This window comes from Marmota flaviventris, chromosome 4, assembly GCF_047511675.1.
Source record: "Marmota flaviventris isolate mMarFla1 chromosome 4, mMarFla1.hap1, whole genome shotgun sequence".
Classification (NCBI taxonomy): domain Eukaryota; kingdom Metazoa; phylum Chordata; class Mammalia; order Rodentia; family Sciuridae; genus Marmota; species Marmota flaviventris.
Genome location: NC_092501.1, coordinates 10,427,647 through 10,571,825, shown reverse-complemented (window position 1 = coordinate 10,571,825; position 144,179 = coordinate 10,427,647). Strand labels below are relative to the sequence as shown.

At 46.0% G+C, this 144,179-nt stretch overlaps 1 protein-coding gene and 1 pseudogene across 1 annotated transcript; both read left to right on the top strand.

The window, feature by feature from the left end:
- Positions 1-47,120: 47,120 nt before the first annotated feature.
- Plpp4 (phospholipid phosphatase 4) lies at positions 47,121-118,604 on the top strand. Its single transcript, XM_027930261.2, has 6 exons — positions 47,121-47,171; positions 54,950-55,040; positions 59,699-59,762; positions 62,118-62,242; positions 108,682-108,852; positions 118,405-118,604. The coding sequence occupies exons 1-6, from the start codon at positions 47,166-47,168 to the stop codon at positions 118,602-118,604; spliced, it is 657 nt and encodes a 218-aa protein (XP_027786062.2). The 5' UTR covers positions 47,121-47,165.
- LOC114088589 (large ribosomal subunit protein uL30 pseudogene) lies at positions 104,329-105,118 on the top strand (annotated as a pseudogene).
- Positions 118,605-144,179: the final 25,575 nt, after the last annotated feature.

The following is a 144,179-nucleotide window of genomic DNA, read 5'->3' as shown; positions in this document are numbered from 1 at the left end:
CAGTCCTTTGTAGGAGGGACAGACCCTGTCTGCCCTCTAAGAGGGACATGGCTTAAATGACAAACTCTTCTGGAGAGAGAGTGCACTGAGAAGTGAGACTAGAGCAGACTTTGGTAAGTGGAAAGAGATCATTAGGGCAGATGACAGGGGTGTCAAAGGGGCAGGGAAAGAGACCAGGCAGCTGCAGACAAGTGTTGGAGATGACATCACAGCTTTGTTTTGAGTCAGTCCTGCCAAGTCCCTTTAGACAAAAGCAGCCATCAGGCAGCCTTATTATAAAGCACCCAGAATAACTCTTTACTAGTCAAAAATCTCTAGAATGCAGGTAAGCAGCAGGTGTCTTTGACCTGCACGGCTGTGGCATGGAAGAGTGGCTACCTCCCTTCTAACATTTTCCCTTCTTCCTGGTATCAGCCTTCTGCTTGTTCTCAGTTGGGGACTTGGTTGGGATGAAGTGTGTGTTCCAGGCCTGGGATAATCAATCTCTCATGATTTTCTGGCCCTAGCAATTGGTTCAGGTTGGCAGCAACAATAACATTCAATGATACTTTTGCTGGAAGAGCCAGACTTGAACCTGAAATGATGTGAAGCTCAAATTCTTACAGCCAAGCCAGTGCAGGACAGAGAGAGCAGAGGGCTGGAAAGAACCAAGTCCTAATGGCATTGCTTGCACTCTGAATCCAGCAGAGCCTGAAGGCTGATCTTCCACTGGACATTTCAGTTATTTTTTTTTTAAATAAGTTTTGTTGAAAGCATCTGTTGTTTGCCACCCCAAAGCAGCTGGAAAACAGGGGCAGGAGTTAAGTGGGGCAGTCGAACGTATTGATAGAAATTGCAGGATGCTGAGTTGCTTTCAACAGAGTTGTCTGAAGAAGATACAAGCTTCCTCAAGAGTGAGTGCTTTTTTAGTGGTAGGATTTGCAACCTGTACAAGATGATCTCTTTGAAGGGACACTATAGAACATATGCAAGTTGCAAGTGGAAGATTGAATGGCACAGCTCTTTATATCTAGTGTTTTAAAGTCACTTAATTACTATAGCAATTAAATCAAATGTCCTTTCAAAATTTCTCTCCAGATATTGCCAATACAAACAAGACATAATAAACATAAAATGGCTCAAAGATTCTGATTTGTGATCCCCATAACAGACCCTGGTGGGCACTGCCACACCTAGTTCCCCACAACCAACCTAACCTTGGCTGACCATCTGCAGGACTTGTGGGCTCCCATCTTCTCCAGGACAGAGATGGATTATGAGTCCCAGCATCCAGCACACAGCTTTGCTCTGTTAGGACTCGGCAGGTTCTTATAGGTAAGTGATGTCTCAACATCAGGGGTTCTTGTTGGCATCCCTTCCTGGAATATGGAGGTCTGGAAGTCTCAGATATAGGTCATCAGAGTTCACTGGGTTGACATAAGCTCTCCTAAACCACTTTGCCAACCCAAGGGAATCCAGTTGTGCTCAGAGTAGCTGCTGGGTTTAAGGTACAGATCAGTCAGAACTATATGTTTCCCCTTCAAGTCTGCCCTCTTCTGCCTGCACTTGACAGTCTGTGTGCCTGACGAGATCCAAAGTCACTCACTCAATTTTCTATTCATTGGATATTCATCAGACACCTACACTGTGCTGGTCATGGGGTGTACAGTGATGAGCAAAGCCGACACAGCTCCTGCTTGTGGGGTTTACAGTATGGTGTCCCTTCCAGGCACAGCCTGTTAGAATTGGGATCTGGAATGTCCCTGACAAGCTCATTTGTTGAAGCCATGGTCCCCAATGCAACAATATTCAGAGGTAGGACTTTAGGAAGTCTTTGGATCATGAGAATTCTGACCCCCTCAGTGGAGTAATCCACTGAAGGATTAATCATAATTGAATGGGCTATTGAGAGGTGCTGGAAATAGTAAGGGGTGGGACCTGGGTTGAAGGGAGTGGGTAGTTGGGAGCATGCTCTCTGGGACCAAATCTTATCCCCACCCTTTCCTTTCTCTTTCTCGGCTGTCAGGTCACCATGAGGTGAGCAGCTTGCTCTGCCACACCCTCACCATGATGTTCTGCCTCATCACACGCCCAGGAACAGTGGAACCAACTGACAATGGACTGAAACCTCTGTAACTGTGAGTCAAAATAAATATTTCCTCTCTTAAGGCTATTTTTTTCAGGTATTTTGTCACAGTTAAGGAAGGTTGACTAACAGCCTGGAATTCTCCCCTGTCCATCCCTCTCCTGCCATATCTTAACTCAGGTAACTTAACTCAAGTACAAGGGATCTGTCATGTCTTTCTTTTGGAGGCAGGGTCTGTTTGCCTTTTACTGATGCCAAAGCCCATCGATGGCCTAAGGTCTTCTTCCCACCTGCTCCTTCTTTTGTCCAAGACCAAGAGACAATTCTTCAATCTCAGGAACCAGTTTCTAACCTGATCCCTGCTCAGAAAAAAACCCAGCTGGATCTCTCCTAAAATTTGGGAAGGCCTGGACTCTTCAGGAACCATTTAATGGTTATGATTGTTGTGAGTTTTGCATTTTAACTGTTTATTTGGCTTTTATTTAGTGAAGCCCAGTTCAAATTTTAAGATACATAACCCTGACAGATGATGGCAAAGCCAAGCCAAGACCTAGTTGGGCTCTAGCTTGAGGCCACCACCCCAGGTCACCGGTGAAGGGTGAATTTTTGGCACTGACCCTTGAGGTCAAGGACCCTGATTTTACCTGCTGCCCAGCTGCTTAAATACTGCATCAGCAACTGACCTGGACCAACTGCACCTGCTGGGCACAGGCAGGAAGGTGCCAAGCACTCTCCCCGCTGCACTGCCTCCATTTCTTAGCACAGCCACAGCTCAAAGTTGCTGAGGACAGGGGAGAGTGATTGTGGGAAAAGGGGATTCCCCTCCCCAGGGACCACTTGGCGCTGGTGCATGGCGGGAAGCCAGGTTCCTCCTTGCCCTCAGTCCGTGCCAGGGCTTTGGCACCTAGCCTGAGAGCAAAGCGACACCCGTGAGTGATCTCAGGGGGCTTCTGGAAAAAAAAAGTAGAAAGAAAGGAAAAAATTCACATTGGACAGAGGGCGCCAAGGCTGCCCTGAGACGGAGAGAATCCCCAAGCTTTCTCGTATACTACATGCCCACGTGCGTGCGTGCAGGGGGCCAAAGACCGAGAGCCAGAGTCGGTGGTAGAACCAGGAGACGCAGAGGGGCCGCAGGCAAAGCCCCCGCTACGCGCTGCCCGGGCGGGGAGCCCAGGGGCCGCCCAGTGGCGGGGGAGTGTCGGAGCGCAGAGCGCGCAGGGGCGGCGGCGGGGCTTCCCCGGGCTTCTCCCCTGGCCGCCAGTGCACAGCGTTGGCCCAGGACGCGGAGGCGGCGCCTGGTGCGAGGGAGCCGGGAGTCCCCGAGGCGCCCCTACTGAGCGCGCGGACGCGGGGCCCTAGGCAGCAGTGCAGCGTCCCGGAGCCCTCGGCCCGAGCGGGTTTGCCTGAGCCCTCCCCGCCGCCGGTCCGCCCGCCCCCGCCCGGCGCCCGCCTCCCGCCCCCGCCCGCGGCCTGGAGCGCGCCTCCCTCGCCGCCCAGGGTTGGCGAGCCGGCGCCGGCTGAGCTGCGGGAGCCGCGGAGAGCACCAGCCGCCGCTGCGGGAGCTGCTCTGGCCACACCATGAGGGAGCTGGCCATCGAGATCGGGGTGCGAGCCCTGCTCTTCGGGGTTTTCGTGTAAGTAGTGGAGCGCCGCTGGCGGGGCGCACCGACGCGGGGGCCCACCGACCGAGCCTCTCTGTGCCCCAACTTTCTTTGCTCTACCGCGTCCCCCGCGGCCTGGGTTCGAGGTCCCCTGCACTCCTGGTGTCCGAGATCTGTGATGTCGGACCAAGAGAAACCCTTTCCTCTCCTTCCCGGGACCCTCGACGCAGAGAGACCCTCGCGCGCCAGGACTGGGACCTGTTTCCTCTGTCCCCACCACCGGCCAGGGAGCTAGTCCGGCCGCGGGTCCAGCCCCCTAGCTGGCGCCTTTTCCTGGCCCAACACCACCTGTCCCGGGTATTTAGGCTGCTGTCCTGGACTAGAACGCGCATCGTAGCCCGCGCCCTCGGGAAGTTTCCTCCCTTTCTGTGATCTTTCGAGGCCGACGTTGACGGTCTTTGCTCTTGGCCCCATCTCCCATTGCCCCAGGGCCAAGCTTGGTCTCTTTCTGTGTCCCTGGCTCCACCGCCTCTGGTCCTCCTGAGCGTCTTCCCTGGAGGCGCTTGCGGTACTTCTCCCGCTGGAAAACTGTTGCCGCCCAGGCTAGGGGAGGCAGGGGCTGCAGCCAGCATGTGGGCTAGAAACACCCCGGAGCTAGATTGCAGTGGATGTCTCCTCCGGGTGCCAGGCAGAGGCCCTTCAGGGGCGGCAGCGAAATGCCGGGAAGGCTCTGAGCGCGTGGCACCTGGGAACGGTGAATTTTAAAAAGAGGAGGGGGCGCTGGCGCAGCTTCCTTCAGAGATGACTGAGCTTCCTCCAGGCACCCAGGTACCCACCTCTTACCTCTTACCCACCTCCAGGGCCCAAGCAGCAGGGAGCTGTCGCATCTCTCCCTTTCAGATGGGAGCCTTGACTCCAGCTCAGACTCACCCGGCATCACCCCTTCATCTCCTGTCACCTAGGCACCCACATCTGTATCTGAGGCTGCATTAGTGGATCAGGGTCTATATTTCCGTATGCCCAAGGATGTTTTCTGACACATTTTAAACATTAAAATTACATGAACTTTCTGGATTTGCGGTTTTTTTTTTTTTTTTTTGAGGGGGGAGGCACCAAAACAAACAGGAGCCCTCTCTTTGGTTTTCTGCCCCAATCGGGATTCATTCTTGGCAGATGTGCTGTGTCAAAGATGACTTCTGTTCCTGCAGCCCAGGGTATACACCTGGGAAAGAAATGCCTTTTCTTGTATGTGTTTCTTTACTGAGGATTAAATTCATCCAGAGTGTTTATTCACACCATCAGAAAAGGCCATGAGCGCCCCCAGATGCAGGCAAGCCCCCCTCTCCTGCCTTCTAACTGAACACTAGTGTTATTCACTGGGAGGAAGGAACAAGAACTTCAGTTGGGTCTTGATGCATTTGGAAAAACAAAGCACTTTCCCCTCTTCTTACTCTATTTCTCTACCTTTGGAATAAACATTAAAACTAGTGATTGCTCTGTGATCAGATGGGGACAGTTTCCAGTTGGCAGATAGACTAAAATCCCATTATGTGATAGAAATGATAAAATAGTGTTCAGTGCACGGTAAAATGTAACATTTGTTGGGTGAATATATGAAAAATGCTTGAAATAAAGCAAAATAGGTACTTAGGCTACTTGCTTTGATTGCTGCTAGGAATTTGCCACTAAAAAAAGCATCCAATAATACATAAAATATAATGTTTTCAAGTTTCCCTTTAAATATTCCCCCAAATATTTATGAAATGTTTGCTGGTGTACAGTGGCCTGTGCCATTGAAACTTGGTAACGTCTGTGTGCCGGCTTCCTCCAAGGGTGTTATGTAAAAACCAGACAGGCAGTTTACAGTCTTTTCTCCAAAGTTCTGTTATGCTTCTTCATGTATCCCTTCCCCAGCAGGATACACATGATGGCATTTTTGGATGATTCATTGCGTTTCATATCAAATCAGAAATGTTAAACAGTGTCCAACTGGTGGCTTTGACCTGTAAAGATCAGCTCTGGCACTGATGTGAGCTCCCCACAGGGAGATGTTCTTGTCATCGGGCAGATAATGACTTCCGGAAGGACACTAGGAGCACAGACACAGATGACCCCTTGTTTTCTCAGATAAGTTTCTGGCACCTTGACAAGACCCGCTTTGGGGGAAGTTGTGCTCTTCCTTTTGCCAGCCCTGGAATGATGGCATGATTCAGTGGGGTCTCCCCACCTCTCTTCAGGAAGGTGGTAGTGTCTGCAGTCTGGAGAGGTTTGGGAAGTCCCTCTGGGCAAGTTGAATCTGACTTCCCTGCTACAGTGTTCATATTAGCCCATATAATTTATCACCTATTTTGTTTCCGTGTTGTCTACCCTATTTCCCAGAATGAGAGACTAGTTGTTTTTTGGGGAAAGTGTAGCCCACCTCTTTATAAGCTCATGTTCTGCAAAAACCTCACCTGTATGTGGGGGCCTGCTCTCTCAGCACATCTGCCCTGCCTGGGAGCAGGGATCCCACATCCTCTCTAGAAATCCCAGTTTAGAGCTAATGAAATGTATTTCGGACTCACCAGTAGCAGGAGTGGAAACTCTCTCTTGCTGAGGAGTTTTTTGGTAGCAGATCAGGTGTGGCACTGAGATTTTGTGCATTCACAATTCTCAGAGGAAGCTCTCCCAACAACGCTCAGAGATGCTTAGTGCCTTTCGGGCAACCCTGTCTAAGGACCTCAAATACCTGGGAAGAAAATTAGTAAATAGCAATGCAGATCATGGCTGGCACACAAACTTTACCCTACCTGGATATGCATTGATTATAGGAACCCAGTATTTAGGAAACATTAAAGTACAATGTGTAGCTTTGAGGCTGTGTTTAGTACGTTGAAGCTTGTGGGCCTTGAGGTCCATAGATCTTATTCAGTAATTGGGGCAGAGCAGGGCAGGGAGGAAGGGCAGCCCCCAGGGGTCCCTCTATCCTGCTGTCATCTAAGACCATAGGAGAGATTCAGGATGCAATTCCTTAAATCCCAAAGACCTTGCTCTGCAGCTCTGAGGTGCTGGTTCAACAGCCCTGAGGCCAGGGGTACACTATTGCTAGTGTACTGTTCACCTGTATTACTGACACCAGTGCAGCAGCTCCTGGTCATTGAGGGCTTGCTACCTGTCGGGCAGTAATGATGGCTATTGAATGGCATTTAACCCAATGAATGCAGTATATTGATGTCATCATGGATTGAAGAAACCAAAGCTCAGTCAGATAAAGGCAGTGTCTGGGTTACAGAGCTTATAAGGGTCTCTCTGAGATCTAAATTCAGATGCTGCAACTTTCTCCTATAGCGAGAAAAGTTGGATGCTTAGCCACCTTGCTATAGGAGAAACAGCAGCAGCCTTGGTCAGTGGAGGGTTTGCTGTACACACAGAGCATCCCAGGTAGCTTCTCTTTGAAGCTTCACCTCATTTGAGGTGAATACTGCTCAATACCCCCACCTCACAGGTAAAGAAGCCAAGGTTCAAAAAGGGTGTGTACTGTGCCTGATGGTGCTTGCTCAGCTAGCAGGAGATTGAACTTGGATGCAGAACAGGCAGTTTACTGTGTCCCAAAGTCATCAGCCACTGAGGAAGGGTCCAGCACCAGGCTTCCAAATGGGGAGGAAAGTGGCCACATCCTGAAAGTGATCCCCTTCTGTGAACTGTTCCCTCCAGAGAAGCAAGTGCACATGACTCAAAGTAATGCATTGGCACAGATGTTACTATGGCTCTTAAATCAAATCTTAGGATGGTACTTCAGAGGTAGAGGGATGGCAGTAGTGGTTCAACTCCTGAGCTTTGGGTACATCCCAGAGTTGGAAGGGAAGACATGCATATGTTGCTGATAAGAGCTTAGATGATCATAGCAAAGAGCTAGGGGCACATGCTCACTCCCTCTGCTTTTGGCCATTGCACCCAGGATATCAATTAGTTCAGACAGCCTTACCTTCACAGCACTGTAGACCTTGGAAGGATGATGACATCTGAAAAGCTGGACCAGGTGGAGGTGTCTGCCTGTTTCACCTGCCAACTGGGGTTCCCTGGGCTCCTCTGTCTGTAGGGTCCTTCTTCCCGACAGCCCCTGGTTGCTCTCTGCAGCATCCTTCCTGGAGTGAGTCTTCTCAGGATGCCTGATGCTCAGGTAGAGGTGTTTGCCTCCCATCAAATTAGTCTTGCATCTTTCTTTGATTATGCAGGAGGTGTGTGCCAGGTGCTGGGGGCAAGAAGAGAGGAAGCAGGTGCCTCCAGTGAGCTCACACTCCAACAGAGGGCTGCGCGATGGCCCCCTATGTGTTATTTGCCCCTTATGCAATCACTGGTTTTGAAACTTTTACTTTCTCTTTTATCATCCATCCAGTGGACAGAGCTTTATTTGGGTCCTTCTAGGCGCCTGCTCATGTAGTATTTTCTTTCTCCTCCATGAGCACACATTGGTTGGTGGAATTCCAACAAGACACAGGGAAACTTGGTACTTGAACTGGTCCAGATGACCTGCTTCAAGTCCAGATGACTTGAAGGCACTGCTTGTTGGGTGTTTGAAATATTGACAACAATTAACAGACCTGTTAACTGCCCCTGGGGAGTTCAGTCTGGACTCCAGGTGGTAGCTGGAGCAGAATGCTCAGTTTTACTGGGAAGGAAGGCTGACTAACCCTGGGAAGAGGAAGAAGGGGGCAGGTGCCAGGGACAGCTGCCTGGAAATGGCTTACCTGAGTCTTGAGTCCTGAGTGTCAGGACCTGGGCTCAAGGACATTCCTGCAGAACACAGGTCTGAGGACAAGGAGCCATATTTTGGATGGGGATCCATCTGCTCCCCAGGTGTGGCCTGGGACTGTGGATTTCAGTGTTGGGGTGGCAGGAAAAGGGGGTCTGGGAGGAGAATGTGGCTGCCAGGATGTGAGGTGCTCCCCTGCAGGCGGTAACCAGGAGGCCTGGAGATTTGAACCAGAAAAATTGCTCAGGTATTTGCCCACTGGTAGAAAGGGACCATTCTTTGGGGGCACTCAGGCCTTTTGACTTTTGTGAGTGACAGTACACAGCTCTGCCCTCTCCTCACTTCCCCACTCACTAGGGATGTTTTTTTTATTATTCCATCTTGCATTGTGGCCTGTGGTCTATGTGTCTGGCTCTGACCTGTCCACTGCTACACTCTGGGGACGAGGTTGCATCTTTATCTTCTTTGCTTTCCCCTTATTCCCCACCTGTCCACGCCATGAGTGGGGTATGGTCAATACCTCCTGACCTGATTGCTGAGGACCATCTCCCTAGGAACTCTGAGTGCTCTGCATTGATCCACAACAAAGCTACTTAAAAGGTGGTCTGGTCTGGTGACCACCTGTATCAGAATGACCTGGGGCCTAGTTCAGACCAACATAAGTCACATAAAGAATCAAGCCCTGGAATCTGCACTTTGAACAAGTCTGGATGCTCAGGTAGTGATCACTACCTGCTCCATCCACTACTGGGAACTACTGATGCAGAGCCTACAGTCATTTGCGGGTCTCCTTTGGTGGTTCTCTGCTTCCTGACCAAACAGGAGTGTTGCCCTTCCCAGTCCCTGCTATAATATGTATTTGTTCTTTTAATGCCACTTATTGCCTAAGAGGCCAGGGGATGAGATCTGCTCAGTGGGACAGAGGTGGAATGGCAAGTGTTACTGCTGAGTTGAGGCACCATAAATCGCTTTAGTGACGGGTGGAGTTGCATGTTGACGTGGCACAGCTGCAGGATGGAGGCACCAGGAGGGCAGCTATCCTGGAGGATCACACCATGGGAAGTGGACTGTGGCACAGAAGGCAGCTCTTTGAGTTAACCAAGATTTGGGGTTGGTTGGCTGCTGTAGCCTTCTGCAGCCTTCTGCAGCCGTGGACCTAACACACCCATGTAACTTTGCTCACTCCCTAGCAACAAGTTCCAAAGGAGTTGTTGGAGGCAAGGTGGCACAATAAAAGACCATGATGAGCTTTGGAGCTAGACAGGTCTGTGTTTCAATGTTGACTGTGCACTAGTGAGCAAGTTGCTTAAAACCTCTAAACCTCAGTATCTTTACTGGGGAAGTGGAGATAATACTTCACTGGATTTTATTAGATAAAGAAATTTTTAGTGTCTAAAGTATATAATGAGGTGTCTTCTCTCTGCTTCTGTGAACCCTACTACATAAGCATAGCATATGTGAATGGCAGTGTGACATAGTGGTTACATGGCCTTTGGCCTCAGGCCACCTGGGCTTACATCTTGGTTTTGCCCCTTATGAGCTGTGTGAGCCTTTGGGCAAAATATTTCTTCAGGTTAAATCTTTGTCTTTCCATCCGTTCATGAGGAATATTAACGATGTCTATGAGCTACGGCCTGTGAGTATCAAGCAGAACAGCTTCAGTATTCAGCTTATTGGAGATGCTTAACAAATGGTAATGCCATTATCATTACCTTTTGTTAAACTGAATCTGTAATGGACACTGAAGAGAAACGTCATAGGTAGCTATTGATTTTCTTATTATAAATTATTTAGTGTGGGGTTTCTAGAAAAAAAATAAAGTCCTTTAGGACTTATATTTCAAATGATTTCTTTTAGCTCCCCAAAGAGAAAACTTGCCATCAGCTCACCTAATGAGCCAGACCCCATAGCAGCGTGGGTGGCTTGCTGTCTGATGGGGTGGAGGGTCTCAGCCTGTAGTTTCTCAGTGGTGACCCTTGACAACTGTGATTGCAGGACAGTGAGTCAAAAGCCTGATCAGCACATCTGTGTTAGATAATGCATAAGGAAAAATCCCGCTCCCTCTCCCTGACTTCAGTCTGTATTCCTCCTGCAGAGTTTGGTTAGAAGCATGTCTTCACATGCCCTCTGCCCCATCCATACAAGTAGGAGCAGGTGGCCCTGTCACTTCTCTCCCTGGGAAGGTGAAGGGGTCTGCCTGGTCCTCTGATAAATGGGGTATCCATCTGTTTGAAGTATTATTTGCCACTGTAAAATAAGTCGATTGTACCCAGAATTCTGAGAATTGATGGTATTTTCCCATGGGAAGATAAATGCTCTTAACACAACAAAAGCACATCATTAGTTTCAGAACTTGTGGATACAGTTATCTCAATTAGTTATAAAGATTATGCCTTTTATGACTCACACAAGGCTTGTAAAAGCTTAGTACTTCTGTTTTTCCTGGGATAGTGTTTTGTAAATGTAAAAATTATCTTAGTAATATTGCTTCTTTAAAACATATCATCTTGGTGTTGGGTGTGGATAAATTAAAAACACTGCTTTACAGCCAGGAAGCTCATGCAGGGACCTCATCTTCCATCTAGAAGCCATGCAGGTGTTACAGGGCTCTGAGATGCCCGGGATGAGAGCGAGGAGCTGGCACAGGGGAGCCCAGGGACAGCTTCATCACAAATTGTCCACAGAAGCCAGGGCCTCGTTGTTATTCTGTCTCTGCTAAAGACAAAGGAGCAAAGAACGGGGTCAGATGCTGCAGGAGCACTTAGGTTGGTTTCCAGAAAGCCAACCTTCCAGGCCCTGCTGGCTGCTGCTTTCTGCTTTTCTAGAGGACTTTAAAACTGGGTTTTTACTGCAGTATTAGTTTGAACCTGATGAAATGGCTGATATTTGACTGTTTTGACCTATAGAACCAGAAATTTCATTTATTTCAAACTAAAAATAACATACACAAAGAAAAGTGCCCTATTCATAATTGTAGGGCTGCCCAGAGCAGCCCTTCCTGCCAAGCCCACTTCTCCTGCCCTGAGGGTCACCACCACCCTGGATTCTAACACTGTTTTGAACTTGGTGTCAATGGAACCATATGACACCTGGGCTCTCGTGTGACCCTTTTGGCTCGGCTTATTTGGAGGTTCTTCTGTGTGGTGGGCAGTCAGTCAGGCTTGCTCATTCTCATTGTGACAGAGCGTTCCACTTGTGACTGCACCCCGGTCATTCACTCCTCCTGCTGTCTGTGAATATCTGGGTTGTTTATTGTTTTGGGCTATCAAGAATAATGCTGCTGTTGTTTATCGGTGAACATATTTACAGTTTCTGTTGGGTGCATACCTTGCAGTAGAAATGGTGGCTTATTCACCAGAGGTTTTTAAACAAGTATTTGGCTTCTCTTTGTGTGGCTATGACTCTAAAAGTGATATCTAGTGTGTTTGCCATGCTGGCCTCCTCTGCCAGGCACCTACCTCATGTAAACCATGCGATGCGTCCGGCACGTGATACAGAGGAGCCTAAACCTGTGTCGACACCTGCAGGAGGGCAAGGCACCATGGCATGAGGTCGAGGAGTTAAATCTTGACTCTGCCAATGACAAAGATGCACCCTGGCTTCCTCATCTGAAAAAAGGGCAGGGGGTGGATACAGTCTCCCCTTCTGGGGAGTTGTAAAGATGAATATAATAGGTGACAGGTGCCTAATACAAAGAGGGCGCCTCGTGGCGTTCAAGCCAGTGTCTCTGCATTCCTTCAGCTCCTGTCCTTCCTATGACAGAGGCGGGATGTAGGTCAATTAAAAGATGGCTAAAACCCCAGTGCAGTAGTAATCGGGAGAGTGTGGCTTTCAGGACCACAAGATACAACTGAGTTGTGCACTGGGATTTAGAGAGCTTGGGAGGACATTCTGAATAACTGTCCAAGAAGCCATTGAGAAATTGCCCTGTGTACGTAAGGGTAGGTATCTTCTGATTGACCTGTTTCTCTACTCAGTTCAGGAAGGAAGGGAGGTGGAGAAGGAGATCTGGAGCACTTGTGTGTGCAGGCTGTGTACCTAGGCACGGGCCACATATCAGGGGATTGAACCTTTACAGCCCCCAGGAGGTGGCATTGCTGCCCTGATTTGTGGAGTTAAGAGTTAATGCCCCTCATCTTCAGAGAACGCTCACCAATCAGTTAAGAAATGAGAAGAGCTCTCCTACAGAAAACCAGGCAATGGATATGAACAGGGAACTAACAAAAACACAAATAATTAATGCACCTTCAAACCTGTGATTTTTATAGAAATGCAAGCTGTGCCTCTGAAAACAACAGCATAACTTTGTAGATTAGCGCAAGCTTGTTATGTGCTATGATCAAAGCATGTGCAGCCATTACAGCTAGTTATGTGGCTAACTATCTGCTGACTTGGGAAACCTATCACTGGTGGCTTAGAGTCAAAGCAGGTTGCAAAAGGCTACAGGATGCCATTTTAATGTGGTGACGTAATATATTCAATTTGTTTTTATATCTGTAAGGAAAATGTCTATGGAGATCCACAAAATCTTAAACAATGGGTTTTTGGGGTAGGGGTGAGCTGATAGGATTATGTAATATGTATTTGTTCTTGTAGTGCCACTTATTGTCCAAATTATTGTAAACATTTGTTACTGTCATACATAATCAGGAAAAATCAATATGTATGTTTACTATTATGGGTAAAATGGAGAATCGAAAGAAATATCCCTGATTGGAGGACTAGAAAATTCTTTTGTGATTGCTTTAGGAATATTTAAAGTGGGCCTGTGCCAGAAATCAACATTTCTACATTGTACTTCAACTAAAATATTTAAGAAACTTCAGAGAGTAGAGATTAACACCTGGAATGTGCATGTTTATATTGAAACAGCTGTAATAGTTGCTGCAGGTGGAATTGTAAATAGCTGTAGCCCTTTTGAAGAGCAATATTGCAATGCATTAGCATCCATGGAATTATTCCTGCCTTTTGACTTAAAATTCCAAGAGAAAATATATTGAGATACTAAAGTCAGAGATACAAAAATTCTAACTTAAAAATGATGTTCGCTGCTATATTGCCTGCAAACGAAAGTCAAGTATTTTCGTCAAACAAAAATTAAATAAAGCTCAAGTCAGCATTTGAAGATGATTTGGCCAAGGATGGACACAAAGAAAAATATGTTACATATATTGAAAGAATCATTTTGAAAATCTCAAAAAATTGGTAAAAATTTATGATATAATTTTTACAAAAAAGGAGCCATACAGAAATGTATCTCAGAATTAGTGCTATTTGAAGTTTGCCTGATTTGAGCAGGTGAGGATCACAAGGTGAGTGAGATGGGAACTAATGCATTTCCTCTCACTTACAGAAAAACATTTTAAAGATTGTAAAATAATTGCAAACATCAAAGAAATACAAAAGCATATCCTCCTTGAATCCCATCACCTCTCTCTGCCAGTTATATTCTATTCACTGTTTAAATTTTTTTAAAAATATAATTTTAAGTTGTAGATGAACACGATATCTTTATGTTTTTTTTTTTTTTTTTTTTTTTTTGGTATGTGGTGCTGAGAATCAAACCCAGTGCCTTACATGTGCTAGGCAAGAGCTCTACCACTGAGCCACAACCCCAGCCCCTGTCACCTCGAGAAATAAAAACACCCTAACCCTAACTTAATTTATGTTTAAACTTTTATTTTAAACCCTGTTTAAACTTTTATTTTTTTAAGTTGGCTTTTAAAAATTTTTTTTTTAATTTGTAGATGGACAAAATATCTTCATTTTATTTTTTTATGTGGTGCTGAGGATCGAACCCAGTGCCTCACGCATGCCAGGCAAGCGCTCAACAACTGAGCTGCAACCCCAGCCCCCTGTTTAAACTTTTAACACACATTTTCTATGACTAAAGTAAACTGCAAAGAACACATTTTATGTATAGATTAATTTTTTTTAACCAGATTTGTCTTTCCCTGTGTCGATCTGCTTGATTCTTTTTACTGGCAGTGTGGTGTTCTACTGTTGAGCTTGTTCGTAGAACTTGAGGGTGTTTTTATTTCTCAAGGTGACAGCATTGTGATTCTGCATACATGATAGTGTACCCTTTGAGTGTTGCTGCCTTGTAGACTTTTACAAATGGACTTTCTGGGTCAAGAGTCTACATGTGTTTTAAACCTGGCTGGACATGGCCACCCTTTGTCAATCCAAAGGGAACTACTGTGTGTGCACACTTACATGTCACCAGCAACATGTGACCGTGTCTGTTTTCTTACATCCTTGCCAAAGGCTGGATGTTAATATTTTTTATATTTCTGGCATGGGAGGGAATGTAACATTTATTTTACTTTTCATTTCTCTATGTTTAGTGGTGAGCATCTTTTCACATGTGTATTCGCCGTGTGTGTGTGTGTGTGTGTGTGTGTGTGTATTTTTTGTGGTGCTGGGGATTGAACCCAGGACCTAATGCATGCAAGGCAAGCACTCTACCAACTGAGCTATATCCCAGCCCTCCATTTATATTTCTTCAGTAAAACATCTGTCTTTCCCCTGTGTGCTTCTTTGGATCTCTGAATGATCTTATCAATGTGGAGGAGTGCTTTGTGCCTTATAAAAATTAACCTTTTCTTTCATATAGTGCAAATATTTTTTTCACACCTATAGTTGACATTTAAGTGTCTTTGTGATTTCTATTATTGCATACAAGTTTTAATTTTTATAGGATTAAATCTGTCATTCTTTTTGTTTTTGGTTTCAGAGTTTCAGTCCTATTTAGAAAGTCCCTTTCCATCTAAAACAGACACATTCTTTTGAATTATCTAGTATTTTATACTTTTCTTCCTTAATTCTCTAGTGTATTGGCTATTTATTTTTTTACTTTTGATGTGAGTTGAAGTATTTAACTTTTTTCCTAACAAGTGGTTTGTCAATTATGAAATACCCATAGTTTTTTTCTGTATGTCCATGAAATTGCTACTGATTTTATTATTTATCTGCCTGATCTGAATCAATGGGCATTTTAGTTGATCTTATAGTTATGATCTCATAGTCCACTTATGTGTCTGTGAGGGAAGTCCCCCTGTGCCCCACCTGTCCATGGAAAGTAGCCCAGCAGTGGTTGGGCTGTGGAGCCAGGGTGCCTGGGTTCAAAGCACTGTCTTCTAGCTGTCTAAGTTGGGCAGATTGCTCTCTCTCTCTCTGCTTCTCTTTCCTATTCTTTATTAGTTCTAAAATAGTTTCAATCTTTGAGATCAAAGCCTCTGGGTTGTATGATTTGCTTTATAGTTGGTTATGATTTTCCATGTGGCCGCTTACAATGACTTTTTTTTTTGTGATAAATTTACATAGCTTGAACATAATGAATAGTTTCTGGTGTGTACAAAATCCTAAATATATTAAAGCACATTAACTATGTTATTTGCATCCTCTATAATCTTGTTCTTAAATGTGCACTTTTAAGTTTGGTCTTTTTAATGTGAAGATATACCATCTCTGTCAAACTAGGATAATTAAACCCTTCACATTGTTTTACTGTTGTTGAGATAATTAATATTTTGTCTCATTGCTGCCAACTTGTTTTGTTTTCTTTTCCTTCTTCTTTTTTTGGTACTATGGGTTGTACTCAGGGGTGCTTAACCACTAAGCCACGTCCTTAGCCTTTTTATTTTTTATTTTGAGATAAAGTCTCGCTAAGTTGCTTAGAGCCTCCTAAGTTGCTGAGGCTGGCTTTGAACCTGCAATCCTCCTGTCTCCTGAATTGCTGGGTTTACAGATGTACATCACCATACCTGGCTGAGTTTTCTTTTTGTGGTACTGTATTTTTATATTTTTTTCCCTGCCATAGTTTTAATGTGTCCATGTAAAAGCATTGAGAACTTATCTCCCATGCCTCAATGTCAGGAGGTGGAGCCTAAGGGGAGGTATTTAGGCCATGAACATTCTATCCCTTTGCATGCATTAATGCTGATTATAAAAGGCCTAGAGTATTAGTTCAATTCTGCGGTTCCCATGTCCTCTCTTGTCCTTATGCCATTTGCCATGGAATAATGTAACTCAAAGGCCCTCACTAGAGGTGGACCCTTCAATCTTGGAGTTCTCTGCCTCCAGAACTGTAAGAAATAAATCTTGTTCTCTATAAATTTTCCAGTCTCAGGTACTGTGTTATAGCTGCAGATGTGGATGAAGCCATCCCTCCCCCTGTTTCTTGATTAGCTGAATAGTTTGTTTTTTTCTACCCTCTCTTTTCTCTTGATTTGGAAGTCACAATTTCTATGTCTAGCTCTATATTTCCAGCGAGTGTTCTTAAATTTTATCTCTTTCAAATAAATTGTACCTTATCTTCATGAAATTTCCATTTTTCTTCATGTAATTTGTTATATTGAAGTCTCCTTTATATAACACTAATATATTTCTACATCATCTCTATCCTTTTGCTTTTACCCTATCTGTTTTTAAAGTATGTCTCTTGTAATTGGGTCTTAACTGTATCATTTAATTTTTTCCAACTGGCCAATCTCTGTCTTTCCTTGGAATGGGAAGGCCATTTACAGTTAATGTAGTTGTTGATGTGATTGGGCGTAAACTGACCACCGTGTTGTTCTCCATTAGTCTCCTCTGTGATTTCTCCCTGTTTGCTGACTTCTTTTAGATTAGTCAAATACTTGTTAATATTCCATGTCATCTCCTTTAGTTTGACTTATACCTCTTTAAACACTTCCAGTACTTTCTCTAGAGATCACAGTATGCAGTTTTGATTTATGACCATCTCCTTTAAGTATTGGTCCATTTCACATACACTGTAAATATCTTAGGATGGTGGATTTGTATTAAGTCTCCTCTTGATACACAATTATATTCTTCACTTCTAGATAAATGAAAGTATGAAAATCCCATAGAACATTTAAATCACTTTTTGCTTTAAACAATCGATGTACTTTTACAGAAATTAAGTTTTAAAAAATATTTATCCATCTCTTCTTTATCATTTCCACAGGTCTTGTCTTTCAAACTTGATTTTCCATTTGGGATTATGTCCCTGAAGCCTGAAGAACTTTGAGCTTGGAATTGTCTTTATTTTGCCTTTATTTTTTTTTTAGAGCTGTTTTTGTTTAATATGAATTCTAGGAGTCTTGGTAGAGGTGGAATTCTAGGCTGGCAGTTTCTTCATCTTCCCATTTTCCTGTGGATTCTCAGTCTCTGCATTGGGTCATCTGCTGCAGTTACCACCCTTCCCAAATGCACTGTGTCACTGCCCTTGGCAGCTTTGGAGACCTTCTCTTTGTCTTGTTTTCAAGCTTGACTGTGATGTGTCTAAGTTGGTCTCGTTTATTTTTTTTTCCTGCTGGGGTTCGTTGAGATTCTTGGAGCTATGGTCTGATGTCTTTCATCAGTTAAATATTTTTAAGTTGCTGGTTTTCCCACATATCCCTTTTGTCTCATTCTTTAGCCGCTCTTCCTCGGTTCTTTGATCACACGTATATTGGACAGTCTGACATTGTTCTCCAGGTCTTAGATGCTCTATTCTATTTTATTTTATATTGTTATTATTATTTTTTTAATCTCTTTCCTCCCTGTGGCCAAGTTAAAAGTTATTTTTGTTGACTTGTCTTCAGATTCACTAAATCTTCATTCTATGGGGTCTAGTCTGCTAGTAAGACCATGTAATAAGTATTTTATTTCAGATGTTCATTTGTTTTCTATTTCAGAATTTCCATCTGGTTGGTTTGGAGTTTAGTTCTCTAGTGGATTCCGTCTGTTCCCACCTGTTGTGTTCATCTTTCTCTCCATTCTTTGTGTTGGTCAGCTCTCCCTCAGTGTGACAGAATGGCTGAGATAAACAACATATCATGAGGAGAAATTTATTGTGACTCCGGGTTTCAGAGATTTCCGTCCATGGTCACATGGCCCCGTTGGGCCTGTAGCAGCATAGTATGTCAGGGCAGCAGGGTGTGACAGAGAAGGCTACTCACCTCATGGTGGCCAGAAAGTGATAAGAGGAAGAAGAGTCCAGGGTCCTAATATCTTGGTCAAGGGCACATCCCCAGTGCCCTGGCTTCCCACCACTGGGCTGCACCTCCTAAGTGTTCCACCCCCTCCCACTAGTGACACAGGCTGGTGACCAAGCTTGTAACATGAGCCTTCCGGGGATCTTTTAGATCCAAACTGTAGCATCTTCTAACATATTTATAATAGAAAATCCTTTTATGCTCATTCCAACATGTGGCTCTGATGTTTCTCTGATTCCAGGTCACATTTTCTTGGTTCCTTTGTCTGCCCAGTAATTTTGTATCATATGGTGGACATTGAGGGCCACACGTGGTAGGGATTCTGGGTGGTTGTTTTCCCCTAGGAGTGCTGAGATCTGTTCTTGCAGTTACTTGGCTGTTGATTCACCTCATCCTTGGAGCCTTGGTTCTAGCTGTGCCTGGGCCAGTCAGTTCTGGTTTTGCCTTCCATCCCAGCTCGCATCCCTTCATTCTGGGATGTGGTCCCCGCCCCACCTCCCCACCCCCCCGCTCTTGTTTTAGCTCCTGAGGTTCCAGTGGAAGGTTTAACTTGGAGAAATTTCAACTCCTGACTGTGTCTCCTAGCACTCACCTGATGTTGGAATCTCCGCTTGACTCTTCAGACTGCAGCTGTTGCTTCCTGCTGGGGACTTTGGAGTCGTGCCCTGCGCAGTGCAATTTCTGAGTTGGTCAATGATGTGAGAGATGTGTTTACCCAGGGCTTTGGGTCCCCTTCTGTGGCTAACCTTCTTTACAGGAGGGTTCTTGTATTATATATTATTGAATCCCTATTTTGTGTTAGGATTTGTCATAATTTTTTCCCTGTTCTGCTCTACTGATTGGTGACTTTTGAGACTCTTCAGCCTGGATATGGATTCCGATTTATGTTTTAATTCTGTTCAGTAGTGTTTGGAAAGGGAAGAAAGACAAAATGTATAGATTCCGTCAGAACCAGATGTCTCAGAACAAGATATAGTCCCTGCTTTTGTAATTAAGTCAAAATGGATTCTGAAATGTATAACTAAAAAGAACTGATTAAAAAAGAACATTAAAAAAAGATGTTCTAGAGCTGGGATTGTAGCTCAGAAGTAGAGCACTTGCCTGGCATGTACAAGGCCCTGGGTTCAATCCCCAGCTCTCCCCCCCCCCCGCCTCCTGCCCCCCCCCCCCCCAAAAAAAAAGTCCAAATTTTTGACATAGGGTTTACTTTCTTCCTACATGAAATTATATTGATTAAAAAAACCTATCAATTCTTACTTTCACCATGAATATTTTTATGGTTTTCTGAGCCATCATTTAAATGGCTTCACTTTGTGATCTAAAATCCTACTTATTTTGCAAAACTCAGTTTAGAATTTACTTTTCTGTGATGTCTTGTCCAAACATACTGGACCTGAATTAATCTTACACACATTTTTTTTCCCTCTTAGAGGTAGAAATGCTTGGTTCCTGGATGTGTTCTGCTTTAACTCAGTCTTGTGAATCAATGTCAAGTTGGTCATGTAATGAGGACCTGTCAAATTGGGCTTTTATCTGTTCATGCCTTACCTGTGAAAAATCCATATGAAACAGAGATACTTTGATTTTTCCCGACACAAAAGATCCTTTTTTTTGTTTGCTAAAAGTAGCAAATGAGTGGCTTGGCTCTGGAGGTGATGATGGGCAGAGGAGGGGGAGGAGGAGGAAATAATAGTAATTATCATCTTTATTGACTTCTTGCTGTCGGCCAGGCAGTGTTGTAAGACAGTTTCCCCCTTTAGATCTCCAGGCAACTCTCTGAGGTAGGAATTTTATAATTCCTTCATTTTTTAGATGAGAAATTCAAGCCTTGGAGAGGTTAAAGAATTCTCTCAGTGTCACGCTGATTAAGTGAGATGTCAATGCTTTGTGCACAAATTTTAAATCAAGTGTTTTATGTGTTGAGACAATTTACATCAGGTGTGGGGGAGAAGGGAAAGAGCTGGGACTGGTCATGAGGCTTTCTGGTAATTAAGTGACCCTTTTGGCCTCAAGGGAATCGTGGGCATGATGGGTGTGGACCCATGCTGAGCAAATGGAACTTGAACATTCCCCCTGACACCATGGAATGAATTACATTACACCCATCTTGGCTCATGAATCTCCCTCCTTTAAATTTTTTATTATTTTCAATCTTTCCTTTTTCTTGACAGAGGTCTTAACAGCCTCCTGTTGTTCAATGGCAGAGCTGAGCCGAGTGCCTCAGTCTTTTGACTTTGGGTCCCCAAAAGGACCTGCTATGGACGTCTTCTAAGCTTGGTTCTGCCTCCTGGGGCTTGTCCTGGCTCCATCCTCTTGGGACCATTGAATGATGTGTCCAGAAACGCACCTGGGAGAGCCAGTTTTTATCTACCCAGCTCTTCCCTAAGGGGGTCCTGACAGCTGACCTGTGTGTGTTCGTCACTCTTGTGGGGCACACACGAGAGATGTGTTCACAGGCCAGGTAACCAGCGGTCCCTGCCTTGGGCTGGTGTTCCTCCTCCTGGTCTCCCTGGCCTGAGGTTCCTGGGGACCTTGTTCTGGGAATCAGGAAAGGAACAAAACCCAAAGTTCAGGTGGGTCTTTCTGAAGGTGTTTTTTTTTTCTACAGAGGCCAGTTCCAAACGCCAGAGGCCTCCACAGGTTATATTGGGAATAGCTGCACTTGGGCAGAATATCTGTGGCTGGTGACACCTCACCTTCTTTGGTCCGTCCCTTGTCCTGGGATGACATGGGAGGCACTGTCCACTCTCCCCACTTAGGATAAAGTCCATGGCTTCACTCCTAGAGCCTCAGAAGTGCACTGACTGAGCCCCACTGTTCCAGGTACTACGCCAGGTACTGTCCCAGCCCTGGGAATAGAGAGGCAAAGTGGCACAGCCTGCCTTGCTACTCCTGGCGGACAGCAGGGCCCTTGGAGTTCTGGCTGCAATGGGCCAACCTTTCTGGTCAGGGACATTGGCCATGGACTCTGCAGGAGGAGTTATGGGACTTGGAGCAGAGCTGGGAGCTCAGTGGGGAAGACGTCCGTGCTCAGAGTCGGGAGCGGGAGGGAGTGGAGGGCGCCAGGGGCTGCGTGGCCCGGCTGCCGGGCCTCCACCCGCAGGGCCTGCCCTTTGAACTGCTTTTCTGGGAGTGACCACCGCTGCTGGTGCTTTCCCCTTCTTCCTCTTCCTTCTCCCCTGTTTTCTCCCCCTCCTCCTCCACTTACTCAGCACCTGGTGAGGTCCTTTGGCTTTTCGTGCAGTTGGCTCGTCTACATCACCTGTGCTGCCCTCTCACCTTGCAGATGGGCAGCTGAAGCTCAGGGAGGGGAGTCCTTTGCCAGTAGGTGGCAGAGGTGCCGTTGGAACCCAGGCTCCCTGACTCTGAAACCTGTCTGTTGGGGGGCTCCTCCTGCAGGTGGGTGGGGTGCTCTGAGCTGCCCTGCTTCCCGGCAGCACAGACCCGTATTCAGACGCGGCCCCACCTCTCCTGTGCTCACATCATGCTCTCCTGCCTCACTTACCGATTGGCAGAGTAGGGGTAAAAGCAGGGCCGACTGGATGGGGTGGTCAGGGCATAAATGCTAGCAGGGTGGTGGCGTGCAGGGAGAATGCCACAAATGTCACCATTGTCACTGTATTCTTGGGCGCTCATCTCAAAATGCCCCTGCTCTTCCTGCCACTGTCTTCAGAGCAAAATATCCCAAGGTCTTTCTCCCCATGGGCCTCATGCCACCTTGACCTTGCCTTGTGTGGGAGAGCCACCTGTTTATAGGCATCGCCTTCACAATTGTGGTTTCTTTCTTTAACAATAGGATCTCTCCCTGGATGTTGGCAGATGCTGTTGGAAAATACCATCTGCCTCTGGATGGCCAACATAAAGATCATCAAGAGCCTTGGACAGGGCTTGATTAATTATGTGTGTACTTTGTGCCTAAAGAGTGAATCATGGTTTTCATTTTCTTCTGAAGAATGTGAGCTGCCTGCTTTGAATTAATCCAGGAGAGCAGCATTTAAAGAAAAAAAAAAAAAATCTCCCTTCTGCTGTCTCAGCATTTAGAATGACTGCCTGGGGGTTTTCTTTTTCCTTTCCAGAGAATCTAAAGGTATATGTCAAAGAGTTCCTGGATTAACTTTAATTATTTCAAGTTTAAATATAAAAAGGACTTGGTGAGCACCTAGGAAGAATGTCCCCTCCCATCACAGGTCTGGGTTTCTCAGCAAGGTCTTTGGAAATGGCTCTGTGTTCCTCGGGCTGAGCTGGGAGTTGTGAGTCCTGCCTCCCTGGGAAGGTGGAAGCAGGTCTCGCCCTAGATAGGCTGGGTCCGGTTTCACACTGGACAGTCAGGTCCTAGGAGGAAGAGAGTCTGTGTGTAACCGCCAGGTGGCCTTGGGTCAGGAGGGCATTTGCCCAGCTGGGCTCTGAACTCTCAGGAGGGGCTAATATTGTGCTTCCACTTATGCCCCTCCTGCCCCAATGCTCACTTGCATGGCCCCTGGCACATGCCCGGGAGATGGGACCCGAGTGAGTGAACAGTGTTAAGGGTTTCGGGTCACCCCTCTGTCCACTGGAGGAGGGCCCTCTCCTGCTGGCCTCTCTTGGGCCTGAGTATGGGAAGATGGGGCCCAGGCCAGAACTTCAGAGGACAAGTTGAGGGTGTCAGGGGTCACTCATGGAGGACAGTCTTCTCCCCCAGGAGGAAATGCACTGAGGAAAAGCCCAGGGTGGCATGGAGATACCTGGGTTTACCAGTCTCAGTTCCTGGGCAGGGGACTCTTGACTGGCCCCACTGCTCTTTGCCCTGTAGAGGCTGCACAGGCTCCACGGGGGTGGCTGAGGTGACAGTGGGTCTCTGTGGATGTGTGGGCATCAAGTAAACATCTCAACACACTCCGGGGCTTGCTGGGCCTCTGTCGCCTGTCAGATCCATGCCCACAGCCGACCGTCCCACTTTAGGTGGGGCCCCAGGTGGCGTCAGGTCCCTTTCCCAGGTGCAGACCCACACTCAGTTACCTGGCACCTCTTCCCAGGAAGGAGCGCTCAGTGTGGCCACCTCACCCTTGCAGCTTAGTGTCCTTTATTCCTGGACAGTTTTGAAACAAGTTCCTGTTGCTGGAAGAATTCTTTCATTTTATTTTAAATAAGAGATTTTTAAAAAATGAAACAAATAAAGGCTTGATGTAGTAAATTTATATAATACAGAGAGAAAAATGGAAATAAAATGAAATTACTTATGATCTTGTTACCTAGAGAAACCCATTAACATTTTGGTTTATGTTCTTTTCCTCTTTCCTTCCATCTCCTGCAATATGTGATACTTTTTCTGCACAATAGGTCGGCCTCACCTGAACCAAAGTCTGAGAGTCGCCTTTCCACTTGGCACCGTGCTCGCGACCTTTTCTCGTGCTGGTAAATATTCTTCTTCAACTTGCTTTTTTGAAGAGTTGAAACCCAGTCCATTCAGTGAACTGTGGGTGTTGGGCCTTAGAGGTCTCCTCTGTTTCCAGTGGACATAGATGACACTGTGGTGGACTTCCTGGGTCCTGTGTCGCTGTGCACACCCGGCTTATGTCCTCAGACTTCCCTCCAGGATGAGGAATCCCTACATCAAAGGGATTTCCATCCTACTCTTGCCAAACTGGCCTCCAGAAAGGTTGTGCCCATTCCTGTTTCTCCTAGCAGTGCCCCATCTGGCTGGCTGTCCTCCCCAGTCCTGCTCAGATGTCCCTTGCTAGAGAGCCCTTCACAGAGCCTTCTGTTCAGTGTCCCATGCCCGACACTTACACTATGACAGTGCTCTTATTTTTTCATGGCGTTTATTTATGAGAACCGGGCCTCCCTGGTTGTCTCCTGTCTCTGCTCTGCAGCTTGTCTGCTCTGCGAGTGCAGGACCCTTGCCTGTCGGGACCACTGCTGTCCTGCAGGGCCTTCCCACCATTCCCAGGACTTGGCTCATCTTGGTGTGCAAGACATTTCTGAGTGAATGAATGTTTACTCACACTGCCAGTGACAGGCATTATCTCACATTAAAACAAAACAAAACAAAACCTCATTACTCTTATTCTAAAATGCCAATCATAATTTCACCTGTGGCTGGTCACAGAATGGTGAAAAACACCCCTCAGGTAGTTTTGAGATTCTTCTTGTCTAGTGAGGTGCAAGGCCTCATTTCCATGCACTATCCAGGGGTACAATTGCTGTAGCTTTTTCTTTTTCTTTTTTTTTTTTAAAGTTTTCTATCATAATATATTTTTAAAAATTTTAATTTGTTTTAATTAATTACACATGACAGTAGAATGCATTTATGCACTTTGGTATACATACATGGGGTATAGTTTCTCATTTTTCTGAGTGTACATGTTGTAGAATCACATTGGTCATGCAGTCATATATGTACATAATGTAATAATGCCTGTTTCATTCTACTGTCCTCCTGTCCCCTTATCCCCTCCTCTCCCTTCCCTTCACTCCCTTTTATCTAATCTAAGGTAACTCTATTCTTCCCTAGTGCCCCCCACCCTATTGTGAATTAGCATCCGCATGTTAGAGAAAATATTCGGCCTTTGGTTTTTTTGGGATTAGCTTATTTCGCTTAGCATGATATTCTCCAACTCCACCTATTTACTGGAAAATGCCATAATTTTATTCTTCTTTAAAGCTGAGTAATAACACATTTTCTTTATCCATTCATCTATTGAGGGACACCTAGGTTGGTTGTGGTTTCTTTCTTATGGTTCAAAACATTTCTGTTTCTGAAAGGTTGAGGGCAGTGTCCTGTCTATGGCATGTTCCCTTTCCCCTTGGCTACTGATTTGCCAAGGGCTTGCAGGGAGGGAGTCACCTTGTCAAAACTGTGTACAGAGTAAAGGTTTACTAGGTATAGCCTGTGCACAGAGCAGTTCTCCGTGTTAGGTGCTGGGGTCTTCTGTGAACGCAGAGGCATGTTAGATTACAGCTGGTTCTGAGGTTCTGACGGAGGGACAGTTTGGGTCTCTGAGTCCAGCGAGCAGTGCTGCACAGTTCTGGTTCCTGTGTGTTGGCTGCTGTAGTTCAATGGCTGAGGTCTTCTGGCTAATCCAATAGGTCGGACAGGGCGCACTGGCCGTGGCTGCACATCTGGGGCACAGCTGGAGGACACTGCCCAGGGCCATGCCACAGGACTCTGAATCTGACCTCCTCTGTCTAAGGTTTTTATCAACAACGTGAATAAAGACATAGAAGGCAGGCTTATCAAATTTGTGAATGACACAAAACTGGGATGGAAGGTAATATGTCAGATAATAGAATCAAGTTTCATAAAAATCTTGACAGGAACGATGGGCCTGGACCTAACAAGGTAACCCTAACAGGATTACACCCGGAGCCTGAGGCGCAATTGGGCAGAGCCAGCTGCGTCTGCCTGCCACAGGAGAGGCCTGGCGTGAAGTGTATGTGGACCTAGGAAGGCCTGTAGGTTTCCCCCATGCTAATTCATAAGTCAACTATGGCTTCTGTCCAGTCAGCCTCCGTGTCTAAAGACTGCTGGACCAGCCCCAGCACTGCTCCTGCCGGGGGCCAGTCTCCCTCTAGGTGCTGGAACAGCTCTCTTCTCCTCTTCCCCTCTCCCCACCTTCATGTGAGGGTTGCAAGCCCAGGTTGGGCTCTTAGTTCCTCTGGGAGCTTTCCTGGGGCCTGCAGGGGGACTGAGTTCTGTGCTTCCTAGTGGCCGGGGTCCCTCTTCCCCTCAGTAGGACTCACTTGTTGAGGCCAGAGCCTGATGGCCTGTCTTCCCCTCTGCACCTGGGACTCTGACGTGCAGGGCTGCCCCACCCCGAGCAGTGACAGTATGGCTGGCACAGATACCTGGCTAGTGATATGTCCATTCTAAAAACGTGGACCACACCACTGGATCTCATCAGTCACCCAGGGGTGATAGCTTTGCAGGCCTTGTCCCCTGGGAAGCAGGTGAGGGAGTTGTGGCTGCTTTGCCAGGATGGGGCAAGACGCGGGCCTGGACCGTGCCCCACTCAGGCTGCCTGGCAGGGTGGAGTGGACTGTCCTGAAGGGTTCTTGGGCAGAGCAGGGGACATAGGGGAAGAGGGAGGACTCGATCCCTGGTGGAAGCTTTAAACCTGTTGGAGCCAGCTACACGTGGACTGCTTGCTCACCAGGAGACCTGATAGCCACCAACGCTGAACTGTGGAGGGGACCTGGACATTGGGTGTGGACTTGGACGACAGTTGCAGCCACAGCCTCCCAGCTCCCTGCGTGGCTTCGGTGCTCTCGTGGCCCCATGGGGGCAGAGAGGCCTCGTGGAAGGCCTGGGAGGAGCCGGCAGCTGAAGCGACTCTGAGGCTGTGGTTCTGCCATCTTGCAGCTCTGTGGCGCTTTCTCAGCTTGAGGCGTGTAGAACTTCTTGGGAGTCTGCAGACCTTGAGCCTCAGGGGGTCCTTTTCTGCCTCTTCTGTGTTTTCTGGTTGGCAGCCGACCCTTCCTGACCTCAGTGTGTGACTCACTCTGAAATAGCTCCTGCCACTCCAGGGACAGCAGAGTGTCAAGCTCATCTGCACTGTCAGCACAGAGACATCTGTCTTCTGTGGGCCTCGAAGGCAGCGTGGGGTGGTGGCACAGCCTCACACACCAGAGGGAGAGAGCCTGGGTGTGAGTCCCTGCTGCCACTTATTGGCCAGGTGGCTGTGATCCAATCGCTCACCCTCCCTGACCCCAGCTGAAAAATGTGGAGTTAGTCTCCAGGTTGATAAAGCACTTGACAGAGGATCCCCCGTGACAGAGGCAGCTGGCGTTCCCATTTGCTTTCAGGTTCTCAGTTCATGGTCAGGGTGATTAGAATCTGCGGTTCAGTGAAGCGCTGTGTGTGGGTGGGTGGGTGGGTGCGCCTGCGCGCATGTGCGGGATGACCCCCAAGGTGTAGTTCACTTCCTGAAACCAGAAATGATTACAGACCGTTTATTAGAGGGGACATCAGTAAGTGTATGTGAGTTTTCTTCACTTTGAAATTAGAGAGGGGGTCACTCACTCATCACTCATCCAGCACATTCTTTGGAGTAACTGTTGGACATCAGGTGGGGTTCCAGAGCCCGGTGACTGCAGGGAACAAAACAGACGCAGACCTTGTCCCCAGGAGCTTGTATTCCAACCCAGCAAGAAAGACGATCAGGACGCCCACGAGGAAAACCCAGGGTGCTGGGTGGAGTGGGACAGCGGGGAGAATTGAAAGGCGAGGCAGAGGGGGCAGGCCTGGTTTGGGTGGGGGTGGGGGGTGTTGCTGTTTTGAATACAAATGTCCTGGCAAACCTGGCAGGTAAGATGCCCATTGCCCAGAGACCTGAAGGAAGTGACACAAGCCCCGTGAGTATCTGGGAAGAGCGTGCCAGGAGGAGGAACAGCAAGGACACATTCCTGACATGGGTGCATGCTTGGCAAGTTCAAGGGCCTCAGGGAGGCCGGTGTGTCTGGAGTGGAGTGAGAGAGTGATGAGGTCAGTAACAACCTCCCGGGACTGGCCAGGGGGTTCCGGTCCTGGGCCCAGCTGTCAGATGACTCTCTTCTAATCCTCGCCATTCAGTCCTTGGAAGCAGAGTCTGTGGTCCTAATTGGGACGTGAGGTGTACAAGTGACACACGCACAGGATCGCAGCTCCAAATAGCAGAGCCAGGATCCCCACCCAGATCCTCCAGGCTCCAAAGGCCTCGCGCCTTCCCCCATGCGGGGCCCCACTCCCCTCTCCTCATCTGAACCACTCTCTTGGTTCCCTAAGCTCTACCAGCCTGGCTGGGGGACATGCTGCAGAGTTGTCCCCTGGCCCTGGCCCTTTACCCCTGTCCCATGGTGCCCCTGCCCAGGAGTGTGTGTAGAACTTTTTTGCATATTTCAGCCTTATCTGGCGGGGGCAGAGGGAGTGGGGGGGCTCTGGGAAGACTTCATCCTGGGTAGAATTGAAGCAAATTAGAGATCATTGTCTGGGAGAGGACATGGAGTTAGTCTGGTCTTCATCAGCAGGGACAGGTGATTGTGCCAGGGACCCTTCTGAGGGACCTGTGGTGGTGGGGGGTCTGGTATAGTTGGATCATGTGCAAACCATGGAGCCCAGTAATGCCACCCTCTTAGGGGTCCTGTGAGGACTGAGTTAATGGATATAAAGAACTCAGATGGTGTTGCGAACACTGAATCTTTGGTCATGGCCTACCGTGGTCACCACCATGGACCTGGAACGCCCTCCAGGGTGAGGCCCAGGGATGAAGAGGGAGAGATAAATTAGAGTTCTTTCGTCAGAGTTTACCATCTGGTGGGACCAGCCAGCAATGAGAAAAAAACCTGCATGGAACTAAGTGCTGCCCAGGAAACTTCAACGTGACATCATAGTGACTAAGCAGATATCACCATTGGGAACATTTGTGGAATTTTTTTTGGGGGGTCTCTTTTTACCCACCATGCATGTAGCCTATTATTTAAGAAACAAAAAGGAAAAACAAAAAAAGAGTGCATGGATCTGCTGTTTATCCCTGTCACTAACTGTTGCATTGCAAATAATTGGTCACCATAAATGGTCAGTGTGGCAGAGTTATGTCCCCTCCAGAGATATGCATGTCCTCGATCCTGAGCGTGTGAATATGTTGCTTGGCACGGCAAAGACAAATTAAGGTTTTAGATGTAATTAAGGTTGTGAGTCTGCTGACCTTGCGATGAGGAGATGTGGTGGGCTCCGTCTGGTCACATGAGGCCTTACACATGGAACAAGGTGCAGATGAGAGGGTCAGAGAGATACTATGTGGGTGGGTCTTGACCCACTTCTGCTGGCTTTGGCAATAAAGGGGCCACAAACCAAAAGATGAGGGAGCCCCTACAAACTGGCGGAGGCTGAGAAGTGGATTCTCCCTCAGAGCTTCCCGAAGGGAGCACGGCCCTGCTAGCATTGTGATTTTAACCAGGTGAGTCCTTCCAGAACTCATGCTGTTCAAAGCTGCCAGGCCTGTGAGATTTGTTACAGCAGCAGGAGTAAACCCAGACTGTACAATTTAAACCTGTTTCATCTCCTAAGACCTGGAGCTCCCTGAGGGCAGGGGCTGTGCTGTGTTCACTCTGGATCCCAGGGCCAGGGGTGGCCTCCCAGCCCAGCAAATCTTTGTTGAACTCTTTACGTCTGCTCAGAATTGGAGCCTCTGAGTTAGGGCTGGGGAGGGGCCTCTTGGTGTCACTAGACTCAAACACAAGTTTCATGATGTGGCCCCCTGAAGTGGCCTCCCAGGTGTAGGGACCTCCTTCCAGCCCGGGCTGGTCTGAAGTGAAGGCAAGGGCACAGAATGAGAGAACACAGCCAGCTGGTTTAGCTCCCAGCCCATGGGGCCTCCTTCACAAGAGGAGTCCCATTGAGCAGGATTCATTGGCGGAGCTCAGCACACACACAAGATTTGTGATGCTGGATACTGTGGATTTCTTATTAAAAAAAAAAGTTTAAAAGGTCCATTATTGATTCATTCAGCAGGGAAATAAATGAGGTAAAGAGAAAAATCAAAGAGAGAATTCAAATAAAAGAAAACAAGCAAAGTGAAAAGAATAAGGGACATGTTGGGTTGACCTCCTAAGTTGCTGTCTGCCTCTCTCTTTGTAAAGTGGCTCCAGAGCAGGGGCGCCCCATCCTGGCTGCCTGGAGATTCTGATTTAATTGGTCTGGGGTGAGGTAAGGGCAGTGATATTTTTAAAAGCTAGACGAGCGGGTCTAATAAGCAGCCAGCCAGGAGCACCTCCCCTCCAGGTGTTCCTGGTCTGATCTCTCTCCAGTCAGGAGCCCTCAAGCCCTGAGGCTCATTACATCCTGTCCCTGGCAGACCGCCCAGGCGGCCCTCTCAGTTCACAAGTGGAGAAACCAAGGTCTAAGGATGCAGGTGACATCCTCAAGGTCACACCACAGGTAGCCAGGTGGAGACCAGGGCCTCCTCCTGCGGATCTGGTGCCCACCGTAGTTCTTTCTAGTGCTACCAGAAGCCTTCCATCAGGACAGCTTCTATCTGGGAGTGGCTTGCTTGCTTCTTCCCAAATGCACCTTTTAAAGATCACTTTTTTTTTTTTCTGGTTTTGGGCATTGAACCCAGGGGTGCTCTACTACTGAGCTACATTCCCAGCCCCACCCCAGTATTTATTTATTTATTTTTAAAATTTTGAGACGAAGTCTTGCTAAGTTGTCCAGGCTGGTCATCTTACCATGTCCAGAGAAAAGGTCAGCTTTTGATGGACCCACTCATCTGCTTGCTCTGTCTGTACCTTTCCCTGGTGTGGCAGTGCTGACTAGCAGGAGTGAGCCTGTACTCTGGAGTTCCTCACTCATGGCTCTAAGATCTGGCTGCATGAGTCCTGAATGGCTCCTGAGAGCCATTGGTTCATCTGTAAAACGGATTTAATACTACATAGTTTCCATAGTTATGAGATTGAAAAGACATATAATGCATTTCAAGTGCCCAGAATAGTGTGTGGCACATAAATGCCTGCTTACAAAACAACAAATAATATTGTTTTAAATTTCTGTTGCTACAGGGAGGAAAATGAGTGCCAGAGGTGGTACCAAACATTGATGGGCATAGTTTTCACCGTAGCCTTTCAGCTTCCTATGGCACACACTTTGTGGCCATGGTGCCCACTTCTTGACTGACACGGATCATGTCCTTTCTTGAAGGATGTCACAGCGGGTGTCCACGAGTGTGCAGGTGCAAGGTGCTTGTTAGCTTGAATTGGGGCTCCCAAGTGTTTTCCTGTTCCTTACCCTGCCCACCTCCAGGACAGCTACCTCTGCCATCTCCTGAAAGCAGCTCAGGCTCCCAGATGGAGCTGAGCCCTTGCTCATGGTGAAATTCAGAAGGGATCTGCTGCCTTCTCCTTCACTGTCTCCATTACATAAAAATTTTCCATGCAAGTAATTACAGAATGGGGTAACAAGGAGGATAATAGGGGGAGGTAATTGTGGATAAATCAGCTTGATTACACTCTTTCCCAAACTTGATTATCCAAATTTGCAGCTCTGTGCAAAATCTCAGAAGCCAATTAAAACCTCCCAGTAACGATTGCAGATTCCGGGGAAGTCTGTCACAAGTCTCCCAAGTCAGGCAACAGGTTGAGAGTGGTGAGAATGACTTTCTACTTTGGCTTTTTAAAGAATTTCAGAGAAAGCTGGAAAAAGCAATTATGAGTCTAGGTGGGAAGGTGACTCCTGCAGATTTGGCTGGAGTGATTTTTAACTCACCTTTGGTATTTTAAGTGGGATGATTCTGATGGAATGTTGCTGTTGCACTAGTTACTGATTTATTTTACCATTCATTGACATCACCATAAAGTAACAAGTTAAAGGACTTAAAGAATTCATTTAAGGATAAGCAAGAGTCGATTTACTTCACAGCTCCTTTTACCAGTGTTATGTGACTTTTATAATCAGTCTTCTGGTAGGCAAAGTAATCTTGGAGAGTGTGGTAAGGCGTGAGTGAAATACCAGGTGTTAAGTGTTTAGCGCAGCACCTGGAATGCAGAATGGTTCTAGAGCCACTGGGTTCTCTCTGGACTGGCAGGGAAGAGTAGCAGCACTGAGATGAAAAGAAAACTCTGAAGTTGTCTAGTTCAGCTCCTTAAGAGAAAAATGAGGAACAGAGAAAGAGTAAACGATTTGCTCAGATTGCTTCAGCAGCTAGGCCAGGAACAGAGCACAAGTGCGCCAGCTCCAGCATCAGTGGGAATGAGCGTCACACATAGAACTGGATTTGCTTTTTTTTTTTTTTTTGGTACCAGGGGTTGGACTCAGGGGCACTCAACCACTGAGCCACATCCTCAGCCCTATTTTGTATTTTATTTAGAGACAGGGTCTCACTGAGTTGTTTAGCACCTTGCTTTTGCTGAGGTGGCTTTGAACTCATGATCCTCTGATGTCTCAGACTGCCAAAATGCTGGGATTACAGGTGTGTGCCACCGTGCCTGGCTTGATTAGCTTTTTATGCCTACATGAACCCTTCGTCTGTCAGCCCAAGGGCAACTGGAGCCCTAAGACAGGAGGGAATGAGAACTCAGGAGTGGAGAGTTTGCTAGGAACTGGTCCCAGGAGTACATGAGGTCCACACAGGAGAGGGAGCAAGACCCAAAGGATGTCCTTGCGGGGTGACATTATTCATGAAGGACCTGGACAGGGGAAGCAGAGCTGGGAAGAGCAGGTGAGCAGGGAGAGCAATCCAAGAACAGGCGGGCAGTGCCAAGGAGCCCAGGGTCAGTGCCAGCACTCTTAGTGGGGCTCCAGGTTGTAAACACTTCCACGTTTGTGACCCTATTGGAGTCTCACAGCGGTTCTGCCATGCTGGTGGAACGTCACGGAGTGCTGAGTGGATGAGTGAATGAATGGACAGTGACCATCACCTTTCTTAAGTCTCCTAGTAGGTGCGGTCATCTCATTTACAACAGTTCTGAGAAACTGAGACCCACAGAAGGAAAGCGCTTTGGCTCAACCCAAGGAAACCTGTTTCAGAATCTGCTTTTCACTAAAACTCCCTCGCTGCACACATGAGTGAATAAATAAATGAATGTCCATTTTACCAATAAAGAAGGACCAGCCCTGAAGGGGTGACTTCCCTAATTACGAAGCAGCAGTGTTTCACTGCTGGTCAGCTCTTTTGATCCTCAGTCCAGCGCTGCTAACTAGCACCAACCTGTACTCCGGGAGTACCTGGGCAGGCTCTGGGTCCTCCCGCGTCCTCCATGGAGCCAAGCTGCCTTCAGCCCACCCATTGCCCCTATTCCTCTTGCCTCCCATTTTCCAGAAGTGGCCACAGTGAAAATAGCCCAGGATGAGGGTTGTACGTTTGCATCTCAGTTTTGCTCTCGTTACCTGAATGAAGGTCAAGAAAGCTCTTTAAGCCTCAAGTTTCTCTCTGGAAACTGGAGAGAGCACCTGCTTTTCACTTGTGAGGAATGATTGAGATTAGGTGTGGGGAGGGTCTGGCAGGGTCCTGGCGACTGTTAACTGCCCCCTCCCACAGATCAACTAGCCACGAGCCTGAGAGCCATGGGAAGGGACCACATGGGCCACTCTGGATGGGAGCAGGTCACAAACACATGGCTGGGTGGGGACCACTGTCGGGTGGGCATTTGCCTTGTCCAAAGTGGGTAGCTACTTATCAGTTTCTTTGACTGACTCTTGCTACTGAGGGACGTAGCCCCAGAGTGACCAGAACTGAATTCTTCAGCAGAAGCCAGGAATTCAGGTTTTCATGTAAAAGCTCCTGGTTTTTAAGTATCGGCTAAGAATTACATTTTTTTTTAATAACATGGATTAGCCCAAACCAAACACAGTGACAGGCTTATCCAGTCCAGGGCCTGCCAACTGCCAGCCTCTCCTGGCCGAGGATCAGGTCCTATTGGAGGAGCCGATCATGGATTTATTTCTTCAGCCACTGATTCAACAAATACTTACCGACCACCTACTGCATGGGAGGCTCTGTGCTAGTAGTGCCGTTCTCATCAGAAGCAAATAAAAATCCCAGTTGCCCTTTTGGAGCTGATTTTTACCATGGCCCTTACGTTCTGCTGGGGCCACTGAATGTTTGTGACAATGACAGTGACGCTGTTATTCCTCATCCTCTTCTTGGGAATGTTTTAGGGGATCAGTTCAAATAGCCATGGAGCCCATTTGTACCAACGGGCAGCCACTGGGTCCTGGACTCAGGCGCTGGCCACTGGCAGGGCCACAGGTTGTCTCTGTTCGTCCAAGATCAAGCCCAGGTCCGCAGGGCTGTGCTGCCACTTGCCTTTACGTTAGGCTGTTAAGAGTTTGCAGTGAAGATGGCCATGGGAAACCCAGTGGTGCTCCCCACTAGCAAACACCTTTTGGGGCAAAAAGGAGGACCCCTTAGCTATGTGGAAGCCACAAGCTTCCCTGAGGCATTCCTCAGGGTGGAGGGGAGGGATGCCTCCCCACCCACTCCCCCGGCTCAGCTGCCCAGTGGACTGGTGCACTCAGGAAGCTGGTTACCAGAGGTGACCTCCCACCCACAGGTTCTCAGCTCTGTCCTGGGCCTTGCCCTCAGCCTCCCCTCTGACCCTGGGCTGTCCCCAGGCCTGGGCCATCTGGTTTGTGGCTGTTCATATGTCCAGCTTTTGTCACTGGCCAGTCCACCAGAAGACCATGCTGGGAAAACACAGCCTTATCCTTCTGTGGGGTATGTAGGTCATGGAGCAGTGGTCAGGGCTCAGGTCAGTACTGCGCTGGTTTCTGGGTCCTTGAAGTCTCAGCAGCAGAAAGGCCAGATGCGACCTGCACTGTTGCCCTCAGGCACCCAGAAAATTCAGAGGAGGTTGCTCAGGAAAATCCCAAAGACACTGCCAGGCCCCTGGCTAGGAGTCGGTGCCCTCTACCTGGTGTGTTTTAGTTAAAATGACAGCTCTGAAGCCCTTCCAAATTAAGCTCCCCCTTCACTTCTCTTCTGAGTGTTGAGTGGCATTCTTCTCTGCCCAGAGCCCCTTAAGTATGACCTGGGGGTGTAACCTGGACTTGGGGTGATCTGGTCTGAGGTATGTATGTAGAAGGTTCCAGAGTGTTTTAGGCTCCAGCTGAATTCCCGAAGACCCCTACGTAATCTAGGAATGAACATTTCACTGGACACAGTCACAGATTAATTGCAGGGTGAGGTCTCTGAGCAGAGCACCTGTCTCCCTCCTCTGTCTCTTGCCAGGTCGCCTTTGGTGTGGCCTGTTTCCCTGTGGCAAGCATCCTTTTTGGTTGGGAGACCAGAGGGGTGATTGGTGCCTAGGTCTCTGTGCTGCTGGCTGTGCTAGGAGAGCAGGTAGCTGGTGCTGGGTGGGGTCTGGGCTCTGGGAGGCAGATTCTACAGGTTTCCCCAAGTCGCAAGCCTGGCAGCCTGCAGGCTGTGAATCCCTTGCCACCGCAGGGCTCACTTTCACCAGCCCCTCCTCCCTCAAAGCTGTTAGGCAGCTGCAGGGCAGCATCTGAGCCAGGGAGAGGGCTCCTCAGGCTCCAAGGCACCTTTAGCCTGCAGGCTTTTAAAGGTGACTCACTTTGTGAATGGCCTGATTGCCCTGGTTTCTGATTCTGATTTTTCTTTTCCTGCCTTTCTGTCTTCCTTCTGATTTTTCTCATTACTCTTCCTATTGTCATACTTAACTGAAATCCAGTCTGAGTCTAAATACTACCCAGGAGCAGGCTGATGCTCAGGCTGATGAACACTGAATTTTGTAGTATCAGTGGTCAGAGAGCAAAACCAGTCCACAGAACTCACTGTGGAAATTTTCAGACACTCTCCACCAACCATCAGCACTTTCATTTCATCTTTTCCCTTCTTTCCCCCGTTTGGTGGAGTTTTTTAAAGCCAGCTCCAGATATGACATGGTTTCATAGGTACGCACTTACTTATGTAACTGTAAGCAGCATTTAAAAAAAACAAAAACACAGTCAACCAAACAACAAAGACAACACCTCAGATAATCTTTATAACACCTAATATTAACAGTTTTTAAAATTTGGATCCAAGTAATGAACACCTTATTTGGAATACACATTTCTTAGGAATTATTATTATTTTGGGGGGAACTCTTCAGTGATCAGTAGTGCTAATGCTGTTGCTGAGTACCTCCGGTGGGTTCTGACAATTACCCTCACTACTCACCATTTCCCAGTAGGGTGTTTGCCCATTTTACCCAAGCATCGGGGGATTTAGCAGTGTGACCCCCAGGTCATGAGAGCCCAACTGGACCCTGCTTAATTGCTCTGCATAGTCCGGTCAGTGGACCAGGGTTTTCTGTTGGCAGAGGGGCCATGAACACATTTTTTGTCTTCGGTTGTTTACTTGCAAGGCATCCTCTGCAGAAAAGTTTGGAAATCGTTGCTCTGAACATTAGAACGCCTGGGGAGGTGCGCGCGGTGCCCGCGTGTTGTTAGTGCTCGCTGGGCTCAGCTCACGCCTGCACCCACTGCGGTGCATTTGAATGTGCTGTTTTTCTGTGAAGCAGCAGTGGTTTCAAATATGCTGCAGCTGCTAGAGACAAGCTCCCGTGGGAGGGCACATACATGGAGGGTGGTGTGGCCCCACTCCCAGGCAGGTCCATTCTGCATTACCTTGCCCCAGCCCCGGAGGCAGGTGGTGCTGTGATCTCCACTAACAGGGGGGCAGCAGGGCTCAGAGATGTCTCCACTTTCCCAAGGTCATATGGCTAGTAAGTGGCTGGGCAGAATGCAGGCTTTTCAGCTCCAGGGCTCTGGCTGCCAACCATTGATCTTTCACGGCATCGCTGTCTTCTGTGTCCCTCTCCCCCTCTTTTTGAGGTCCTGCTTCTGGATCTTTCTATGCCAACATTTTACCCTGAACTATTTCAAATATACAGAATGGTTGGAAGCCTAGAATGATCTCCGATGTGCTCCTCCTAGACTTAGCAATCAACTTTTTATCGTATTTGCTACCTCTATTTGTAGGCTTACATATATATTTTTCTGAATTATTTGAAATTATGTCGATGGCACACCGTGATCGTGAATCCTCCAGATTCAGCTGCTTCTAAACAGAAGACAGGGTCTACACACCCGTGTCCTCACTGCGCCAGGGAGTGAGTCGTCCTTCCTGCTCTCATCTGATACGGTTCATTCTTCAGTCTCCAGTTCCTCTCAGTCCTCAGAGTTTTATTATTATAGTTTTTGATTGTTTTTTTTTCCTTCATTTTTCCAGGACCCAGTCAAAGCACACATGCTGCATTTGGTTGTTTTTATCTGTTCAGACTTTTGAAATCTGTAACCTTCCTTTTACCTTTCTTCCTTGGGTTTACCTGATCAATCCTTGAGGACATTTTTATTTGTTCCTCTGTCACCCTTGGGCCCAAGGCTGGATGGATACATGCTTAGAAGGAATGCTTCATGGGGTGCCCCGTATGTACTTCAGGTCCCTCTGTTGGCACAGAAGGAGGGTCACGGGCCTGGAGAAGGTAGAGAATGCATGTTGGTGCCCTTTTCCTAAAAGCTGAAGAGCTGGGATGAGCAGGAGGGTCTTTTGAGTTGGCGGCTTTGTTTCATCCAGGCAGCCTGTTCCTCAGCTTCTCTCTCCAGTCATTTTGATTTCTGGCGCTGAGAGCTGGACAGACAGACATCTCCAGACTTGGCTCACACATCCCACCAGTGTCATGCCACTCAAGCCATCCCACCGTGGCATGTTCAGGAGAGTATTGCGGTGGGGGTATATCTCCAAATTGCATCCTGTTCACCCTGGTGTGGAGGAGGGATTCCCGGAGTTCTGGGATGCCGTAGGCAGCACCCAATGCTGGACAGATGAGGTCAACAGCAGTTTGTTTGCTATGTACACTGACAGCCCCAAGGAGGACCCTGCATGACATTCAAGGACACATAGGCACAATCAGGGGCTGTGGGAGGCAGGCTTTGCGGTATCAAGAGCCTGGGGTACTCTCTGGTTCCCGCAGGAGGGTATGATTGGCTTGTATGGATAATCATGTGGGTCGGCATGAACTGAAATCCACTCTTCAGGGACATGCAAGAACTGTGGCTGGTCCCCTCAGTAGGAAAGGCTGTTTGGCTAGGGGATGCTGTTCCCCAGAGGAACTTGTGGTTAGGACATGTGAAGCCCTTCTGGTTTCAGATTTCAAGGTGGGACTTAATTTTAGGCTTTTCGCTGCCCATATTAATGCCCCTCTGAGCCCTGGCCATAAGCTACCTTGGTTAATATGCACACCAACCCTGCCTGGTGGGTGCTGTTATCAGCACTGCTTTACAGATGAAGCAACAGGCCTGAGAGGTGATGTGGCTGGTAAGGGATGAATGGAAACCCAGCCTGGCCAGCTGCCCCAAAGCTGGGCCCCACCTTTGAAAGAGAGGAGACGGGACAGGGTCCAGGCTCTGCCTTGGTGGGCACTTACTTGTGTGAAGCGTCAGCCTTGTTTCTTTTGGGAGGCTGATCTCAGAGTGAAAGAGACACCCCCATGGGGTGGGAGTCCCTGGGCTGTTCCTTCTCTGGTGCCGGCAGGGCCCAGGTATGCAGTCTCCCTTCTCCAGGTGAGGGTGGATTGTTCTATTAAATCAGCTGCTGAAAATGGAAGGGGCCGCTTGAGTGACAGGTAGGAGGGTGTCAGTGGGAACAACTTCTTGGGTCTTTTCTCTTTCCACTTCCCTCCCAGCACTTCTTTTCTCTCCTCCCCTCCTTCCCATCAAACCTCAAACTGATCTCTGCATAAATCTGATGGCAATTGTTTTCCGGCTGATAATAGGGATCAACTGGGTGCCACGCCTGAGTGAGGCCACATGTCTCTGTCTGTAGTTGTGGAAGTTTGTCTCTTTTTAAAGTAATTGCTGATGCCACTGAGTGACCTTGACCTCCTCCAGTTTCAGCATAGGCTTTGAGGAATGGTGGGCACTGTGAGGCGTCGCGCTGGGTGGCTCAGGCAGGGCACCCCACGCCTCGTGGTCTCAGTGCCCTCCTTTCTAAGATGGGAAGATTGGCACTTCCTGCCTCAGCAGGTTATGTGAAGATTAATAAAAAAAAACAAGCCACGTTGAAAAGCATTGAGTGAAGAGGTTGGCCCAGGTGGCTCCAATCGTGACAGCTAGTTATGGTTGTTCTCTAGTTGTCACTTTGTGTTTGGGGATCACCAGCTGCAGTCCTGACCAGGGGCAGGTGATGGGTCACTGGCCCACAGAAGAGTCACCAGTACGTTCTTTCTATAACTGCATCCCACCCCCAGTTCCCAGGACCAGTAAAAAATTCAGTACACCCCACCCCTGGCTTCCAGTCCTGTGCTGCTGCTGATCACATCCTGCCGCTTGTGAGCGTTCTCCTCTTTCCTGGGGAGGCTGGCTGGGGAGGAGAAGTGAAGAGAGCAGCTGGGAGAAGCTTTCCTGTCGCCCTCCCTTGGAAGGCTTTTTGTTTATTTTGTTTTGTTTTTTCTTTAGAGCTCAAGAGTTGGAAGTAATTTTCTGGGCCATTGTTTGCTCATAAAATGGCCAAATGATGAGTGTTGTTGTGGTCATCCTGGGGGCAGGGGCGTATGCAGACTAGAGAGCAGAAGTGACTTTTCTTAAGCTGTCCTGCTGGCAAATGCCCAAGCATGGATTTGAACCAAGTCTAATGATCTTGGTTAGTTTATATTTCTGTATAATCTATGAGACTCGTGGCTGGGAAGGGATGGAGAGGATGGTAGCACGCGGCTTCTGGCCCCCTGGAGAGTCGCCAATCTTGACAGAAGCCTGTTGTCAAGGAAGGAGGGCTAAGGGTCATTGGCAGATCCACAGAACCTTTTAGAGGGTGGCAGGGAAACTGGGGCTTTGAGAACTTCACTTCCTGAGTCAGAACAAGTGCTGGGTGACAGTGGCATCACTGTCCTTGAGCAGAGACTTGCTATTCTTGCTAGGGTGATTGGTCATTCTTCTGGGTTCCCAACTTTGGGCTGAATCTGTTGCCATATTCAGCATGTGACAGTGGTGGATACATAGGCGGAAACCTCCCTAGAGGACCAGGGTCCTCACCAGCAGCTCTGGGTGGGCCATTTTATAGGTTCAACTACTGAGGCACAGCAGACCAGACATCTCAAAGCACAGTGTTGGCAGTCTCTTGTGTGGACGACCTTCTAAAGCCTATAACTGAAGGCTCACCCCAACTCTAGTCCTCCCAGAGTGAGGGTTGTAGTTTCACTCAGTGTCGTAGGATGGTAACTGACATCTCATATACACACAGTGAATATTGTTTGAGCAAATAAGCAATTGACAAAGATGATAGTTCACTGTCTGTCCCCAACTGTGCCCTTTCTGCCTATGTGGCTAGATAAATCCCTGAGGCTGCTCTGGAAATGCAACTGACCCCAGGGAGCGTGGCATTGAGTGTGTGGGTATGTACCTGGGTGTGCACTTGTGGATGTCAGTGTGTGTGTGCGTGCCTGGGTGTACACATGTGAGTGTAAGTGGAGTGCTTATCTGGTGAGAGTCTAGATGCTGCTCCCCCTGGAGCCTAGGGTCCTCCGGGGCAGAGCTGTGCTCTTGCTTATGCCAGGCAGGTAAAGAGCCTGGTGTTTTCCCACTGGTGCCTGGATTTGCATCTGCTGCTTGTAGGTAAAGATTCAGGTGACCAGGAGGGGAGGCAGGCGGTGAGCTCATGATTGACAGGAGAGAGTAACCCAGCACCTAGGTCTGCGCAAGGGAAGAGGTGCTTAGTTTTCTGCTGTTTTGCTTTGACGTCCGCCTACTTCAGCTCTGCCTCCCTCTCATTCTTTGTCAGCATCTGATTCTCCTTTGCCTCTTTTCCATTCCAGTTAATTTTAGAGGATTCTCCCTGCATCTTAAAATACCCCAGGCTTTTCCTGCCTTCTGCCTGCTTAAATTTGGGCTTAAGGTGCATGCCATGTTGTATGTTTGTGCATGCTGTGTGTATGTATAAGTTTGTGTATGTTGTATTATGAGATGCAGCTAAGGAGGATTTAAGCATCTATACCATGCTTGAACTGTGAGTGAATTAAAAAGAGAGTTGCTTATATAAAATTAGAATTATGTCTTTGAACTTTCATTATGTGTATTTTCCAAGTTCTTCAATCTGTATCATGAGATAACCAAGGAGAACACAAGCAATACTGTCCCCACTGTGCCATTTAAGACATGAGTAGATTAAGATAATTATTTGACTCTGACAGCAAACAAACGAAGCATGAATTCTACAAAAACCCAACAAGGTACTCGACTTTGGACCATTGTGGTTTTCATGAAAGAAGATCATGTGTCTAGTTTAGTAGCAACTCCACGGTTTCCACACAGACATTTGACTTACACACTTTAGACATTGCATATGTAGTTTGAATTCCCCCGAAGTGGAACATTGCCAGCAGCAGGTCACATCTCCTGAGTGCTTATAAGGAGGGAAGAAGTCTGTGATCTGGGGGTTAGACTGGCACTGGCTGCTGAATTGGGGTTTATTTATTTATTTATTTTTAAGAATATTTATTTTTTAGTTGTCATTGGACACAATACCTTTATTTATTTGTTTTTATGTGGTGTTGAGGATTGAACCCAGGGCCATGTGTGAACATGCTAGGCTGGCGCTCTACCGTTGAGCCACAACCTCAGCCCCTGAATTTGCGTTTATTGATAACTGTGAAGATAATGTTGCTCTTACACCTGTGCAAACTCATAAAATAGCATTTTTCTCCTTTTAAATGATTAATGCATGACATGTTAGATTTGCTCCTCCTGGCACAAGGCTGTTCCTTCTGATGAGGGTGTAGAAGTCAGACCGACTCCCAAACATACTGTGCCACCCAGCTGGGCCAGTGACACATGATTGAATGCACAGGGACCTGCATCAGGCACCTGATCACTCCAGCTCTTCCTCCCCAGCTGAGGCCCTGCAGATGGGGACATGCCAGTCACAGTAGAATAACAGATCTGATTTGAGCCTCCAAGGGGCTGTGTACTGATGGTTTAGAGTCTTTTGGACGTTAAGATGTTTTCCTTGGCACTGTATTTATTGGAAATAAGAGGAATTAAGTATTTTTACATATTGGCCAAGGGTCAAAGAAGTGTTATACTTTCTTCAGCCTTTTCTTGAAAACTCAAGGACATTGGTCACCGCACTGGCCAGGAACATGCTGACACTCTCAGGAGCGGCTGGTGCAGGCGGCCATTTTCCACTTCACCCACGGGCCCCAGATTCCTGTGTCTCGAATTTTCAGTTTTGATTTTTATAATTGTGTTTCCTGCCATTCCACAAGTGGGGCTTGAGGTGAGTCAGATTGGGCAAGGACGTGAGCTTTCTAACACCGAAGTCGAGCAGGAAGTCGGTGGCCCCCCCAGATCCCACCCATCCTTTCCAGCCTGCGTGGGAAGGGCTTGTTGGACATGAACTCTTCTCCCTGGAGTGTGGGGAGTAGCATTGACTAGGATGCTTTGCAAGGTAGGATTGAAGAATTTCTATTGTTTTATTTTAATGTTAACCAGCTGAATGTTGATTTTATAATTAATGAGTGACATGGAGTTTCTTCTAAAATCACCTGGTTTTATTTACAAAGGGATTCCGTCTAAAGAGCTAATGGTGCAGGTGTAGGGGACGATAAGACAAAACTGGCCAATCTGGTCCTTAAACGGCCCAACCTGGGAAACCCTGGCTTTTCTGGGAGCACTGAGTCTCAATCAAGCCAAGGAGTGCACGTGCAACCCCTGGGAGCCTTGTCAAGTGCAGTTCTGATTATGTAGGTGTGGGTGGGGCCCGAGATTGCCAGGTGATGCTGACGCCCTGGCCTCTTGTGCCCAGGATTTGGTCAGTGGACCAACGGCATCTCCTCAGAACATCAGCAGGAAGCTCACCTGGAAGACCAGCTCCCAGGCCTTTCTCATGTCTGGATTTGCAATCACAGGACCCCAGGTAACTCCTGGGCACTTTGGAGCTTGGGACCCACTGACCTGGTCCATTGTTGGAGGCTCAGTGTGCACTGAGCCTGGGGAAGACGTCACTGCAGACCACGCCTTCTCTCCTCCCCTGGCTGCAGGGCTTCTGCATCTTGATTTCCAACCCACTTCCAAAGAGCTTGCAGCAGGATGTTTTCAGGTCCAGACCCACCCTCTCTTGGAGCCCCTGTAATGTCTCCAGGGAGTCCCATTGGTCCGTGCTCCCTCTTTGCCTCCACTTGCTTCTTTAAGACCCAGGTCCTCTGAGCAGCTGCCTTGCAGTCTGGATTCCCAGAGGCAGGCGCTGGGGGTGGGGTATGGCTGGAGAAGGGACATCCATCTTTGTTGGTCCTGCTGCTCCCAGAGCACATAATTTGCTTGATAGATGTGTTCTGACAGCAGCTGCTCTGGGTCGGGTGAGGGGTTGTGCAAAAGGCTGGGTACATCAGGCTTTAGAAAAATTGAGACGAGGAAGGTAAAACCTGGGAGACAGACAAGGTGAGGAAGGAAAGGGCATGGTGTGCCCAGTTCCCTGCCCCATGGCCTGCTGCGGGGAGGAAATGGCAATCCAGGCTCAGGGGCCTCAGAACAGGGGCTATGTGACTATTATAATAAATGCCACTCTGTGTGTGGCAGATTGTGTTTCAGAGGTGACTGGGGCCATGTCCCACATCCACTTGATTTTCTGTCTGGGCTCTCGCCACACCATAGTCAAGAGACAGAGATATTTCTTCTGCTTTGAATCTAGCTGGACTTACGTCTCAACTCCTAACTAACAGAATGTGATAGGAATGAGACTACAAATCCTGAGGCTAGGTCAGAAAAAGCCACTCAGCTTCGGGCTGCTTCTCTTGGGACACCAGTTCTGGGGGAAGCTGGTGACCATGCAGATTCTGACTACCCCAGGATAGCTGCGCTGGACAGACGTGTGTCGGTGCTGGGCTCCCTGCTGACAACCAGCATCAAGGACTGGCCATGTGGGTGGCCATCTTGAAGGGCAGCCTAGACCTGCCCTCAGGTGATCACAGCCCATCCGATGACTTGTCCTGTGACCACAGGAGAGATTCCGAGTGGGAACTGCTCAGCTGAACCCCTGTCCGTTTCCCAGTCTACAAATTAACTTGCAAAGTAAAATATTTTGGGATTATCTGCTATGCAGCTTTAGTAACTGGAGCCTTCTGGAAGCTGGAGCTATAAGTCAGTCACGGGTACTTAAAAAACATTTTTCAAACAAAATTCATTATATTTCATTTCATTTAAAATGTTTTTAAAACGCTTGGGAACGGGGAATGGATTGTTACAAAATCAAATGGAATCATAAAAACAGGTAAAAACACACAGCTGTAGAACAGAGTAAAATGATAATGGTAATCAAGAACACTGGTTTCTGTTCATGTTAGGTATTCCATGTCTATTCTTTCATTTAGTTTTCATTCCATAAGATGTGTCCATTTTATGGATGAGGAAACCAGGGTGCAGAGATGTTAAGAAAGGGACTCACGTGGAGCCACACAGCCAGAGCCTGTACTGCAGAGACCAGAAAGGTCGTCAAGGAGGACAGCTAAGTCACCAAGCCTCCTCTCTTTGTAGATGAGGTACAGGGCCTTGGGGTCGTGTAGTTCAGTGCTAGGGACTCTCAGCCCATCAAGATACCTGGGGAGTGTTTTAAAATCCACATTACCAGATCCTGTTCATCCTGTCTGTAGGTCTGGGGTGGGGTGTCTCCAGAAAGTTTTGACCATCTGCACTTGAGGTCTCTGATTAAGTCCGGCCTCCCCTGTTGCACCTGAGAACACAAACATCCTATAAGCAGAAGTGGCTCCCCCTCCCTCCCTGCAGTACACAGCAGCTTAACAGGAGGGCTGGGGGCCAAGAGCAGGCTTCCTCATGCCCACACAGGGTTTCCCCCTAAGTTGTGCTCTGGAAGCATGGAGGGGTTGCAGAAGTTACTAGTTACTGCAGAAGTTACTACCAATGAAGGGATCTTCACGCACTACGATATGGGCAGCCTAGACCTGCCCTCAGGTGATCACAGTCCAGCCAATGACGTGTCCTGTGAACACAGGAGAGATTCTGAGTGACAATCTCTCCTGCAGAAGCCATGTTCTGGGTTTGGCTTGGTAGATGATTGGCAGAACCCATTCGATGATCTGGCATATATTCACCAGGTGACTCCTACATGCCAGTTGGAGGTGCTGGAGGCACAGTGCTGAGCAGAACTGTCGTGGGCACCATTTTGTTCTTGAAATTACATAAAAATGCATGTTTTTAGGACAATACAGAGGAGAAGGTAGAAAGAAAGGGGAAAGGATGGAAGGAGGAAAAGACACATAAAGACAGACATTATGAATTTTTAGTTTCTTTTAAAACTGTGTGTGTGGCTGATCAAATTGAGAATATTACTGTTATGATTTAGATATGAAGTGTCCCCCAAAAGCTCATGTGTGAGACAATACAAGGAAGCTTAGATGTGAAAGGATCGGGTTACGAGAGCCTTAACCTAGTCAGTGCATCAGTCTTCTGAAGGGTTCAACTACAGGCAGCTGGGGTGTGGCTGGAGGAGGTGGGTCACTGGGGGCCGACCTTTGGCATTGTATTTAACTGTGGTGAGGGGAGTCTCTTTCTGCTTTTTGGTGCCAAGTTCTGAGCTGCTTTCCTTCACCACACACCTTCTGCAATAATGTTCTGCCTCACCTTGGGGCCAGAGCAATGGAGCCCGCTGACCTCTGAAACCATGAGCCCCAAATCTACTTTTCCTCCCCTAAAATTGTTTTTGTCAGGTAATTTGATCACAGCAGTGAAAAATGTGCCTAAAACAACAGTGACACTATTCAGAGTCCCAAGCAGGTATTACCTTCTGCAGTGTCCCAGCCCTGCAGTGTCTGAGCCTCTACAGTGACCATCCTAGTGGGCTCTGAGCCTATAGCCCCTCCCCTCTACAAGCTCACAGTGTGGCCAAAGATTCAGATAGGTCACACCATACAGTGTCTTGAGTCTAAGACTGACACCAAGGATGTGAGTCTCTAGACTCTGGCCGGGGACTGGGGTGGCTTTAGGTTGTCTCTCTGTCCTCGTTTGCCCACAACTGAGGGTCTTCTGGGATCTGTGACTTTTACTGCTAAAATAATAAGCAAAAAGGGACTGTGGCCACCCTAGATGGTCCCTAGAAGAGAAGATAGCTCCCCTCCACCTTTCCTGACCCCCATCTTGGTTCTTACTACCCCTTTTCTAGGAAGCCCAAATTATCAGCCTTGGATGGGCTTTGAGGCCTTCCCTACTGCCCTTCTCTTGTCGCAGGCATCTCCTGCCAGGACAGCTGCCATGACCCCTGGGCCATCCTCACCTTCCTTCTGTGCTCCAAGTCCCACCCTCTCCACTGCCAGGGCCACCACTTTCAGTCCGATTTTTAATCCCATCTTCTGAATTTCTCATTGGCTTACCTGTCACTCAAAGCCTTAAGTTCTCCTGGCCCCGTGGCCCTCTCCAGCTGTCTGGAGCCACACTGATGGATACTGTCAGGTAAGGATTGAGCTGGAGGCCCGGGAGGTGAGATCCTAAGAAGCGAACTCTTTCAGCCTCTTCCCCCGCTCCCCCCACTGACTGTGACTGCTGACCGTTGCCCACCCAGTGAAGGCGCAGCATGGGCGCCAAGTGCTGTGGGTTCTCAGGGCGTGAATGGGTTCTGGAGGAAGAAGAGGGGAGCAAATAGGATGCGGAAAGCTGTCATGTCAGCAGAACCAGAATACTGCCGTTCCCTTTCCCTTCCTGCCTTTCCTCTTCTCTGGTTTCTCCTGTCCCAGTCCACCATCTTCTCTTGGAAGGTTTTCATCCTGGCTCTGCCCCCTAGTGGTGGTGTGGTGGCAGCGTGGTGCCATCTGGGTACTGTAATGGGATTGAAGTGGGCACACCTGACCCAGTTGAACCAGGTGCTTCCTCTCTTTTGTTCCAACTCAAGCCCATTTTAGCCCCTGAGCCTCTGCTGCTGGTCTGGCTGGCTCCCATCTAAGCCACCACCTTTGAACTTCAGCCTGCGTTGGAATCCCGGGTTCTTAAGAGTCTTGACTGTTCCTTACTTGTGGAGTCGGTCCTTGATGGCAGATGGCAACGGAAGATTCCACCATCTCAGAGACTTCTTTGACTTTCCCCTGTTGGAACTGGCTGAGAACCGTCATGGGGGCCACCTATTCTCCCTTCCCCTAAAGACTAGATCCTTCCCAGGGCATGCAGGCGTAGCCACCTCGGGGTTCTACTGGCAGCTGCGGAATGCTCAGCTTTCATGTACTTTTCTTTGTTTTGTTTCAGTTTTACAGAGTTTTTGGACCCATTCCAGAGAGTCATCCAGCCGGAAGAGATTTGGCTCTATAAAAATCCTCTGGTGCAATCAGACAACATACCTACTCGCCTCATGTTTGTAAGTACCATGTTTTCATGGCCGATTTGACCCCTTTCCCAAGGAAGATGAACCAAATGGGCTTTCATCTGTGGTCTTCTAACCCCTGCTGAAGATGGTGAGCAGCTTGGAGTAGTGAGGAGAGCAAGCCATCAAATAAAAATTCACTCCCAGATCATAGTGGTGCTGCTCGGTGACATCAGCAGTAGTAATTACCCAACACTCTGGAAGGAGAAGGGATTCACTTCCCTGGGCTATGTCAACACTAGAAGCCAGTGATAAGAATTTTCTGTTCCCTCTCCTGTCAGGATAAGCCTTGATTTTTCCAAACTTGGGTGCCAGTTGCCCTAGTAGCTTTTCTGGTTTCAGCTGGTCACCTGCTGGTAAGGCTACCATATGGCTTAACCTCAGAAAGTTTCTTGTGTCTCTTTCCTTCTAGAATAAATGCGCAAGCAACCCAATAGCTGGGGATATACTACAATTGTTTTCACCTCCTCCCTGTGTGTGGCAGTATCAACTGTTTACTCTTCATTTCCTGCACACCAGACCCTTTGCTGAGAGGTTAAGGAAGGATAATTTCCCTTGGTTCCATCCCATCTCAGTGAGGAAGGTGTCCCCACTGTCCACATGTTGCAAGTGCAGAAGGAACTTGCCTGGAGTCCCACAGCCAGTGAGCAGCAGCGCCAGGTCCAAGGAGCGGCTCTGGAGCTCAGGTCTGTGCCAGGAGGTTGCCCTGTAGGTCGGGAGCAGAGTGTCCAGGACTCCTTGCTGATGCTAATTAACCCCTGGAGAGTTGCCATCAAACCTCTCTGTAGCAGAGGAAATATTTAAACTTCCCCTTGTTACAGAACAGTAATGTAACTTTTGGATGGGCATCCTTGTGGCTTGAAGGTTATTCTTGATGACCTATCATTGTGTCCCGGCCTCTTGAGGTGGCTGTTCCAGAACATTCTTAAAGTACATGAGGGCCGCTTCTGCATTTAAAAAGAAATCCCTCTGATTTTATGGAGAGAATCTTGTGAAGTCATGATGATTAGAAAGATCTTTGTATCTGTAAACTCCCCCAAATGCCTATAACACCACATGAACATTAAAGATTGTTGCTATTGCTTTTTAATAATTACTTTTCTGCTGGAGAATAAACCAGATTTTTGTGCATGTGGTTGGGAGTGGGTTAGAACAAATAACTAGTACTACTGTTAAGACTTTTTCCATTTCATCTCTAACTCATCTTCTATACATTCTAGAAATGAGGGAATCCATGTGTGCCCAATGAGTTTATAGCCTTAATTAGGGGGAAACTTCTATTTATCACTTACTCTCATTCTTGGTAAGATTTTACATTTCATGAAGTTTGTATGAAACACAATTTGAAGAGGGATGGTCATACAGATATTGTGAGAAATTTGTGGCTCTGTCCTGGACTTATGAACAATGGATTGAAGGGTAGATACAAATGCCACAAATATCCTGGCCATAGACACACACGGGTTGGAGCAATTTGCATGTTAGAAGAGGGAGAATGACTTAGGTCAGCGATTCTTGGAGAACAGAAGGGTTTCAGCCACACATGCCGATTCCCACTCTCTAATCTTATGAAGTACGTTCAGCCTTCTATTTTGTTAATTGTAGTTGATGAATTTCATGTATTTGGTCATAAGATTGAGTACAATTCCATAATAGTGCAAGAAAAGCAGTGGATACAACTGTAATAACCCACATCACAAGGGTGGAAAGTACTTTGTCATTCCATAAATTAGATTTGTTCTCCTGAATTTCATTAAGAATTTTAATATATCATTTGTCAGCTTTGATCCTTTAAAACCTTCCAGTGTTTGTAGAAGGGTATTTAATGGAGCACACATTTTCACTGGTATTTAAAATAGCCTGAAGACTTTTGAAAGCTCAAATTTCATTATTTAATACATAAACAGAATCCTGGGTCTTTATTACTTTTGGTTGGAATGTTTTAAATCTAAAGGTGAACTTTTTAACTTTCCAACCAAGATACTTTTGAAAGGCAGCTGGTACTGACCCAGATGTTTGTTTATTGGGTGATTAGTGCCTTTGGAGGCTTGGGTGTGCGTGGGCGTGTGTGTATGTGTGTCTGTGTTTCAGAAGAGCCAGCTGGTCCTGGGTGACAAGAAAACCAACAGCATTGTGGTTAGGGGACTGAGGTACGTGCAGTGCGTTAGGGGACTGAGTAACTGGTGATAAGGTCACCAGGCCCCTCCCAACTCTCATTTTCTCTCTCAGTGGGAGGTGGGGGTGCTTGGAGCCCATTCCAAGAGCAGGTTTCCTCAAGGATTCGGTATTCCTGCTGACCAGGGCATGGCTGAGGATGCTTTTTCAGAGCACTGAGTCTTGACTTGACATTTCCTGGTTGTTCCCATACAGTCAGCCACCTTCACGGGCAGCTGTGCTCAGAGCAGTCACAGTCCCTTGCTGAGTGTGGGGTTTGTCAGAGCATGTTGAAACCCCTACTTTTTGGTATAGGACAGCTCAGTTGGTATTTACTGTTGCTTTTCTTTCTGATACATTTTTAAAATTCTAATTAGTTATACATGACAGTAGGATGCATTTTGACACATTGTCCACAAATGGAGCACAAATTCTCATTCCTCTGGCTGTACATGGGGCAGTCACAACAGTAGTGTCATCATACATGTGTATAGGGGGACAATGTCTGTCTGGTTCCACTGTCCTTCCCATCCTCACAACACCTTCCCTCCCTTCTCTCCCCTCTGCACAATCCAAAGTTCCTTCATTCTCCCAGCTGGGGTGCCCAGCTGAGAAGGATGGTTTCCAGTCTAGGGGAGGCGTAGGCCTGGACGCAGGCTAGCTGGTTCAGCATCCCTGGAAAACCTTAGAAGAGCAGGAGAGACTCAAATAGGAAATGGAAGTGGTAGTAGGTGTTCACAAATTTAAATCCACCCAAGTCCTGCCCTTTGCCTTCATCTCTTCATTTCGGCTACAGTTTGCTGGATGTGCTCTTGGGATTTCACCGACACTGTGTTGCTTGGAGAGCCGGGGTGCCTGTTCTGGGAGAGGATGCTTCTAAGGAAGACAGAAGTAAAGTCAGATTTGTGCGGGGGAGGGCGGAAGGAAAAGAGGCAAGCTGGCCTCCTGATGGACAGTTTAATTTGTGGGCTCTTCTCTAGAGTCTTTGACAGCTCTTTTCTTTGTGACGGGAGGTAATTGTGTACCCACAGTGGGGCCTTTTCCAGGTGTCTGTCCTGACTCTATCCCTGCAATCACTTGGTAGCACCCCTCTCTGTCAGATGCCATTTGCAGGCACCCCGGGCCCCTTGTGCTGTTGGACGTGGAAGCCCCTCTGCCACAGGCTCTCCTCTGGCTGACATTCTGACCTTGGGCTGCTCTGGCCCTGGTCCCTTCTGGTTGTTAAGGCTTTTGGCATCCTCTAGTCCTTCCCGCATCAGACATGCTGCTCCATGTTCTTTCATTTTCCGGGAGCACCTGGGGCAGCACGGTACCTGTGTCAGCACCGGGGATGACCCACATTCTGGGAGAGAGGCACTTCCTGGGGTGGTTTCATTGGTGGCTACACACGGTAGGGAACTAGCTGGGGACATGGGTCTTTTAGGGTATGAGCAAAGTGACTGGAGAATTAGGCTCTTTCCCACCCTCAACCTCATTCCTGCACTTAAGTGCTCACTACCCAGATCTCGCGGCCTGGGTGGGCGGCTGAAGATGCTCTGATTCCACGTCTGGAGACAGGATCCTGGTACCCTCTAATGGTGTACTTTGGGTCATTGTTAACACAGTTTCCCAGGAAATAGTGAAGTTGTAACCAACAATTAGCACTTGCTGGATGCGGCTCTCCTGGGCCGTCTGTAGGCGGTGGGTGTGGGCTCCAGAATGGCCACCTCCCGGCCTCACCTCCTACTGGCTTTGCAGGTTTGGGAAATCACCTGCCCCTTGCCAGAGCCTCACTTTCCTTCCTTTATCACTTTAAAGGTGGACTTTCATAACCGTCCCTGCTGGAGTATAGAGCATCATGGGGTGGGGGGGGGGCAGACCATGAGGCTTCACTTGGTGTTGTGCCACATAATAAGGACTCAGTGGCTGTTGGTGACTCGAATGCTACCAGTGATGCCCTGCTCTGCATGTTATTATGGTAGGCCTGTGGTAAAGGAGAAAATGGAGACTCAGAGGCGAGCAGGTTAGGCAGCTGGCTCGAGGACATGGGTCAGTGTTGAAGCCCAGTTGGAACGCAGGCCTCCTCCCTGCGTCTGTCTGGGCTCAGCTTCTGGCCTGTAGAATAGGCATCATGCAGAAGCAGCCATGGTGCACCCTGCTTGGTGATGTCCATAGAGCATCTCAGTCCCAGGTGCTGTGCAGAATGTTTGGTCCTTTACACAAAGTTGCTCAATAATAAGCTATAGCAGCCTCAGTTTCACCATCTGTGAAATGAAGCTGATGGGCAAAGGGGGTCACCAAAATTCAGGGTGTCTACCTGGGAGCTTGGTGGCCCAGTGGAGGGGGTGCTGGTCCTGCCAACTGTGTGCCCTGTGTGTTCCCTCATCTCTCTGAGCTTTATCTGCACATTGAGGATGTTTCCTCAACAGAGAAGTTAGATTACGCACAGGAGAGGAGAGCCTGCAACACTCGCCTAGTCCCTGACAACTGTCGCAAATGTTTCAGTCATTTTCTTCCATGTCCCTGAAACAAGCCTCCTTGCCTTTCTTCTCCAACCAGGGCAGAAGGCATTTATTGTGATTTATTTAATGCTTCTTACTTTCTAAGGTGAGCATGGCTATAACATTATGGTTAAAAAAGTATAGAACTTGAACTGATCCCATTTTAGTACTTATTAACTGTGTGACTTTCAGCAGGTTATTTAACCTCTCTGTGCCTTAGTTTACAATGCACTAAATAAGGGCCTATTGCATAGGGTTGCAGTGACGATTGAGTGAATAAATTTGTGGGAAGTGCCTAGGCAGACCGTGATTCTTAGTTAGTCCTCAGCCCATGTTATTCTTCAGTATTCTAACCTAGGAGTGTCCATCAAATGGCCCCTGTGTCTCACAGGACATTTGGCTGGAGTTTACTCATCTCTGACCACTCCACTGTCCTACCCTGGACTTATCCTAGGGATTTCAGTCATGTCTGAAGCCCAAGATACATTGACAGAAGGGAGAACAGTCCCACGAGGATTTTTCCTGTCCATTTTTGTCCCCATGGCCACACCTGTGGGGAGATAAACGCGACCCCTCCCCACCTCCCTGTCCCTCTGCCTCTGCCCTGTGGGCTGCGGTGCTGGCCGGGCCTGGGAGGGTTCTCCTGGGGTTTGCTAGGTGGAGGGTGGTGCTGGTCCTCTCCCTCCTGCTGTTCCTCCCTCTATGTGGCCTGTGCCCCAGGAACATGTCCTTTTCCTAGGGTGTCCCTTCTGGGGCTCATCTCATAATTCCAACTCTGGGTTGAAAAGCATTTGTCAAAAGGGGGTGAATGGTGAATGCAAATATGTCCCTCTCCGTCCCCATTTGGGCACTGTGCTGTCCAGGAAGAAGGAACTCAGTGGGGCCCAAAAATACTGTCCGGAGGTGGAGGGTCTCGCATCACACAGCCACACAGGGCAGGCGCTTCTGCTGTGCCCCAGGTGGCACTGGTACTCTGTCTGAAGGCTGGTGTCCCCTTGCCTACCAGAGAAGCGCTTGAGATGGGAGCCTTGGACCCTCCTGGCTGCCCTCCTGGCTCAGGGAGCAGTTGATTGGTGGTTCTAGGAAAACACCCCAACAAATCTACCCAGGAAAGTTGAAAATGGGTTTAAATTAAGTCCACTGTCATTGGGGGAGCAGGTCTGGAGATCCAGTTAGGAGCAGGGAGCAGTACTGAAAAAAAGCCCCTTGGCCATCGGGCCCCCAGCTGAGGTCACGGGTGGCTCTGATGACTCCCCAGCTCCCACACCTGGGTGGTGAGGCCTCCCAGCTGGGCCCTTCTGTGTGCGCTGGGGACCTCTTTGGACAGCCTTCGGGAGCCTCTGGATAAAGCCTTTCCCACTCATGTTTTATTCTGGGGTTTCCTGCCTATCCAGGATCATTTTGTCATATTCTCTTCCCCTTCATGTGTAGAAGCTGCACTTGTTGGTGGGGTCATTAGAGAGTGAGTGCTCTTCGGTGAGTGGGAGCGTGTGAACTGATCTGTGTTGTCAAGGGCAGGGAGCTGGGCTTGATGTTTGGATTTGGGGGCACAAGGACTTCTTCAGCCATGACCATGACTGTGGATAAAGCAGACCAGTTACTGCTCCTCAGGCCCTGAAGGTACAGGTCCCGTCTCTGAGGTCTGTTTCTCAGTCACCAGCATCGGGACCATTTGACATGACTCCAGACTAGTCATTTGAGGGAGTCAGCATTAACAAGCCCTGGAGCTACTTAGGTGTGAACTTGTGGAAACTGGCCCGGAATCACTGAGTGAATGGTAGGCCTGGGGAAGGGCCAATTCTGTGCTTCAGCTCTGAGCCATCTCTCAGGCATCCACCTTCTGCACCTGTGCCTTGTGCTCCTTCGTGCCCTGTGGTGCTGGGACTTGTCTGTTTGATGCTTAAACAGCCCATAGCACCATAGCTGATAAGGAGGGTCATCGAACCAGCCAATATCGTTTGTGGCACAAAGACCTGGAGGCAGTAAGAAGGAGGGTTTGTGGCATCTGGTAAACTGTCTCTGAAGACAGGTGCCCAAGAGGAGTCCCCAGAGTAATTCAGCTCTGCAGTCTGGTTGTGGTGTGTTGAGCATCTCAACTTATTTTGAAAGTCATGATCATTTTCATGAATTCTGTTTTCATTAAAAAAAAAGCATCTTCCAGCCATGACTTTGTCCCATCAGGAAGCCTCTCTCCAAAGAGTGATATCTCCTTAGAGCACAGGTTAATATTTCAGAACTGTGAATGGTGCAGGTTGACAGGTGCCCCAGTCTATGCCTTGTACCACTGACTGCTGGGCCAGTCATGGATTGTGGGGAGTTCAGTCCCTCCTGACATGGTTAGCCCAAGAAGTAACATAAATACCTTTTTCTTGGTTGTTGAAATGTTTAAAAGCAACTTACTAATCACGGAAAGCTGGATTGAAGAGTCCACAGGGGAGGCAGAGAACCTGGTCTCCAAAGCCCGGCCTTGCGGCTCCCCTCCTGTGAGGACCCAGGCACATCATTTAGTCCTGGAGCCCAGAGAAGATAGTCACAGGGCCATTCTGAGGACTCAGAGGCTATCAGCCTGGGCGCACCTGGCCTGGTACTGACCCACAGCAGGCTTTGCAATGAGGTTGATTTTCTTGGGGTCTCAGCAGCTGAGTTCAGTAAGTTTGTGCCGAGTGTCTGTGGGGAGGGCGGGGAGGAGAGGAGAGGAGAGACTTAATGGGAAAGGACTAAATTCTGCTTTGGAGAAGGGATGGATGTTTCAACAAGAAAACCAGAGGGAAATAAATGGATAGACAGTCCCACACTCTCATATGGCCCAGAGACGGGGCTGGGGGGCCATGGGGAGAATACAGGGGTGTCATTTGTGATGATAATTCATGGTAGTTGTAGACGGTTCCTTTCTGTTTAAAATGTTGTCGACGTGGCTCCTACCAATGGCAACTCAGTTATAACCTATAATCAGACCTTTGTTTTCTCAAGTCTCTAATTCTGGAAATGAATCCTTCATTCATTTTTGTTTGAGGTCAGGAGTTCGGGCAGGGCATCCAACTAGTGAGTTGAAGTGAAGCTGACTGGAACTAATGATCAACTGGCCCTTCTGAAAGCAAACTGATGTCTTCACAAGGGATTATTTGTTATTTCTTCCAGGCAATTTCTTTCCTCACACCCTTGGCCGTTATTTGTGTGGTGAAAATTATCCGGCGAACAGACAAGACTGAAATTAAGGAAGCCTTCTTAGGTAGGGTATTCACAGTTCCTGCTTTAGGGGGTGGGACTGAGCTTAAGGGCATCGTCGCAGTTTAGATATCTCAGCTGCAGCTGGTCGTATTAAGCTCCGGGAGAAACAGACGAGGTAAACATTAAGGGCTAAGAGCCAATGTACCATTCCCAAGGAGGGTTTCCAGAGGGTGCCCATGCTCGCTGTCCTTGGTGCTGAACCTGGGCCTGATGTCCCCATCTGAACTCCAGGCCACTCAGACACGGAGGCAAGGTAGCTCTTGGCTAAGGCAGATGGAAACCTGAAACTTTGTCACCACTGGCTATGCCATCTCACATTTGTGGCTCCTAGGCCCACACTCTGGGGGAATTCAGAAATCAATATTGGCTTGAGGCAAAAATGGACAAAAGCAGATGTCAAATAAAATAGCAATTGGAAACTTGCAGTCACTTACAGTGGGAGATGCTTTGGCAGTGGTTGCTATGTGGAGAGAGCTCCAACTTTGTCATTGATTATAATACCATTGTCATAGACGCTCCCCAGGATGAGCCATGTCCGCCTATGTCAAGAGTTTGACATTTTAGGGATAAATGTTTTTCTAGTCTTCGTAGTTATAAAATGCCGAATCAATGATAGGATGAAGAGCTGCCAACATTGTTTGGCTTATTTAATAACCAGAATAAATTAACCCATAGCCATATCTTTTGATTCCAAGGAAAGCTAAATAAGGTTATTGGGTTTTTTTTGATAACTCACATAAAAGTTACCTATAACTTCACCTCAAAATTTATGTCTGGTGTTTGTGCAGACGCACCATCTAGTTAGGTAGTGAACCTGGAAGAATGAAACTTCTCACTCAACAATGTGTTTAATGGTTGGGTTGTGGGGAAATGAAACTAGCAAATATGGTCCTCCTTTTTCTTGATAAGGTGCACAGAACAGTCAAGGGGCTTCCACCCTCAATGGCACAGATGTTGTTCACATAACCAGGCTTTAGTTAGGTCCTGTCCAGTTGAAAGGAATAGGATAACTACTCTCACAAATTAGCTTAAATGAATTAGGGGTTTAAATCCAGAGCCAGAATAAGCCATCTCCGGGACTTATAAGAAGAGAAGGGGAAACCAAGATATCTCACTGGGACTGGAGTGGGGAGCTAGGGCATCAAGAGGAGAGACCCACCTGGGCTCAGGACCATTGTCTGGACCTCCTGGCCTCACCCTCCTGCTGCCCAGACCTTTGGTTCATGTGAGGCTGGAGCTCCCTGTGGTGACTGTCCTGCCCCATGTCTGTCTGACTGCTCAGCTCTAGGGCCCGTCACTGACTTTCACTGTTTCTTGGTCTGGACTCTGACTCAGCTCATTTCTTCAGCCTGGACATAAAGTCCAGCCTGGAGTTGTCCTCCCACAGGTCAGCTTTGTGTCCCCAGGCTGCATCTGTGGGTTGGGTTGGGTTGGGTCACACGGTCTTGGTCCTTTTGACTGAGGTGGCAGAAAAGTCAGTTTCTCCAACACAAGCACAGGGGCCTCCCACACATGGCTCTAGCATCCTGGTCCCCAAACATCCCACCAGGAGCCATCTAGTTGGCCTGGAAGCCCTTCACTTCAGTCTTTAGTTGCTCCCCTGGCTCAGATCCACAGATAAACGATGATGGGTCAGATCCACAGATAAACGATGATGGGTAAGAACTGTCTTTCATGATTGTGGTTACAATTTACAGCTGGCTTTTGGAGTTGGGCCGTTGTGATGGCAGTAAGTAGCTCATGGTTACCTTCTGTAGACACTTTCATTCTCAGCTAAATCTTCCTTATGGTGACATTTCAAAATTGAACACCAGAGTCTGTCTCCTATGTGTTAACTGGGAAGGTGGAATTGTTGAATGTTCTGTTTGCCTAAATAAATGAAAACCTGCTCTGTAAAAATGATGAAGAGCCTTCATTGTGCGCAGAGTTTCAAAACAACCTCTGTTCTTAGGGAGGGAGGCTGGAAGTAGCGGGTGAGGGAGTAAACTTGAAACACTAAGGACAGAAAAGGGTGTTTTCTAATGTCTGGAATTCAGGACTTCCTCAGTGAGGTGGTGTAGTGCTCAGGTCCCTTCCTTACTCAGGTGTCCTGGGAAGACTTAGACTTCCAAACCCAGGTGCCAAGTTTTCCTGATCTGCCTGTGCACACTGGCCCCATCTGTGCATCTGGGCCAGAGGAGAACAGTGAGGTTTCCCCATGCAGCCTTGGGCTTTCAGGCATTGGGCTGCAGAGCAACCCATCTGCATAATAGAGAGCGTGTTGCAGAAGGACTGAGGTCCGAATTTCCTACAACAAAATAAACAACACAGGCGCCCTAATCCTCTCTAATGCTTACAACCAGTGGTGCCTTCAATCTGGGTTCCAGCAAGCCAATTCCCAGGCCATGTCGCTTTAAATTTCTTTATCAGACATAGTCTGGTTTGTCTTTCTGAGTTTTCTGTTAAACTTACGTTGCTGGGAGAAGCCGTAGAAGCCAGGCCCACTGGGTCATTGTCAATCCACAAGCACTCCTGAGGGGGCCATTCACTTCCCTGCTTGTCCAGCCCATGGCAGCCTCTGGTATCAGGAGGGGTCCCTGTGTTGGTCCTTGAGGGTGTGCTGTTCACATGAAAATATCCATCAGGTCCGTGGAGCCTCCACACCAAGCACCATGACTCCAGGTTCCCGTCTGGGCTTCTTTAGGAGTCGGGTAGAAGTGAGGCTGCCAGCTGCTGGTGGTTTGATCACATCCATATATTTTCTAGCTCAGCTACTTCAAAGTTTTTGAAGAACTGCCCTGTGCTGGGGTAAGCCCACCAGGCTCATAGGTTGGGGGTATGCAGTGTGATGGATCAATGTAGCTGTGTATGAAGTTCACCAAGATTTATGAGGGGCGATGGGAGATCAGTTAGTGATGCTTGCTTCCAAAGGGTTTATCTGTGCTAAGGCCAACCTCTGGCCAGGACATACGTGTGAGCTGAGCCCCCTGGGAGAGCAGCAGGGAGCCTGCCAGTCAGCCCGAGCAGGGGAGAGACCACAGTCTTGCCCTGCTCTCTCATAGCCTATTAATGACCATGGTTCTGGGAAAAAAATACAACCAAGAGAGCCCAGAGAGTTTTCTCTCCTTTGCAAAAGGGCCCTCTCAGCAGTGCTCTGAGCTTGTGAGATGGAAGAGAAGCCAGAATTTTAGGAAGGAGGGGTCTGTGTGTACAGAGTGCTGTCCATAGATCTTCCCCTGCTCAGATGCAGTTCACGCACCCCCTCAGCTGCATGCTTGGCGTGTTGGCGGCAGGGCCACGGTGCTGCCTCGCGCTCTGCCCTCCAACCCTGGCCCATCCTCCTTTGCCACCGAGCTCAGACATGGCAGGTGTTTCCCCTCCCACTTCAGTGATTCGTTTCCACTTGACAAAGGTGTTCAATTCAATTTATCCCTACCATTCTCTCTGCTTCCTATGACTCATTAAGAGCAGGTAGTTTTGTCCCCATCTGGGTGGCCTATGCCCTCGGTGACCATCTCGACCATCCCACAGTACTTTCTGCTTGCAAAACAACACATTTGTCTCCCTCGATGGTCCAAATTGCTCTAGGCAGCTCCTTCCCGAAAATGCCTCTCCACTGCTCTGTTACATAAATCTCAGCGAGAACTGAACAGTTACTATTGGCCAGAGGTAAATGGTAGCTCGCGTGCTTTGTTGTTCAACAGAGCCATGGAACAGGGCATCGCTAAGCTTTTATTGCTTATGCAAGGCCTTTGACCTTCCGCCACATTGATGGGGATGACTTTGCCTTTTGTTCACTCTTGATGAACCACAGAGGGAGGGGTGAGGATTTTGCAGGGAAAGCACCGTGACTCATGTCACTGGCACCCTTTGGATGATCTGTATTTCATCCAGTAAAGTCTTTCCAAGCAGCTTGGAGGAGGGCCCTGTGCTGTATACTTTAAAATAATGTACTCCAGAAGTTCTTCCTGTTCCAGATGGCAAAAACCACCACCTGGACAAACCTTCTCAAAAGCCAGCGAGGTGCTTGGAAAAACTCCTCAGAAACAGTGACTTGTTTGATAACAAATGGGTGGCTGTCAGGAGTGATGGGTCAACAATGAGATAGTGGCCTGGTGGGATGTCCTGTTCTGCAGCTAGATTCCAGCAAGTGCTCTGGTTAGAATTATGCCTGAGAAGGTTGCCGGGAGGAAATAAAAAGTTATGTATCTTGCAACTAGTAAAAGAAATTCTACATGCTGTAGTATTAAATCTGTTTATATCAGGCCAGAAAATGATAGATGGACTCCTCTGTGATGTTGAAATTTTCAAGTCAAGGAGGAGAGATAAATTTCATGTCATATTCACTTGGAATTTTATGAGTCACCCTCCAAAGTCCTGCCCCAATTATATTTTTCTGTAGCAGCCTAGCTTCCCCCTTTTTTAAAGCACTGGTTCATATCTGTACAGTCATATTAAGTACTATTCTAAATGTTACAGTGATAATGGTGGTGGGGACCATGATTAATGGGGTGGGGACAATGATGGTGATAATAATATTGATGGTGATGATGATGATGATGCTGATGGTGGTGGTGATGATGATGGTGATGGTGATGATGATGGTGATGGTGGTGATGGTGATGATTTTGATTTGAGAGCCAGCTGGTTATTTTTCTGTCTGTTGGTTTTGTTTTGTAGCGGTGTCCTTGGCTCTTGCTTTGAATGGAGTCTGCACAAACACTATTAAATTAATAGTGGGAAGGTAAGTTCCAAAAAGAAACAAATGGTGACTTAGACTGTCCAGGTCAACCATATAGGAACCATGGCCACAGGATACTACATAGGACAGATCCTAGTTTTCCCCTGAGTTGTTGCCATTCTGGTTTTTTTTTTTTATCATCAGCATAGGTCTTTTCTCTCCTTAGAATTGCAAACTTGCTATTTTGTAGAACAGATCAACAGTAAGGAACTGTCCACTGACCATACTTTCTTATGAGCCACAGCCTGCCACTGGCATTTCCAGAACCATCTACTGCTATCCCAGGGCCTCACCAGATACCTTCTCTCTTATCAGTTTTGTCCTCTGATAAATAAAAAAGGTTAGTTATTGTTCTCTGCATGATGAGATGTAGTTTGGCATTGAAATTTGGCTTAGGGCACATTTGTCTACTGCCCCTAAGACCTGATTTCTGTTCTACATTATCTTTCCTTGTCTGACTACTCTGGTGAAGAGCTAGTCTCTGAAGGCCCAAATTCAAGTCCTGGTCTGGACCCTGATGAATTGCTGGCCTTGGATAAGTTAGATCCCCTTTCCCAACCACAGCATTTATTAATTATAGACTTGGTAGAGGATGCTGGTCAGACATTGAGGGGTAGAAGATGGATAAAATTGAGCAGTGCTTGGCCTGGTCCTGCAGTTCCTCCCACCACCTGTGCTTAGAGTTCTTTTAGGGTCCTGATAAAATACTGATTCTTAGGCCTCATCCACTGAGGTTCTGGTTCAGTAGGTAGACAGCCACCCTGGAGAAACCCTGGCCATGTAGGGAAAAGACCAGCAGCACTGATGGATTATTGAGGCCTTACCCAGATCCCAGAGATGTAAGGATCAGCATTCAGTGTACAAGAACTGTGACCCAGGATGCCAGGAAAAGGGTGCTGTGTTTGCAGCATTGGCTGAGTCTCACCCATGGTAGAGAGCCAGCAAATGTTAGTTGGATTACTGTGAAGCAAGGGACCATCACACACACCCCTGAGGATCCTCACCTGAGTGAGGCAGTCAAGCATGGGGGATGTGTAGGCTTGAGAATTCAGTTGCTGGGTTCAGAGCTTGCTTTGCCACTTACAGGTTGCGAGTGACCTTAGGAAGGAGTGTAAATCTTCCTAAGCCTTCATTTTTGGCAACCGTAAAAAGGAAGAAAGCCCCAGGTTTTTGCCTCAGTGTTCTCCTAAGAGTCGTGGGTTAGTTTTCTGTAGTCCGGACAAAATACCTGAGAAAAACAACTTAAAGATGAAAAGATTGATTTTGGATCACTATTTTCAGAAGTTTTGATCTGTGATTGGCTGGCTCTGTCCCTGGGTTTGAGGGGAGGCAGATCATCATGGTGAAAGGGCAGGGTGGAGGAAAGCCACTCACTTCAAGGTGGCTAGGAAGAAAGGAGAAAGAGGAAGGGGCTGGGGACAAGAAAGAGTTCCCAAGGGCATGTTCCCAAGGACCCGCTCCCTTCAGTGAGGTCCAGCCTCCCAATTATCCATTTAACTATGAGCTCATCAGTGGATTAATCCACTAATTATGTCAGAGCCCTCATGATCCAGTCCCTTCCCAAAAGCCCTGCCTCTGAACATAGCTGCATTGGGGACCAAGTCTTCAGGACAGGATTTTTGGGGGCATTCTGGATCTAAACTGTAAGAAGTCCCATGGTGTGAGGCTCATGCAGTGCCTAGCATGGAGTCTGGCGCCCAGTATGTGTTCATCAGATATTAGCTGTGGTTCTGGCTTCGGGGCCAGGGTACCCCTCTCCCTGCTAGAGCCTTCTCTCCTGTGCCTTGGACCAGAGAAGCCAGCGTGGGCCTCAGAGTTTTCTGCATCATGGAGCTGAGCTTTCAGGTCTTCTTGGGTCAAGTGGAACCTGCTCTTTGAGGAAAGGCAACTGGATACTGAAATTCAGGGCAGATTTTATATGAATAGCCTGGGGTCCTGGGAGCAGCCTATGGATTGGCAGAGCAGTGGATTGGGGCAGGCAGTACCTTTTATTGCTCTGGAGCTGTGCTTAGGTGCTTCCTATAAGTCATGCCATTTAGTTCTGGGACCTTGCCTTTGGCTGAGTATTGACTTCCCCCTTTGACAGCTGTGGAAACGGAGGCTGGGAAAGGCTGAGTGACTTTCCATAGGTTACACGACTAGTAAGTGGCAAGCGAGCATTCCGACTCAGGTCTTTCTGACCCAGAAGCCTGGGCTTCCCCCAAACCAGCATGTGCAGAGTGCTCTGGGGGAAAACTGCGGTGTTGCCGGCAGAGGGGGCTCGAGGAAGGGGCCGGGGCCGTGGGGAGGTGGGCTCAGCTTGGGGCTCATTGTGATGGCAGCATTTTATATTGAAAATGTCCATGGTGTCTTTTGTAGACCTCGCCCCGATTTCTTTTACCGCTGCTTTCCAGATGGAGTGATGAACTCGGAAATGCACTGCACGGGTGACCCTGACCTGGTGTCCGAGGGCCGCAAAAGCTTCCCCAGCATCCACTCCTCTTGTAAGTTCATGGTGGGGACACACTTCAGTTCCCGTGGGCACGTTCCTGGTCACTTTCTTGGGGAGCTTAGGTGGAGAGAAGAGCATTAGTGCGTGCATGTTAAGCACCATTCATTTTTCTTTGCTGTAGGGTGGTTGGCTTAGAAACAGGATGCTCAACAGGAAGTAATTAGCCTGGAGACAAGGCTCTGGGGTTTACCAACACTGTACGTGTTGTTTCCTGAGCTCAGCAGAGTGTGACGTGTGACGCTTTAACCTTGATGGCACGTGGGAATTTTCCATGTTCCCTGGGACCTGATATTGTTCAACTTAGTGTTCTGCCTGATTTATTTCTTCAATTGTGCATATTTCAGATATCTGTGTACATATATACATAATGCATATGCAGATTCATGCACACATGCATGTACGCTCACACACACACACACACACTCACACTGATGTATAGTTCATCTTTAGGTACATGAGCTGGGGTCAGCATCACAGCAAAGGCTGAAGAAAACGAGTCTGGGGCATCATTGTGTAGAAGGAACACAGGTCTTTGAATTGTGCCAAATCCTGGCTGTCATATATTAGCTCAGGGCCTCGGCTCCTGCTGCATGAAGTGGGAATGAGAATGCCTCTGCTGTCTGTCAATGAGCAATAACCACCACTTGCATTTCTGAGCACCTGCCGTGCCAGAATGTGTAGGTCCATTGTCTTATTTGGTCCACTCAGTAATTGCAAAGCACTTAGAATCATGAGTTCAAATAAGCAGTAGCTCTCTCTATTGTTATTTATTGTCAGAGATGAAGTTTCCAGAATATCCTGGCTCATGTCTTCATTCATTTTATCAATGTTTATTAAATGACTTGGATACCGGGCACCACGCCAGGTGTTGGGGATACAGACAGAAACAAGATGCAGCCCATGCCTTGAATAAGATGAGCCCCTGCCGTGGCATGTCCATAGGCAGTGGCAGGCTGTGTAGTAAGCTGGCGATTCTTGGGATAATTGGAGGGGGAACTATGGCAACAGGTGACTGACAGCTTGGGATGGGCCATGATGCCAAGTTCTTGACTCTTGCAGGTCTGATCATTGCTTACCTGGGCTTGTCTCATCTTAATCTTTCCTTTTCTTTTTTTCCTAAATTCTGTACCTAAGACAAACCCTACTAGTGGCTGGATTGAGACATTTGAGAATTAATGGAATGCTTTATCCTGTGACTGGCTGTGGATGTTTTGCCCAGAGCCATTGGAGTTGAGGGTCTGTCAACAAGATATTGGGGTGCCAGGTACTCAAAATGAATCGCTGTCAACCTGAACCCCAACATGCCAGGCTGGGGTTGTTCCCACTTAAGTTACAAGGACACTGAGGCTCAGACAGACCTAGTAACTTGTCCAAGGATGACAACCTCTCTTGATCTAATGTCTTGGGCCTTTTGACAGTTTAATACAATGAAGTATTTATAGTTCTTGTAAGTCTACATAAAAACTCATTTTGTCTTTTGGTTTGTTGAAGACCGTGGTGGGTTGCATACCAGCCCCCAAAAGGCAGGCCCAAGTCCTAGTCCCTGGAACCTCTAGAAAAAGGATCTTAGTTAATAATAGAGTATGATATAGTGGAAATTTGCCAAGAGAGTAATTTCAGAATCTCCCCACCCCCCACCCAAGGTGATCATGTGAGAAGATGGATATGGTATCTTGTCTGATGGTAGTAGTCATTTTACTATGTATATTTTTATTATTTAAAAATTACTGCTTACATTCCAAAAAGGGGGGGAAAGGGTCTGTGCAGATGTAATTATAGTAGGGATCTTGAGATGGGATCATTTTTGACATAGGTGACAGGCATGGGGAGACTTGAGACAGACACACAGGGGAGGAGGCCCAGTGGAGACATTGGCAGGTTGAAGTACTGTAGTCCAGCCCTGAACACGTGGAGCCACCACAGCTGGAAGAGGTTCCTCCCAGAGCCTTCAGAGGGAGCGTGGCCCTGCTGGCAACTTGGTGGTGGACTCCTGGTCTCCAGGAGTGTGAGCTGTGTTCGCCTCCGTGTCAAGGTCGCCCATTGCTGCAGCCCTGGGAGATGAACATAGAGACTCAGATCAGACACTTAATCAGCACAAAGGAATTGGCTTTAGGGACGGGCAGGGGATTGAGGGAGACACGTCGCTACATATGCTGCTTCAAAACAGGTCCCTGTGTCAGGAGCAGCATGATGCATGAGAATGTGGGCCTCGGGTTCTTCCAGGCCTCAGGCCTCCTGCCACTCGAGGAAGGAAACACACCTGGAAGTGCTTCCTTCCAAAGTAGTTTTTACTCTGTGAAGTACAAGGGTCTGGGGTGCCAGCCGGAGGCTCCCTGCCGTGAGCTGTGGCATCCTTGCCGTCAGGAATTCCCAAGCTGGCGTTGCTCGGGGGACCTGGAATTGTCTTCACCTGGGGTCGGCTCTTTCTGCTCTCTCTCTGTGCCTCACTCAAGTTCTTTTGTGTTGTTTGGGATATAATTCATCCTCCCAACAGCTTGGTGCTGTTTTAAGGGGGCTTTAAAAATTAAGAGCACTAAGTAGCGGAACCCTTTCCTAAGATAGGAAAATCTTAATTCTGACTTTTCAAATGGTTGACTAAGGACGGAGGCAGAGTTCAGTGTCTGCTGCTGCACTTGAACTGGGGGAGCAAATAGCTCTCACCTGAAGGCCTCAAGCAGGCAGACGGCTGGGCCGCAGAGATCATGGCTGGCACCACAAAGCTGTTTCCTTTAGACTCACTCTCTCCCTCTAGTCACCAGGAAGCCTTTCTCACAGGCTGCCCGTTGGCCGCTTGTTGAATGTGTGACTGAGGTTGATCTGTGCTGGACAAGCTTTTTGGAAGGTGCTATTATTATCTTTTGCTTCAGATATCACTTAGAATGTTATAGATTTGTCTAGTCAGCAGGCGGAATCCTCCACAGCCTCTGGACTTTCATGGGGGTATTTCCATGTATCTCTTTCCCCTTTTGATGACAGGGCAGTGATTGGCTTGAAGGGACCTGCCATCTCCAGTCAAAAAACCATCAGGGCTATTTTCTGGATTTCTTATTGTAACTAATAGGAAGGCTCGTGATTGGGGTGACTTTTGCTCCTCAGAGAGGATGACCTCAGTGGACCTTTATTTTGTTACAAATACTCCTTCTTCCTTAAAAAGAAAAAATCAATTTTCTAGGCTTGATTGGCAGAAACTTCTGGGATGTGGGATGGAGATCTAACCCCTGGACCAGGCGTGGTTTTGCTCCTGCTGTCTTCAGAGATAATTGGCCACAGGAATATAGGCCTTGCCCTCATAACATCCTGTAGAAGGGTTGTTTCCTCTGGACTGAAGAACAAACACTGATTTCTTTTGGAGACAAAGGATCTTGTTCTTGATGAGCAACCAAACAACTGCAGCTGAAGAGCTCACAAAGCAAACCCTGAGCACACAGCATGTCCCTGCAGTGGGGGACTCTCAGGGGGACTTGCTCAGCAAGGCAGCCTAATCCCCCTTGACTGGACACGCAGAGACCACAGTTTCCAAGAGCAGGTGGTATCCTGCAGGCCTGGGAGAAGCTTTGGGTTGAAGAGGAGACAGAGAGTGGACTCTCTCCAGGGGGCTGAACACTGGAACGTTCTGCAAAGAGAATCGAGTCTCATAGCACAATCTCAATTTTTGATTGGGTAATGATTCAAGAGAATAGAGGGGAGAGAGAAAACACAGTAACACAAATGATTAACGCCAAGTCAAGCTGTTCAGAAGCTTCTTTCCTGTAAAAGGGGTGGGAATGAGTGAAGCCATGCCATTGTCCAGGGATGGCCCACGCCAGCAGGCAGGCCAAGCCACCAGCTGCTTGGCTTTGCAGATCAAGTGTTATTGGAACACAGAAATGCCCGTTCATTTACATACTGTCTGGGGCTGCTTTCACTTTAGAGGGACAGAGTTAAGTGGTTGCAAAAGAGACATGGTCCACAAAAATGACAATATCTATTTACAATACAAGCTCAGCATCCTTGCACCTGACACATGCTGCAACCTGTAGTATTAAAAAGCATTACTGGGCTGGGGATGTGGCTCAAGCAGTAGCGCGCTCGCCTGGCATGCGTGCGGCCCGGGTTCGATCCTCAGCACCACATACAAACAAAGATGTTGTGTCCGCCGAAAACTAAAAAAAAAAATAAAATAAATATCAAAAAAAATCTAAAATAAATAAATACCAAAAAATTCTAAAAAAAATAAAAATAAAAATAAAAAGCATTACTAAACAAGACCAGCACCTTCAGACTGTGCACGTGGATGCTTCAATTTTGAACAACTCTATTTCAGTATAAAGGGGGGCCATTGTTGCTGGCAGGTATATTCTTTAAAGGGCTGGGGAGGTAGGAAGGGCTGACAGAGAGTCAGTTGCCCCCTGCCGAGCCCTTACTGTTTAGGAGGCCCTGGGCTCAGCACTTGGGAGGGGACCAGGATGATCATGGCCCATGTCCTCCTTGAGGGTGAGGCGGACCCTAGCCCTACAGCGCTGCTCTCTGGAATGAGAAGCTGGGAATGTCTGTCAAGGGGCAGGGCAGCCTCCAGGAGGAAAAGCACTTTCTCTTAGAGTTTCCCACCAAAGAGTACAGGTGGGTTTCATGTTTTGAGGTTTTTATTATGTCTGAAGCGTCTTAATTCTGGTTGTGACTGTGTATAGAAGTTTAAGCTGCAAATCATTTCCACGCAGGACTCCAGTCCAGAGCATGCCTAAGACAGGTCTGAGGATGTTGCTTTCCTCATTTTTCTCTATTTTTTTTCTGGGACCTCCTAGGATATTTTCTCTGTCTCTGGTCATCTGAATTTCCTGAAGATGATGTGCCTTACTGGGCTTCTTTTATTGACTTTATTGTCCTGGTCACTCCACGAGTCCTTTTAAGCTGGAATTTCATTACTTGTACCTCTGTGGTCCCTGTTTCATCTTTGGAACTGTCTTAAGCAGATGCTGAATCTCCTGGACTCTTAATCTTTTTATTATCTTTTCTTTCCTATTATTTATGTCCTTTTTGCTCATCTCTCAGAGATTTAAATAATTGTATCTACTAACCGTTCTACAGAATCATCATTTTGATTTTTATATTTTTAATTTCCAAGAACTCTTTCTTGAACTCTGATTTTAAAAAAAAAATCAATAGCTTGTTCTTTTTTTTCCCCATGGACGCGATATCTTTTACCTCTCTGCTTGCGGGTTGCACCTGCTCCCTGCCTTCTGTTTGTGTGTTAAACATCTGGTGTCCTTGACTGTTCTTATTAAAGGTCTAGTTGCTCAGATAACTGGGTAGAGCTGGGTAAGTGGGGTCCACTGGCTTGCTGGTTCCTGAGGGTTAGCATCTGACTTTTACCTTGAGGCTCTCTGGTCCCAGAAGAGGCCTCCCAGGCCCTGCGGGTGCCCACAGGTTGGCTCACCTTGGGGACTTGCACATGCTCTCCTTGTTTTCCATCTTGCTGTTGGGCTGTGTCTTCTCCTCTGTCTCTTATTCCTTCCCAAGTTCAGAGCCTCGGATGATTAAAGCTTTAAATCTTCTTCAAGAGTGGGCAGGGGTGGTTTCCTAGTTCTGCAGGACATGGCTGGGACCTGGGGAGTTTAGCTTCTGTTTATAGGGACGTTCTACTTAACCTCTGTTTCCAGACCCATCTCTGCCCCACCACCCTTGCCTTCCCCAGGACCAGATGCCTCCAGTTCCAAGGCTTTGCAGGCCCCTGTGGAGTGAAGGACTGCCTTGCTCCTCCTCAGCACCATCCTCAGCGGGATCAAAGACTGATCTGTCTGTAGCCGTGCAAGTCGGAAGCCCCTGGGCCACTTGCTTCCCATCTTCACATGGTGTGCTGTGGAGTTCAAGTGCCATCAGATGGAATTTATGTTCCTGAGAAGCAGAACCAATAGGTTGTGCATCTCTTTCTCTGTATCTACCATGTAATGAGAGACTTATTTCAAGGAATTGGCTCATGGACTGTGGGGCCTGGCAGGTCTGAGTTCTTCAGGACAAGCTGGCAGACTGGGCATTCAGGTAAGAGTTGATGTTAAAGCCTTGAGCCCCAGCTGAGACCAATAGGCTGGAAACCAGGTAGGGCTCCTAGTTGCCAGTCTAGACGTAGAATTCTTCCTGATGTAGGAAATCTCACTGTTCACTATTGAGGCCTTCAGCTGATTGGATGAGGCCCACTTACATTATGGAGGCTAGTCTGCTTTATGTAGTCATCACTTTGCAAAATACTTTCACAGCAACATCTGGACTGGTGTTTGACCAAACAAGCAGCCGTCGTGGCTGCACTAAGTCGAGTTAGACATCACACTGCTGCTCCTTCTGTCACTTCTCACTTTAAAGTCAGAAATGCCGCCGTGGAACTCTGGTGACCTCATTGTAGAAGAAGCATTTGCTTTGTGTTGCGTTTGTTAGCAGGGTCCTTGAGAAACGCACACATGCGGAGGGGTCTTTGCAGGCTGAGTGTCTGAGAGTTTGCTTTTGCTGAAGGGATCTAAGTAGCTTTTAAGTATGAATTGGAAAATGATCACAAGATATCATCTCTGCCAGGTCTAACTCCATCAAGTATGAATATTCAGTGTCATAAACCAGCTGCTTCTTAGAGTGGCCCCACAGGCTTCTGCATAAAGAAAAAGGAACCAGGAGAGCAGGGAAGACTGCAAGGGTCATTTGTTTTGCATCATTTTATGAAATGAAATTGCTCTCAAGGGGTTTTGCTGGTAGACAGGGAGCTTGGGAACTCCTCTCCTCTTAGCATTGTGTGAACAGCCCGGGCTGCACAGACCACTGGTTCAACCTGATGAGCTGGTGGCCATTTGTCTGAGATCAACTCACCTCATGTGGCTTCTCTTGTGACTTAAAAGGAAAACTTCCTGATCAAGGGACCTCAGTGAACTTGGCAAGAGTTCTTCATAGTTTTTCTTCCTATTTTTTTTTTTTTTTTATCATCCTACGTCTCAAGCTTCCAAGGCAATTGCAGAGGTTTCTGGGAAGCAACTGCACCTACTTTGCCACGTCTCCTACCTGAATGAAGACTCACTGTGCCTTGGAAGGCCTGCCCTGGGCCTGCCAAAGCCTGGGATGAGGGTGCAGAAGGAGCCCTCTCTGCAGGGCATGTTCAACAGCCTGCTTTTCATTACCACTCCCCTGAACCTCCCCCCCCCCCACCCTGGAGGCAGTTAGACTTGTCCCTCTAACTCCCACGAGATTTGAATGCCATCCATTTATTGTATATCTTTTAACATACTTAAAAATAAAAGCCCTTAGTTTCGAAGTCACGTGAAGGGACATCAGCAGACTTGGCAAGAGCTCCTCACCGTCTTTCCTCTAATGATAGTTTTTATTTTTCCCTTCCAGATGATTGTAATAGCTAAGATTTATTTCATTTCCTTAAGAACCAATTTTCATCCCCCCAGGAGCAGGAGCTATCTTCTGATCGACAATGTATATTCTAGGATAGTGGCTCTTAACTGGGCAGTTTTGCCCCCTGGGGACATTTAGCAATGTCTGGAAACATTTGATGATGTTTTGTGTGTGTGTGTGTGTGTGTGTGTGTGTGAAGCTGGTGCCGTTGGCATCTGCTGCCTAGTGGTCAGGGGTGCTCAGCTCCATGACAGTTACGCAGCTCAACATGCCAATAGGGTCCAGCTGGGACACCTCGCTCTAGGGCAATGGGGTGATATATGGAAGAAATGAGTAATTCATGTGTTAAATTCATCTACTCTCCAAGTTCCTGGTCTGAATAAATAGAATCTTTTAAGAAATGGGTACTGTTTAATTCATTCAGCATACTCCACATCAAAGAATTGGTTTGCTCTTTTCTTCTTTGGAAAAAAAAATGATTGGGGTCAGATCAAAGATTATAATTAAAGCCCAATGTCCAGCTTTTTTATTATAAAATATTTTGAACATTTAAAAGAAATGGAATGTGCAATGAATCTGCACCCCCAGATGCAACACTCTGCTCTTCTCCTTTCCTGTTTTTTCTTCCCATTTCCCACACCACTCATTAATATGATTATTTTTTTTAAAAAATAGCATCTTAGGGCTGAGGTTGTAGCTCAGTGGTACAGTGTTTGCCTCACACATGTGAGGCCCTGGGTTTGATCCTGAGAACCACATATCAATAAATACAATAAAGGTATTGTGTCCAACTACAACTAAAAAATCAAATATTAAAAAAATAGCATGTTAAGGTAAATATACATTGACATGCACAAACCACAGCCAGTCAACCCTGACCAGTGGACACTCTGTGTGACCCATGTTCCCATCACAGAGGAAGGCATTCCCATAACCCCAAACAGTTCCTGTCTGTGTCTCTCCAGTCAGTCCTCATCCCTTGGAGGGAAGCAACCACTGTTCATGTTTCCTTTCCCCTTTTATTTATTTATATTTTTCTGAACTTTAGATTAACTTTGTCCATTCATTCCATTCCCATCATCGGAATCCACAGTATTTGCTCTTTGTGTCTGTGAGCGTCTCCTCTTATGTCTTCCAGTTCATCCATGCTGGAGTATCAGTAACTAACCCTTTTATTGCTGAGATGTAAGCTGTGGCGATGATGGACCTCACACACGGTGTTTGTCCATTCTATGCTTGGTGCACATTTGGATTTTTCCAGTTCTTTTCAGTTGTGAATTTGAGAGCAATTCCTTTAGTAGATTTTATGCTGGCAAAATATCTGAGAGAGGCATTGTTGGGTTAAAAGTTTTCTGAAACTCCAGGTTTCCCATATCTTCACTAATATTTCATGTTATCCATCTTTTTGATTTTACTCATCTTGGTAGGTGTGCAGTGGTATCTCACTGCAGTTTTAATTTGCATTGCCCTGATAGCTGATGGTGTTGGGTACCCTGTCATTTGCATATTGGCTTTTCACAACACTTTCTATTTGCATATTATCTGTTCAGGTTCTTTGCCCGTTACAATTTCTTTGGCTGTAACTATGGTTAATTGGAGTTTTCCCACATACCTTATAAGCCTTGGTTGGATAGATGCTTTTTCCCCCCATCTTAGTGCCTGTTCATCTTACTGGTGTCTTCAGCCACTTTTAATTTTGATTGAGCCTGACTACTTTTTCTTTCTGGTTGTTGCTGTGTCCTGCTAAGAAACCTTTTCTTATCCTTAAATTGCAAAGGTGTCTTCTTATGTTTTCAGGATTTATCTGTATTGTAGCTTGCACCAGTGATTTGTTTTTATTGCTCAATAATAATGTGGTTTTATGCCACATCTTATTTATCCACTCGTCAACTGATGGACATTTAGGTTGTTTTCAGCTTCTGAGTGATGGAAAATGCTGCTATAATGTCTGTGTGCAACTTTTTGTGAGGGACATATCCTTCATTCTCCTGGGTATACACATAGGATGGAACGAAGGACCGTGAGGTAACTCTGTTTAAATCTGAGGAGCTGCCCAACTGGTCTCCACAGCAATGCTACCATTCTATATTCCTACTGGCGGTGTGATTTTGACATCTTTTCATCTTTTTATGTATCTGTTAGCCATTTGCAGGTCTGCTCGGAAAAGGTGCCTATTCAGGTCCTTCACCCATTTTTACGTTGGGTTACTATTTTTTTCTATTGAATTGAATGAATGCCTTATATGTTTCGGATGTTACCTTGCATCACATACATGGTTTGCAAATGTCCTCTCCATCATTGGGCTCTTTCCTTGTGTTGTTTCTTGCTTCCTTTGCTGTTCAGAAGCTTTTTAGTTTTTGGTAGCCCACTGGTTTATTTTGCTTCCCTATGATCTCGGCCTCATATCCAAAAGGTCATTGCTGGTGCCAATGTCAAGGAGCTTCTTCCATGGATTTTCTTGTAGGAGTTTTTATGGCTTCAGTCTTCCATTTATGTGTGGTGTGTGTGGATTCCCAGTTTGTTCCCAGTTTTCCTAACACCACGTATGGAAGAGACTGTCCTTTCCCTATTATGAGTTCTCAGAAACTTTGTAAAAAATTAATTAACTGTATGTGTGTACGAGTCCTAAAAGCCCTCTATTCTGCTCCACAGGTCTGTCTATTTCGCACTAGCACCATACTGCTTTTGACTCCTGTGGTTTTGTAATGTGATTTGAAATGAGAAAGGGTGATGCCTCGTGCTTTGTGCTTCGTCCTCAACACTGCATTAGTCATCCGAGGTCGTTTGTATTTCCATGTGAAGTTGAGGATTGCTTTAGGATTCATTCCTCTGAACTACACCATTGGAATCTTGATAGGGATCACGCTGTCTCTCCAGCACGCTTTGGGTAAAATGGATATTTTCATAGTGTCTATCCTTCAAATCCTTGAATAAATTAAAACTACAGCGACATATCACCATACACACCTGCTAGGATGGATGTTATCAATGAGATAAGACATAACAGATGTTGGTGAGAATGCAGAGACAAGGAAATCTTCACACACTATGGGTGAGAATGTTATTATGGAAAACAGTGTGGAGGTGCCTTAAAAATTAGAAGTTGAACCACCTTATAATCCAGCAGTCCCACTTCTAGGTCCATATCCAAGGGAAATGGAATCAGTATGTGGAAGAGATACCTGCACCCTCATGTCCACTGAGCATTATTCACAACAGCCAAGAGGTGGAAACAACCTAAGAGTGTGTTGGTGTTTATCCAAATAATATATTTGGGTTTACCCAAATATATTATTCAGCTTCAAATAGAATGAACTTCTGTGATTTTTGGCAACAGGGATGAGCCTGGAGGACATTATGCTAAGGGAAATAAGAAGACACAGAAAGTCAAGTATTGCATGACCTCACTTCTAATGAGATCTAAAAGGAGTTGAGCTCATAGGAGCAGAGAGTAGAGCAGTGGTCTCCAGGGGCTGGGAGAAATGGAGAGATGTTGGTGCAATATTACAAATGTACAGTTCTTAGGTGAAAAATTCTGGGGTATTTAACACACAGCAGGGAGACTGCCGTTAACAGTAATGTGTTGTGGACTAGAAATTTCCTGAGCAGATTTTAAATATTATCACCCTGCCTTCCCAAAAAGGTAATTAGGTGAGATGATGGATATATTAACTTAATCATGATAATCATTTCATAACATGCATAATCAAAACATTACACCATACACCTTGAACTTGTACAATTTTTGTTTGTCAATTATACCTCAATAGAGCTCAAAAAAATGAAAAGGTGGATACCATGAGTGAAGACTGTCCCATAGTCCCCATATCTGGAAATGGTCCCCATTCTGAATGAGCTTGGCTCACTGCTGCTAAGCAACACCCTCCTCCTGTGGCAGCGGTCATCTTGGACAGGGGATGTGGCAGCAGAAAAGGTGTTTGCTGCCTTGGAGACTGACACTCTGCAATCATGCAGTCAGGCCTCCTTGGCTTACCCTCCTTGGTGGCTTCCAGTGCACCCAACAGATCTCAGACTAATGTAGTGCTCAGGCCCCTGCAGTCCTGCAGCGCGTGCTCTGCTCCCCTGCGTGGTTTCCTGTGTAGTCTTTACAGTAAATGCCAACAGCCATCCCTCTTGGTGCATGTAAGACGTGTTGGGCGCTGTGCTGAGGGCCACAAAGGTCTTGTCCCATTGGATCCTCCCAACAAACCATGATCAATACTGTTTTTAATCAGAATGTCCAGATGAGGAAACCGAGATTCAGAGAGTGCAATGATTTGTCCCCAAGTCACACAGCTGGCATGCCACAGAGCTGGTATTTATATCTAGACCATCTGGTGTTGGAGCCCTTGACTTCAGAGTCTAATTCTTAACGGTTCCTGCAACACCAGGCAGCTGTATGCTTCCCTTGCTGGGCCTTTGCCCTCCGCTTCCTCCCCTGCCTCCCACGGGCTGTAAGAGTCCTGCCGCCTTCATTCCCTCGGCCTCTGCACGCCGCTCTGATTCCCAGGGATCAGCACCTGCATCTTTCTGGCCGAGAGCTTCTCATGGTGCAGACTCACTCTGCCTGTGTTTGTGGCAAGGAATGGAAGCCCAACCCATCCCCCCAGCAGCCCTCAGACGGTGACTGGTGTGTGAGGTGGATAAAGCCCCCAGCTCCCTGCCCCTAAGGTGGGCTGAGTCCCTGGTGTATTCACACTGGCTCACCAAGGCCTTCGGTGGGATTGACCTCTTACTGCCCATGCTGGTACCTTGCTCCACGGCGGCTCTGATGGCTTCCTCCCATCCCTGTCTCACTTTCCTGCTGGGGATTCCTGGGACCACCTCCCCAACCAACTGCTGGCACTTGAATCCAGCTCAGGGTCTCGTCTTGAGGGAAGCCATCTGGGACATTCCATGCTGCCTTCTGCTCCTCCTTGAGTCTCAGCCTCGGTGTGGCCTTAGGGAGATTCCACCCTGAAAACCCCGCACCCTGCACTTAGCTGAGTCTGTTACTGTCCTTGGTATTGGACTATTTTTCCTCTCTGCTTCCATCATTGGCCTCAGCTCCATGAGGGCACTGTGACTGTCCAATGCCCAGGTGCTCCCAGCGTCCGGCACAGTGAATGGTCATAATAGTTGCCCCAGAAATTTATTGAATGGACTGACCTGATTTAGGGACCCAACTGAATAAAGCATTTCTTACACTGTAATTTATTTATGCTATAAATGTGTGTCCAGGACCCCAAACTCACTCCTGATGTCCAGTTCTTAGAAAGCTACTTATCTTTTTTTATTTTTTTGGTTCCAGGGATTGAACCCAAGAGTGGTTTACAACCAAGATGCATCTTCAGATGTTTTTACTTTTTATTTTGAGATGGGGTCTAAGTTGCTTAGGGCCTTTTGAGTTGCTGAGGCTGACCTTGAACTTGCAATCCTCCTGCCTCAGCCTCCCGAGTTGCTGGGATTACAGATGTGCACCACCATGCCCAGGTTCACCTTCTTTTGTTTAGAGAGAGAGAGAAACCCAAGCTGTGAGGCTAAGCTGGCCAGCGCCCCTGCTGACCAGCGTAAGGGAACAGGAGGCCTTGCCATTGCTTGGCTTAGAGGGGTAGTGGATCCGGACAGGGCTGCCATCCCTTTGCTTACTGAGATTCTGGTCTCTTTCGACTTTAGGTGGCTCAGCTTTAAAAGGGGGTTTAAAATTTAAAGATGCCTGCCAAAGATGTCCTTGGGAGTCTTGGCTGGGCACCCTGGAGGAGTCTTGTGAACACTGGCGCCCACTGCTGCCTCAGCAAGGCAAGCGCCTGCAAGTTAGGGCCCTTTCTACCTGGCCGCTTGGGGTGGGATCTGGGTGGGGTTTGGAGGGCTGGAGACAGGCTAGCTTCCTGACTCCACAGCCTTGACATCCCTCAGTTTCTGATAAGCAGACATTTCTTTGGGGGCCTCCTTATGATTATTTCTACCAACAGATTGATTCGATTTCAGGCCCAAGTCATTCTCTCCCATAGGCTTATCTCCCTCGGTTTTCTGGGTCACAAGGAGCTCTATGAGTTTTCCACTGAGAGAAGGTGGGGAGGGGGGATGGGAGGAGGGAGAGAGTTTGATAGATGGATCTGGCTCTCCTGGTGTCTTACCCTGTACGGGAGGAGCTCTAGATGTCCATGATTCCCCAGCTGAACCCCCTAACCCCAAGGTGATGATGACCTTGTGAAAGATGTGGCTCATGTTCATGGCCTGCACCAGTATGGTCATTTGGTTAAATCTTCATTTATTTTTGTCTGGGTACTATTTTTAGATAAAACAAGATTCTAATTATTTTCTTTCAGAAATTTTCCTTTCAAAAAAGGAGAAAAATGCCTGGCGTTTGCCAACTGTGGTCAGGATGCGGGTCCCGTTGAGCAGTGGCCGTTCCTCCCCAGGGATCCGTCCTGTGAACTGTGCTGGGTTCTGCTGTTAGGATGGTTTTAGCTTCTAGAACAAGTGAGATGGGAGTTGCCATGTTTCACACTTTGTCGTGATACCTTTGGTAGGACTCCTAGGGCTCTGTAAATTCTAAGGCTATTCCTTTACCCATTTATTTAGTAAAATAAATTATTTATACCACATGCATTTATTGGATACCTTCTGTGTGCCTGGACTGGGTTAAGTGCAGGAGTAGATAGTGGTGAACACAGACAAAATTCTCATCCTTATTGGCCCACTCCACTCTGGGAACTGCATCTGTCCCTGCTCTCAGCAGGTGAGCCCAAGGCACAGGGCAGAGTGAGCAGAGAGCAGGTCTCCCTCCTCTGCTGGGCACCCTTGGGCAATGAACATCCCAAGCAATAATTCTTGGCAGCCCTGATAGATAGCAATGGATGTTGAACAAATAATTACATAAATGGACATTTAATTATAATCCTGATATATACGAGTAGCACAGATACATAATGCATAGTAATTAAATGGCATCTGACATAATCAGAGGACTCTGGGACATTTAATTCTGCAGGAAGAGGGAGGTGACACCAGGTCAAGAGGAGATGAGAGCATTTCTGGGTAGAAGAAACTCAGTGTACCTGCCTGTCATTGTGCTGCACGGGGGAGAGCAGGACACGGGTGGCTGGTGATGGAGAAGGGGCAGAGCACGCAGGTCATTTGAAGACTCCAACACTTCTGGCCTAAACGCCATGAACATTCATGTTTTTCCTCTTCCTCTGTATTCTCATAATCACGTGCCATTAAATGTCAGAGTGCCGTTTTAAGACCTAGCCTGGGGCCAGGAATTATATATTTGCTATAATATAATGATAATTATAATGATTGTAATTTTAGGATCATTAGATTGCCCTGCATTATCTTGTTTTCAAGTATGTTTCTACATTGATGATGATGGAGAGAGGAATTATTATTTTCAGACTGAGATGTGAGTTTGGCCTGGCTCCGTGACTTTGTAGTGATGGGATCTTGGGCATGTGGCTTCGGGACAGGAGGTGCTCCTGGGGCAGAAGTTCTCACCCTTGCCTCTGGGGGTGTGGTGGCAGATTAAATGGAATAATTTGGCATCATTCCTATTCCTATTCTGATGTGGAGGGGTATCTGAAACTCTGATTCTGGAAAAGACCGGGAAATTCTGGCCCCTGTTCCGGTGGCAGTGAGGGGAGAGAAGACTGTCCCTGTGGATGTCTCTGAAGTGCCTTATTTGTAATGCAGCACTGGAGCAGGTCCCGAGCCCCAGCTTGTTTCCCTGCTGAAAAGTGTTTGTAGTGATCATGCTCCTCACAGTGTCTGCCTTGGCATGAGTTTCGCTGTGCGAACGGGAGAGAATGCGTTCTTGTGGAGTGCTTCTTTGCTCTATATCTACAGTATTAATTTCATTCTAAGTACAGATCCATATGCCTTGGAGACTCAGCATCTCGCAACTTTTCAACAAGAATAAAAAAAATTGAGAAACATTTCTTCAATCAGGGCCTGCTGTGCGTGTGAGTAGCACAGAATGCTGTTAAGAAGATTCTCGAAAACCAGTGTGAGCTTCAGAGACCCTCCCTCGGGCTAGGCTGATGGATACCTCCTGGTCTCATGAGCCTGCCAATCTCAGGCTTGGAGGTGAGGAGCCCGTTGGAGGTCATTTTTTCAGAGTACAGGTTAGTGCTCACCTGCAGGGGTCACGGAGGCTGGGCTGCCTGGAGTGAGGTCAGCCTGCATGGACTGGACATGAATGGCTGCCACAGCCTGACCTTTGGCCTCAGGGGTAAAAGTCTTCTCCATGCAGTTGCTCATGGGCTATAGTTGAAGAAATGAACTAATGATCTCTTCCCTAAGGGAACCCCATAATCCATGGAGACAGCTGTTAGAGATGCAAAAGGAGCCCCTGGGTACAGTGAGGGTGTTTGTCCCGAAGAGTTCAAGGCAACTGGATGCCTGGGTCCTGGGCTCCTCCACTAATGCATCTGGACCATGGTCTGGACCTGGCCCTGAGATCAGAGTGGAGGAGCCGACTGCCTGTCCCCAGAAAGGTGCCAGGGGAGGACTTTTGCCCAGCATGGGGAACCGTGTGAGCTTCAGTGAAGAGTCACTTTGCAACAGGAAGTTTGGTCCTTTGCTTGCTCCTGGCCCCTCCTCTCACTTCTGCAAGTGCTGCAGTAATTAAATGCTAAAAGCTGCATGTGGTACTGACCACCACAAAACCCACTGCAGAGTGACTTGATGTGGCCTTCATTTTTGGCATTGGAACCCTGATTGTTGGCAAAAAGACGACTTTGTCTTCCATAATCTCCACCGATTCTGCAATAGTTACTTGGAGGGCCCTTTCTTCTCCAGAGGCAATGTGTCTGCTTTATTCTTTATTCTTTCTCTTTTTGGTACCAGGGATTGAATCCAGGGGTGCTTAACCACTAAGCCATATCCCCAGCCCCTTTTTTGTTTTTTTATTTTGAGACAGGATCTCACAAAATTGCTTAGGGTCTCACTAAGTTGCTTAGGAGCTCATTAAGTTGCTAAGGCTGACTTAGATAGAACTTGTGATCCTCCTGCCTCAGCCTGCAGAGCTGCTGGGATTATAGGATAGGCAACCATACCCGCTTTCTTCTTAAGAGACAGCTGCAAGAAATGTCTGTCCTAGGGATTGCATGCCTGGGAGAAGGAGATGAGGAAGAATATGGTGCTCTCTGTAGCCTCACACCCATGGTCTGGGGAGTTGGCAGATGTGAGTGGCAAGGATGAGCCACCTTGGTAGGACTGAGTTGTGGGAAGAGCTGCCAGTCTTCACCAGCACCTGGGACCTAACTGCCACCAGTTAAGGGAAGGATGTCATAGTGTCCCAGAGCAGAGTGGTCCCTAGATACCCGGAAACTAGATTCAGTATTTTTAACACCAAGACTTTTCAGGTGCTTCTTGTACAAGCCAGTGTTGACCAGAGCGGATCTTTCCTGGAGGTGACTGAGGCAGGGGAGGAGCAGAGCCAGGTGATCTGGCACCTCACAGCTGCCTATCTTGTGTACCCTGCCCATGTGGCTGGGCTGTGGCAGAAGAAGGTAGAGAGAGTGAATCCACATCCTGCCTGCTCATCTGTTCAGCTTGGACTCATGTTCCCAAGACTTTCGAGAACCCTTCTGTGCTTACCAGGGTCCACAGAATGCCCTTCCTATCATCTGTCTTGTTTCCCTTGTGGAGTGATGAGATGGAAAACACAAGCGAAATGGTTGACTGCTGTAAATTTGGATGTAAACAAGAGTTTAAAATGTTTTCTAGCACTGAATAATTTATTATATGCATTGAATGATAGGTGAAATTAATAATGCAAGTTCATAAGGAATAAGTTTATGAATGTATGTCCAGTATTTTACTAGAATCCAGGGACACTGAACAGCATATTCTTCTTCCTAAAATAGATGTCTCTGAAATAGATTTTATTAATCTTTAAAGATGATGAGCACAGATAATGGAAAGAGGAGTTTTTTTTTTTTCATTTTCTCATAAGATGCTCAAGAAGAACAGGTCCTGAAATAAATGTTTAGTTAAATCCTAATATTTCTTGATCAAGAAGAAATAAGTGCCTTTCAAAGAAATGTCTAGAAATTAGAGGACAAAGCATAATCCTAAGAGGATCTATTATTAAATAACAAAACTGGCATGATTTTTATCCAAGTAGCCTTATCATGAGCTTGTAAGTGACTTTTCTCATCCTTGTCAATTGCTGCAGTCCGGCTGCAGCAAAATAACCGGGGGGTGACGAAAAACTTGTGTACGTTGATACAGCAGGAGTAGGAGCCGTTTATTGAAGGACAGGAGCAGTATTTATACATTCCACACAGCTTATCTAATTAGCATAAACTAGATACATCAGTCAACCAATAAGGAATCTCCACACTTAATAGCTCGCTTTTGTTACTTCTCAAACCACTCCCTCTGGCATTTTGCCAGGCACCATCCAGACTTGTTTATGAACTCTAACATTTCTCTGGCAAAATGCCAGGTGTTATTTTGACTTGTTTACAGACTCTAACATTTCCCCCTTTTGTTTAATTTAAATAACGACCATAGTGGTTTTTACAGAAACACCATAAATAACCTGCTACAAACAGAAAGGGAGGATACAAAATGCCACAATACCAAGCCAATTGATGGCTCCATGCAAGAAGCCCTTGGAAAAATTATACCAGCAATGACAGCGTTAGCAAACATACCGAGTTACAATTTGTTGTAGATTACCGTTTGTTGTCTCAGTCCAGATAAAGCAGTGTCTCAATAGATTAACTCACAGTCCAGGTAAATCACAGTCCAGGTAAGTTCTGCAGGCAGCTAGCTTAAATCACAGTCCAGGTAAGTTCTGCAGGCAGCTAGCTTGATCCGAAGTCTCGTCTGTTTCTCAGCCAAAGTCTCGTCCGGTTTTCAGCAACACTGGAAATTCTTCCACCTTGGTCTTTACCGGCACTGGGACGAAGGCAGGAACTCCGGATGGCTAAAGAAAATCCTGTAGCATTCTACTAAGAAAGCAACCTTCTGAACAATTTAGTATATTATCTCAAGGTTTTTTACATTTGAAATAAGCATTAATAGTGCTCATTACTCATCAGCTTCCAGGTATTGGAGAACCATTGTAGCTTAGTTATTGGCATTGAAAATGACCAAACATCAGGGACGCTGGTAGTGTCTTCTGCTGGCTGTAGCGCCTGGGCAGCCCCAGATGGCCCTGGGGAGTGTCCCGGACTCAAACTGCTACTGGGCACAGGGAGCAAGAGCCTGCTAGACTGTGCCTCCAGGTCAGGTCTAGATTTGGGTTTGGGCTCTCGGTAGTAGAAGAGCCGGCTCCCCGGCCAGGAGGCAGGGAAGGGCCAGTCGCCCCCGCCTCTTGGAAAATCCTTGCTGCGCTGTGACCGGCTTGCACACTTGGCAGCCGCCTCTCCGCTTCACGCACCCTCCGGTAACGAAAAGTATTTAGTAATAGCCTTTTGCTGCAACTTTTTTCCTGATAATCCTTCCTCCTCTGATAATCTTTCTTCTTCTGAACTTTCTGTTTCTTTCTGACTAGAGTTCCTGGGCTTCTATCAACACACGCCCTAACTATTCTTGGTTCCACTGGGGTGCCTTCTTCCCTTAGTAATTTACTTCTCACCCCTTCCATATTTTCATCATAAAGACAATACAATACACTGAGACAAAACAAGACACAAACATACTGTATCAATCTTCTCCATTTTCTGGAAATGGCCATTTTTCCTCTCGCCCTATCTGCCTAGGGACGAGCAGATTGCTCCCGTCCTATCTATGGACGGGCAGCTTTTTTTCGTCACTTACCCCCGAGTGTCCCGGGGCTCCCCGTAACGGGCCACCATCTGCCGCAGCCCGGCTGGCTGGGCAAAATAACCGGGGGGTGACGAAAAACTTGTGTACGTTGATACAGCAGGAGTAGGAGCCGTTTATTGAAGGACAGGAGCAGTATTTATACATTCCACACAGCTTATCTAATTAGCATAAACTAGATACATCAGTCAACCAATAAGGAATCTCCACACTTAATAGCTCGCTTTTGTTACTTCTCAAACCACTCCCTCTGGCATTTTGCCAGGCACCATCCAGGCTTGTTTATGAACTCTAACATTTCTCTGGCAAAATGCCAGGTGTTATTTTGACTTGTTTACAGACTCTAACAGTCAATCCCACTTTTGAAGTAAAAGTTAGAAACTGCATTTTTTTTTAAATGAACTATGAGCAATTTGGAGGAGAAACCCAATGGGAGAGGGGTGGATCGTCCATCACCCAGCAGGTCATCTGGACTTGGTCGCTCATCTAGACTACCATCTTCCATCTAGAGGACATTCTTCTGAATGTGATCAATGAGTTATTGTGTTTCCGTCAGCATTAGTATTGCATTTGGTGGAATGTGACCCTTCTGTGTGGAAAGTCGAGGGGTGCCTTGTCTTGTCAGATATTCCTTTCTCGGATTGCGTGTGGCCCAGTTTCATGAGCTACAGCACCTTTCTGAAGGTGGGCTGCTCAGATGCTGGTGAAAAGGTCCTCAGGTGTTGGCTTGTGGGGACTTCATGGTGGAGGTGAAGTGGAACTTTCACAGGCTCTGGAATTTAAAAGATATGAGCGTGAATCTAGGTAGCTTCAGGGACTTCAGTAATCCCATGGTTTCTCTAAGATTTTATTTTTCTCATCTTTGAAATACATATGGCAATATTTCATACTATTGTGAGGATAATTAAGTTTTCAAAATATGCTAATTTCCTGTTCCCGTCACTTCAGATATCTTAAGGATAATGGGTACATAGAGACGAAGATAATTGGTGTTAGATTTGGAGGACTGACTTAGGTGATAATTGTTTGGAATTATAAAACTTTTAGATAAAGAACTTCTGATTTGATACATGAGGGAGAAATTGGTACTAGAGTTGTCTTTATTATTATTTTTAAGATTGATAAAATTAATAAACTCCTAGTGAAACTAATCAAGAGAAAGTAGAGTAAGAACACACAAATTACCAATATCAGGAAATAAAGATCCTGAAGCTATTAAAAAGTTAATAAGGAAATATTGTGAACATTTTTATGCCAACAAATTCAGCATTGTAAGTAAAATGGTTAAATTCCTTGCAAACCACTCTTCACCAAAATGGATATAAAATGAGGTAGAAATTTAATTTGTAATTAAAACTCTTTGCAGAAAGAAAGCTCCAGTCCCAGGTGGCCTTATGAGTATCATGCATCAACCATTTACGGAAGAAATAATATCAACCTTGCACAACATTTTATTAAAAATGGGAGAGGAGGGAACACTTCTCAACCGGTTCTGTTGGGCTATACAAATAAAGTTATAAAATAATCCTGTTAACAAAATCTGACAGGACATAAAATTATAAACCAAATTTCTCAAATACAGAGACAAAAATTTTAAATTAGCAAGTTTACAATACATTAAAAAAGTTTAAGCAATACATTAAAAAATTAGAATTTATCCCCAAAATACAAAGTTGATATAAAAAATTAAAATCAATTATTATAATTAACCATACTATAAAAGGAGAAAAATCATATGATCATCTTCATTGATGTAGAAAAAAGGACATCATTTATGATAGAATTTCTTATTAAACTAGGAATACAAATAAAGGGCATCTCTGAAGCACCTGCTGCTAGCTTCATAGAAGATGGAAGACTGAAAGGTTTTTTTTTTTTAGGTCATGAGGAGACATCTCTCACTGTCTCTATTCAATACTGTGATGGTGGTCTTAAAGCAGTTAGACAAGAAAGTGAAAGTGACAAGGAAGATATAAAATTATTTTTTTTGTAGAATTATGATTATTTATTTAGGAAAGCCTAAGACATCTACAAAACATGCTAGAACAAGTAAGTGCATTTTACAAGATTATAAGAAAAAAGTCAATAAAAGAAATCAATTGTATATAATAGCAAGTTTAAAATCAAATGTTTATAATAGCAAGAGGCAATTAGAAATAATACAATTTAAAGTATATTTATGGTGGCATCAATTTAGGAATTATAGGAATAAACTTAACAAGAAATTGGAAAATGTATATTTTTAAAACTATCAAAAATCACTGAAAGGAGACTTAAATAAGTGGAAGTGTATACCATGTTCATGAATTAGATGATCCAATAAAGCTAAGGAATTAATTCTCCCTGAATTGTATTATAGATTCAATATAATTATACTTAAATTTTTTAAAAAAAATTTTTAAAAGCTGATTATAAAATTATATGAAAACCCAAAGGACTCAGAATAACCGAACAATTTTGAGAAAGACTTTTTCAAAGTCCTTTCAAGAGGAATTTCTTTTGAAGTAACTAAAATTACCTAAAATTAAGAGTTCTTATAAAATTGTAATAATTAATCCACTGTGGCTTAAGAATACATAAGTAAGTATTTGATCCACTTTGAGTTGATTTTTGTGCAAGGTGAGAGACAGAGGTTTAATTTCATTTTGCTACATATGGATTTCCAGTTTTGCCAGCACCATTTATTGAATAGGCTGTCTTTTCTCCAGTGAATGATTTGGCATATAAATATGGTTATCTCATACTAGAGATGTGGTTTGATAGAATGCAGAGTATTATCTCCGGGTTTGTTTGTTTGTTTGTTTTGTATTTACTAAGAGTTGCTTTGTGGCATAAGATATGGTCTATTTTAGAGAAGGAGCCATATGCTACTGAGAAGAAAGTCTATTTGCTCATTGATGGATGAAATAGTTAAGTCTAAATTATTGATTGTATTATTAGTTCTATAGTTTCCTTATTTAGTTCTTGTTTGGAAGATCTGTCCAGTAGTGGGAGAGGTGTGTTAAAGTCACCCAGTATTATTGTATTGTGACCTATTTGACTCTTGAAATTGAGAAGGGTTTGTTTGATGTATATAGATGCTCCATTGTTTGGGGCATAAATACTTATATTTTTTTAATTGTTATATCCTCCTTATATATTACTTCCCTTAAGAAGTATGAAATGTCCTTTGTCTCTTCTGACACTGCGCCTAATAGAAGAAAAATCTTCACCACATCGGCCTAGGATCTGACTTCCTTAACAAGACTCCTAACACACAAGAAGTAATATTAAGGATCAATAAATGGGATGGATACAAATTAAAATTTCTTTTCAGCAAAGGAAACAAGTAATAACATAAGGAGAGGGCCTACTGATTGGGAGAAAATCTTTACCACATCCACCTCTGATAAATCATTAATCTCTAGGACATATAAAGAACTCAGAAAGAACACCAAAAAAACCAAATAACCCAATCAATAAATGGGCTAAGGAACTGAACAGACACTTCACAGAAGAAGAAATACAATTGATCAACAAATACATAAAAAAAAAGCATTCAACATCTCTAGCAATTAGAAAAATGCAAATCAACATCCCTCTAAGGTTTCATCTCACTCCTGTCAGAATGGCAATCATCAAGTATACAGGCAACAATAAATGTTGGCGAGGATGTGGTGAAAAGGTACACTTATACATTGCTGGTGGGACTGGAAACTGGTGCAACCATTATGGAAAGCAGTATGGAGATTCCTCAGAAAACTGGGAATGGAGCCACCATTTGACCCAGCTATCCCATTCCTTGGTTTATACCCAAAGGATTTAAAATCAGCATACTATAGAGATGCAGCCACATCACAGTGTTTAGAGCAGCTTAATTCACAATAGCTAGACTATGGAACCAATCTAGGTGTCCCTCATTAGATGAATGGATAAAGAAAATGTGGTATACATACTCCATGGAATATTACTCAGCTTTAAAGAAGAGTGAAATTATGGCATTTGACAGTAAATGGTTGGAGTTGGAGAATATCATGCTAAGTGAATAAGCCAGTCCCACAAAACCCAACGCCGAATGTTTTCTCTAATATGTGGATGCTAATTCACAATAAGGCAGGGGGCACTAGGGAAGAATAGTGTCACCTTAGATTAGGTAGAGGGAAGTGATGGGAGGGAAGGAGAGGGGATGTGGGGATAGGAAAGATAGTAGAATGAAACAGACATTATTACTGTATGTATATATGTGACCACATGACAAATATGATTCTACAACATGTACCCTCAGAAAAATGAGAAATTATATCCCATCTATGTATGATATATCAAAGTACATAAATGCATTCTACTTTCATGTATAACTAATTAAAACAAATATAAAAATTTTAAAAAAGAATACATAAGCCAATGACACAGAACACTGTCAAGAAATAGACCCATGTATATGTTTAGTTTATTTTCAACAACGATACCAGGCTAATTTAGTGGTTAAAGGAAAGATTAAAATCAATGGCTTTAGAAAGCCCTAAAAATTATGAAAAAAAAGTATTAAAAAATTAACTTTGATGCTTACCTCATATCATGTGAAAATTAATTCAAAATTGATCAGACACTAAAAATTCAGTTTATCAATCATCTAGAGGATAATGTAGAAGAATATCTTTAGTACTTTGGGATAGGTAAAGATTTCTTTAGAGGAACACACAGCACCAAAACTTTAAAATAAAATGATAAAATTGAATTTCACCCAAATTAAAATGTTCTGTTCTTCAAAAGACATTATGGAAATAAAAAGACAAGTCACCGACTGAAGGAAAATATTTGCCATTCATGTATCTCCTAAAGGACTTGTATAGTCATCCTTAATATATGAAGAGTTCCTACAGAAAAACAATAAAAAGACCTCCCAATGAAAATGTAGCCCAAAGACTTAAACAGAGATTGTATAAAAGGAAGTTATGTGTATGATTAGTAAGAATATGAAAAGTTACTCTAGTATTAATTATTAGGAAAATACAAATTAAAACTATAATGAGGTACCACTTCATAACTACATAGCTAAGTTTTAAAAAGGTGACAACCTCAAATATTGATGGATATGGATTCAAGTGGAACTCTCTTCTGTTGCTGATGGAAGTGTAAATTTGTATAACCACTTTGCAAATTGGTTGTTAATTTCTTATAAAAAATCAAAATCATTTACTTATCCAAATATCCAGCAGGTCCATTCCTAGTTATTTACCAAAGAGAAATAAAAACATGTATCCACAAAAGAAATTGTACAAAATACTAATAGCAGTTTTGTTTCTAATAAGCCCAAACCAGAAATAATACTAATGCTTATCGATAGGAGAATGATAACAATTAAAAGGGATTAAAATTCCTACTGATACATAGAGCAACACGGATTAATATCAAGAATGCTATGTTGAGGAAAGAAATTCAGCCACAAAAGAATGTGTGCTGTACTCTGTTTATGTGAAATCCAAAACCAGTTAAAACTGGTAGATGGAGTAGAAACCAGGATATTTGTTCTGAGGGGCGGGAGGGCAAGACCTGGGGGAGCACAGCCTGGGAAGGGCTGTCACTGAACTTTCTGGGGGGATGGAGTATTCTCTAGCTTTATGGGTCATATGCAAATGTCTATGTCTTTCAGGCCTTAGGATCTATGTATTTCACTGCATATAAATTTCATCTTGAAAATAACTGGATCCAAAGCAAACATGTTTGGACACTTCCAGATACACCATCCGTACACGTGGGCAGCTCAAGGACATTTAAGAGGAACTTAAATGGTGAAGGCTTTCCTACAGTATTTATTTTAATTTTGAAAAATAAGCAGGACGTGAACTGTGACCGCCTTTAAGTGGTATCTGAAATGACGCTGTCAACTCTCAGGGCCGCCCAAGGTCAGGTATTGCCCACTGATACTGAAGCTGATGAACAGCTCCTCATCCAGCCCCTCTGCTTCCACTTTTGCTCATCTCCTGGCCATTCGCACAGCAACCAATTGATTTTCTGCTGCTCTTTAACATGCTTAGGATAAAAATCAGACTCTTAGAATAAAATTCAAATGACTCACCGTGTTCCAAACCACCCTGCAAAATTCTGGTTCTGCCTGATCCCACACCTCATCTCAGGCTTTTCTCTGTCCCAGCCACACTTGCCTTCGGCTGTGTGTGTGTGCGTGCATGTGCATGCACGTGTACTGGAGATTGAACCTGGGGCTGGTGTGTGAACCCACACTCTGCTGCTGAGCTGCATCCCAGCCCCATGGCCCTTCTGACAAACCCTTGAGTGCATCCCTCCTCCTCTTCACAGCCTGCATGGCCAATCCCTTGTTGGCCACCCTTCCTGATGCTCTTCACAGTGCTGGCTCCTGAAGTGGGGTCTCTGCTGCTCCCATGAACTATCCTCTCTTCCCAGAGCACGTTATTTCTGTCCTAATACTATTTGCAGGTGGTAATGATTCCTATCACTAAACTCCATAAGGCTGAAACCAAGTCTGATGTTTGTCCCCCAGAACTGCCCAGGCACTAGCAAAACTGAATAAATATTTATGGAATGAATGGCCTCATAATAAACCTCAGCCCTATAGATCCAGGTACGTATATAGAAATTGTACAAAATACTAATAGCAGTTTTGTTTCTAATAAGCCCAAACCAGAAACAATACTAATGTATTTTGTGAAGTCCACAAATTTTTCTAGATCCTGGCAGGCTAGATTTATTCATGGACAAAAGCCCTGTTTTCCTAGGGCCTGGGGCGTTTTTTTCTAAACTCAGTACGTGGCTGCCCATAGGAACACGACCCTTCACTGAGTCTCCACTTCTTTACCCAATGATGACACCATGAGGCTGAGATCAGGGTGATGCTCATCATCCCGTCTCTGGATAGAAACCCGGAATCTGATTTGCTTTCAGGGCTTTCACGTCAATCCATCATCATTCTATCACTAGTGGCCAGCAATAAGAGTACCTTGGCAATTCTCAGGGACTTGGTCATTTAAATTCAATGTGCATGACTGTGTCTTCATTCCCAGGAAAGCCGTCTGCCTGGTAGACCAGATAGACCATTTTGACTGACTTGACAAGTGGGTTGGCTTCAGGTTTTTTTTTTTTTTTTTTAACTGAACTTTACTGAATCTGTGACCTACTTTGGTGCTGCAGAACACAAACCAGCTTTACCCCTGGGCCTCATTTCCTCAAAGCTGTAGACTTGCATCAAGGATGGGAGAGGCGTATCGGCTATGCTGATTTCCAGACCTCTTCAAGGAGCTGAGTGACAGGACTGGGGCTGGTGGAACTGATGCAGGAGAAGGTCTTTGAAGGACACGAGGGAGGAAGCTGGGGCTCTAAGATCCTCCTCTCCTGCTGATTGAGACAGTGCAGACAGTGCAGACATTAGGGATTTTATCCTCTAAGTTACTGTCATCTGATGGTTGCTTGGATTCTTTGAGTTAGGTGATTGCGTGGGGAAATCAAAGTCGGCATGCTGTGAAAGAAAACATGTGGGACGATGTTGATGTCCACTGCCTCAAAGTTAACCTGCTGGCTAACACCTCTTCCTGCCAAATCCTGGAGGGAGCCTCTCTTCTTTACTTAGTCCTCCCTGATGATTGGATATTTTAATATGACCATTGCTATGGTCTGAATGTGTCCCCCTCTAAAGTTTATGTGTTGAAACCTAATCACCCATGTGATGGTTTTCGAAGTAGGGACTTTGGGAAGTAATTAGGTCATCAGGTGAAGCCCTCATGAGCAGGAATAAGCCCCCAAAAGCTCCCTGCTCTTCCCCCATGTGAGGTCATAGCAGGAAGGAGCCACCCATAAGCCAGGAAACTGGCCTCACTAGATATTGGGTCTGCCTCGATGGAGACTTCTCAGTCTACAGAACTGCGAGAAATAAATTTCTGTTTGTAAGTCAGCCCATCTATGGTATTTATTACAGCAGCCTCAACAGATTAACATAGCAAACCGTGCAGTGAGAACATACGGCAAGTTGAGGAAGATGCAGGATTTTGTGAAGTCAGGGAAGGGACATTGCAGGGCTGCTGGCCTCCCAGGTGAGCCGTGAATCAGTGGATCTGACAGACCGGTTAGCAGCTGAAAAGGGGCAGATCCACTTGGATGCAGCCAGTGATTGCTTCAGATGAGATAGATTTAAATATCAGAGATGGTGACATATAATTGAAGAATAAATGAGTTACAGGGGACACACACCCAGGTTTCCTTCTGACTCCCAAGGCCTCCCCATTCATTCCAGGCTCCAGGTGGAGATACTCATAGTTCCTGGAAAGACTCCAGCTTCTGCCTCTGTGTCCCTGCTGCTGGTGAAGGCCTGCTGGCTCTGTCTGCTGGCTTCTGAAGGTAGCATACGCCCGCGTCCTTCCTGCCCCAAATCTGCTTTTGGAAAGTTTTTGGAATACTGATAATTTCCCTTAAAGTGAGTGGCAAATTTGTGAAGTGGAGTTGGAAGGGAGTAGGAAAAATACCAGCAAGTAAGAAATAAATGAAAAGCAGTAAAGCCAAGCTGAGTACAAATAGCAAAGCCTCTGGGGAAGAAAGGGCAAGGAATGTCTGACTCTGGAAGAACTTTTATTCCCACAAGTCAGGTTGGAAATGTTTTGTCTTTACTTGGTTGATCTGAAGGATATGGGAGCTTTCAAATGATGTGCTTGGTCCCAGTGAGATTTTTTCCTTATGTTGGAATCACATTTTATGTTTTCCCTGTGTAGTGCACAGGGTATGGGAAGCTGCTTAGGTAGTGAAGACTGGCTTCTCATAACATCACAGGGGATTTTCTTAGCAACTTGCTTGTCAATCTCTTTTGATACATCTAGAAACAGCAAACAGAAATAAGGGCTGGGCTCTTAAGCAGGATGACATCAGTACTTTCTCAGCTTAGTTATATAGTCAGCTACCAAACCTCCAAAGAGCCCCCTGATGCTCAGCCTGTTGAGCTTCTTAGCAGTTACTTTGGCAAACACCTACTGAATCGAGGCCCACTGGGCGCAGAAGGAAGGAGCGAGGGATTTGAGGCCTGCCTACCTCAGTGCCTGTTCACATATGTGAATGAATGAAGGTAATTTGGAATCTCGTATCTGTCACCAGCTGTGATCTTGAGCAGATTGTGTGACATCTCCTTCATTAATCTGGAAAATATTTATTGATTATCTCTTGGGTGCCAGGCACTAAATTAAGGGCAACAGAATCTGTTCTGCTGGAACTTTGTTCTGGGAAGGACAGAAAGACAATGACGGAGGGATTCTTCCAGAGAGTTCCTGGCTGTGTCTACCATGGAACCAGACTGCCTGGGACCTCATCTGCCCGGCTCGCTCAGCCTGGTGGCTCATGGCTCACAGGACTGCTTGCCTTCCTCTCTGACTTAGGAAAAGGATGAGGGTTATTAGGAGATGTCATACTCCATTCTGTGAGTATTGCCAGACCCTTACCAACAGTTATGGTCTTTAACTTCCAATTTTTTCTTTAAATCATTTTTTAAGCAAATCAAGATATTTTCCTCACCAAGCATCATTCCTGTTATTCATCTTTTGCAAAGATTCCTGGAAGTAATTCTTGATCACATGTGGAAGGTCTCATTGTACTGAGAGGTGATTCTTCAAGTCCTGCAGGTCCCTTAAGCTAACAGGTGGCTGACATTGTTCTTGATTTTTCTGATTTTTTTTTTTTTTGTGTGTCCTCCTCTTTCTAGAAATCACAGTGGGAGTAGAACAGTTATATTTAACTTAAACTATTTCTGGCCCAAGCGTCTGTTTGCGAATGCAGGGTGTGTTCAGATTTCACAGGAAGGATGTTGAAGGGTAGGCATGAGCATAAAATTTAAGCTTGTCATTTGCAATAGAAGAGATGCAGAAAAAGTCCAGCCTTCCTTTGAATATATTAAACTAAGCATAGAGGTTTTCTGCTGACTATATATCAGCAGGCCCCCAAAAAACATTTATTGAGCACTCACTGTATGCTAGGCACACACTGTTCTCTATGCATTGTCTTAGTTAATTCTCAGAAAAACCCTATGAGAAAGACATTCTTATTAATCCCATTTTGCAGACAAGAACCAAGGGTAAAGTATCTTGCCCAAATTCACTCAAATGTTAAGCAGTGATGTTAGGATCCAACATTTAGGTGCTATTTCGCATACATGGTTAGCTATCATGTGGTCCTCCCTCAGAATCTGTGAGGCATTGGTTCTAGTACCTCCTGAAGATACTGAAACCATTGGATGTTCAAGTCCCTATAAAATGGTGTAGTATTTGCATATAACCTCTGCACATCCTCCTATATACTTTAGATGATTTCAGTTTACTTACAATACCTCGTCAATGTAAATAGTTGTTGTGCTGTATTGTTTAGGAAATAGTGACAAGGAAAAAGAATGTCTGTATCCAGTACAAACATACTATTTTTTCCAAATAGATTTTTAAAAAATATTTTTTAGTTGTAGATGGACACAATATCGTTATTTTATTTATTATTTTTATGTGGTGCTGAGGATGGAACCCAGTGCCTCATGCATGCCAGGCAAGTGCTCTACCACTGAGCCCCAACCCCAGCCCTCCAAATAAGTTTTGATCTGCAACAGGTTAAATCCACTGATGCAAAACCCACAGATATGAAGGGCCAACTGAATTTAGGTCAAGATGTTGAATTAGTGAAGACATCTCCTGTTGATGATTCATGCTGTTTTTCTACCTCCAAAACTTTGTAATAAGTGTATTTTATTTTATTTTATTTTTTGTAGGGCATGCCTCATTGCTAATAATTTTCAAAGAAAATAAATCATTCAGGTCCTGGTTTAGCATTTTTCTGAGCCCATGCAAATTATGCAAAACATAACAAATGGCACAAAAGTCACAGGTGTTGTAATGAAGAGGAGAAAAGGGATGAAGTCTGTCTTTTCACCCTTAGGAAATATCTGCATTAGAAACATAAAATAGCAGTGAAGCTTGAAGTGCATTCTGATGTAAACTCTGGAACAGGCAACCTGGTCGGTTTCATTTGTTCTGTATTTATTCCCTTTGCAAACTCTGGCTCTCTGGGCTCCTTCCTGCTAAATCAATGTTTGCAGAATTCTCAGTGGCTTGAATTTTGTAATCTGAGAAATCAATCAAGTACCTTGGAGAATGCCATGTCTTATTCTCCTCTGATCCTCCATACGCCGCTTGTAATTAAGTATTAGCTGGAGTTCATTGCGCTTGAATAACGTGAGGATGTTCGGGCTGGCTTCCTTTGTTGCTTCTGTTTTCTGGTTAACTAAATCATTGTCGTCATAAAAACGCAGTTTAAAGTCTCCATAATTATAGTATTTATTTGTCTCTGAAAACCTAATCCAGTACATTAACATCATTAGCATGTTCTTCAGTTGGAATGCAGAGCCGTGGCCTGCTGAAGGCCTGCCCTGTGGTCCTGGGGCTTTTCGAGTGGCGTTTTCACAAGGAAAGGAGACCAGAAATGGGGACTTATATATAGTTCCTTTCACAAGTGATCCGACTTCCTGATCATGACCAAATAGTGGCTGCATAGTCCCTGCTATTGAGTCAATGGCTTGATGACTGTGACTCGACATTGGCTTCTGAACCTTAGAATTTTCTTGGCACCCTGCCATTGTTTAACAGGGAGAATTAGCTAACGATGAAATCTGTGAACAAAATTATACCTAAAATCTGTCCATATGGCTTAAATAATACTATCATTATTATTAACTATTAGAAAATGTTAAATGATAATAGAAAATAGACTCAATGTATCCACTTGGATTAAGAAATAAAATTTAACTACAACCTTAGAAACCCAGCATCACCCTCCCTAGTGGCTGATTCTTCTCTCCCATGGTAGTCAATATTTTGAAGTCTTAAAGATCACTGCTTTTTAGCCAAGCACAGTACACACACCTGTAGTCCCAGCAGCTCTTGAGGCTAAGGCAGAAGGATCAGTGTTCAAAACTAGCTTCAGCAACTTAGTGAGGCCCTAAGCAACATAGTGAGATCTTGTCTCAAAATTTAAAAAAAAATTAAAAGGGCTGGGGATGTGGTTCAGTGGTTAAGCATCCCTGAATTCAATCCCTGATACCAAAGAACAAACCACAAAACCCAATAACAACAAAAAGAATTGCTTTTTTAGGTAGTTTTATACACACACACACACACACACACACACACCCCTAAAGCAATATATTGTTTGGGTTTTTCCTGATTTGAACATTACATAAATGGAGTCGTACAGAATACATTTTTGTAATTTTCAACTTTTGCTCATCAATTTTTTTTCTTTTGGAGATTTTCCTCTTTATGAAGTATCAAAGCAGGAGTGTGTTCATTTTCATTGCTGGGTGGTATTCTAAGGCATGACTATGCCACAGTTTTAAAAGTCATGCTACTATCCATGGACTTTGGATCATCTCCAACTTGGACCTTTATGAACGGTGTGGCTGAATCCCTGGGGCACATATTGCACATGTAATTATCAGACATATTCCTCACAGTAAGGTTTTTTTGGGATCATTTGCTAATTTTCAACTTTAATAAATAATGCCAAGCTATTCTTACCCTCTGTTCAGTAAGTTATGACAGTTCCCCTTGCCCCCCCCCCATAGCCTCATGGGCACTTGACATTGTCACAGGTTGGCTTTGGCCAGTCTAGAGAATGGGACGGCAGCCCCTGGGGTGGTGGTGGTGTGTGTTTTCCTTTTGGCTAATGAGCAGAAACATCTTTTCTCAAGTTTAATGGAATTTGTAGTTTTTTGACATATGAGCTTGTGTCTTTTGACCAATAAAAAATTTTCTGGGTGTTATTTCTTTGTTGGTTGTATTTGTGACAAAAATTCTTTCTATCTTTGTACTTGTCTTTTTCTTTTCATTATTTAAAGAAGCAGTTGATGCACACTGTAGAAAGTTAGGACATACAGAGAAGTAAACTTTTTTTTTTTTTGACAATGAAGAACTTTATATTTCTGCTGCTTAGAGGTCACCAACATTAGCTCTTTAGTGCACATTTGGAGGAGGTATGTAATAAAATTTAATTTTCAATCAATAATCTCTAGTTAACCATTGGAGTTATTTTTATTTCATGACATAACATGAACTGTCTTCAGATTTCCCCAAAGTAACCACCAGTCCTTCTAAAGCTTCCGTCAAACCAGTGTGCAATCCAGGATTTGCTGTGTATTTGGATGAACCAAGTTCTCTGTATTAAATGCAACTGGTTGTATCAATCTTTTCCTTTGAGGTTATTACTTCTTGTCTATTTAATGACATATCTTCTACCTGCAAGAGTGTGTTTCTTCTAAAAAAAAAAAAAAAACTCTTAGTTTGGCTTTCTCCTTTAGGCCTTTATCCATATGGAATTGATTTCTGGGGGTGGTGTGTGGTAGCAGGTCAGTTTTAGGTTCCCCATCTGAATCCTCAACTTTCCCAGCACTGTTTATTGATCTGTGCTGATCAACAATACTACCTCTGCCGTGTCTCCTGGGGTGCAAGGAAGGGTCTTTCTCTTGACTCTCCATCCTGATCCAAGGGTCTGTTTGCTTAGTCCTGTACCAACATGTCGTGTCCTAATCATGTGGCTTTATAATAAGTCTTAAGCAGGGTAAATCTCCCTATTGCTCAAGATAGGTTGGGCTGCAGAGTGTAAATCTCAGTAGCTTAACACTAAAAGGGTTTGTTTCATGCCCCATGTACAGTTATGGGCAATCTGGAGCTCAACAGAAGCTTTATTAATACGTAAAAGTGTGCTCGAGATAGCATGGCTCCAGGCCCAGAGAGCCGGAGAATCAAGCCTTAGCTCATTGGCTTCCTCCCAGAACTGAAACTTGTCACTTAGATTTCATTGGCTGAAACAGTCACATGACCACACCTAATTGGCTGGGTCTCAGAGAATCCACCCTGGTATAACTGGAAGTGGAGGATTGTGCACCTCCTCTCTCTTCTTCAGAAGTGTCTTAGCTATTCTCAGCTGGTCAAGTTCCATGGAAAACTCTTCTTGAGATTTTGATTGGGAATTTTATTTAATCGATGATTCAGTTTGGAGAGAAATGGTATCTTCCTATCTGTGTATGTAGTGTATGAGTCTATCTAGGCCTTAATGTTTTTTTTAGTAGTTTCAAAATTTTCTTTTTAAAGGGTTTGTACACTATTTATTAGCTTAATTATTAGATATTTTATATTTTTACTGCTATTTTATAATTTTATTTTTAAAATAACATTTTGTAGATGATTGCTTTTTATTGTCTAGAAATGTAGTTGATTTTGGTGATTTGATTTTTTTATGTGGAAATTTTGCTAAACTCTCTGGTAATTCTAATTATTTGTCCATGTGTTATTTTGAGTTTTCTATGTAGAGTATCACACAACCTTATTATGCTTAATTAAAGCATAATAAATTATGCTTTAATTAAGATCTCCCAATGTGCATCCATGTTTCGTGACAATCTCAATGGAATGCTTTAAACATATTATATTCATATGACTTTTTTGGTAACATTTGTTATTGGGAAGTAAGTCTCATTTCTTTTATCATATTTGTTTGATTTTTGGAATCATTATTACCAAAACAAGACAAAAATGTAAAAATGAAATAAAGACCTACAAAATCCACAAAAATTATTGTAAACCTAAATATGTATTTCAGTGTCAAACATAAAGGGGAACCTATGTAAGACTTGAACAACACAATTAACAAGCTTTATAAAATGAATGTTCCCTCCTTTAAAATATCTCTGTAAAGATTTTATATCTGATGGTTATTTTTCCTTTAGGGATATCTGGCCCATATGCCCCCAAAACATTAGGTTTAAAAATACTGAGTCAATTTACTTAGGGTTAAAAAACCCTTGGGTTTTAAAATATTTTTTCTTGAGATACTTCATGATTTCTATTTATTTTTATAACAGTCATTTCATACAAACATTCAAATGTGTCAACACAAAGTATTTCTTAATATCAATGTTTCTAATTTCATATCTTCATTATTCGTTTCTGTATTGCTTATGTGTCTATACTTTCTCAAAACAAGGTAGTCTTCTCAGAGGTTAATCTATTTTATAAGTCTTTTCAAAGAGCTAATTTTTGCCTTTAATGTCTTTACCATGTGCTTGTTTACTTTCATTATTATGCTGATAATTATCACATCTCAATTATTATTATAATATCTGTATTATCACATCTCAATTTTTGAATTTATTCTGCTGTTCTCTATTTAATTTATTAAGTTCAGCTCAATAAAACTAGACTTTTCTTCTTTTTCTAATGTAAGCAATTTAGGCTATAAACTTTTCTCTAAATATTGCTTTAGCTATATTTCATAAATTTTAATGCATGTCATCAGATTTATTTCTAAATATTTTGTAATTTTTATTATTTAATTATTTGATTCATAAGATACTTACAAAAGCTTTTTTGTTAAAAAAAAATCCCAAACATAGATGTTTTTCTCACTATATTTAAAAAATTATTTATGTTTAATTACATTGCAGTCAGATAATATAATCTATAAAAATGACCAAACTTTTGATCTTAAGGCTAGATTTGAGGTTTATTATATGGTCAGTTTTTTTTTAATATTCCATATGGCTTAAAAAGAATGTGAGTTTTAAAATCACTGGACACAGGCCAGGCACAGTGTCACATGTGTGTAATCCCAGCAACAAATTCAAGGCTGCCTTGGCAACTTAGCCAGGCCCTCAGCAACTTAATGAGACTCTGTCTCAAAATAAAAAATAAAAAGGACCGGGGATGTGGATGAGTGGTAAAGCACGTGGGTTGAATCCCCAATACCAAAAAATAATTTAAAAGATAATTGAACACAAAGTGTTATATATCCATTAGACCAATCTTGTTAATTGTGCTATTCATATCATGTGTATTTCTAGTTTTTCTGTTCATTCTTAATTTATCAATTACAGAAATCTGTATTAAAACTTTGCACTAGTGTGTAAGCTGTTGTAGTTCCATGGTATTTATAATTTTGTACATTTTATGAGACGTAAACAATGTTAAGAATTATCATACTTGTTGTTATACCTTTTACAATCTTTATAATTAAGCTGTGACCACCTCTGTCTCTAATACTACTTTTTACAATAAAGACCATCCAACATTAATATTGACACCAACTTTCTATTGGTTAATATTTTCCTCATATCTTTTTCTGTCTGTTTATTATACCCTATATTTTATGTATATATTTAAAAAAATCTTTAAGAGGCTAATTGCAATTATGTTTCTTGTCATTACTGAAATATTAGAAGTTTTTTATTTATATCATTTTATACTCTTCTTTCTTCTTTCTTGTACTGTTTTCATGTGTGATTCTTTTTTCATGTTTTTTGTTATTGTTGGAGAGTTCTATAAACCTTATTTTAATGCACATAAAGTCTGAATTAATAAATTTTTTCTCTACTCTAACAAATGTAAGGAAGTTAAATGCTTTAACTCTGATCAGTGCAGTCTACCTTCCTAGTTTTGTCTGATGTTTTAATTCTAGCCTGATGCTTCCCATTCATCCCAACAAAGCCACCAGCCTGCACATAGTTTAGCTTACATATATGCAATATCTTTACTTCCCAGTCTTTTCTCCATCTCATTCTTTCCACTTCCTGCCTAAAATATATCCTTTAAATTTCCTTAAAAATTTCCTAAATTTTCTTCCCTTGATTTCATTCTTGAAAGGTAGCTCTATTCAATGCAGAAATCTAATTCAACAGTTTTTCTCTTTGAACTTTGAAGATAACATTTGTATTTGTTAGTTTTCTGTTACTGTGATAAAATAACTAAGATAAACAACTCAAAAGGAGGAAAGAGTTATTTTGGCATATAGTTTCAGAGATTCCAGCCCATGGTCACTTGGCTTTTAGTGAGTAGTCCATCATGGTGGAGACACATGGCAGAGAAAAGCTGCTTGCCTCATGGTGGCCAGGAAGAAGAAAAAGGGGGGTGGGGTGGAGAGAAAGGAGCCAGGGTCCTAACACACCTTGTGAGGTCATACCTGCAGCGACCCACTTCCTCTGGTCGGCCCCATCTCCTGAAGTTTCCACCAACTCCCAATAGCACCACCAGCTGGGGACCAGGCCTTCAGCACATGAGCATTTAGGGACATTTAAGATCCAAGCTACACATTATTTTACTGCCTTTTAGCTGGGCTATGGGGGCTGTTTTGAAGTCAGCTGTAAGTCTTAGTGCTACTCCTTTGCAGATATTCTTTTCTTCCTTTGGGGATGGTTTTAATATCTTGCTTTTTCTTGTATGTCATGAAGTTTTCTTATGCTTCTAGGCATGGATTTTCTTTAATGTGACTCGCTTGGGATTTATTGGGCTTTATAAATTTCAGGTTTGTGTCTTTTAACATTCTGAGATCTTCTCAACCATCACCTATTTGAATGTGGCCTCTTCTCCATTCTATCACTTTCTAACTTAGACTCCCACTAGACATTTGTTAGATCTTCTTGTTACATTATTCATGTCACTTAACCTTTCCTTATTTTTCATTTTTTTCTCTTATTTTTTATTGAATTCTGAACAAAATTTGAATGTATCTTTTTTAAAAAAATTTTAAATTAGTTAATGAAAGTAAAATACGTTTATGCACTTCGATATATCATACATAGATGGGATATAATTTCTCATTTTTCTGAGTCTAAATGTTGCAGAATCATATTGATCATGTAGTCACATATATTCATACAGTAATAATGTCTGTTTCATTCTATATTCTTTCCTATCCCTACATCCCCTCCCCTTCCCTCCCATCACTTCCCTCTACCTAATCTAAGGTGACACTATTCTTCCATAGTGCCCCCCGTCTTATTGTGAATTAGCATCCGCATATTAGAGAAAACATGCAGTCTTTGGTTTTGTGGGATTGGCTTATTTCTCTTAGCATGATATTCTCCAACTCCAATCATTTTACTGTGAAATGCTACAATTTCACTCTTCTTTAAAGCTGAGTAACATTCCATTGAGTATGTATACCACATTTCCTTTATCCATTCATCTATTGAGGGACACCTAGGTTGGTTCCATAGTCTAGCTATTGTGAATTAAGCTGCTATAAACATTGATATGGCTCCATTTCTATAGCATGATGATTTTAAGTCCTTTGGTATAAACCAAGGAGTGGGATAGCTGGGTCAAATGGTGGTTCCATTCCCGGTTTTCTGAGGAATCTCCATACTGCCTTCCATATTGGTTGTACCAATTTGCAGTCCCACCAGCAATGTATGAGTGTACCTTTTCCCCCACATCCTCGCCAACATTTATTGTTGCTTATATTCTTGATTGCCATTCTGACAGGAGTGAGATGAACTCTTAGAGTAGTTTTGATTTGCATTTCTGTCATTGCTAGAGATGTTGAACACTTTTTCATATATTTATTGATCAATTGTATTTCTTCTTCTGTGAAGTGTCTGTTCAGTTCCTTAGCCCATTTATTGATTGAATGTATCTTACCATTTACTTATTCTTTATCCAACGTTTTCTCAGGTGTTATTTATCCCGCCTATTGAGTTTTAAAATTCAATTATTGTATTTTTTCTTTTATCAAAATTCTACTTGGTCTTTAAAAGATCTACTGTAGTATTGCTTTATAATGCTAGTCTTCTGTTCTTACATTCAAGCTTCTCTATACTTTCTTGAATATTACAAATAGCTATGTGCATTGTAATTATAGTATTATGAGTCGATCTGTCCTGTGTATTCTCATGATGACCTGAAATCTTTTCGTTTTGAGTTTTCTTACTCTGGGCTTTTAATTTCCTCTAGAACTCTCTTTTGGTGGAATATCTGGATGTCTGGATTGAAGCTGAATTCCTCTAGAGAGGACTTTTGCCAATTGCCCGAGAGCTCTTACCTCAGGGCCACTCAAAATTAGTTTCCCACTTAAGGATTTTGGAAGATTATCTCAGAAGCATGAATTGGACACAGAAGCCCTGTGACAGTTGGCTCATAGTTACGGAGTCTCTCCACATAGCTTTAAGACAGGAGGGGGACAAGTTCCCCTGAGGTTTCCTTCTGAAGGGCAGCCTCTTGTCTTACTTCCTCTTAAGCAGGTGGTGTAGTCCTAGGGTCTGAGATTTATCTGAAGTCTTCTGTTATATTCTCCATCTGTTCTATTTTGAATGGGCCTGATACCTTGTCCCTTCACACACACACACTCACTGTGTGTCACCAAGATGCCACTGTGGAGCTCCAGGTCAGCAAGTCCCTCCCCACAGAGCCCAGCCTGGTCCAACCTGTCCATACTCCTCCCTTGTACCTTGTTCCCTTCATTTTGGGGAACCTGGCTTTCATTAATTCTTCTCTCTTTCAAGGCAGTGATATGTGTGAAATGTTTTTTTGGGGGGGTTTTATATTTCATCCAGAATTTAATTATTTCAAACAAGGTGTCTAGTCTGCCACACTGCTGCAAATAGAAGTCCTGGGTTTGGGAATTTTGTGATATTTCTGTGTTGCAAAGTGGGACTAACTTGGACTTAGAAATAGAATCCAGCATTTACACTCAGTGTTTCTAGATAACCGCCTTCTCAGCTTTACAGTTATAACACCTTGCATTTGTATGTTGAATTTCTGTTTACAAATCACTTTCACAAATGTCGAGTCTTTTGAGAGCTGGCTGACATGGCTCTTGCTATCCCCACTCAGAGACTAGACAGGATTGATGCCGGAGACCTCACTGTGATTTAGAACCCAAGTCTTCAGACACCTTCGAGAGTTCTTTTCTTGTGACAGTGCTGACTTGGATTAAATGATTTAAGAGAAGCCAGCAAGTGGATTTCAATTTGCTGCCCAGAGCAGGTCATTGCTGTGATAACTATCTTAAGAGAGATTCTGAGCCTGAAGCTGGCTTTCTGAATAAAGTCTCTTGATCAATTAGCAGTGTCTGTGAAGGTCACGGAGATGAAACTTAAGATACTTGCTTTCCCAAATGGTCCCCCAGACTTCACACACACACATGTGCGCACGTGCGCATGTGCACGTGTGCACACACACAGAAACACACACACGTCTCATATAAACATAAATCTATTGAATGTGGATGGTGTAGGCAATAGATGGAGACATCCTTTGTATATGTCAAATAATTGAGGCTCCTTGTCTGTTTATGGTCAGTTTCCTGGGTTGTGCAAGAGGAGCATAGATGATCTTTAGTCCTGAAAAGGTTGTTTTCAGAAAAAAACAAAATGGGGAAGTTTGGGATGCTGCCTCATCAACTAGATAGTCCCCTGGGGCTCCTGAGACTGGATTGTCCTGCAGTTTTCTTCAGTAACCAAAGCAGAGGCCTAGCCTAGCTCAGGACAGTAGCTGCAAGTCCAATTGCTCCCCCCTTTTCCAGTACACAATACTTAGAGAAGATTGATTGGGCTGTACAGTTGGCACCTATCTTGGACTGTGCCTGTCAGTCAAACACCCCAAGGACAGCAGATCTCCTTAAGTCTTTTTCCTGTGCAGACTGAGAGCACCAACTGTGGCTGCTAGGGGTGGGTTTAAGAGTTGGATTTCCCTAACAAATCATACAGAGCAGGTGCTGGAGCATCTCATAAAAGATGGGAGGAGTGGAGGCCACTTCTTTAGAAGACAGCAGGCAGTGACAGTCATTAGGACCCCAGGGGCTTCTCCAGGAGAGACTAATCAGATGAGCACTTTGGGCAAGTCAATGGCTACTGACTTTTTGGTGTTTTCTAAACAGGAACATTATTATTCAGATCTCACCACCTCATTTATGTTATGCTGAAGCCTTTGGAGACTCAATGAGTTATTTTTTATTGAAATAGTCTCATCATACTCCTTCCCAGGCTCTGACCAATTCCTCTTAAGGCATTAGGGAAAAGGTATTTCTTTCTTTTGAAGGGTTATTCTTTTTTTTCTTTTTTCACTTTTAGAAATGTATTTGATTATAAATTCATTATTACAGAAACCAATCAAAACAAAACGCTTGAATGACAGTATTAAATTAAAAAAATTCAACTGCATGTAATCTACAGGTGACTCTAAATCTAAGCATACAAGTGGACTGAAAGCAAAAGGGTATAAGAATGTCACCTACAGAAGTCTTTCTTACATTTATGTTTCAGATCGTCGCCACTCATCATCCATGCTGGAAAAAGGAAAAGTGATACCGAGCATTTAGACTTCCTGTAGATTAGGCTGCTCAGATGGGCAAAACCACTTCCCGTCCTCAGGACTCTTTATAGCTCTTGCCAGGAACATTTGAATCCTGATAAGCATTTTCCATCAAACAGTGTGACGTGGAAGGGGGAAGCCGTGGTGGCTTCTGTTGTTTATAAGCATTGCAGGAAAGCTGACTCCAATATCCAGTGGCTTTACCATTTGCTCACTGTGTGGCCAGCCTCCAGTGACATGATATAGTGACCCCTTGTAGTTCAGACTCTCATTTTGCAGAGAAAACCAAAGCCCAGAGGAGAAAAGAAACTTGTCCAAAATCATGGACAGAGCTTAGATAGGAACCCAAGTCTTCATCTCCACTACCACACTCCTTATGGGGTATAGACAACTAGGTTGCTACCCGCATCCTTGGCTTTAGATGGTCCTGGGGAGTTTCATTTGCATCCTGTGCAAAACATTCTCCAACATCAAGATTCAACAACACTCAATTCCCTAGTGTTGTTTTTCTCCTTCTTGGAGAAGGAGATACTAATTCTCTGAGTATAAGAGATGGAAAATGCACATAGATTGCATCATCAGAGCACAATTCTGTCTTTGGTGCCCCAAATGATACATTTGTCTGAGAAATTTATTATAATTAGCAAAAGTGAAAAGTGGTAAAAGCAAGGTCTGTCTCCCTGATTCTTATCTTATTTGTTTTTTAAAGATTTTTCTTTTTCCATGCCAATTTTCTTATTTCTCATGATCATTAAGGTCAAAGATTTTCTACTTGATTTAAAAGTCAACAGGAAGAAGGGAAAAAAACACATCATTACACTTAAGCTGAACCAATAAACAAGAGGAGAGTTGCAAATCTGTGATAATTCATCTGGGTGGTTGCACGCAAGAATTGGTGATTGCTTCTCAGTGTCACCAGGGAGGCAGGTAACCCTGGTCACGGGATGCTCTGGCCATCACCCCCTGGACCAGCTCTGTTGGTTGTGATACTCTGCTTGTCTGGTCTCATTGGCAATAGCAAGTGAGCATCTTCAATGCCAGGAACAGGGAGGGAAGCCATCCCCTTTCCCTTTCTCCCTGCTTGAGAGCATCTTTGCTTTTCCCAGCAGATCCACATATAAATATTCTTAATCAGCTCCCATGGCCAGGAAAACCTTCCACAAGCTCTGAAAGCAAGGGGCGTGTCCTCTTTCCACAAATCTTGTGTCTGCTTCCTTCCTGTTATTAGTTAAGGGGCATGTGTGCCCACCTCACATGGTGTCAGACTAGAGCGCCAAGGAATGAATTTGCAACCTAGAACAGGCAGATTCTTGTATCCTCTCACTCCTCTGGCTTGGTAGGTTTCTGCTTATATTTCTGTTGTTGGCAATGTTAGCAAGATATGAATACATTTATCGGACCTTATAATGTTCATCTTCCAAAACATTCAGTGCCTTATGTCTCCAGATACCTGCTTGGTTCTTTACTGAGCAGGAAGTCAGGCTTGTGTTTAGGAAGAGGGACAGAATCTCACACAGAATTGTTCCATGCTAGGATAAAAGGCTTCACGGTCCCCAGGTGTCTCAATTGTGTGGGTTCTAGGATAAGAAAATAGGGTGTTGCATGTTAGAGGTGGAGAATGTGTTTTTGATGGCCTTCCTGTTTTCTTGTCCCAGTTGAATTTGAATCTGAGCCTTGGTGGTTGAGAGTCCCAGGATTTCAGAGTGGGGTGGCTCAGAGGAGATTACATCCTGGTCCCAAGCCCCTTATCTCATGGCGGGGATCATATTAATTAGGTATGGCTTGGTAGATGCTGATTCTGACTGGGGTGGCAGACAAGCAAAAGACCAGAGCTTCCTTTCTTCTGGCTGGAACCATGGGGGGTGCCGAAGAGAAGAAAAAGAAGGTTCCTGCTGGGCTAGAAACTCTTAAGAAAAAGCAAAGGCATTATGCAGAGCTGAAGGTGAAGCGCCTGAGGAAGAAGTTTGCCCAAAAGATGCTTCAAAAGGCAAGGAGGAAGCTGATCTATGAAAAAGCCAAGCATTACCTCAAGGAATATAGGCAAATGTACAGAACAGAGATTCGGATGGCTAGAATGGCAAGAAAAGCCGGCAACTTCTATGTACCTGCAGAACCCAAATTGGCATTTGTTATCAGGATCAGAGGTATCAATGGTGTGAGCCCAAAGGTTCGCCTTCGCCAGATCTTCAGTGGCACCTTCGTTAAGCTCAACAAGGCTTCAGTTAACATGCTGAGGATCGTGGAACCTTACATTGCAGAGGGGTACCCAAATCTGAAATCAGTGAATGAACTCATCTACAAGTGTGGATATGGCAAAACCAATAAGAAATGAATTGCCTTGACAGATAACACTTTGATTGCTCGATCTCTTGGTAAATATGTCATCATCTGCATGGAAGATCTGATTCATGAGATCTACTCTGTTGGAAAACGCTTTAAAGAAGCAAATAACTTCCTGTGGTCCTTCAAATTATCTTCTCCGAGAGGTGAAATGAAGAAAAAAGACCACCCATTTTGTAGAAGGTGGAGATGCTGGCAACAGGGAAGACCAGATCAACAGACTTATTAGAAGGATGAACTAAGATATCTACCATGGTATTTTTTTTATCTGATCAGTTAATAAAACAGTACCTGCTCTCAAAAAATGATAATTAAAAAAAGACCAGAGCTTCCCATAGCTCAAATGTGCCTCCCAGGCAGAAGGAGTCAACTGTGAATGACATTATGTCTGTTCAATAACTGTATAAATGTCAGCAAGAAAGTGACAAGCATAAGGTTTAGCATGAAATTGGAGCTTCATCCTGTCACCTAGAAAAATAAGGGCACAAAGCAGTGCTTTGGAAATACTGTCCAAAGGCCCACGAGCATGTGTTGAAGAAGACTGGCTGCTTCCAGATGCCCACGGGCTCCCGGCCATTGCATTCAGCCATTAAGCAAGGCTGGAATCTCCTCCTCTTCAGGGAAGCAGAGACTTCCAGTATGTGGAGGGGCTATGGTGTTCATGCAAGCTTCCACCATGCCAGAGAGAACATATTAGACCTGAGCTTCAAAACATATGAGTGAAAGTGGGCCAGAGCTGGCCAGCTGAGAGTCCCCAGGGTAGCAGGGGTCAGGAGGAGGCTGGGGATGGTCTCTCTCCATAGGCCAAACACTCTTCCCCTGTTTCATCCCCTGAAGGTATCCAGAAGTGGTATTGGTTGCTTGAGTTGATGACTCTTGTGTCTTAAAGTCTCCAGGTCGGTTTTTTATGGGGACACAGACAAATTCATGTTCAGATCCACTCTGTGTTCATTGACTTTTTAAAAATCTGTTTGTTTTCTTGACAGATGCCAATTTGGCAACCCCACAGCTGCTTCTTCTCTTGGAGATTCCAATCTTGGAGACTTTAATCTATAACCCAGCAAAGCCCTGGGCTTTTCTACTCCCCACACTTAGTGTACCTAGGTAGATAGACTTGCTAATCCATCTGATTTGAATAAAGTCTACTATTCCTCCTGTGAGAGCTCAAGATGGGGCCAGTACCAACCACAGCCAACTGTCTACCTTTCCTCTTCCACTCTGACACCTCATGGGAGAATGTGGGTAAAGAGAAGGAAGGAAACAAAGTAGATGTGGATGGGAATCCAGAAGCCATTGTGCCTGCCAAGATGGCGCCAGACAGGGCCACACCACATAAATCACTTCATACGCTTCCGCCCCAGAAGCCTTCTAGAACAGGGCTGGGCAGTGCAGTGCCTCATGGCTCTTTCTAAGCACAGTCCTCAATGTATGTTGGCACCACTTTGCTGACTGAGTGCTGGCCACTGTTCAGAAGAGCTTTTGGTGCTCTTACCTCCTTCATTTTCTTGCTTTTGCTTCATTTTTATACCCAGGATAAACCTAATTTAGCTTCTATTTCAAAAAAGTGAACATGATCAAAGTATAAGGATGTATGAAAATGTCACAAAGAGCCAGTTATTTTATACAATTAATATGTGCTAATAATTATAATTAAAAATTACAGCTGTGGAAGTGTCAACACAATGTAGTGGTTAAAAAACAAATAATTAAACCAACAAAAGGTGCGGGGGAAAGCTGCACTGTGACCTTATTACTTCTGGGACTGAAGAAGTTCTGCTTTGGCATAAGCTTATATTTATATCCAAGGTGTCTTTTGAGATCTGTTATTTTCAGAGATAATTTGGAAAGGCTGCAGGCTGTTCATTATTATGTACTATAGTCATGAAAATCTTGGCCCTACAATTTAAACTCCTGCCTCTGAACCTAACATTGTACCCTAGGTATTGGCCATATTGCTACTCAATCTCGTATTTCATGGTGGCCTCAGAGTCCATTGGATAGAAACGCCACAGTTGGCTTATCTGTGCTTCTGTACCCATCACTTCCAGGTTTCCATGTTTGTAGAGAACTTTGGGCAGAGCACCTTCCAGATTTCCCCCATAGTGTACACTGTAATCTCAAGGTAGATCTTAGAGCTCTCTTATACAGACGACAGATGTGTTCTAAGCCAAGCTTTCTTAGACTGCAGTGTGCACACCGATTGCTAATGGATATTGTGCAATGCAGATGTCGTTTGGAGCGAGCCTGAGAGTCTGCATTTTCACCAAGATGCTGCAGGATTTCTGGCTGTGGCCCAGGCTTTGGGCAGTCCTTAAAGTTGCTGGTGTACTGACTCCTTGAAAGAGCTGATTTACCGAGCCGCTGTGTGAGCTGGTTACCTGTGAGCTCTTTCCTCTCAGGATTTTCTAATCAAGGAGCAAGTTTGGGGTAGTTTGGTGTCCATAGAAGCCAAGGAGCTGCAGCAGTTGGCTTCAGTGGAAGCTTCTAGGCTCAGTCATGACTGCTATCAGAGTCACCTGGGAAGCTGCACACTCCTGCACACACCTGCATTCACACATGCACAACAGGGGCCACTCGGGACCACTACAGACAGAACGTCTCACAGTGGCACCTGGCTACCAGTAGATGGTAAAGGTGTTGAAGGTGACACCATGTGCAGCCAGGGTGGAGGACCACTGTTCTAAGCCTTCAGAAACCCACCTGAAATGGCACTGAGCTCCAGCTGTGTTTTTTTCCAGCTTTTCTTTTTCTTAGTTTTTAACTGACACATAGTATTTGTCAAGATTTATGGGGTAGAATATGATAATTGGATACTTGTATACAATATGTGATGATAAGATCAGGAGAATGAGCATTTCATCTCCTCAAACATTTCTCGTTTGTTTTGGGAAACTTTAGACACCTCTGGCTATTTTGAAATATAAAATTGTTGTGGACTATTGTTACCCTACTGTGCTGTAGATCGTTAGAACTAATTCCTCCTATCTAACTGTATTTTGGTGCCCATTATCCAAGCTCTCTACCTCCTCCCCACTGCCCTCCCTAGCCTCTCTAATCTGTGAGATCAACTACATAGCTTCCACATGTGGGGAGGACATGTGGTGTCTCTTTCTGTCCCTGGCCCATTTCACATAACACCATGTCCATCCATGTCCTTTCATCCACATTTCTGCAGATGACTAGATGGCAGTCTCAGGCTATCCCCAACCTTCATGCTTTTGACAATGGATTTGGCATAGCCATGAGTTGTGTTTTCAATTCCAAGAAACAACGGCTGTTATTTCTATGAGAAAACAAGATCCGTCTCACTGGCTTCTCCATCGAGCTCTGCTCCTCCATAGCATTCCAAGTTCCATCTTCATGAACGCCATCACTGCACACTGTCTCACTAACCAAAAATCTGGGCCTCATCTCTGTTTTGACTCTCCCTTACCCTTCAAATCTAAGCAGTCCTCCAAGTCTTTTGTTCTTTATGCACTTTTTTTCTTGTAGAGGGTAACACTTTATATTAGAATTACCCACCAGGATGACCACTGTCCTTCCACCAGAATCTGAGCCCTTGGAGGGCAGAGAACATCTCTTGCTTCTTTTCATCCCTCCCACCCAGCACAGTGCCTGCCCAGCACACACTGGATACCCACTAAACCATTGTCCACTGAGTGAATAAAATGTAGCAGGTGCTCACCTGCAGGCCTAGAAGTCCAGCCTCGTGGTTGGAAGTCTGTTCCAGTGTCGCAGCAGGAGTGTGAGCTGCCTAGAGGCTGCCACCATGGCTTGGCCCTGGGATGTCAGGATGGCAGACAGGATGCCCAGGAGAACTTGCCGCTCTCCACCTACTGGAGTAACACCTGTTGTTTTTCTTTGGCAGTTGCCTTCTCGGGCCTTGGTTTCACGACATTCTACCTGGCAGGCAAGCTGCACTGCTTCACCGAGAGTGGGCGGGGGAAGAGCTGGCGGCTCTGTGCCGCCATCTTGCCCCTGTACTGTGCCATGATGATCGCGCTGTCCCGCATGTGTGACTACAAGCATCACTGGCAAGGTGAGTCCCTGCCCAGGGCCTGCCCATCCTCATGGCAATCCCCTCTTCCTCCTCCTCCTCCATGGATGGGTATAGAGATTGCACCTAACTGGGGAGGAGGAATAAGTGCCCAACATTAGAAACTGGGGTGGGTATGGTTTTGAAGCCAAGGTACCTGTTCAAGTGGGTTCTGACCTTCATGTTGCTCTTGCTAGGACAGAATCGGAACTCTTCTTTTGCTGTCTGTTCCGAGAGACTTTTCTCAAGTCCTGCCAAGATGTTAGGCATTTGGTAGTCACCTTAGCCTTAGACTCCAGTGGGACTTCCCTGCTGGGTCACTTGACTCAGTCCTCAGACTTGGTGCCAAGTGTTTTCTGGCTCTTTTCCCATATCAAGTACAGTCTACAAGGATGTATTTCTCACCCTGGATCCTGTTCCAAAGAGTGTATCCAGCCCAAGGACAACCCCAGCAGTGTTCTTAGCAGCACTTGCAAGGCTGGGTGAGGTGGCCTCTATGTGTTAGTCCTGGGATGTTTTTAAAATCTGAATCACATAAAACAAGTGAGGGACTTGTTCCTGGAATATAACTAAACCCTGCTATGTCCCCATGCAGGTGAACTATAGCTCACAGTCTGCTTGGAAGACAGCCATCATCTGCCCCAGCAAACAGGGAACAGAGAGAGGACATCCATAGAGGGTGTGGCCTCCAGGGGCAGCAAGATCTAGGGCAGCATTTCCCAGATGCCAGTCCTTAGATCCTCTTGATCCTGAGCCAGGAGTTTGACTCAGGGTGGGGTGAGGTTCTCTGGGGTGCTGGTCAGGAATCTCCACGGTTATCACGCAAGCCTGTCCTTTCTGTAGTCAGAGAAGCGTTGGTTTAGAGTTCCACTGCCCATGTCACTTAGCAAAGTAAGTGCACCTGCCTTCCCCACCCAGACTGTGGCCCCAACCTCCTCCCTTTCCTTTGTACTGCTACTACATTTTCCCCTCCTCCCTCTTCCCTGCTTCTCAAGCTAGCTGCCTTGTGGGGCCACCCTCTTCTCTCCCCTCCAGCAGTTGGTTCCTATAGTAAGGGCCCAGTAGAGGCCAGAGATGAGGACAACTGCTGGCTGAGGGCACCTTCTCTCTATCTTCTCTAGGGGCTTCTTCCTCCTCTCAGTGCTGCCTCGGTTTCTCCTACCCCCTCCCAGCTGTAGGTCCACCCTCCTGGATCTCATGCCCTGGGTGTCATGTGTCTCCAGCAACAGCGTTGACTTGGAGGGTGCAGGGTAAAGGGAAGAGGGGCTGACGCATGGTTTAAACAGGTGATGCACCAGGCATGAACGAGGTCTGAGGGCCTCTGGGGAGGTGGTCAGGAGGGGACCCCAGGACTCTGGCCTGAGCCTGCCCTCATTATTCACCCAATGACTTGGATGAAGTTCTAGATGATATAAGTCCACATCACAAGAAAGAAGGAAGGAGAGAATCACTGGGCTAACAGCAGTTGGCATACCAATGGTGCCCTGGGAACTGTGGATGTTTCCCATAGAATCATGTTGTCCCTGTGGTTAGGTCATCTGCCCATGAAGAGTTGTATGAGCCAAACAGCCCTATATAGATCGCTTCTCATGCATCCCTGTGAAGCACATTTTTTATGAGCATAGGAACTATAATCCCTGAATATTTCACAGTGCTGTTTCATGGATTGAATGAAATAATGGACCCAAAAGTACTTTGTAAATGGAAATGTCCTACATGAATGCAAATTGGTATCACCATTCCTTAGCGCATTGTTTCTAAGGAGACCATGTTGTGTTTCCCAAACAACTGGTTTGGAGCATGATCTATTTGTGAGCTGTGAATACTGGGTTTTCACTTTTACTCAACCCCTTTGGACTTGGGAAATGATCAAGAGTTTAAAATTGGATAGACTTTTCCTTTATTGGAGGTTGTAAGAGCCCTTGTGTAGTGACCTTGTACTAAAAATCTAAGACGTGAGGTTGGTCTTTCTTGAACACTCTGTGACCCTAACCTGATCTGTTACTGTTTACTCTGTGGCTGAGCAATGTGGCCACCATGGAAGAATGGGGATCTTGGCTTTAGGGGCTGATGGATTCAAGATGCAGTTGGTGTGCCCAGGGTCTGCTGACAACCGGGACTTCAAAACAGGTCTGTCCAAGAGGAACAGAAAGGAAGTTTGGGCAGTGGAGAAACACTGTGACCACTCCAAGGGAAAAGCAAAGCAAGAGAAATAATGTTTAGTGATGCTGAGGGCCATGCTGGTGGAGGAGTAAGGTGGCACTGTGTGATGGTAGACCTCTGCAGCCAACCTGGACTTGCATGAGTTGGTTCAGGTCAGGGGTATGTTCCCAGTGCCAGCCCAGCTCTGCCACAGTCTGTTCAGCTTGCTCCCCTGGAGTCAGCCAGGGAAAGAACATGCCTTTTCTTGGATCCTCTTATGGACTCTGAGTCAGGCTTACTTTACCTGAGTCTCATTTATGAGGCCATCACTGTCCACACTGGTTGTAGGGATGGAGAGGTTGACCGGACATTTGTCAATGTCTAGAGACATCCTTATGGTTGTTACAACGTTGGGGTGATGCTCCTGGCATCTCATGGGTAGAGGGTTAAAGCTAAGGACTATAATACTGAACATCCTACGAGCCCCTTCTCACAGCCCCAAGGTCAGTTCTGCCAAGATTGAGATCCTGATCCACATCACGCCAAAGCCCTATCTTTCTTTCCCTTGTTTCATGGTAAGAAGCAACAATGTTCTGGGAATGAGAAATTTTATTCATTCAACACTCAGTTATATCTAAATATTTTTTAAGGATTTGGCAAAGATTTTTGTTTCTCATTAAGTTTTTAAGTAGATGCATTTGCTTACAATAAAGCTGTTGTTAAGAGCACACAAAAGTTGAGCACAAACAATAAGATTAAATTCAGCAGTCCACTGTGATGGGGACCAAGAGACCAAGTAGGTGCTTCCGACAGAAAACTGACCATCAGGGTAATGACCTGACAGGCAGAGGCCTTGGTCCTCACACTGGAAAAAAAAACAAAACTGTTTAGTGTATGAACTGTTTCATGGAGTTTGTAGCTGCACCTTGGCTTCTATTTATTACTTAATAGTTTGCGTAGTTAAGTGGTCTTTACAGATAACCTGCATCCATTTAAATTAAACACTTATTTTCTACAATAAAGAGATTATAAGGCCACAGTGTTTCTTTTGGACAAATCCCTTAATATAGTGATCTTACTGTCAATCTTCTTCAGTCTTTCAAAATATAAAGTATTTTAACTTAAGGCTATAGATAATTTTTAAGTACTACATACATCATGACTATTAAAATTACTTTTAGTATTTATATCTAATGTGCCAAGAAAACTTACTACCAGATTCTTACAGTAGATATTAATCAGTCTGACATGCTTATTAATTGATCCCATAAGTAATTATAGGTCAGCATGATTTTAGTGTCTGTTCTTTGATGTTCCTAAATCTGGAATGCAGTATTTACAGAACAGATAAACCCACGCTGTGCAGCCACCCAGGCATCCTGATAGCTTTTCCAATAGCCGTCACAAGCTCAGGTGTAGATCCCCTCTATGTGAATGACGTTAGATCCGATTCTTCATCAGAAGGTGATGGTGGAGGTTGTTGGGTGCTCCTGATATAGGTCCCCAGTCCCATGGCCAGCAGCTGAGAGCAGCAGAGGTGGAAGAGCTCTTAGGGTTCTAAGAATTTCTGCTTGGGAAAAGCCCCTGTCTTCATAAGTCTCATCCAGAGAGCTCCCTGTGCTCTTTAAGGAGGAACTCCCTGGGGAGGAGATTCCCTGCCAACTTGACCAATCCCATATCCAATCTGAGTTTTCCTTTAAGATGCTTTCGACTTCTTTCCTTCTCTCAGTGTAATCTTGCTCGGCCTGACAGCTGCACTCTTCCCTCCCGGGCCGTGGTACCTATTGCAGAAGCTGTAGTCTGGGGGTGAGGAGGGCTCACATGAGAACCCTCAGAGCCACTCTGTCCAGAAAGGTGCTGGGCATCCCGCAGTGTGTTCTCCACGTCGCCATTATAAACAGCAGCAGAGGCTGGAAGGCCGCTCCATTCCCACCACTGCTAAAGCTGGTCCGCCCAGGAGCCCTGTAGTTCTCCTGCAGCAGCCGGAAGGCAGCAAGGCTGCAGGTCCACAGTGGGGCTGCACCGGCTGCAGCTGCACCTGGGCCGCCCTGCAGGGGAGGGCCTGCGCCCAGGCCTGCCCCTCAGCACCCAAGGCACAGTTTAGAGAGGAATCCAGTTTCCTGGGTGGAGAAGGTGTGAACAGCTAGGCCTCCAACTGCTGTGGCCGGAGCCTGATGAGATAAACTACTACTTTTTCTTTCATGGACTGAGCTGCCCCCATGGGCAGGGGCCATCTATTGGGCTGGAAATTTGTATAGAGCCCAGTGGGCATCAGTACTGCCCAAGGCCCTCTCGTCATTGACTTCAGTCATTAATTAATTAATAATCAACATTAATGGTTAGGAGGTTTTCTGACTTCATTTCAAGTTTGATTTAAGCAATAGAGCCCAATGTGGAAATACATCTGATTGCTCCATTGCATATTCACATCCAATAAATAGCCCATAATCTCAAATGACTTGCTCTGTTGGTTATCCTGATTATTTTCTGTTTTTTTCTCTTCTTTCTTTTTTTTTTTTTTTTTCGTGCCCCCTGGCACACTCCAAATACACAAGTATGCTGTTTTATTAAATGAGGGAAATATAGGGGCACAGGCATAGGGAGGGGCAGGTGTGACTTTTAACAAAACTTGTCTGGACACAGAACCAGCTGGACTGATGCTAACTCTGTGTGGCTGGCCCCGTGTCTATGATGCACTACTTTCAGGTCCACTGGAAGCAGGGAGTTGACAGGTGTCGCCTTGGAGAGGGGCTCGTCTCTGTGTTTCACTGGGTGTTTTAGCTCTAAAACCTGCACCATTCCTGAGCAAGGCAGCAGCAGAGGAAGAGCAGGTCTCTGGCCAGCGTCTGCTGCTTCTCACACTTGTGCCTGTGGTCTCTGGCCAGGGGACAGTCCTAGATGGCAGTGGCAGGAGACTGTTTTTTGCCTGATTGTGGGACAGGATGATGAGCCCCCACTGAGACCCTGCATCTGGATCCAGGTTCTCCTTGTGGGATTTGGGCTTGGGCAGCAAGCTGTTTTCTTGCATCATAGGTCTTTGAAGCCGTCCTGGGTGCCTAAGTGGAGTTTCATTATTGGAAAGAGGCAGTCACTTGTTCCCACTCAGGCCAAGGGCCAGCTGAGGGTGGGAAGCCCCCACGTCCCTCTTGGAGACCCCATATGGGCGTTTTCAACATGGCCGCCCGTGCCTTCACCTTGCTTCCCTGACTGGGCTGTGAGAGTGATCTGAAATGAACTTCCATGTAGTGACCAGAATTCAGGAGATTATCAGTCCTACCAATGCAGGTGTGCGGAGGGGGGCCCTGGCCACTGTACTGGACTGTTGCGTGTGCCACAGAAGATTGTCAGCTTCAGCATAGCCAGGCAGAGGCTGTTCCCTCTGGAGAAACCCTTGTCAAAGCTTCATGGTGCTCTGTAACGCCCAGGTCTCTCGTGGGTTCTCCTTCCTTCCCCTCTGCCTGTCTTTCTGTCTCTCACAGCTGAGGGACACACAGATAACCAGGCCTCCCTTGGGCCCTCAGAAGCAGTCTCTAAATGAGGTGACTTGAAAAGGGTCTCTCAGAGCTCTGTTACTGCCCCCACCAGCCCTGGGTACAGCAGACTCCCGAGGCTCACTCTCGGGCATCCTCGGTCCCCTGTGACTGACCTCACCTGGTTTCCCCCCACAGTCGCTGCCCTGTGTAGGTGACTATGAAGAGGCAGCCCAGGTCTAGACAGAACCACTCAGCCGCAGCCGAGTGGCCGTCTGAGACTGCAGGGTGCACAGGTGGTAGCCTACAGTGGGAGTGGGGTCCTGCTCCACACGGGGGGCTCGTGGAACCACAAAGGAACATGGGAGTGCTGTGACGTCCTTGCATCCTACAAAGATACCGCCACCCTGTTAAAAGACGGCCTTCCTTAGTTCAGGTTCACCAAGCCCTTCTTCCCCAAGTGCTCTTGTGTACTCTCCCCTCTGCCTGGAAACCTTGGGCGCTCTCCTTGCCTCCTGTTCCGCACTTCCCCTGGCTGATTCTGGCACATCCTGCAGGTCTTAACCCGTGGGGGGCATCCCAAGCAGAGCCCCACACCCTCCAGCCCAGCCCAGTCCACTGCAGGCTGCACTGTGTGGTGCATTGCAGCTGCAGAGCACGGCTGAGCTGCTCAGGAATTCTGAGCTCCTGTTGCTTTACAATCCAGTGAGTGACAAATGTTTTTTAAATTCATTATAAGTTTATTTTAAACGCTATGAAAATAAGGCTGAGCTCAGGAGGTGGACACTCTGGGCGGCCTGGGTGCTGTGTGTGCGGTACAGATGTGTTGAGAGAACAGCAGAGCTAGGTAAGGGGGCAGCAGGGAGGATCGGAAGTCCCCTGGCAGTGTCAGGGAGGGACATGAGAGGACAGCATGAGAAGAGCAGAGGTGGGGACTGTGTCCTGGGTCTTACTTGGACGTGCTCTACGGCACTGTCTTTAGAGGAAGCATTATTAGATCACCATCACAGCTCAGGGAGGTGGGGATTGAGACCTCCATTTGGTCTGAGAGAGGTGAAGAGACTGGCCCTGGCAGGGGCTGGGGATTCCTCAGCAGGAAGATTCTTGAGTCAGGGCTGATAGGCATGGGGACCCTCCAGGCCCCGGTGCCTCTGCAGGGCCCACAGTGCCTCTCGGGATGAGTAGGTATTGGCCTGCTACCCGCCCGTGGCCTCCGGCCTCCCCGATGTCCCTGCTTTCACCTTGATGGCTGCTCCGTAGGGCCGAGCAGATGCCCAGATGTGCCCCTGGGCTTTCTGCCTGTTGGCAGCGAGGCGGCCATAACCACATCCATCTGTTGTTTAGATTTTTACTCCCAGGGCAGGAAGCTGGGGCAATTATTCAGTCTCTTCTTTGACCAGAGAACCTCAGTGTGGCCTACGGAGGTGGACCCAGGGCACCGCACTCCTGGACCTCTCCCTCAGGAGGCCCTGCTCACCAGCAGGTGCCTGTTCAGTGTTCCTGTGTTGCAGATGAAACGACAGAGGAACAGGGTGGGAAAGGGGCTCACCCAAGGACACCCAGGACAGCAGCCAGTCCGGCCTGTCACTGAGCATCCATTTCCATCAGCAAACTTAGTTCTGCTGTGAGCAAGTATTGATCCAGTGTAGAGGGAACCGCAGCCATGGCCCTGTCCTCACAGCCTTCTGAGTCCAGTGTTAAATGTCCCTCATCTGCACAGCTTGATGTTGTTCCCCACTGTGCTGCACGGGTGCTCAAAGTGTACACCTGGGAGACTTGGTCCATGGCAGGGGTCAGGTAGGGACTGCGCTGCATGGGGACATACAATTGAGCTCTGAAACATGAATAAAAATTGAAAGCAGGGTAAGGAGAAGGGATTTGCAAGAGTCCAGGATAAGGAAAGCACCTTTGGGTCCTGAAAGGGGAAGAGGCAAGTGTACTTGAGCAACTGATAGGAAGACAGTGAGTGGGAGGGAGGGCTGGGGCTGGTGGCAGGGCCAGGGGAACAGTTTTGAATGACACAGGGGCTTGGGTAGCTCTCTAGGAGCAGGCAAGGACTCTGCCAGCAAGAGAACAGCTCCGTCTGTTTGCACTTGAGCGGTCATCACCAGCTGCTCTCCATACTCTGGTCACCAGAGCAGCGGCTGTGCCCTTCTCTGAACCGTTCAGGCTGCCATCACAGAAATTTCTAAAACAAAAGAGCTTTTCTTTTACTTATTACCTCTTTATTTGTTTTCCTATTGTAGGTCAGTAAATTGAAATGCACTATGTGGTTGAATTTATTTAAAATAACTTAAAGCTATGTATTATAGGATGTTTATGTTTTTCTATTAGCCTACTAGAAATGCTGAAGGTAGAGGCAATTCTAGGAAAGATAATGAAATAGAGAAATATTCCCTCTCCTCAGAAGTTATTCTAATTGATCTAAACAGAGCCTGGATACCTGTAACAGAATCATAAAAAGGCTGATAAATGTGATGCACATTATCTACATTGAGCTGGTTTTTTTGGAAAGATACATTTCTTCAATAAACTCTCAAAATTTCCCCCACAGGAGATGCCAGAGAATTATCTTGTGACTTAAACTGAAGTCTCTGAACAGGGTGTAACTTCCTGGGAAGGCTGGGAACTTATGCCCTGAACACTGATCATTAGGGAGCCCTGTGGCCCCTCAACAGAGCCCAGGTGGACACTCCCTTCCGCCCATGGGCCTGCTGCACTGTGAAAGCTGGGATCTCAGAGGCAGGTACTTAGGATGCCTGGAATGAGCTGACCCAATCTAGCGCAGCACTGTGGGCCTGCACAGGCTGCAGAATGAGGACCCTGAGCTTCCAGTCCAGTGAGTTTGGGGGAAACAGGGCAGATGCTAGTTCCCACAAGAGGCTTGTATGATTATACAAGATAATAAATGTAATAATGGAAATCCCCAATGAAGGCAGCTGAACATGTCAGAAACCTTAATAAAAGTCTAAATTTCTTTTGATGGGGAGGTTCTCCATCATGCCAGGATATTTTGGCAAGAATAATCCATAGAGACAACTTAGAGCCTTTTGCACACACACACACACACACACACACACACACACACACACTGAGTGAGGCCTGGTTTCATGGGGTCGCTGTTGGGCACCAGCTGTATGCCTTCCTTGGTGAATGGCTGCTCCCTGTGGTGGTGGAGAGACCTATCTTGCCTGCACAGGGGCCCCATCCCTGCCTCAGCTGCTGTCTGTCACCTCCTCAACTTGATGAGATATGCAGCTCTTTGGAGGGGTGAGGTCCCCTCCTGCAGTGGTCTACTGACTGTGCCAACCCTGGCATGTTGCAGATGCTTTATTCACTTTGTGACTTTGTGTCACAGACAGGGTTCATTTTGTCCCTAGGAAACCACTTACCTGGAAGCAGAGACCAGCACACCTGCTGCATTTTTGTGGTGCACCAGCAGGATCTCAGGACTCCAATGAGACCCACCTAGAAAAAAGAAAAGTCAGCCCCCACGGGTACAGGCATTTAGATGTTATCGAGATGGCTGGTAATCTTTCAGAATTTAAAATTGTTCTTCAAAGTCAGCAATAAGGGCTGGGGTTGTGGTTCTGTGGTAGAGTACTTGCCTAGCATGTGTGAGGCACTGGGTTTGATTCTCAGCACTGCATATAAATAAATAAATAACATAAAGGTCCATCAACATCCAAAAACATTTTTTTTAAGTCAGGAATAAGATCTAAATTCTTACAATGCTCAGATGTGAGTTAAAGAAATAAAAGGGGCGAGAGAATCAGGTACTCACTTACAGGTACGTGCTAGGAGAGATGGCAGTTTGCAGAGACCACAGGTTCGCACCTACAGAAAACCAGTCCCCGGAGCAGGTGGGAAAAGTGCGTCCTGGAAAACTCCACTGGCCACGTGTAAATGAAGAGTAACGCCTTCCTCCCTTTGCTCTTCCTAGATTCGTTCGTGGGCGGCGTGATTGGCCTCATCTTTGCATACATCTGCTACAGACAGCACTACCCGCCGCTGGCCAACACGGCCTGCCATAAGCCCTACGTCAGCCTGCGCGTGCCCACCTCGCTGAAGAAGGAGGAGAGGCCCACGGCGGACAGCGCGCCCAGCTTGCCCCTGGAGGGGATCACCGAAGGCCCCGTATGATGAGTGTCCCGGGAGATGGACGCTGAGCCCCGGGCTCGCTCTTCCCCCCAACGCCGTAACACGGTGGCAGAGGTTTTCTGTAGTGTGTTTCTCATCCATTATTTCTCCAAGTTTCCCTTCTGCTTCCATTTTGCCGACGGTCTTCGTGCCACTCTCGAGGTCTCCTTTCAACGTTTTCGAGTTTGCAAGGTCAAGACACCGGAAGCGCTCTCTGAAGACCAGGGAAGGGCTGCAGGGGCGGGTGGGCGTGGCTGGCCGCTTCCCTCCACCTGGTGTTCGCCATAGCGATCGCCTTCCTCCTCCTTCATGGTTGTAAATCACAATAAAACCTCCCACCTGGAAGACGCGCGTCCAGTGTGGCGAAGTCATTCGCAGCTGCAGGGGGTTTCACAGCGCAGCCCAAAGCCAGCTCTGTCCATGGGGGTCCGGCGGCTGCACCGGGGAGCAAAGGCTCCCGTCCCAGCGCGTGTCCGTGAAGTGGGTTTGAAACGCAGAGCGACGGTCTTAGCATTCCCCGCACTTTTTGCATCACTTATTTAGAAAGATTTGAGCTGAATACCTCCATGCACAGACCTCTGCCAAGAACAATAAAAACAAAGAAGCACGAGCGCTTGTGTCAGCGGGGAGGCCACGGAGCTCCGGGCTCTGGGTGCAGGTCCTTCCAGCCTTACCATCTAGGTCTGGGAGCCTGCGCTGTAGCTCAGCCTCTTACAGAAAATTCCACTGCACCCAGGGAAGGTGCCACTGATCTCCCAGATGGGAAAATCAGTTGCCACCTAAGGGTGTGGCTGCATGACCCCTGGAGGACAAAGGCAGCTCCAGGGCGAGAGGTTCGTCTACCTCCTGTAGGTCAGCTGCTGATGTGTCAGTTTAGAGCCAGCAGGTGTCTTCCCTAGGTCATCTCTACTGTGAGTCGGCCCTGGAGCCATGCACCACCTTGTGAAGACCTCCTTCAGTGGACTCCGGTCCTGTCCAGCTGTAGTGCCTCCAAACTGCTTTCGCCCAAAGCTGCCATGATGGTCTCACAAGTGTGGGGAGGGAAGGGAGGGCCCCAATTGACGTCCATCAAGGTCAAACCATTGACTTGTATCTATGACAACAGCTAACAACTTTGAGAGCAACTTCGAAAATGAATGAGAGGTATTTTAAAAGTTAGATCATAGTCAGTCATAACATGTAACTTTAAATCCAGATCTAAAATTCGTATAAAATTACAAAATTAATAGGTAGTTAATAAAAACTACAATGTTCAAAAATAGAAATGTGGGAAAAGGAACTACCATGGGGTGGGGGTAGGGGGGCAGCCCGATATGTGCTTACACTTTTTGATTCTAGTTTTTTCTAAGTTTTGCAATATTAAGCAGAAGGAAGAGTTAGACTTAAGTTAATGGTCAATTAAAATTCTGGACCATGAAGTGGAAACTTAATATCCATAGTTAACATTTTAAGATTAATGGCCAGGAAGAACTCTGCAAAGTAACAAAAAAACAGAATATTGTTAATGCTGATCATTAGACCAAAGGCCCCCAAATAGGCTGTGTAAAAGCTTTGATTAGAATTAAAAAGGATGTGACAACATGAACGTGAGGCAGGATCCTTGGGAGCCATAGTTAACAGCATACGCCAGCCCACAGAGGCAGGTGTTTTGTGGGTCCATATGTTTTAATTTCATGCTCTATTAATGTGAAGGAAATATAATGCCCTAATGCACAGAAGAAATGGCTGGGGGTGAGGGCATTTGTCCCCAGTCCCTGATCCCTTCTGGATGTGAAGGGTTACCAGTCAGTCTCTTGGTGAGGCAGGTGGCACAGGAGGGGAGGGGACAGAGCCCACCTTGGATATGTGGTGTGCAAGGCTTCTCCTGCCTCACTGTGTGGACACACTCAGTCCTCACTAGAGGCAGCAGCCACAAGGTCAAACAGCTCCTGGGACTAGGAAAGGAACACAGGGAACAAGGGAGGCTGGGAACAGCAGGTAACTAAAGAGCAACACTGGAGAAATGGTGCTCCAAGTTGTCCCTGCCAGATCCCCAGATTTTTAAAAAGAAATCTGGAACCTACATTTTTATGCAGAAGTCCTTGCTTTTATCACAGGCAGCTATCCATTGAGATGTTTTAGGATGTCACTAACCAAACATCTAGCTGAAAGCAATTTGATCAGTAGGTTTTGTTAATATAAAAAATCAAGAGGTAGATGTCTCAAGGATGCCCAGCCTTTTCCACCTCCTTGCTCCACCATCTCAAGTATGCCAGTGATCCTCATGATCACATGGTGGCTGCAGCATTCCCAAGAATCACATCCTTGTCTAATCCTGCCTAAAGATAGAAAGGAATCCAGTCCTGTGACAAGATAATTCTGTTGGTGGGTCTCTTTTCATTAAGAAAGGAAATATTTCCCTGAGAAAAGTCCCCTTTGCCTACATTAGCTAGAACTGTTATATAGCCTCCCTTAGGAAGGCAATGGTGCTTGGAAAAGGGAGTCTCCAGCGTCTTCAGGCTTTTTGTAGGAGGTGGATTCTGTCTGTTGGGAAAAGAACTAAAGATTGGCTGTTGGGTGGATAAACCGCAGTGTCTATAACGAAATCCAATTTAATTAAAATACAAACAAAAATGGCACATATATGTGCAGAGCCTGCTGCTTTCAGGCCTGTCGGGGTCACATGACTTCTTGGTGGGTTGGAATGTGAGCTAAGGCTCTGTCAATCCATTGAACCCTGTTGGGTCACCGCCTTCTAAAGAGCTCTTGGAACTTAAGCCACTTAGCTTCTCTTCCAGGCCTATTCCATTCCCTGGAGGGTTCTGGAACATTCTTCCACCAACTGTTTTTGGGACTCCGTTCCTGTCTTTCTGCACACCATTCCCTTGCCTCCCTTCACTTTATCACCGTGGCACATCCAATTCTTGCAGTGTCAGTGGGTCCTTGAACCCTAACCTGCTCCCTGATGCTCTCCGGAACTGACCCCCTTGGGAGTCTCCCCCTTCACTGGAGAAGTACCCATACAGGGTAGGGCCACCTCCTACAAAGAGCACCGCTGCCTTCCTAAGGGGGCTTATAACAGCTCTAGCCACCCAAGCTGACTGGTCAAAAGGGAGACAGCTGGCCCAGGTGGGCCAGTCTCGGCCTCACTCCTTGGAGTTGGAGCCCAGTGTGGCTACCTTAAAATTAGACAGCATTCTAGAAAAGACACAGCCTCTAGTTCCAGGGACCCCAGGGAACCCCCACTTCCTGCCTTCCTGAGAGGGTTGGTTCCTCAGCTCTTCCTGTGAGACACCCAGAGCCTATCAACGCAGCAGTTCTTTTTACCAGAGTTGCTTTCTGTCACTTAACAACTTCTAAATAACTTTAATCTCATCAGCCCCAGCTCCACAGACAGGGAATCTACAGAGGGCTGCATTAATGACCTCGGGCTTCAGAGTCTCTCCCAACTTTCAAAACCGAGTTCTCTTAAGGTTCGTCCCTCTACCATGCAAACTCCAGCTGAAGGATCCAGAGAATTCCTGGCTGGCTGTCACCTCAACTGCAGTGCCCCAGGTCTCGCTGATCCCAAACTCTGGCACACACCCAAATCAAAACACCCAACAGATGAATGAGGAAGACCCGACATGGGGCTTTGATCTTGTTCTCCAATTTGAAACAAGCAAAACTAACATTTTCTTGAGTTTTGAAAAGTGAAATGTTAACTTCAGTGTAAAACTTTTCTCTTTGTTTCCTGTAGTGCTGAGATCAAGCCCACGGCCTCTCTCCCTAGGCTAGCCCTCTACCACTAGCTACACCCCACCCAGATGTGCCAGGGTCTTAATGATGAAGCATCTTTGGGGAGTGATTTTCCCCTGCGTGTGTTCGTGTTCATGCCTTTGGACTTGGCTGGGCACATCCCATGGCTACCGAGTGTGGCTTTTGTTAAACAGAGCTGTGAACATATTGGAAAATGGCCTTGGTCACCTGTGACTACAGTCATCCTAGCACAAAAAGTTCAGTCTCAATTAGGATGAACAATTCAAAGTAGCCTACATGGCTACTGCTGTCTGGGGCGGGGCGGGAACTGGGGAACTGGCATTCCAGGGGTGGTTTTTGTGTGAGGGGAGAGGAAAAGAAGAGAGGGCCTAATACCAGTGTTTCCCATGGAAGTCTCACTGAACTGGTCTAGCTTTGCAAATTAACACATTCTAAATTCCCCTCGTAGAGATTCAGAACACACAATGCCTAGTGAAAGCTCTGAGAAGTCCTACAGGAATGAAACTGACCCTGAAGCAGCCCCCATCTTTCCTCCTGGCACCTCTGGTTCGGAATGGGGCCAGGCAGCCCTGCTCACAGCTCTGCCCCTAACAGCACCACTCCCAGGAGCCTCAGGTTCTGTTGCTTTAAAATGGGGTGACATCAGCCTTACAGGATGCTATTGGACTTTTTTAAAATCAGGAATGTAAAACATATTGGGCCATGACAGTGGTGTCACACAGGGGAGCATTAGGTGTGCACAGGTTCAAATTCAGCTCCTACACCTCAGTATCACTGCAGAAACTCTGAGGTCCCTTGAGGAAGCCGCAGAGCAGGCAAGCACCCTGGCAGTCACCTCCCTGGGGTCCATACAGGCTGACGCAGCAGAACACCACAGGCTGGGCGGTGTGAAACCACAGGTTTAGTCTCAGGGTTCTGGAGGCTGGAAGTCCAACATCACAGCGCCTCCAAGTTTGCTGTTGGCTAGGACCCACTCCATGGTCCAGATGCCCTTCTCATCAAGCTCACGGGCTGGAGGGAGCAAGGGACCCTCCGCAGCCCCTTTGCTCAGGGAAAGGGCTCCACCCTCCTGACCTAGCCACCTCCTAAAGCTGCACCTCCTAATACTGTCACCTTGAGGGTTAGGAGTTCCACCCATGAACTTGGAGGGGGCAATGTAAATACTGAACGTAGCACCCCTAAAAAACGAAGAGCCATTCTAATCTAAGCCAGGAGCGGTCCTGCAGCGGCAATGACGTCATCGAGTACCCAAGCCCAACTGCGCGATGACCCTGGGCCAACTGCGCTGCGGCCGGTGGGCGGTGCTGCAGTTTACCCACGCGAGAAGCCCAGGTTTCCCCTAGAAGAGGTTGAAGTATTATCCCCGTGAAGCCCCCCGGGTCTGTAAAAAGTTAGATCTCTGGGAGGTTTGGTGGAGTCAGGGGCTGCGGCAGCCACTGCTGCTGGGGGGAAGGCCACCCCACATGGGAAAGCAGGCAGAGACCCTCCGAGGGCCAGGGAGGGGATCCACACCCCCAGGCTTGCTCCTCCTGAGGCCTCCCGGGGGCAGGCAGGGTGGGAACCCAGCAGAGCCAACCTCGGCCACCCTGGAAGAGGCCCAGCTGAGCCAGCCACACTGCAATTGCCGGGAAAAGCATTAAGTCAGAAAAACCCAAGAAAAGACTGGGAGGCTCTGAGCCTCCCAAGGGCTGCAGAAAGTCAGATCCACCTGGGCCGACCCCGGGAAAGAGCGCTGGGAGCAGCCCAGGTGCAGAGGTTGCCTGGGGCTGACGCTGGGGCAGGGCCGGCTACAGTGTACGGCTTCCAGACACAGCCCGGAGTGGTTTAAAAAGAGGAATGACATGCAGGATGTCTGTCCTGCACAGGGTCTCCTCAACTGATAAAAATGGGTGGGGAGGCCAGGGTAGGACAGGGAACCTTGGTGCACACCCGCTACTCAGGAGGCTGAAGCCGGAGGATCTCAAGTTCCAGGCCAGCCTGGGCAACTTAGCAAGGTCCTGTCTCAAAATAAATTAAAAATGGAAAAGGGCTGAATGTAGCTCCGTGGTGGGGGACTTCCGCAGCATCAATGAGACCCTGGGCTTCACCCCTAGCACAGAAGGAGGCATGGAGTCAGCTGCCCGTGTGCACCTGAGTGGGTGTGTGTGCACACACCTGGAGACTGTGGGGACATGGGGCACTGCCACTCCCTGGAGATATAGACTGGGCCTGCGCTGCCTAAAGCTGACTTTGTGGAACATTGTGACCTTCAGCTGGTTTCCACACCTGCCTGGTGTCCTGCACCTGCACCTGGAACTCAGGTAAGGTCCTGGAAGCTGGGCTCCCTGCTAGGGGGCTCAGAGGGGAAAACCTCAGCCATGGCAGGTGCTGCCTTCTGGGGTTGACCAAAGGAAGGGCACCATCTCAGTGTGTGACAGCCATGTGACAGGGGAGCATTGGCTGTGCACAAGTTCAAATTCAGCTCACACAGCTCCGGGGCAGCCTGCAGACCTCTGGAAGGCTCAGTGTCCTTGTGCAGAAGATGGGTGTTTTAAATAAAGAGGGTGCGATGGAGAGTGCTTTGTACAGGGCTCGGTACATAGAAAGGGTTCAACATGTGGCATCTGTTGTCATGGTGCAGAGGGATGTGTCACTGTGTTGTAGAACACAGGCTGTTCCACCCACCTGAGTGTGCATGAGCTTTTCTCACTTTTTGGCCAATTTTCATTAAAATCATTAAATGAAAATTTCATTAAAATCATTGCGCTCCCTGGCCCTCCCAGAGGCCTCTTCCCAAGAACACAGCATCAGGATTTTGAGTACCATTTTAGATACTGAGCACAGATAATGTTGGGGCTCAACAATTTCCAACACGTGATCCTGAGAAAGGCTCTGTCTCCAGTGTACAGATGGGGAGAAAGGGCCACAGAGAAGTGCAGAAACTTGACCTGTAATGCACTGTGTGGGGGCCAAGCCTAGGGGTGAAGCCAGCAGTCCCCCGTAGTCTGCGCCTTAACCACTGCAAGGTCCTGGCTGCACTCAACCACTGTCCTTCTCCCTGCCTGAGGAGTCGTCTCCATGCGGCTTCAGATGAATTCTGCAGCCCAAGCCACGTGCTTCTCATCACCACTCCCCATGCAGCTGGTCAGAGCAGAGAAAGAGACTGAAGTTGTTGTCCCTCTAAATTTTCATCTTCTAAATGTTACTGAAATCAGTCTTTCTTTAGCTGACGTCTCCTCTCTGACGTCTCCTCTCTGACGGTCTCTGTTTTCATGGGTGGCATTCGCTCTCCTACAAGTGGAGATCCCCAGGGAACTGGAAGCAAATGCGTCGGCTCAGCCTGGTGCGAATCATTGCAGGTGCCATTTCATATCCTAAGCAGTCTGAGGAGGCTTCATTCACTCCATGCCTTATGCTCTGGGGTGGGGGCACCATCCAATTTGACTCACCTGAGTCCCCAGCTCAAGGATGAACCCTGCACATGGTGGAGGCCCTGTTGTGTTTGCTGAGTAAATGATCATGAAGAAGCAGGCACACAGTCTTGCTCTGTTGCTGCATCTCCTTTCTGTTTTGCAGTTGGCTGGAATCTTGTTTCTAGATTGTTCTAGAAGCAGGAAGACACATTGGAAGGCCAGTCATATGCAGGGAAAATGGAAGCTGGGAATGGAAATGGGAATCTTAAGCCTGGGTTGTCTCAGGAGGATGGAGCTTTGGGGAGAAGTTGGAATGGAGAGGACAAGAGCCTGAGGCGAGGACCCCAGCTGGGTGAGAGAGCCAATGAGCGGTCTTACCTCGCCTCCTGCATGCTGTGCCGAGACAGCTCTTCCTCACCTGGCTCCTTCTCCTCCTCGGGTCCCAGCTCCTGCGCTGCCTCCTCAGAGCCCAGCCAGCTCCTCTGCTCCTCTCCTCACAGGCACACTGTCTCCCATAGGCAGTATTTAATCATATTTCCCCATTAAGTTTCATATCACAATTATATTGTTCATATACTTTTATGAGCTGAATGTTGTCCCTCCTCCCGAGTCTTATAAAGTTCCCACTTCAGTACTCTGAACGTGACCTATTTGAAGATACCTACAGAATCCCCATGTTAGCGTGAGTTATGGGGACAGGCGCTCCTCCCACATCACCCATGTTCTTAGCGGAAGACGAGATCTGGATGCAGACATACCCTGAGAGGAGACAATGTGTGAACACGGTCTGCAGGCCAAGGAGACAGGCCTGCGACACGGTCTCCCTCACGGCCCAAGGGAAGCCCAATCCTGCTGACACCTGACCTCCACAACAGTGAGAGAGCTCTGCTGTCCTCTGAGCCAGCCAGGGGGGGGGGGTCTGGGTCACTGCAGCCCCGGGAACTAACACAGCTTTCCCCTTTCTGCTTTCTCTAGAATGCATTCCTCATGTTTCATCACAGCCCTGTCCCCAAATATATTGCTGAATTAACGAATGGGCCCATCATTTTATTCTCTCCATTATCCCTTTGATGTTGGCTCATCAGGTGTAGGTGACCTGCCCAAGGCCACAGCTGAGAGCAAGGAAATCCTGATTCCTGGCACCCTGACATTCTCATCCTGCCAGATGCCCCTGCCCCTCTGCCCCGGAACTTCTCCAACAAACAGGAGCTGGGAATTGTGCTTCTCCTCCTTGTAGGGTATGGACTGCTCCTTTGCCTCAAAGTGCTTCAGGATGTTCAAAGCTATTTCCCTCGGGCTGTCGGGGACAGACAACAGTAACAAGGACAAAACAGCCAAAGCCAGGCAGCTAGAAGGGGGTAGTTGCCAACAGCCCGCTGCACAAGGCCTTCTGTTCTCGCCTAAGGACTGGGCATCCCACACCCCAGTCCATCCTCCTGTGATCAAGTCCATTCCCCAGAGGCTGTTGGTGGTGCCCGGAGAGCTGCAGGCCTGCAAACCAAGGGACATTCACCTGAGTGCCATCTTCTAACCTGAAACCTGAAAGGCTAACAGAGAGTAAATTCAAAACACCAAGAATTTGGAAGGAGTGTATGGAGATTGCATCAGATTTAATACACACACACACACACACACACACTCACATTATTTGGGGTGGCCAGGTACTGCAAAGCAGGTTTGCAATGCAATAGCCCATTCAGTGAACTCTTTCTCCCCAGGGGGCCTAAATAATGTGGCTACTGGATTCATTTCAAAGTTAGTTAAGTTTGCAGCAGGTTGACATTCAGTTTATACTTCGGTGCTGTCTCTGTTTCTCCATTTTTTTTTTTTTTTTTTTTTGGCATGATTTCTCTGGGTCTCTATACTGCCATGTGTCTGAGATTTCTGGGCTCAGTTCTCTCCTGCCAGCCTGTCTCTGTGGGTGCCTCCCTGCTGTGCCATGGGGCCTGGGTGCTGATGGGTGCTAGATTTGGCAGGCTGCCCTAGAACTTCATCAGCCTCCTCCACCCTGAGCTCCTTTGTAGAACAAAGGACACTGTGGAGGGAGGAAACCCCCTCATTATCTTGGACTGGAGGAAGGAACTTCTCAAACTTTGTCATTTCAATAAGAAAGACGTTGGAAATCTTTGTAATTATGTTCACCCTCATGCCCCAGCTAACAGATGGGTACTGAACACTCAGTAGCGGATCTGCGGAGGGCAGGGAATTTATTGAGATATCAGTTCAGGTTCTGACTTCGCTGCTGAAGGAGGGTCAAAGGCAACAGAGGCTCTGCTGTGCCGTTGTCGGGTCTCACGGCCAGGGCTGGGCAAAGCACTCACTGCCTGCAGAACCTGCTTGTCTCAATGGCCTGAGGACACGAAGGGGATGGTGCTGGGTGTTCCAGGGGTTCAGGGAGGGCCTTTGGGGGGGCAGAAGGAGCAGAAGCAGCCCAAGTCCCGGGTCAGGCTCTGGTTTGGGCATGGAGGGGGTATTGGTGAAGGCGAGCCTGTGCTCCAGGCTCACAGCAAGAAGGGGATGGAAAATTTCAATAGCTTCCACAAAGGGAAGGGGATTTCTGGGTGGCAGTTGGCTGCATGGACTGATTTGGCTGTTGGGATCCCCATGTGTTGGGCTCCCAATGTTAAACGATTGAGGGGTGCACCAGCCCAGTGGATAAGGGACAACTCTAGAGTCACCGAGCTCTTAGCTCAAATAGATTTGTACTCACAGATTTACATGCCAGCTGTCCCATGGGTCTGGGCAAGCCACCCAGGTCTTCTAATCCTCAGTTGGGTCAACTGTGAAATGGCAATAATGGCAGCACGCCCCTCAGGATTACTATGAAAATTCAATGAATCAGTGCCTGGCACCCAACAGCACTGGGGACATATTGGCTCCTTGTTACTGTTTCTTACTGACTAATCCTGAGGAAGGAACTCTTAGTGATCACCCATAGGATTAGTCATATTTGAGTTACTTAAACTTATCTGAGGCAGCTGACTTACAAAGAGGAAAAGCTTATTGAGTTCACAGTGTTGGAGGTCCAAGGGCATGGCGACCACATCAGCCAGTCCTGGTGAGGGCCTTCTCTTGGCCACATCATACCATGGTGGAGATATGGGTCAGATCAGGTCATCATGTCTTAGCCAGAAGCAGAGAAAATTGGTTGGGAACAAATCAGGCTCTTCTTTAGCAACCTTCCTGGGAGAACTACCAAGGAGCCCTACACAAACTACCCAGAAGGCATATCCCAATGACCCAAGAACCTCCCATTAGAATGTGGTCTACCACATTCCAACAGTGTCAGACTGCAGACCAGGCCATCAGTCACAATGCAGGACACTCAGCACACACCCAAGCCACAGCACCTTCCAGGAAGTTTTCCCAAAGTCCTCTCCTCTAAAACCCAAGGACATGGGTCTCTCATATGGCCTTGGACTTTACACCTTTCTACCTTTGACTAGCAGTGAGTAAAAGCCATGATTAGAAATTGGACTACAGTTGTTGACAGGGACTGAAGAGCTGAGCCAGACGAAAGAAGGGACACAGGGGACCCAAAGCTTGGTGCAGCTAAGGATATGTATTATTGGCAAGCTCAGCACTTTATAGTTTACAGTGGGTTCCCAACCGTGGAATGCAACCTGGAGGTTAGGCAGACAAAATACCAAAATATCTCTTTTAAAACAATGCTACATTTACATTAATTTCCTTAATCTTTATCCTAGATCTATACTAGCAGCTAAGCACAAGATCCCCCCAAATAACTCCACCACAGGGAAAGACAGGAAGCATGTGCACAGTCTCAAGAGGAACTCACGGCAAGTCTGACCCTGTCCACTGAGCATGTCCTGAGAACAGTCTGCTATTCTTTCTTGCTCTGGCCTACCAAGAGCTCAGAGGACACTAACTCCTTAACATCTGAGCCCCACCATAGTCCTGGAGACCTCAGACAACTCCATCATACAGTAGCTTGACACTTTAAAAAGAAAGAGCTGGGGTTCACAGGAGACCAATCAATAATCTGAGTCCTGTGTCCAGAAGAATGCGGAGCAGGGTTTGGACTGTGTATGCTGTGACATTCTTGTTGCAGTTCACAAACACATCTTCATACCAGGGAGCACTAGGCCCTCCAACAGAGAATGTAATTCACCCCAAAGCAAATGACTAACATGACAGAGAAGTAGAAAAGACACAAAAATAAAGAAGTTGGCTCATCTGACTCACAGAAAAGAATTTCCAGAGGATGCTGGTGTCTCAACAGAGCCTCTCCCTGGCATAACTCTGAGTCCCTGTTGGGTTGGCCATATCCCAGTGCCCTTTGGCTACCTTACCTTTTGATTCCTTAGGAGGGACGAGGGACGGTGGCTTCCAAAAGGCCTAGAGTTTGAGGGCTGAGTGAAATGGTGAGAGAGCAGGAGTTGGGAACCATCCTAATGTGCAGACGTCCTTGACTGACCAGGATCTGCAGGGCACACCTTTGATTTTTTTAAATCCCTTGAGAGAGATCCCACAAGCACTACTGGGTAGTGGGTCCAAGAGAGCTATGTGACCCGGAGAAACCTCATCTTGTCATTGGTAAAATGGCAACAATGCTGCCCTACTAACTCTCAGGGTGGCTGTAAGGCTCAGGAGACAATGCCGGGGCTTGGGAATCTGACCATTTGAAAAACCACCGGTGGGAAAAGATGTCCTGTCCTTTCTCCCTCAGTCACTGACGCCCATGCAATTCTGGAGTGGAAAGCTGGCTTGGGACTGGAGTGGGTGGTCATGAGCAAGGCTTGGAGGTTAAAACCTCTGGCACCTTTGGCCCAACAGCCCAGACCTAGTCTCTTCCACTTGACACTGGTCTGCTGCCTGGGAGTCATTAGACCTCTTTGTTTTGAAAACATTGTCCTAAATTCTTCCATCAGTTGAAATTGCCACATGGTGGGGTCCTACCTCACAGTAACTTCTGCTTCGAGAGCGACCTGCTGTGAGTCAGCTGGAAGGACTGACAGGGACTCCAGAGGGAAGACACTGCCACTTCATGGCCTCTTAAATGAATTCCCCAGCACTCCAGTCTGCTCCCTCCCAGCTCCTCAATTAGAACACCGGAGGCGCAAGGTAACTAACAAACCTGGAAACACTGACCGCTGATACTTCCAAGAAAACCAAAAATAACAGAAATGTCTACGACTTTCCAAGCTCACTAGAACCCTAATGAGTAATACACCCCAACAGTTGTTTCATTATGAAGAGTGGGTAAACACAAAAAGTTACAAACTGTCAAAAAATAAATAAATAAAGGCAAAAACTATATGCTGTACCTTAAATATCATCAGTCCTCAAAACACCCAACTAAATTGTAATTGAACTTGTTCATCTCATGCTTCCTTGACAATGGATGTTCAGAGCTGCAGACTGACTTAGGGGCTCATTTGGCATGGTGGCAAAAACGAAGCCACCAGCTAGTGTTGTATTTAGGAGTCCCTGGCCATGGTAACTGCTGTCTCCGCCCCTCAAACATTTAACCTGGGGCTTCCCTGTTTTTGTCTGCTACTCTGTGCTCTTTCCCCATTGCTAGAATTCGATTTTCCTGGGGAACGCCTCATCCACCCTCTGTCCAATGGTAAACGTGGAGCTGACCCGCCTCAGCCTCAGAGGTGGGCATGTGATTGAGCCTGGCCAATCAGGAATCACCCCCTCTGACCTCAGTGATTGGTTAGGGAATGAACATGTGGCCAGGAACAGACCAATCAGAACTGCTGAGATCCATTTCTGAACTTTTTATTGGAACCGCCCAGAAGAGAAGCTGTCTTTTGGCTGGGGTTGTCGTGGGTGGGACTGGAACCTGGGAAAGCTGCTGCCATCTTCCCAGCAGAGGAGGCGCACGTGCTTGGAGCCCACTCAGGGGAAATTGGAGCCCAGACGGAGCGAACTGATGACATCACTTGGGTTCTGGACCCAGCTGTGCCAGAAACCAGCCCTAACCCTGGCTTTTCAGGTACTTGGACCAATGCTCCCCTTTGTCTTCAGCACAGTTCAGCACAATTCAGGGGCAGAGGCTGTAGCTGGAGCTCAGTGGTAGAACACTTGCCTCGCAGGTGTAAGGCACTGGGTTCAATCCTCAGCACCATATTAAAGTAAATAAAGATATTGTGTCAGCTACAACTGAAAAACAAAATAAAACAATTTAGCCAGATCTTGGATCCCGTGTGGCTGAACAAGTCGGACATTGCAGTGAGTCCAAGTCCTGGACAGCAGCGATGCCCCTTTTCTCCTCTGCAATGGCATCTACCTGAGCCGGCCCTTTCTTTCCTGCCAGCCCCATTGGCTCCTGGCCTGTCCCCTTGCTCGCCTTAGCCCCCAAGCCAGTTGGTGCACCCCATTCTTCCGGCTCATGTTTGGAACCTGCAAAGTGGAACTTCTCGGTAGTAGGCTTCTCCCTCCTCAGCACACTGTTTTCCTGTCTTGGTGAGATGGGCTGAATGCCACGCACCTTGGGGAGCCGGTTCACAATCTGTGGCTGCCTTCAGCTGCCCCAGTGCTCCTGTATGCGCAGTTGGGCCACATCTGCAATTTCTGTTTGATAGCTCGGAGCCACAATTTTACCCTGTCATTGATGCCATTATGTCATTTTGGAAAATGTAGGGATATGGCTGTCCAATTTCTCCAAATATCTGTTATATAAATATACATTTAAATCCACTCTTACTTGGATGTGGTCTGAGGGGAAAATGTGGTCTTTGTGGTTTGCTTTCCATACAAACTAGAAAAAAACAAGTAGGTTAATGCACCTTCAATATCACAAACAGTAATGAAACACTTGAAATACGATTTGCAAATTATTTTTACAATGTCAGTTTTTCATGAGGAGTGTAGCAGCTACCTCTCGTCCTGAACAACATAGCTACTTGTAGGCAGATGGGTTAGTTTTAGGATCTCAGTTTCTGTTTATGGAAAAAAAGAAGTAGCACAGGTTGGTGGCAGAGGCCACTCAGCCTTATGTGCACTCCAAGGCCACATCCACCTGGGGCATGATGATGTGCTGGCTTAGGACACTTACCAGAAAGCTTCATGCCGATGAAATGCTTTTTCTCCCATCAGCCATTACATTAAACCAAAAAGTTTGTCAGCTGAATCATATCATGCACTTGCCACGTGGTTCAGCTCTACTTTGTACCCAGAAGAAAGTCCACATGTCCTGCAATGAAATGTCAGTGTCAGCTTCAGAATATAGTTATTAATGCTCTGAAAAAGATAAGATCCCGCACACACTTGTTACCAAATTCTTCAGGTAAATAGGATCAAAGATTCTATTTTTATTGAGCAAAAAAACAACCCTTTCTAGGAGCAGATTTGAATCAAAGAACTTTGAAGACACCTGTGGGGAACTGTGGAGGTATGTGTCGGCATTTTTAAGCAATATTTCCAAATATGTTTTTAACAAAAAGGAGAAAATAGAGGCGGTCAGTCAGACAGACCGAAAAAAACAGAAAAGAAGAAGAGAGAGAAAGAAACTAAAAAGATGAGAATGCCATGGCAGTGCCACTTGGCAGAGGAGGGAACACTCTGGGGTGACAGGGCTTGAGGAGTAGGTGCAGGGGTTGGAGCAGAGCATGCGCATCAAGAGCTACATCTGCAAACCTGAGCAGACTTGTTTCTTGCCTAGCAGAAGAGAGACTTAGAACCACTAAGTAGTGTTATGCTCGAATTCGGGACCCCCAAAGACCACCAGAGACCCAAGATCCATGTAAGCAGCAAAGAGGTGTTTATTGCGAGCTAGCTCGGTCCTCGGTGCGCACACACAGCAACTGGTGACGCTGAGAGGCCCCGAGCCCAGGGTTTGCAGCAGTTTTATACATTCTTTGGAGAAGGCAGGGCCTTCACATACATCATAGCATCTCTTAGCAAATCATCACACACCACGGGAAAATCAAATAACAACTCTAAAACATGATCAGCACATTCACTGGCGGGAACAAGTTGGGTTCAAATGAATACCCCTTTTGGTCAGTACAAAAGGGGTATTCATTTGAACTGATTGATTTAAGCCAAGTGGGGTGTACGTGCTGAACTACATGGTTTCCCAACATGTTATCAACCACCATAAACTACTGGGAGGGTTATCTGGCATCCCAGGTATTTGCCTGTCTCATGCTGACTGGTGGCTGCTAGGGGGTTGCTATGGATCTCCACCTAGCCTGACTGAGTCAGGGACACCTGGCGCAGCAGATCTCTCCTGTTATTTGTAGATAAACAACTTAGCAAGGTGGGAATGTGCTTAGGAGTACTCTGTGGGTTTTTCCAAGGACAAAGGCCATGTCACTTCCTTGGACAGGCTGGTTTTTCAGTAGGAGAGGGACTTTAGCCCAATGTTAAGAACCTTCTTAATGGAGAAATGGGCTTCCAGTGAGACACTAAGTTTCCTGTCTAGAGACATGCTAGCGGTGACCAAGCACACAGAGGGCATGTTGACAGAGGAAGTCAGACACTGCGGAGAATGTTGGGCTGGCTAACTGTTTGGATCTTGTGTGTCACATTTGACTCTTGGAGATTGAGCAGTGACCTAATAGAATACCTGAAAGAAGTTCAAGCCATTTGGGAACAAATAGAGTTCAGAGGAGGAAAACACTAAGGCAGCAACAACAAAACATGTACCAAGTTCATGTTTTGCAGAAACAAAGAGGCAATTACTTCCCTCCAAAACCCCACAGGGAACAATAGTAGGTAGAAGTTAAATTATGGACATTTCTCCTCATTATCTAGGAAATAACTTGAGCTGCCCTTCTAATTAGCATCTGTAGCAGCCCTGTGCAGCCAGCTCTGGAAAACTCTCAGAATCTAGTGAGATGGTTAGAAAAGTTGCTCAGTCCCAAATTGTGCATAGTCATTGTTGGCCAGAACACTGCCACCCACACAATGACATGAGTAAGAGGACCGTAGGAACCAGTTAAATTCCACGACATTCAGCATAATAACCTTCAGAGTGATTGCGTGGTTCTGCAATTCAGTGAGTCTCAGAATATTCTTAGAGCGAATGTTCATTCCCTTTTGTGGTTAGAGACTTCCTTGAGCACCCAAATCTGCATGTAAAGAGCAGTGTGTGTGTGTGTCTAGGCAGTGGGGATGAAGACCTTGAATATAAAGGCTTACATTTGAATGACATTTTTTAATGAAGCTAAGCAGATTATATGTTCCCAAACTACCACCTACAAGTTCTGATGGAAAAAGCCAACCTCCCCACTACCACCACCAACTTGTGCCTGTTCTTAGCAAGCTCTAGTCTGTGGACATGGGGACTGCTACTTTGTGCAGGCTTGCTACATAGCTGTTTGTAAAATCATAGCTATTTAATGAATATTGGGATACTCTTTAATATGCTTATTGAAGAATAGGAAATGATTTGGTGTAATTCCCCAGCAATAATAGAGAAAGCCAAAGCACTGTGCAAATAGAGTTCATGTACATTTCCCTGTTTTCATCTTTTGGGTTCTTATCAATACTTGCTGTGTACTTTTCTAATTCTTTGGCTTTGAAACTGCCATAGGTGAAGGGTGGGGAAGTGGGAACGGGGACACTTTTCCAGAGCCTAGAGGCAAAAGAGGAAATGGGCACTCAACCCCTTGGAAAGGATTCATTGAGGATTTATTATTCTCCTGTGTCCTGGCAAACAGCTTTTCTTCATCTCATCCAAGAAAACTCAAGTTCTTGGCCTTTTCAAGGCAGAGGTCATCCTCCGGCATCTAAGGGGGGTTTGCAAATGTTTAGTTAATTAGATGTCAAGAACATCAAGTGGGAAATAGACATGAGGGACTTCGTATTGAGAGAGTCTGACGGGGTAAAATCAATTTCCCATGAGAAAAGGGATTTGAATAAGAGACAAAAATATACCTAGGGATTTAGGTTCTGGGTCTCTGTTTCTATGGCCCAGTTTTTGTCATGATTGTAGGTCACTGTATCTTGGTATTAGGGTGATATTTAATTGTGTGCTGGATGCTGTAAATTTCACTTTTTTGAGCATCTGGATTTTGTTGCTTTCCTTTAAATAAAGTTGGACTTTGCCCTGGCCTGGCAGTTAAATTATTATTATTGATTTTTTGGGCTTGTTTTTAAGCTGTATTAGAGTGGTCCTACAGTAGCCTTTATTTTAAGTCTCATTTAGTCCTACCACAATGTCATGGTTCTCCTAAAGTCCTAAATGCTCTGGGTATTTAACGTGGTCTCTTCACTCAAAAACATCTCCCAGTCCTGCTTGAGCTCCCAGAATTGTACAGTGCCCCGTTCCAAGTCAGCTGTTCTTTTCTAGACCTCTAGATTTTTACTCTGAAAATGCAGAGCTTGGTATTTAGCCAGAGACTCAAAACAATACCTACGGAGATTTCCGGAGCTCTTTCTTTGCAAAGCTTCCTCCTTTCTAATACTCTACCCTGCAGAGCTGCCTTGGTTTCTCTAAGCTGTGGTCTCTGTCTCCCCAGTTCACCCGACTGCTCTGTTCTGATCCCTCCCCTTTCACTGGGTCGGAGAAGGGCTTCCAGGAGAAAGTTGGGATTATTATTCATTTGACCTTGTTATTTCTTCTCTCTCAGGAATCATGGTCCTATGCTACTGCTCCAATGTCTGAAAACAGTTGTTCCCCATATTCTGTCTGGTTTTCCAGTAGTTTATGGTGAGAAACTAAGCCTGGTACCAGCTACTTTGTCATGGCCAGAAATGGCAGTTCTTGGTTTCCCAGTTTCTGGGTGCATCTGTTGTCCTGCTTCCGCTGCCAACACTTCCTCACACAATATACAGTGGAGTGGCAAATGGGACCTGGAGGTTGGGGTGAAGAAAAGATCGCAACTCATGGGGGTGTCAGTCAGGGAAAAACGTCCCCTATGAGGGGGAGCAGCAAAGACCCATAGACTGGGTGTGTCCTGATCTTCTCCATCCAGGACCCCACATTGGTACCCCTGTAAGCCTGGCCAAAATCCTTCTCCGCCCTTCCCATTTTCAATACAGACCCCCCTTGTCCCATGTCACTCTTCTGAGAGATGGCAGCAGATGCTAAACTTGATCTAACCAAGCTGGACCATATATTTCCCCCAAGGGTCCTGAGCCCTTGGCCTGGATGCACAGAGCAATGGTGCCTTTGTGCAGCAGGGAGGGCCAGCAGGGACACTGCCATTAGCAGGGATTTCAAACTAGACAAGTAGGCAGTGACCTCTGCAGTGGACACCCTCAACACTAGCTCCACTGCTTTTCTTAGCTGTATTCTTTCCCCAACCCCCGCCCAGAAAGTACTCCATCCTCTCTGCCCACCTGCCTGGCCTTCAAGTTCAGCTCCAACCCATCCCAACTGTCAGCTGGTTGTGTCGTGTGTGCCAGGAGCCTGGCTTGGTGTGTTGGGTGTGTGGTTTCTGAACAGCAAGTGTTTTGTCCCTGGGGCTGCTTTCTAATCAAATAGTTGGGTCACAGATTGTTGTGATTTGTTTTGCATAAACTAGAGCAGGAAATTGAAAGCTATTTGTGGGGAAAAAGAGAGAGAGAGAGAGAAGTTTGCCCAAAGGATGAAAACAAGCCTGAGGAAAGGAAATGCCACAAAGCAGTAAAAATAGTAGATACAGATTAGAGTTAAATGGAATGGTACAGTGACTACGGGTTTGTAGTTTCAGTCTCATCTGCTGGAATCCGGTCTCTTAAGGGAGGTGGAAGTCTGGCTCCAGCTCTGGGCTGCGTTTGCCATTCTGAGGCTGGTTGAAGAGTGTCACTGAATCTTCACATGAAGGGAGCTTGCCAAGCTTTCCCTTGTGCATGGGGGGTGACAACTGTACTGATACCACGATTGAGACCCAGGAAACCTGGTCTGTAGATGGATCTGCCCTGAGTCTGAAGCCAGCAAAGGAACAAAGCAGATCCCAGATTGTGCTTTTGCATTCCATCCCGGAAGGTTTGCTAAGGTAGAATTTGCAGTGATGAATTTGGAGCTAGTAACTCTGACTTTCAGAATCTTGATTTAATAAGTCTCCTAAGGGTCTCCTAAGGGCCTCCAGGGGCTCTGGCTACACACTGTGCTCTTTACTGAAGACATCCCCGAGACGCCAAGAGGATATCTGAACCTATGATCTTAGAGGAGAAACAGATTCAAGTTAACTGGCTAGGAAGCCAGGTAGGAAGGACTCCTGACCAGCTTTTTTCTTCTCAAGGAGCTATTGCAAATGTGTGCATGTGCGTGCACGCTCACACACACACACACACACACACACACACACCCCACTACCACCAGCAGCAATAACAACAGCAAAGTCTCAACCTTTGTAGCTAGAGAAATTGCTTGATCCACTTGAACTCTGTCTTCCCCAGAACAGTAGAGACCCTTGTATGTCCCAGGCCATCCTGAGCCCACCACACCACCCTGTGGAAGTGTCAACTAGGGCTGGGTGTCACCTGTGCAGTTGCTCAGTTTCTCCTAGAATGTACCTCAGCTCCAAGCATTTGTCAGCACTCCATGCCTCTGGAAACGCTCCCTGTCCAATGCGCCCCGCAGGATGCTGGCTGCTTGCCGGAAGGGGCTGGCGGAGGTGGCTGCTGTCCGCCTTCCAGTACGACTCATTTGCCTCTGTCTTTTTTTGTTGGCAGTCCTAATTTTGCTGTCGGCTGTTCCAGTGGGAGGAGAATTTATTAAATCAACTTTATTGAAGTATAATTTACACCAGTAAAATGCACAGATTTTAAGTGCACAGTTTTATGAGTTTTGACAAATGTATGCATCTGTTTAACTGTCCCAACAAACAGAACATCTCAATCTCCCCAGAAAGTCAACTCACAAACCGTCAGAGTTCATCTCTATTCCTCAGGCAACCACTGAGCCCATTTCTATCCCAACAATAAGTTTTGCTCGTTCTAAAATTTTGTATCAATGCAAATAATGACATGCATTTTTGATAGACTTGTTCAAAAGTCTGTAAGCATAATCCCTGTGGTCGTAGGCATCATCAGTTCTTCTATTGCTGTAACGTTTTAGGGTTGAGCGGATTCCACTGTATGAATATACCACGGGTTTTCATTCACTTGTTTGTGGACATTGAGAAGTTTCTAGATTTTGGTGATGAAGGTGTTATGAATACTTGTTTTTAAGAATTTTGTGGACATGTTTCATTTATTTGGGGTAGAATAGAAGTGTTGGTTTGTAGGTTAAGAGTAAGTTTGACTTTTTAACAGTTTGCAAACTATTTGCACCATCGATGTCCCTCCTAGCAGTGGATAAGAATTCTAGCTGCTTCACATCCTCTGCAACATTGGGACTGGTGATATTTTTTAAGCTCTAGCTCTCTTTGTGGGCAGGTGTTGCAACATCATCATGGTATTAATTGGTCTTCTCTGATAACTAATGCTATTGAGCATCTTTTTGTGTGCCTAGTGGCCATTTTGTGGGTGTGTGGGTGTGTGTGCACGCGCGCACATTTTCAATTTTGCCCACTTTAAATAGTGTTTTTTCCTCTTCTTATTGAGATTTATATACATCATATCTTTTATCACAGGTAATTTCTGCAAATACTTTCTCCCCATCTTTCATTTAACTTTCCATTTTCTTAACAGTGTCTTTCAAAGAAGAGAAGTTTTAAATTTTAATAAAGTGCAGTTTTTTTAGTTTCATCTTTTATAGTTGGTGCTCTGTCAAAAAAGAAATCTTTGTCCTCTTCAAGATGGCAGTTTTTTTCTCTTGTTTTCCCCGAGACATCTATGATTCATTTTAACAGAGCTTTTATTTAAATGAAAATTATGTATTGTGGGTTGTATAACACACAAGAGAAACAGCAATGCATACATAAATAAAACAACTGTAACAACAATAACAAATGGGATGAGGGTGAGAACCCCCAGTACTGAGGTTTTATTTGAGGTAGTATGATGTTGGGTAGGCTGTGATGTGTTAAAGAAACATATATTAAATCATAGAGAAAGTACTTTTAAAAGGAGGAGGCAAAATGAAATCCTAAAAGTTCTCAATTCAAATGCAGGCAGGAAAAAAAGGACCGAAAAGAAAAGCAAGATGGTAGATTTAAATCCAACCATCTCAATAATTACATTAAATGTAATGGTCTAAACACTCTGATTAACAGGCAGAGGGGTTAAAATGTAAAACTCAGTTACATACTGTCTAAAAAATACCTTAAATATAAAGAAGATAAGTTGAATGGAAGGGCTGAGAAATGTATGTACATACAAATACTAATTATAAGAAAGCTGAAGTGATCAGAGTAAATAGACTAATGATAAATGAATGAATTCATTAGGAAGACATGTCAATTTTAAATGTGTATGTGCCTAATAACAAAAGTTCAAAACACATTATGCAAAAACTGATAGAACTGAATATACAAATACAGTTAGAACTATAGTTGCAGATGCTAATACTCTTCTGTCACCAGTTCACAGAACAACTTGGCCAAAAAATTGGTTAATAATACAGACTATTTGAATAACATTGTCTATCAACTGATTAGATTGACATTTATGGAACACTCAACCCCCAAATAGAGTCATACATACTTCTTTCAAGTACACATGAAAAATTCACCAAGATAAAACATATGTTAGGCCATAAAGTCTTATCAGTTTAAAAAGATTGAAACTAAAGAGTATGTTCTCTGATCAAATAGAACTAACTTAGAAACTACTGACAAAAGTATATCTGGAAAATTCTTAAATATTTGCAAATTCAAATGTACATACTCATGAAGCACAGAAGAAGCCATAAAGAAATTAGAAAATATTTATGGTATGCAGCTAAAGCAATAGAGAGAAAACTTATCATCTAAATATTTATATTTGAAGAGAGATATGAAGTTAAAAACTTATTTTTATCTTAAAAAAATAGAAAAGTAAGAGTCAAAGAAAATAGAAGGAAGGAAATAATGATGATAAGATACTTTCTTACTGGAAAGTAAGATTTAAAACAATTCTTTAAGGCTCAACTAAGTTCATAAGTTCTGTCACATAGTAGGTGCCTTGTAAGTAGTTGTTTTTTTTTTTTAATTGGGCTAAAGCCTTCTGCTATTACAGGGAAGGAAAACAGTGTGACTTAGAAAGAAAGCAAATTAGAGAACATGGATAATTCAGGGCCCAATACCAGCTCTCTTATATAACAACTGTTGACCTTGGTTATACTTCTCTGAGCTATAATAACTGAACACTCATCAATAAGTGGACTATACATTTATTTATTTTGCATTATCTCATTTAGGTCTTACAACAACTTCCTGAGGTAGATAGATTTAATATCTCCCTTTGGAAGGAATGGTATCTGAGATGGTTTAGACATGTAAGATCACACAGCTGGGAAGTGGTAGTAGTGAGACTCAAAGGTTCATGTGACTTGGCAGAAGTCTTAGACCATTCCAGAACATCTGGAACACTTCAGTCTTCCTCTGTGAAATTAAGGCCATGGCCTGACCATGTCGGGCACAGGGAGGGAGTGGGTGGGGAGTCCCGCAGGTGTCGAGTCTATAGAGCCAGTCAAAGGTGTGGTTCAGCCCCAGGGCCTGGGCAGGAGGCCTCATGGGCACTTCAGTGCCACCCGGGCTTTGCTACATCTGGCCTACAGGGCCAGACAGGGGGTGTGAGCAAGTGTGGTAGCGGGTAAGGTGGGCGCTGGCAAACCTGAAGCCCCAGTGTCCCCTGCCTCCGTCTCCTATGGCTGCACCCCTCCAGCCTCTCAGGACCTTCTGAGTTTTCAGGAGGTGCCAATAACCTGGTTTTTAAGTAAAACCTCTCAATTCTTGAGTATGGACACTCATTTAAACTTTTAAGGAACACCCTGTGGGGGCTGAATAAAGGACATGCCCAGCTCAGGGCGGGCAGTCTGCATGTGAGGGCTTACATCCAGGGTGTTCCGAGTCTCTCCAGGACCCCGCACAGAGTGCTTTTCTTACCTTCCCCTGGAGCCATGGTTCCGAAGCTCTGCATGGACAGCTGTATGCTGGGAGCAGCATTGATGTTGGCAAGGTCTTTGGAGGGCGGTAACCTTGCCAGGAGCAAGGCCAGGGCAGAGCACAATGCCCGGCCCTCCCACCTCCAGGTGAGCAGAGAGCGCTGCAGATGACCAGCCAGCCCTCATCCACGGTGCCTGACACCACTAAATATTCTCCTCAGGTACACAGGGCTAATTGCCAGCTGCACCTGGAGTTGGGGAAAGAGAGTGGTTTTTCTTTCTTTAAAAGAAACCACACACACAAAAAAAAAAAAAAAAGAAGAAGAAGAAGAAGAAGGAGGAGGAGGAGGGGGAGGGGGAGGAGGAGGAGGAGGAGGAGGAGGAGGAGGAGGAGGAGGAGGAGGAAAGGACAGATTGGCCTGACAATCTCCAGCTTTCACATGCACACAGTCCCCTGGAGTCTGATTCAAATGCAGATTCTGCATCAGTGGATCTGGGTTGGGGCCTGAGAATGTGCATTTCTAAGTAGCGCTCAGGTGCTGCTGCTGGTGCTGGGTCCAGGGCCACATTCTAAGTGACAAGGGGTGAGCTGACAGTAACTGTGATTGCAGAAGGTCCCTTGGAGGTCATCGGGGACGTCTACACTGAACTCAAAGGTACTCTCTCTCTCTCCTCCTGCTCCCCCACGGGCTCTTTGTCTCTGTGGTGGCTCCCCTCCGGCCTGCTCAGGCTCTTTCCTATCTCTCCAGCCCAGCCCCTTACCACAGCAGCCCATGTATAATTTGCTGCTAGGTCCCTCACCTCTATTCCACTGGCGCCCGTCCTGCCTCCCCTGGGCCCTGCCTCTCACTGGGGTTTTATGCTTCCTAGATCTTCTCTTTGTCTCCTGTCACCTCCCCACCTGTTCATTCCATGCACAGCTCCTATTTGTGCTTGCCCACGTCTGCCCTTCCCTCCTCCCATACCCCCACCTTCATGGTGCACCCCACCTTTGCCCAAGCTGTTCTTCCCTCCAGAACAGGCCGCACCTTGGCTGTCGACTTGCACCTCAAGGACGAGTTGGGTCCTGATGAGACGGGATGGAGATGCCTGCTTGTCTGTCCTTAAATTTATGCTGACCCACCTCACAGGCCGTGCTGCTCCCTTCATGCAGAGCCACCCTCCAGGAATTTCTCTGTGACCTATTGACCCTGCTGGTCCTCCTGGAGATGTGTTACCTAGAGGCATCCTGACTGGGAAATGGGCCCTTCCCCAGGGCTCTCCTTTCCACTCCCTCCCCAGAGCATGTTCCTTGGAGCAGCAGAGGGGGGCTGTGTCCACCTCTTCAGAGCCTCTCTTCTGTCCTTCAAAGCACTAGTTTCCTCATTTCTACCCTCCTCCCAGATGCAGAGCCACAGCCCCCATCCATCTTCCAAAGAGCAGCGCTGGTTTCCTAAGACCAGTCCTCCCCAAGGTCTTCCCTGCACGCTCCTCTTTTCTCCTCCCGTCTCTTCTTTCAAATGAAGCCGTCAGATGGGCTTCCTTAGTTTTTCTTCCCTCCCTCCATGCCCACTTCTCAGAAGAGGAGCCTTGGTCTCTTTCTAGAATGCCTGCTTCAAAAGTGACTTTGCCCTTTCCTGTTGATAGCACCCGTTACCGGTGACGAGTTCTGCTCCCCACATGTTGAAGTATGACATCAGCGAAGCAGGCCAAGGCAAGCCCATAAAGCAGGGTTTATTTAAAAAGGGGGAACCCACAGACTTCTCCGGGGAGGGAGAAGGGGGCCATGGCTGGTGTCCTGGTATCCCTAGAAGTGAGGGTTCTGCCTTTTTATATGTCCCAGGCTTCCCTTGTCCTCCTGTTCTCTCCCCTTATCTCTCTCCTTCCTGCCCACCTTGATGGGGCCCAGGAGATGCTCAGTGGGATGGCCACAGATGAGAAGCAGATGGACTGCAGGGGCCAAGGTGGAGTGATCTGGGCTGGTAGGGGACATAATTAACAACTCCCTGTAGGGAGGGATAATCCCTGGGACAGGTTGCCTTAGCAACAGGTTGGAGCAGGGGCGGGTTCTCTTGATCAGGGTGGAGGAAGGGCTCTGAAGCTTTAACACTTCAATCCCTCCATTCTCTGGATGGACCCTTGCCTCTCTGTCTAATTCTGGCTTCACTGTCAGTAACTTAGGTGCCCAGCCGATTTCTAATTGCTCCTGATAACACCCTGAATGTCATCCAGTACCTACTATGTGCGGGGTGCTCTGCAACCATGTCCCACTTCATTTCCAATCTCATGAAATAAACATCACTTATTTCTATTGTGTAGAGGAGAACATAGAGGAATAGCCGTCTAAACTGTCCCAGAAAAGGGCAGAGGTGCCATTCGCCTTGATGCCCAAGCCAGCATCCAATGCCACTCCCTGAACCCTGTCACGGATTACCATGTGCGTAAGTTTCCTGGGCTTCCGTAATGAATGTCCACAAACTGGGTGGCTTAAAACAACAGAAATGTATTCTCTCACAGTTCTGGAGGCCGGAAGTCTGAATCGAGGTGTTGGCAGGACTGGTTGGAGGCAGCGCCCCTCCCGGCCTCTTGGTTGGC

What these genes read in the sequence shown, in the direction of transcription:
- Plpp4 (XM_027930261.2), top strand. An exon ending in AATTAAGGAAGCCTTCTTAG is followed by an intron (nt 55,041 to 59,698) that starts GTAGGGTATTCA and finishes TTTGTTTTGTAG; the next exon opens with CGGTGTCCTTGGCTCTTGCT. An exon ending in ATTAAATTAATAGTGGGAAG is followed by an intron (nt 59,763 to 62,117) that starts GTAAGTTCCAAA and finishes TGTCTTTTGTAG; the next exon opens with ACCTCGCCCCGATTTCTTTT.